This window comes from Sciurus carolinensis, chromosome 6 (genome assembly GCF_902686445.1).
Source record: "Sciurus carolinensis chromosome 6, mSciCar1.2, whole genome shotgun sequence".
In the NCBI taxonomy this organism is placed as follows: domain Eukaryota; kingdom Metazoa; phylum Chordata; class Mammalia; order Rodentia; family Sciuridae; genus Sciurus; species Sciurus carolinensis.
Genome location: NC_062218.1, coordinates 106,442,699 through 106,586,877, shown reverse-complemented (window position 1 = coordinate 106,586,877; position 144,179 = coordinate 106,442,699). Strand labels below are relative to the sequence as shown.

The following is a 144,179-nucleotide window of genomic DNA, read 5'->3' as shown; positions in this document are numbered from 1 at the left end:
GCTATGAAATAAAAGCAAGAATCAATAAATGGGATAGATTTAAACTAAAAAGTTTTTTCTCGGTGCAGGAAACAATCAATAATGTTGAAAGAGAGCCTACAGAGTGGGAGAAAATTTTTTCCACACACAGTTCAGATAGAGCACTCATTTCCAAAGTTTATAAAGAACTTAAAAATCTTTACACCCAAAATACAAAAAACCCAATCAATAAATGGGCTAAGGAAATGGGCAGACACTTCACAGAAGTGTGATTATACAGGTGATTAGCAAATATATAAAAAAGTGCTCATCATCCCTAGTAATTACAGAAATGCAAATTAAAACCATCCTAAGATTTCATCTAACTCCAATTAGAATGGCTATTAACAAGAATACAAGCAATAATAAGTGTTGGCGTGGATGTAGGGAAAATGGTACACTCATACTTTGCTGGTGGAGTTGCAAATTGGTGCAGCCACTCTGGAAAGCAGTATGCAGATTCCTTAGAAAGCTTGAAATGGACCCGCCATTTGACCCAGCTATCCCACTCCTTGGCCTATACCCAAAGGACTTAAAATCAGCATACTACAGAGATACAGCTACATCGATGTTCATAGTAGCTCAATTTCATACTTTTTAAAGGCTGAGTAATATTCCATGGTGTATATATACCACATTTTTTAAATCCATTCATCTGTTGAAGGGCATCTAGGTTGTTTCCATAGTTTGGCTATTGTGAATTGAGCTGCTATAAATATCTATGTGGCTGTGTCACTGTAGTATGCTGATTTTAAGTCCTTTGGGCATAAACCGATGAGTGGGATAGCTCTATTTACTGCTTTTCAAAGTCCTTACATTTGAAAACCATTTGCAAAGTTGTCTAGTCTTCATTTCCCTTTTCCTTCAGTCTCTGCAGTGCCAAATTAATACATTTTCCTCTTTCAGTTTGTACTTTCAACAACCTTTAAAAAATCTCCATTATATTCAAACAATTTATAAGCTGAACTTTCTCTCCTGCCACATTTTGAGACAAAGAGAGCAATCACTGTGTCTTATTTATTATCTATTCTTCCTTCACTAAGAATAGTACAGGTCCCAGTATACCATAGGATGCATAGAATTGAGTTGTGTTGATTCAATGGCATCCAAGATTTTGCATGCTTCTTGGTGGAAGTTGATATATTCCATTCTCATGGCTAAGTATTCCATTGTATGAATATACCCTGATTTTAAAATTTATTTTATAATATACCTTTGAGTTGTTTAAATTTTTACACTGTTACAATTAGTGTTGTGCAAAGTTTATGTTTTGGTGCATATAGGTGCCTGGTGAAGAGTGGAATTGCTTAGTTTAAGACTGTGTATATTCAACTTCAGAATATTCAGTCAGTTTTCCATTAACAATACCTAAGAATTCTAATGCTCTGAATCTTTGCCAGCGTTGGTATTGATATTCTTTTTTAAAAGAAACTTTATATCCAGTTCTTTTGTCTATCTATTTTTGTCTATCTACTCCTCTTTTGTCTTGCTTTGAGTTGACTGCCTTTTCCTTATTGATTGTTAGAGGCTCTGTCTATATTCCACCTTCGTCATTTTTTCTGCATTTCTGTATTTTTCTCAGAGTTCATTTTCTCTGAGAATTCACTTTAACATCATCTTTAGTCCAAAGATGGCAAATTCTGTTTTTATCTGCCTTGAAATGCTTTCTTTTTTCTTTCAGTTTTGAAGGATATTTTCAATAAATATAAAATTTCTAGGTTCACAATTGACTTTTTTTTAGCACTGTAAAGATTTTATTCCACTGTCTTTTGAATCCCATACTTACTGTTGAGAAGACAGATGGAAGTCTTATTGCTCCTTTGAAAGAATATTTCTGTTTTCCTAACTCTTCCCCAATGTTGCTTTTAAAATTTCCTACTTGTATATGAGTTGTAGGAAGTTTTTATTTTTTGTTTTATGTCTAGGTGTACTTTTAACTTCATATTGATCTTGGTTGAATTCATAGTATTTCTTGAATTTGTGATATATTTCAGCAATTTTATAATTTTATTTTATTTTATTTTTTTAAATTTATTTTTATTGTAAACAAATGGGATACATGTTGTTTCTGTTTGTACATGGAGTAACAGCATACCATTTGCATATTCATACATTTACATAGAGTAATGATGTTTGATTCATTCCGTTATTTTTTTCCTTCCCCCCCCACCCCTCCCACCTCTCTTTTCCCTCTATACAGTCCCTCTTTCCTCCATTCTTGCCCCCTTCCCACCCCCCATTACGTGTCATCATCCGCTTATCAGTGAGATCATTTGTCTTTTGGATTTTTGAGATTGGCTTATCTCACTTAGCATGTTATTCTCCAATTTCATCCATTTGCCTGCAAATGCCATAATTTTATTATTCTTTATGGCTGAGTAATATTCCATTGTATATATATACCACATTTTCTTTATCCATTCATCAATTGAAGGACATCTAGGTTGGTTCCACAATCTGGCTATTGTGAACTGAGCAGCTATGAACATTGATGTGGCTGTATCTCTGTAGTATGCTGATTTTAAGTCCTTTGGGTATAGGCGGAGAAGTGGGATAGCTTATAATTTTATTTTTAAAAGGCTTCTTTAATCCTTTCTTCACTCCACCTTTCTGAAATATTAATTGAATATACTTTAGACTTTTTCAGTGTGTCCCATTTATCTGCTAACCTTATGATTCAGTCAGTATTTTTTCTACTTATTTATCTTCCTGTTTTTTTATGCTCTCTTCATTCATATTCTATCTGAATATGAATTCAGATATTCTATATTCATATTATATCAATCCTTCTATGCCTCCAACATAGTGGAATTAAGGTACTTTGTCTCTTTTGTTATAAATGTGTTCAGAATGTTGAATGTTTATTTACAGACATCTTCATCCTAATTTTAACTCCTTTTAGCAATCTGTTTGTTCATCAACTTGTTAAAATCCCTTGCGGAACACCTTCTAAATGTCAGACACTGTCATAGGTGCAGGATGCCCTTATTCTCATTGAGCTTATTATGTAGTAAAGGAGATAAGCCACAATCAACCATAGGAACAGCAATAATACAAGTTAGATCAAATGAGTTAGGAAACAGAAGAAGAAAGGATTTACAGTAGGTTTCAGAAGAACCACATATGGGCTGGAAAGCCAGGTAAGGCTACTTTGGAAAGTGATAGTTGAAAGATGTACTACCAAGGATGAGGCCAAACAAGTATGATACAGACATTAGGAACTTTTGGTAACTACATTCAGGGCTTTGCTCTTAATTCTAATAATGATGGAATGATGTTTTAAGCTGGGTTTTAAGGTAGTGTATGACATGATTGATGTTACATTTGAATTACCTTTAGTGGCTCTTCGGGGAAGAGTTTGATTGGAGCTTTGGTTGGATGTACGTTTCATAATTCTTTTGGGGCACCAAACCACACTTGTGGATGAATCAGAAATGAATCTGACATGGGTTCTTTATTTAAGAAATTCATATAATCAGAGACAAGTATGGAAAAACAGAACAGTAAATAAACAGTATAAAGCATATCAAGTACCACAGGGGACATCTGCTGTGGATGTTCAGTGTTGTGGGATTCAGAAGATGGGTGATTGCATCCACATCTCCTATTGTAGAATACTGAACAAAGGCAGTGTCTGAGCTGGGCATGATGGAGAGGGTTCAATTGACACATATTGCATTCTGGAAAGGACATTGAGTGGGTAGAGTTGCTTGTCCTCAGACCATTTCAACTCAACCTCTTCATGGCCTGCTTACTCATCTCTTCATATTCTTGGCTTATTATACTTTATTTGACTTACTCCACAAGACCATTAGTTCCAGAAAGTCAAGTACCATGTCCATCTTGTACACTGCTGTAATTCTAGCCCCTGGCAGAGTGACTTTCACAGAGTGAAGAATGCTCAACAAATATTTGCTACACCAATAAATTATGGACATGGAGGTAGGGAAAACCAGAATTTATTTAGGGAACAGTGGTAATTCAGTTTGGATAGAGCAATGGTTCTCCACTGGGGAAATAACCTCCGCCTCCCGCATCACTGCTACTACCACCAGGGAATAATTAGTAATGTCTAGAGACATTTTTTGGTTGTGTCATTGAAGGGAGATGGTGATGCTACTGGCATGTAATGATTAGAGCCTAGAGATGTTATGAAATATCTTATAATGCATGGATCAATCAACAATAATAGTAATAATAATAAATTCTGCCCTAGATTTCAATAATGCCAAAGTTGAGAGACCTTGGGCTAGAGACAAGAGGAATGGGGGGTAATAAATAGAAAAATGGCTTTCACTTACTCAATATAGGACTTTGAATACTTAGGTAGAAACTGTATACATGAGGAATTAATTGAAAGTTGAAATTCAGAGTGACCAAATTTCGGTTTCCTTTAAGATGAATCATGATTACTTGTTAGTGAGTTAATGGTAATTATACTATTTTGATTAAAATATATATAGAGAGATTGATTCCCATGATCCATTCAGAGGCTAGTAATATGTCATTATTATCACAGCCTAAGGCTTTAATAAGCACATTTTTACACAGGTTATGCTTGTTCATAATCCATATATTCTTGGAATGTTTAAAAGCTCATCAGCACTTGCTTAATTATTATGTCCTCAACTGCTGCTCCGAGTTGTAATAGAAGTACAAATGCCATATGCTGAGATTGATTTGCAGCCACAGACTTTGATCGGAAGTCTGTGGGCTGCTGATTGGTGTCTGAAGCAACTGATATTCTGTACTATATTTTTAACTAACTTGGAGAGATAAAAACATGATGTTGCAATGATTATTAGTCATGGGAGTAAATAAGTGTGTGACTACTCTAACTTCTCATGCAGCCCACAGTTTTATGGCTTGTCATCCCTATAAATGAGTTGCATCATTTAAAAAATTAATCATTTAATTTGGAAAAGATTTTCAACATGATTTTTTTTTTTTTGAGAATGCTTGGGCGTGGAATGAGAAAATGTAATTGAAAACCTAAAAATTATCTGTCACATCTCTCATAAAGAAATAGAAAAGGACATATTGAGTTGTCTATTACATTTGGAATTGATCTAAATTGCTTTTACCAATGTGGTTCATGTATGATGGTCAGTGTATCAATAAGTCAGGTCAATATTATGTCAGTATACATTAAAGCAACAAAAATACATGAAGAGTTCTTCTCTTACAAATATTTTGTCCTTGCTCTGTGAGACCTGTGAACATCCTCTTCAGGTTTAGGGTATTTTTTGCTCCTTCTGAGTAGAGTATGACCCAGAGACACAACCAGTTGGGTCCAACTTAGGAGGCTCATGTTTGGAAGTTGGGAATGGGTGACTCAAATGGCTTGGGAAATTCTTTTTCTTGTTTTGGGAGTCAGTAGGGGATCCGACTTTGGGGGAAGTAGAGGTGTCTCTAGCTCTGGTATCTACCACAGAGGCTGGGGCATGAGTTGTGGCGTCTGTCCTCAGTGGGGGGGGGGGCAGTGGATTTTCCCTGAAGCAGTCCTATAATGTGACTGGAGTGTTCTTCTTCTTGGGTTGATTACAACTTTGACTCTCTGGCCTTGCTAGAGATTCTAGAGCTGCCAAAAGTCCTTTAGTAAATGTGTTCTCTACCTAAATTAGCTAAAGGGCATTTTGCTATTTGTAACTAGAAATGCTGATACGCTCTGTATGATCACATTTGGTTAAAAGAAGTGATGTTCGTATGGAAGAAAAATCTAACATTGGTTATGTATGTTATGCAGGATTTCTGAGGATTTCCTCTAGTGTTTACTTGTCTTTATTTTCAAAATTTTCTATAAGCAGCAAATACTAAATAAAATTTTGTTTTGATGAACCTTTATTTTATTTATTTATATGTGCTGAGAATCAAACCCAATGACTCAGACGTGCTAGGCAAACACTCTACCACTGAACTACCACCCCAGCCCAGCAAATCTTTCTTATATGAGCCCATAGCATAAATACACGAGAAAACTCATTGTTTTATGACATCAGTCCATTTATGGAACATTAAAAGTGTAAGACTGTATTGGGTTTTTGAGATTAGATTAAAATTATTGAATTTTTTTTTAAAGTATCATATCCGTAGTACTTCATGGAAACTTACAAGTTCAGGTTTGGGGTCAGTTTTATCCTTGACCAATTGTGCAACATTGAATATGTCATTACCTCCCTGGACTTCTAGTCTTTCATTTGCACAGTGCCTGGGTTGAGTAGACAAGAGATGTTTAGAATTGTCTTTGTGTAGCCTCCACGTTGCTGCAGGTGGTGGGGGGTAGGATTGCATGTGGCTTGGGCTGCAGTGACCTACATCCTAAGTGAAGCCAGAGAAAACTTATATTTATCTTTCTCACATGTTGGATTTCAAAATTTTTCTTTGAGCAGGACACAGTGGTACACACCTTAAATCCCAGCTGGTCGGGAGGCTGAGAAAGGAGAATCACAAGTTCGAGGCCAGAGTGGGAAACTTAGTGAGACCCTAGTGCAAATTCAAAAAATAAAATAGGCTGGGGGCATAACTCAGTGTAGATTACCTCTACCACTGAGATATAAAATTGGAAATAGATATTTTCTGTGAAAAATAGTTTCTTGGCTAGTAACAGATTTCAGAAACTATCAAGCCACATTAAAATGTTTTGTTCAGCCCTCATTTTCTATGATTGCATTGCTTTCCCCAGTGAATTGTGCTTACTGTTTGATTTGCTAAGTAGCTTCACAAACATACACCTCTCCCACCACACTCAAATGCATGCCCAGAACACAGAATTCCAGAATCCTAAACTGGAAAAGACCTTTCGATTCCAACCTCTTATTCATATGATTTCTAAGCATAATATCTAAAAACCTAGTTCTCCCTTAAGAACTCAGTTGTCTTAAGACAAATATTGATCTGTTTATGAGAATTCTATTATTATATTTGTCATTGACAGCATATTTAAAAGACATATCTTCTTCTGTGAAGTGTCTATTCATTTCCTTAGCCCATTTGTCAGTTGGATTATTTACATTCTTGGTGTAGAGTTTTTTGAGTTCTTTATAGATTCTGGAGATTAGCGCTCTATCTGAAGTATGATTGGCAAAGATTTTCTCCCACACTGTAGACTCTTTCTTTGCATTGCTGATAGTTTCCTTTGCTGAGAGAAAGCTTTTTAGTTTGAATCTATCCCAGTTATTAATTCTTGCTTTTATTTCGCTATGGGAGTCCTGTTGAGGAAGTCTGGTCCTAAGCCGACATGTTGAAGCTCTGGACCTACTTTTTCTTCTATAAGATGCAAGGTCTCTGGTCTGATTCCGAGATCCTTAATCCATTTTGAGTTTAGTTTCGTGCATGGTGAGAGATATGGGTTTAGTTTCATTCTGTTGCATATGGATTTCCAATTCTCCCAGCACCATTTGTTGAAGAGGCTATCTTTTCTCCATTGCACACCCTTGGTCCCTTTGTCTAGTATGAGAAAATTGTATTTATTTGGGTTTGTGTCCGTGTCCTCTATTCTGTACCATTGATCCACCTTTCTATTTTGGTACCAATACCATGCCGTTTTTGTTACTATTGCTTTGTAGTAGAGTTGAAGATCTAGTATTGCGATACCCCCTGCTTCACTCTTTCTGCCAAGGATTGCTTTAGTTATTCTGGGTTTTTTATTCTTCCAGATGAATTTCATAATTGCTTGCTCTATTTCTGTAAGGTACATCATTGGGATTTTAATTAGAATTGCATTGATTCTGTATAGCACTTTCTCTAGTAATAAGAGAAATGCAAATCAAAACCACCCTAAGATTCCATCTCACCCCAATTAGAATGGTGATTATCAAGAATACAAGCAACAACAGGTGTTGGCGAGGATGTGGGGAGAAAGGTACACTCTTACATTGCTGGTGGGGTTGCAAATTAGTGCAGCCACTCTGGAAAGCAGTGTGGAGATTCCTTAGAAAACTTGGAATGGAAACACCATTTGACCCAGCTATCCCACTCCTTGGCCTATACCCAAAGGACTTAAAATCAGCATATTACAGAGATATAGCCACATCAATGTTCATAGCTGCTCAGTTCACAATAGCCAGATTGTGGAACCAACCTAGATGTCCTTCAATTGATGAATGGATAAAGAAAATGTGGTATATATATACAATGGAATATTACTCAGCCATAAAGAATGACAAAATTATGGCATTTGCAGGCAAATGGAGGAAACTGGAGAATATCATGCTAAGTGAGATAAGCCAATCTCAAAAAAACAAAGGAAGAATGATATCGCTAACAAGTGGATGATGACACATAATGGGGGGTGGGAAGGGTTAGTGTTGGGGTTGGAGTTGGGTTTAGGGAGGGGGGCAGGAATGGAGGAAGGAAGGACTGTATAGATGGAGGGGAAGGGTGGGAGGGGAGGAGGGGAAGGGAAAAAATGGCAGAATGAATCAAACAACATTACCCTATGTAAATTTATGATTACACAAATGGTATGCCTTTACGCCATGTACAGACAGATAAAAAACATGTATCCCATTTGTTTACAATAAAAAATAAAAATAAAAAAAATAAAAAAAAACAAATAAAAGACATATAATAACATATTATTCTTAGGTATAAATTTTATACTGTGACAAATATAAAAATAATTCCACTAACACTTAAAAAATAGAACATTGCTGTTGACTGCAATTTAATATGTCTCCACTACTCAGCATAATGAAGAACAATAATTTAACCACCAGGGAAGATGTAATGGTAATTCATGCTGAGCAGCCTGCCTTGGATTTTATGGATCAGTGCATTGATTTTTCTAGCATGTTAAAAGTATTTCAGAATTCAAGCATGTTGAAAATTCAGTATGGTTGAGGTATTGGTCATTTGGAGGCACTGAGATAAAGGCTAAAACCAGATCAGATTACCAGTGACATTGAGGTTTATCTTAGAATTGTGAGCTTTATCTTGAAGTCCGTGGAGGGGCAGTGTAGGTCCTTAAGCAGTAGACTGGCTAATTAGATTTGAGTTTTATAAAAATATTTCTGGCTGCAGTGTAGTTAATGCATTAGAGGCGGGCAGGGCTGGTGGCAGAGGCAGTAACTGGAAGATTTATTTCAGTTGTGAGAGTGAAGAGTTTGTTTTCACCAGGCAGTAAGGAAATGTGTAATGCTGTGGATGGTGCTTGCATGCCTTTCTGGATCAGCTGAACAGAGTAAAATAAAAAAAAAAAAAAAAAAAAAAAAAAGAGGAGTGATTTTGAGAGTGTATGATGAAAATTCTTGTTTGGTAATGTAAATGGAGGATTCAAATTTATGCTACTCTCATGGTCTGGAAATGCCCAAGCCAAGAAAATACATAATTAGAACCTGCTTGAAGAATATTCAGAACTCCTGTGCAGGGACACAGGCTGAACCCATGTTGTACAGAATCCTCACCAAATACCACTGAAGGTGAAGTTACAACAAAAAATTTTAAGATATGTGAGGGGAAATCTGCTTTCAGTAGGAGTCAGCAGACCCCCAAATCAGCAGGATTATAACAAGAACCTCAGATGGTAGACCAAGTTGATAGAGACTACAAAATGTTTAAAATTAGCATGGAGTTAAAAGAGTTAACTGAAAGCATAAGACAGTCATGTGACATTGAAAGTGTGTTGAAAACTAACCCACACCGCTTACTAAGTCATTTAAGAAGAAAATACATGAACTGAAATTAAATTCGTCTAAGAAAGATTAAACATGAGTTAAACTATAGTAGAATAGAGAATTTATGCACTGAGAGACCAAAGGGATGAAATTAACCATCATAGCAGAGCAAGAGAGAATATCTGAAAGTTTGAAAAGCATAGGGGAAAAGGAAAACACATCTATGTGCATTAGTATTACACACACACACACACACACACACACACACACTCACACACACGGGATGAATGAGGGAGAAGCAACATTCCAAAAAAGGATGGCTGAATTTACCAGAATTGATGGATAAAAACTGATGTTTAGGAATCATAAATATTTCCTAAGTAGAATACATAAAAGCAAATCCATATATAAAACACTATATGGAAGCTGTACCACATCAAAAACACAGAGGGTAAAATGTCATCAGAGGGAAGAATCAGCAGAGCAACACAGGCTTCCAACAGCAACGAGACTAGAAGATGCAGACTCATTATCTTCCCCAAACCGAGAGGGTATGATCATTAACTTAGACACCAGAAATATTTTAATATCAGTGTTGAAACAAAGACATTTTCAGATAAGACTGAGCATTTGCATAGTAACCTCTCATTTAAGTCTTTAGGAATTTAGGAAGAAGAACATTGAACTAGATAGAAGACATACAATGCAAGAGGCAATATTAGGCAAAGAACTTGAAAAATATGAGAATAATGCTAAGCATGTGTTTGTCCTCTGTTCTATAGAAATAAAATTAAATTCAAAACTTTTGGAAGAATAAAAAATAAAAAAAAATGGGGAGAATAAAAACAAGGTACAGCTAAAATCCTAGAGGGGTGAAGCAGTATTTTATTTTGTTTGTTTATTTTTGTGGTGCTGGGGGTTAAACCCAGGGTCTCACACATAGTATTTTAGTTTAGAGGGGTGTTACAAAATATCTGTAATGCAATGCAAAAATCATAATCCAATGATTGGATTGATATTTGGTGACATTAAAATTAAATTTTCTGAAAGTTAAACTCATGGACACAGAGAACGAAATGGTTTCAGGGGGTAGGGAGTTGTGGGGCCTGGCAAGATCCTGGTCAGAGGATATGATGTATCAGTTGACAGGATGAGTAAGTTGTAGTGGAGATCTGTTGTATGGCATGGTGACTATGGTTAGTATTAAGAGTAGATTTTAATTGTTCTCACCACAAAAAATAAGTAGGTGAGGTGACTGAGAAGTTAGATTTAATTGTTTCTGAGTATAGATCATGTATATATCAAAATATCACATTGTAAACCACATATACATACATACATGTTTATGTATATGTATATATATGTGTATATATATAATTTTTATTTGTAAATTATGCCTCTACAAAACTGGGGGGAAATAAAAAATAATTAGAACTTCTGTATGATATGCACTAAAAACAAAATGCAAAAAAAAACCAAACTGCAGAAATTGTAAACCATGTAACTGACAAAATGTTGATACATAGGACATAAAAGATTCCCTACAAAACAATAAGTGGATGAATAAACAAATAAACAGTCTAATGAAATGAGAAACAAGACAAGTCTTAGAGGAAGAAATCTGCATCACCAATAAGCAAATGAAAACTCCAGGCTCTCACAAGAAACTAGGGCAACGCCAACTATCATCCAGTGAAAAGCCATTGATGAAAACTAATAATTTGAAGATCACTTTGTGCTGACACTTTGTGATGACAGGGTGTGAGGAGACAGGAACTGTTCTTCACAAGAGGGTTAAATGATGCAATTATTTTAAAGAGCATATTGGCCAATATTTCACAGAGTACTTTGCTAAAACTTTTATAGAACAGTAGAATGAAGGAACACATACCCAATAAGTTAGAAATCCTCCTTCTAGATTTCTGCCATATAAAAAACTCTTGAACTTGTGCTTGAGGATGTTTGTGGTAGCTTGCTTATAATAGCAAAATGGTAGAAACAAATTATCTTTTGTTCCCAAGAGAAAGGATAAATAGAATGTGGTTTATTCATGTGGTGGAGTGCCAATTAAGATTGATGAATTCTGTCTATGTATACTACAGATAATCTTGAAAGAAGGACAATGAATAAAAAGGCAGCTTTCAAAAGGGTACTATCAGCATTATGCCATTATTCACATAAACACAATAATACATGAAATGTGCAATAAAATAAAAAATAGTATATTTTGTTCATGTCTACACACATATGTACTGCAAAGACTAAAACAAAGCTGTGAATGATATATACTGACTTTTAGTGCAGCTATGAGTCCTGGGAGAGGGAGAGGGAGGAATGGAGGCTTTTCTTATTCCCTGTGGTGCTGGGACTAAACCCAGGACTTCTTGCATGCCAGGCACCTACCACAGAGCTACATCCCCAACCTGGAGTGGAAGCATTAGCCGGACTTAATTCTCGCTCATCCCCAAAGCCCAAGCCTCTTGCAGAGTTCAACATTCAGCCATCTGAGCTTTTTCTTAGTTAACGTTGCTCAGGACAGGTTGTGTGGTTATTTCATCCTTGTTTGTTCAACATAATATATTATTTTCTGTACCTTTTGAAATGTTTCCTAATTAGAAATTATTCTAAAGAAGAGCTTTATCAACAATGCCAAATGTTGCAGAGATTAAATTATACAAATGGTTTTAAAAGTCTGTGGGTCCTGTAATCACAGATCTGACTGATGCTTGGGAGGGAGGTTTACCTGGTTGGTGGCAGAAGCAGGACTAGATTCAAGCCTTTTGAGCCTTGGTGATTTTACTTCTTCCACTTGTCCATGGTGTTTTCCTAAAGGGTTGAAATTATGTCAAAGGTCCCTAAATCCAGTCAGAAATGTTGGGAAGGGAAAAATGTGAGCGTGGTCAGCCCCTTGGTGAGGTAAGCTTGTTCATGAGAGGAAGCATGGGGTAGGGCAGGACTCAGCTTTGATCTCTGTCGAGAGGTGTTGAACGCAGGTTCCTGACTCTCACTTCTGGATCTGACTTTTGATGGAGCCAAGATGGAAGGATGATGTGGGGCCCTAACAACAAAAGAGAAGACAGTTCTGTAGCCTGAGTTTCCCTTTGTTCTGGACTGTCTGGTTTCTTTAGAGGCTTCCTTAAAGGAACATCATTCTCTCCCACTGTCTGGATCCCCACACAACCTGCTTGGGAAGAATAAACAGTAATTACTTATGTAAAGTGACAGAAAAGATACAGATACAAATTAGTGAAGGAGGATGAGGACACAAATGTATCATTATGCAGGAGGAGCAAGCTTCCCACCTTTCAGAGTTCTGCTGGAAGGAAACGCCTGAGAAATGTGGGCTCAGCCCAGGCAGAATCTTTGTGATGTTCTGAGATCCTGCCACCCACCATCCCAGTTTCCTTCCACCCTCAAACCTCAATGCATCCCTGCTCTGCACCAAACAACTTTGGTGTTATACAACCAAGTCTGAGTTCCAGTCCCCAGATCTGCCACTAACGTGTTGTGCCCTTAACCATGTTACCTATCATTTCTAAGCCTCGGTTTCCTCATTTTCAAATGAAAGTAGTGAGACTAGACTATTTTAAATTCCTTACTCTGATTGCCTATGCAACTATGAGTATGTTCAAGATATTTCCTGTAATGCTACAAAATTAGTTCTGGGTTATCCACTTGTGGTCAAGTGTGGTCTGCTGGTAATAGCTGGAGATATTACACTTTATCCCTACCACAAAGACAGCATCCAGGGACCGGTGACATGATATAAAAGTTTCTCAAGCAGCCAGGTGTGACACAGTAGGCAGCAGTAGGATCCAGGGCTGCTGGAAAGTGCCTTCCTTACCCAAGGTACCCACCCAGGGAATCTTTCAGAAGCTCTAGGCTGTCAAGGGCCACCAGTGTGCAGTCCCTGAAAGGAAAAAATAAATAAATAAAGGGGAGAATCTGTGATGGAATTTCAGAAATCCATAGCAGGAGGTTTAGGAAGAAAGGAGGCAGAAAGAAATGAAAGGTGAGAGAGGTATGGGTTTATTATACTCAACCAATTTTGTGTCTCATCCAACATTCATCTGGTCTTTTATTTATTTTTTAAAAATTATTTTAGTTGTTGATGGACCTTTATTTATTTCATTTTTTTTAAATGCACACACACACATACACACACACACTCACACATATTTTTTAGTCAATGGACCTTTATTTTATTTATTTATATGCGGTACTGAGAATGGAACCCACTGCCTCACAACATGCCAGGCAAGCGCTCTACCACGGAGCTACAACTCCAGCCCCATATATGGTCTTTTAGAGAGGTAACCTGTGATAGATTCACCCAACCTGACATCTCATACATAACCATTGAATTCAGTCAACAGGATCTCCATGCATGTCAGGGGTCTTTACTTTCTTCCTGTTTCATATCAAAGAGTTTTAAAGTAGCTTTGTTCCAAGATACTTTCTGCACCTTACATCTTATGACACTAAGTGTGAAGTGGCTTCAAGATTCATTCATTTATTCATTCATTCAATATGAATTATTATCATAGCTCACAAATATTCATCAAAGATTGCCTCTTCTAGAGCTAACAGCATCCCTCAACATTTATTTGATAAATATTTATTAGGTTTCAACTCTGGTTCCAAACATTGCTTTGGCCTCAGGAAAGTAGCATTGAGCACGGTAGATAAGTTTGTACCCTCATGCAGAACAGCAACAAACCTGTAAGAATAGAAAAAAATTAGTATAATAGTATCAGTCAATTAAATGAGCTAAAAAAGGAAATAGTAGGATAGGGAATGCTGTCTTTTAGGGAAAAACAGTAAAAGTACCATTTAAAGTGAGACCTAAACAATGAAAGAATGTCATCCAAATAAAACTAGAGAGGAAAAGCAACAAGACAGAGGGGCTAGCTAGTGTAAAATCCTGAGCCAAGAACAAGTTTTACCAGTTTGAGGAAATTAAACCATGAGCACACTTTCTGGAGCATAGTGAGATGGAAGAGGGTGTCAGAAAATGAAGGAAACACAGGGATGACATTTAGTTTCTCAGTTATCAAGATAGACAGTAAAGAATATCTTGTGGTTCATAGCAGTTTAAATGAAGAATTTCAGAATAAAGACAAAAGACCAGCATAGTAGGAGTCAGGAGGCCTGAACTTGACTTCAGCATCTGCTACTAACTGCTATGTAAGTGTGTCTACAAGTCTTTTAACCTCTCTGGACTTTAGTTTTCTCAACTGTAAAATCAGATGATCATATTAGTTGCACTTTAGGAATGCTCCCACAAGGAGATAAACATTATAAGCACAGGAATCTTATTTCACTTGTATCCTCAGCCATCTGCAATGACCATCATGGTTTTGAACCCTATACTTGGTACTCGGTAAATATTTGTTGGATGAACATTAAGCAATCTTTCTAGCCTTAGTATTCTATATTTCTAAGGCAATGTAATGAATATTCATTAGCCTTGTTTTGGTAATTTATGCCTTCCTAGACCAATCTAGATATAAAATTGCATGTCATTTCCTGACCAATTATAGATTCTGCACACATCCCTGGTTACACATTGGATAAAATAAAACGATTTCAGAGATATGTTCCTGAATTTAACCAGGAAGTTTTGTAATGTGCCTTGTGCCTCTATAAACACTTTATACATATAATTTAATTTAATCTTTAAATTCTGTGAGTTGGGAAAACTGGTACTCTGAAAAGTTAGGCAACTTTCTCAATATCAAGCAGCTGTCCAGAACTCAAATCCAGGTCTGTCTCAAGCAGTAGACACTGTAACATATTGCTTTCTGAATTATTGGTTTTATCCTGAATAAGACATACAAATAGTTCAGTGCTGGTGGAGAAGCTCAGCGATGTTGTGGATCCATGCTACTTCTAGCTTTCCATTTTGTTGTCTCTTATGTATGACTTCACCATGGCTACTGTCACTCTAAATATCAAATCCAAGTTCAAGGGGAAGGAAAGAAAAAGGATTATGCCAGTAATATCTATTCTTTTACTCAGGAGAGCAAAGGAGTTTCCTAAACCCTTGTAAGTCACTGGCCCAAACTTATATAACTCGCGGGCTGAAGCTGTACCTTGTCACTTGTGGTAGGACATGTTGGAAGGAGAGTAGTTTTATGGAGCTGGACATATTGGTTTCTCCCAACTGGGGTTCTGTTGTCTAGGAAAAAGGAGAAAATGACTACTGGGAAAATAATTATCTGTTCAGAACAACATGGCCACTGAATTATCACAGAATCTCTGATTGCTTAAAAGTACCTTTAAACTATGATGAGCTATTTTTACTTTATAATTACTTGTTTGGGATTTTATTTGTAAACACACACACATAGAAATTAAAAGAAGTCAGTTGCTAAACAGAGCTGTAGGGAATAAGAACCAGATGCCTAGTGGAGTCATGTAATTGGAAAGATCATGGCACTGGGTGAATGGACTCCTGATGTCCATGTAGCCCTGGCTCTGCTACTACCTTGTGGATTTAAGCAAATCCTTTCTTTGCTGTAAACCTCAGTTTTTCATCAATGAAATGAGGTGTTTGTACCAGAAGAAGTCCAAAGCTTCTTTGAGTACCACTCTCCACTGACCCTTCACTGATGTCAATTATGGATTGACATTTGAAAAGAATGAAGGAAGATGTTAGCTTAACAGGCAAAAAAAAAAAAAAAAATGCTTTATAGGCTGTTACAAGATGCAGTAGTGCTTTTGAATACTACTTGTCTTTACCAAAGTTTGGGTAAGATGGAGTGAAAAGCTTTAAAACAAATAACAGGTAAAATTAGATAAAGGAAGCAACAAAGAGCAAATGTAGATGTTAAAAGGGCTTCATCTTGCATTAGGCAGTGCACATCCTACTATCAAGTTGGTGTTAAGAGACAGGAAGTTTCTGTATTCTGCCATTGTCAGTTCCAGAACTAGAGCTTTAACAGTTCTTCCTGGGGTATTAAAATAACAGCTAGATAATAACCTAGAAGCTTCCCATGAAGCAACAGCTCTCCTGAAATGCCCTGCAGAATGCTTATAATCTCTATGGTTTTTGCATGACCTGAATGACAACTGGATTTGTGGTAGGTACTACTGGAAACTTTTGGGCTTCTCATTTACAGTACAAAATAATGGTTTTGTTGATGAAGAGGACAACTAGTATTTATGAGTGCTCAGTGTGTGCCAGAGCCTGTTTCAACTATTTTATATATATGTTTTCTCTGTCTCAGTTTTTTCAACTAATTTTTTCAACTAATTTTTTCAACTAATTTTTCAACTAATTTTTCAACTAACACCCTTCCTTCATTCTTTTCAAATGTCTATTCATAATTGACATACACAGGGTCAGTGAAGAGTGGTACTCAAAGAAGTTTTAGAATTCTTCTGGTACAAACACCTCATTTTATTGATGAAAAACTGGGGTTTACAGCAAAGAAAGGATTTGCTCAAAGTTATGAGGTAGTGGCAGAGTCAGGACTAGGGGGAATTCAGGAGTCCAATGTAAGCAATAATCATCTTTGTGACTGTCAGTATTGCAAGCCTAGTGAGCACCAGTCTCCAAAGGAGGCTCGTACAAATTCCATTTCAAAAGGGCTGCTGGGGATGATACAATATGTAGAAAACCCTAAAGGCTCCCCGAAAAGTGGTTAGAACTCATAAATGAGTCCAAGATACAAAATTGGGGATACACAATTAATATAAACAAAAACAGTGTGTTTTTATGCATCAATATCAAATTATCCAAGAAGCAAGTTAAGAAGGCAATCTCATTTATAGTAGTACCAAAAAGAATAAATAGTTAATAATAAACATGACAAAGAAGACTTGTTTTTAGATTGAAAATTAGTATGAAACAAGGATGAAAGAAATTAAAACAGTCAAAAATATGTTTTTTGTGTGCTATACCCGTAAAGGCATCCCATGTTCATGGATTAGAAGAATTAATATTGTCAAAATTTCCATAGTATTCAAAGCAATCTACAAATTCATAAAATCCCTATCAAGATATCAACCATATATTTTACAGATACAGAAAAAAATTATTCTAAAACTTTGTGGAACCACTAAAGATCCCAACTAGCTAAAACAATTTTGAATAGTAGCAAATCTGGAAGCATAACATGTTTCATTTTCAAAATATATGACTACAGTAAGCAAAACAGTGTAAGACTGACATCAAATTAGACCTAGAGATAAATGGAACAGAATAAAGAGTGCTTAAGTAAACTCAGCATATATGATTAGCTGATCTTAAACAAGGGTACCAGTAATACACAATAGGAAAAGGACAGTCTCTTCATTAAATATTTTTGGGACAACTTGATATCCACATCTAAAAGAATGAAATTCTGTCATTCACCATGCACAAAAGTTAATTCAAAATGGATTAAAGATTTTAACATAAGATCTGAATCCATGAGAAGAGAAATTCTAATGATTTCTTGGATATGATGTGAAAAACCTAACCAATAAAAGTAAAAATCATACTAAAACTTATGTAGAGCAAAAGAAAGAACAGAATGAATAAGCAATCTGTGGAATGGGAGAAAATATTTGCTGGTCATATATGACATAAGTACCTCAATATACTTTGTGGAACCACTAAATAAACTTTATTTAGGTACTCCCACAACTCAAAAGCAAAAAATCAAATAGCCCAAGTAAAAAAAAAAATGGATGAAGGATTTAAATAGACATTTCTCCAAAAAAGATATGTGAATGGCCAATGGGTGTATGAAAAGATGCTCAACATCACTAATAAGTAGGGAAATGCAAACCCAAACCACAATAAGATATCACCTCATGCCTGTTAGAATGGCTATTATCAAATCAAAGACATCCAAAACAACAAAAAACAACCCTTGTTGGTGAGGTTGTAGAGAAATTAACTTTTGAACACTATTGGTAAGAATGTAAATGCTATGGAAAACAATATGGAGCTTTTCAGAAAATTAAAAATTGGATTACTGTATGATTCAGCTATACTGCCTTCAGGTAAATATCTCAAATAATTGAAATCCGGATCTTGAAGGAGCTATTTGCACTTTTATGTTCATTGAATAATGATTCATAATAGCCTAAATCTGAAAATAAGCTAAATGTCCATCAATCAATGAATGGACAAAGAAAATGCAGCATATACTTGCAACGTAGTATTGTTCTGTCTTGACCAAAAAGAAAGATAGTCTACCATTTGTGACAATGTGGATAAAACTGGAAAGATTATGCTAAGTGAAATAAGTTCATCATAAAAGGACAAACCCTGCATGATGCCTTTTATAGGAGACAGTTTAAGTAGTTAAAGGTGTAGAAGTTGGTGATAGAATGTGGTTTCCAGGAGTTGGGGCAGGAGTCAGGGAAGTTGTTGTTCAGTGGATATAAAGTTATCCAAATATCCAGATATCCCAAATATCTGTGGTACAAAAAGTGACTGTGGTTAACAATAAGGTAGAATGTACTCACACATTTGTTAATAGGATAGATCTTGTTAGAAAAGAAAACAAAGGAAGTTTTGAAAGTAGTAGACAAGTTGACTGCCTTGGCTGTGGTGGTGGATAAGCATACATCCAGACTCACCAAACTGTATACTTATGTGAAGTTTTTATAGACCAGTCGTACCTCAAAGGCAGGAGGGAGAAGGGGATGCTGGCTGGAAAGCATGAAATGAATTGATGAAAACAGAGCCTAATCCTTAGCCTATTTAGTGTTTGGGAGTTCTTAATATTCACTGTATCCAAATGACTTTTTCTCTATAGTAACCACCATTGTTCCACTTATAACTGAGCCTCATGAAGCCAAAGTGACTTACCATGAGTGGCAGATTTCTTAGATGTCCCTCAAAGTTTCCTGCTCCTTTGAGCACATGCTCCTTATCATACTTACTTCATCAAACATGAAGTTAGATACTGCATGAAGGGAATTTGCAGATATAATCATGATCCTAAGTCATCTGGCCTTAAAATAGGGAGATTGTCCACATTGACTTGACCCAATTTCCTGAGCTCTTTCATTTGGGTCTAGAGGTAAGAGACAATTAGTCAGAGATTTGAAGCACACACGGAATTTGATATGATGTGACTTTGAAGATGGAGGAGGCCATGCAGCAAGGAATGTGGGCAGCCTTTAAAATCTGAGAGTGGCCCAACTAACAGCAGCACAAAATAGGAACCTTATTCTTACAAATTCAAGAAACCAAATTCTGCCAACAACTTTATGAGCCAGACTCCAGATGGAGTCTGCAGTGAGCTCTAATATACCTTGGTTTTAGCCCTGAGCAGAGAACCCATCATCATGCTTAAACTTCTGTCTTACAGACCTGTGAGCTAACGAATGGGTGCTGTGTTAAACCACTAAATATGAAGTATCTAACTGTAGTAATCAATTACATTTACCTAGGGATACATGCCCAGCTAATGGCTGAACCAGGATTTGAATTCAGGCCTGACCAACTCTGAAGCTTTTGTTCTGAGTATTTCTTATATGCTAAAAAATTAGGCAAATCCCCAATTTTCTATTAAACAAGAAACTAAATGATATTTTAAGTTGCTAAGTATAAGTCTAAAATGCACATAGTTGATGTGATGAATTTGGAATAAGTCCTGAGAAATATGAGAAAAATAAACTGCCTAAAAGTTATATTTTCTATGTGAAACTCAACATAAAATGTTATTATAATGAATGTGGAAAAGGAAGAAGGTTGGCCATGCCCCCTAACTTAATTTTAAAAAAAGAATGTGACATATAAACATGCAAGTGTATTTCTCTAGTTGCCAAGTTAACTTGGCAGGAATTGACAGCTAGGAATGAGTTGAAGAAAATCTCCTATAATAAAAGAATGCCCAGAACAGGGACATGGCATGCAGGGACTGGACAAGGGTACCTGACCACAGCCTCCGAAGTGTTTTTCAGTACAACTGGTTTCCAAAGTCTACAGCAGTCAGCAGATGTGGGGAAAGGAAGAGCTTGATTCTCTGTGGATTGGCTATGAGTTGTATTTGATGTTTAAAGATGCCACAATAATGGACCTTCCCTGTAAGGCATAGACTATAGCTATTGATAATAATAGTGTTGATCAGGACCTCACTATGTACCTGCCACTTGGATGCTTTACATGAATTTTCCCATCTAGTTCTGGAACATGTCTAAGAGGTAGGCACGGTGATGTCACCATTTTATAGAAGAGAAGCCAAAAGCCCAGAAAACTTCTATAACTTGCTCTACATAAATGTTAAGCATCATCTCTGGAATTGGAAGCCAGGTAGTTTGTCACTGTGCTCATAATCACTAGACCCTTTTGCCTAGGGAAAAAAGGGCCAAATTCCAGGAAATATGTTGTTAGAGAGGAAGACACATTTACATGGCCAAAATGTCATATTAAATGAAAGCATGTGTGTTATAATATGACAAAGAAAGAGATACCCTTTTTCAAACACTGCAAGTTGTATATATGAATGAGAGAGGGCATGGGGAAGAGAAGAAGAGGACTAATGGCAGTAGCTACCTCTGGAGAATGCCTGAGGTTACTGGGCTAGGTGTTGGGAGTCTATTAATTCTGTGCATTTTAAATAATTTTTAGCATATTACGTGTATATTCCAAAGTGACATTTAATATTTTTCATTTTTTACCTTCACATAAATGAAACACAATATATTATCCTAGAATAATATTCTAACAATATTATTTTATTGCTCTTTTTCACCTTGGTATCATATGTGTGTAATTTATCAAGATTGATATGTTTATCTAGTTTAAAGTTTTTCAGTTTGGTGTACTGACTAAATTTTTTGATTCTTCTGGTGACAGACATGTAAATGATTTCCAATGTTTTGCAAATGCAAAGAATTGTTCCATGAGTAAACATGCCATCTTGGGCACATGTGTAAATTTCCCGAGGTTCTGTGGGTGTGGGTGTGTACGTCTCTACGAGGTAGTGACACGACACTGATGTGGTTATGCTCCTACCAGCGGTGTGTAAGAAACTCCATTTTTCCAGATCCTGCCACCATATGGCCACACCAGACATTAATTATTACTAATGTGATTTTGTTAACAATAAGCATGTGTTCATGTTTTACCCATATAATTAAAAAGAAAGAAAAGCGGGAGGGAAGGAGAGGGGAGGAGAGGAGAGAGGAGGGAAAGAGAAAGAAATCAAGCACAGGAAAACAAAGAAATCTAGTTGCCGAGCTAGTGTGCAGCTTCAATGTTCTGGATGGTCCCAAACTGAAATTGCAGGAAGTCTAAATTGAGGCGTAGACCTCTTTGTAGATGACCAGGTGCTGCTTTCTTATTCTTCGACTAAGAACAATGCTGGCCGTGGAATTAGAGTTTGATAGAAGCCCGTAGTGGCTCCAAGTTGGGGAGAAAAGACAGTAGTTATCCCATAATGCTTGCTTCCCCTTGGGATATTCTAATCAGCTGTAATATAAGGACATTTTAACAATAGAAACCAGAAAAAGTATATTATATGGCACTTGATAATAGAAAAAGTAAAATGAAATCTGTGGTGGGTGGAAATCTGACTTAATGCAGAATACCAAAGATAAAGGATTTCCCTGAGAACTTGGAGGCACTTTATATTACAGAATCACAGTCCCTCGAGGCCAGTGTTCCATCACCAGCCCTGCAGGGGAAGAGGTGATGGTGTGATTATGTGAAGCCAGTGTTGGTCCACGCCCATTCACCATGCCCTCCTGTGCACCTCAGATGCAAACCCACTTAGATAAGGAATGGATATTTTAATATAAGTTCCCTTATCTTAAAATAATATTACCACCTGTGGTAATAATCATAACCTCTCTGAATTATGTGGTTCAAACAGAACTAGTGGGGAGAGCTTTTGCCACCTGAAAGTTGAATCCAGATGTAAATTTTACAAATCAGCCTTTATTGCATATGTGCGCTTTCCTCAGATGTTTCCAGATGTTTCAGCTGTTGCTAATGGTCCTGGGTGAATAGCAATGCCTTTCCTCCACCCACCATTTGCTGTGCTGTCGCTCAACAGGGAGGCAGATATGTTCTGCTTTTTATGAAGAAATATTTAGCATCACAAATTTGTGCATATGGGCTTTTTTTCCAATGGAAATCCTTTGCCTTGCTTTATGTGTGACTTTTCTAATCATCCTCTCTTGTTGGGGAGATAGTTATTGTGATCTCCTGTGGAGAAGAGGACAGCAATGCAGCTATAATGGTCAGCCTATGTTTTCTTTGTATTTTAGTTAAGTGAAATTCACCTCAGTGCTTGGCCATGTAACTTACTTGAATAATGTCTAATTCTGTTTATTTCAGTGTGACAAGGAACACATATAGAAACTTAGAGCTGTGGGCCTCCTTCTTGTTTCCTTCAGTGTGCTAGTTACAGGGACAGCCTCTGTGTTGTCATTCACCTGCAGTCCTCTAAACTTGGCTAGCACCCTCTGGTGTTGGAGGGCTCACTACGCTAAGAGACTGCAGGATGATGCTAATGATTAGGGCAGGGATGAGGAGTATCTCAGAATACCTTGCCTGAACTCAGGGTCCACCACTGCTCGTGCTGACACTTGTGGTGTTCACTCATCTTCTCTCCTACTGAACGCTTTGTAGGGTTGAACATCCCAGTTCCCTTATGATTGGGCAGGGCTCTGATGTTCTAGCCAATGGGTAGCACAGTGGAAGTCATGTAAGTCACTTTAGGGTTGGAGTATGTGGAGCATTTTATTTAGTTTGTGACACACACACTTGCCTAACCCCCTCCTTCACCTCTGTCCCCCCCCACAGAGTTCTGTTTCTCGCTAGCATGGCGCCTGGAGCCTACTCCATCTGCCTGGGACCCTACGTAAGTGTGATAGGTAGAATCTCCCTAACAATCCTGAATGGACAGGTGCAGTGAGTGAAAACTAAGCCTTTGCTTCTGACTACTGAGGATCAGGGGATCTTTGTTGCTAGAGTATCCTCTAGCCCATTCTGAGTGTCAAAATGATAGCTGATAACCCATTCTCTGAAATTTTATCATTTTAGTATTTTCGTCCTATAGTTGGATTGAAATTGTAATATGAGGAGGAAAGTATTGGTTATTTTCCTAGTATGAGCTGAGTTCTACCTTCCAGTATCTCCCCTGATTGGAGGGTCATCCTCTTAGAGATAGGAAATAGTTTAGAGATTGGAGTTGACCACTTCAGTACCTCTGAGTCCTTTGACCTCAAGGCTGAGATCCGTGTGTCCTCAACTGCTACACTTGTGATGCAGAGAATAACTCCAAACCCTACTTTGTTCTGGTTAATTCTGTCTTAGTAGAATTACTGGATCAGACTCATTCGTGATAGTTCTTGGTGTTTCAGCACCTTTAGCATTCATTATCTTTAAGATTAAGAAAGAATTCTCATCTCACCCCAATTAGAATGGCTGTTATAGAGAATACAAGCAGCAAATAGGTATTGGCCAGGATGCAGGGAAAAAGGTACACTCATCCATTGCTGGTGGGATTGCAAATTGGTACAGCCATTCTGGAAAGCAGTATGGAAATTCCTCAGAAAACCTGGAATGAAACCAACATTTGACCCAGCTATCCCACTCCTTGGCCAATACCCAAAGACTTAAAATCAGCTACCACATCAATGTTTATAGCATCTCAATTCACAATAGCTAGATGGTGGAACCAACCTAGATGCCCTTCAATAGATGATTGAATAAAGAAACTGTGGTATATATACACAATAGAATATTACTCAGCCATAAAGAAGAATAAAATTATGGCATTTGCAGCTAAATGGATGAAGTTAGAGAGTATCATGCTAAGTGAAATAAGTCAATCCCAAAACGCCAAAGGCCAAATGTTTTCTCTGATAAGTGGATGCTGATACGTAACAGGCGGTGACGGGGGAGGGAAGCATGGAGGAACATTGGATTGTGCAGAGGGAAATGAAGGGCGGGGAGGGGGTGGGGTAGAAGGAAAGATAATGGAATGAGACAAACATTATTACCCTATGTACAGTTATGATTACATGAGTGATGTAACTCTGCATCATGTACAACCATAGAAATGAAAAGTTGTGCCCCATTTGTGTACAATGAATCAAAATGCAGACTGTAAAATTAAAATAATAATAATAATAATAAAAAGAAAAACCAAACATCACATTTAATATACAGTCTTTTGAATCAATCTATTTCAGATTAATACAAACTTTGATGTCTACATAAAATATTTAATCAGTATATCTTCAGTTTTACTCCTTTCCATTGTATTATTATTTTTACTAAACATTAATATGCTAAAAAAAATAATGAATGCTCTCACTGAGGGCCCACTCTGTTCTGAGGTGAGGAGGGTGAGGGACAGTGGAAAAGTGTCAGGATCCAGGGACTGAATATGCTGAGAAGGTCAGCGGCTTGCTAGAGTCAGAATGCTAAAGGAAAGAGTTCCTGAGATAGGAAGTGAGTGCTGGAGACTGACCTATTCCAACCTGAAATAACTTAAGACCTTTAACTATTGGTAATGACAAGTTCAAGGTTTGAACACTGGAGTGAAGTAACAGGAAATATGTAACACAAACTCACATGAGGAATACAGGTCTAGAGTGTATGGTGCTCAAAGGAGTTACCAGAAAGGAATTTTAAGAGGCCAACTTTATATTTACCTATATTCCAGATCATTTAATTTTAACTTTTCAGTCATCCTAATAAATTATGTCACTGATCAACAAATTTAGTATTAAATTAGTACATCATGGAAATTAAGAGATTAGTTTCCCAAGTTAGAAAGACCTGTGTTCAAATTCTAAAATTTACTATTCATTACCTAGGTGGCTGATGTCATTCAAGTTGCTGAGCCTATTTCTTCATCTTTTTTTAAATGGGATATAGTAGTAAAGCCTATATCTGTAGACTTATTATGGAAAAAATAAAGTACATGAGGTAATACATGAAAAGCGGCACTCTTCCTGGCACACGGTAGCACTCAAACGATGAGAATAACTCTTCTGTCTTCCATTACTATTAACATGCAGAAGCCAAAGAGGCCTGGAGGATCGGAAGGCAGCCAGCCAACCCCTAGGCGATACCCTTATTACATTATAGCACATCACATTGCATATTATGGCCTAGCATTTATTTTCAAGCTAACTACAAAATTAATTTTTCTCTTTCAGCAGTTTCTAGCACAGCATTTCTACACCATAAATTATTCTGAGAAAAAAAAATAACACACACACACACACACAGACACACCAGAATGCCACAAACTCAATTTGCAAATATTGACAAATTAGATAGATATTCATAACATGATGAAATATGGCTTTTTATGGAAGATGTGTATTGCAGCTGTTAAAAATCCTTCAGGGCTGTGAGGAAATCTCAAAACTGGAGCAGATTGTCCTAATTTTCTTGATAGGGAAGTAGTGTGTGGCCTCTGCCTCTGATCTGTCCTTTCCAAGCCTTGCTGTTCACTGAGTCTCTGTAACTGTAGATGCCCAGGACTGATAAATCAGAAGCACTCCAGTGCATTCATGAGATAAAACACCTGAGTTCAAGAAATAAGTCAGAAAAAAAAAAAAAATAAGCTGGGTGTGGTGGCACACATCTGTGATGGCAGCAACTTGGGAGGCTGAGGCAGGGCTATTGCAAGTTCAAAGCCAGCCTCAGCAACTTAGTGAGGCCCTGTCTCTACATAAAATATAAAAAAGGGTTGGGGATGTGGCTCAGTGGTATAGTGCCCCTGGGTTCAATCCCCAGTACTCAGAAATAAATAAAACCTGCCACACTCTTGAAAGTCATTATACTTTTCTGTTCCAGTGAATCTCAGTTGCCTCACATCAACCCTGATCTGTGTCCTCATAAATTAAATCAGCATGTGACAACTACCAACAATATCTAAAACACGCATGTTGTGTTGGCAGCTCCAATACCAGGAGCTGCAGTAGTGGCATGTAGTGAGTACCTGCTCTGAACAGAAGGAAATCTTCTCTTCCTTTGGTGTATAGAAATCACCATGCAAACAATTCATTGTGTTTTTATGCAAAAGGAGTTGAATTCTAGATTAGGTGATTATGAACAAGATTTCCATTTACCTAAATGGCTTGCAGGACATGCTAAAATCATGGAGAATGTGGGAATGATGCCATCTTATTGTCATGTGTCCACCTGTCCTCCCCCTAAAGGACTGCAGTCCTCCCCACTCATAACCACCATGACCCAATTTCCCCCAAATAACCCCTCCTCTGGTCCCTGAGGGTGGTACCACTTCCACTAAGAATCATGTTCTAGATAAGTTGACTGGCATACATCTAAGGAAAATGTTTTAAATGACTGTAGCTCTACCTTACACATAAATAAATCCACTATTGTCCCCTCGTCTTTATATATCAGTCAGGTCAAATGCAAATCTTACCATGTTAACCCCAGTGCCAACATTGTTAAGACAATTTGTGACTTCCCCTGGGATTGAGGGTAAGACCTAAATACACAATCTCCACGTTCCTCCTGATCTGACCCTTGCCTACTTCATTTGGCCTGTGCCTCTCCTCATTGCACTCTACTTATGTTGTTCTTTTTGCTTAATCTGCTGGATTAAGTCACATAGTTCTCACTGCTACACTTACGACCATGCCCCTATTCCCTGCCTTTTTCTCAGTAACTCCTGTGTTCCTTTAAATCTTAGCTCATTGATCACTTCCTTGGGAAAAGTGTTTTCTAATCTCTCATCTGGTCAAGGCTGCCATGTATATTTCCACTTATAGCATCCACTGATGCTGCAATTTTACATATATGTGGTTACTGGATTCATCTCTCTCATTCCAGTAATCTCTGAGCTGCCTGAGGGAAGGAATTATGCTTATTTTCTCTTCTTAATGCCTAAATAGAGGGTATGCTCCAATATTCTGTTGGGTGCATGTACAAACTATTGGGTAGACAAAGGAATGACTGCATGAACAAATGGACAAACATATGCCTGAACTAACCTGATGTTCCTTGACCAAGCCTCTTTTTGAGTCAGTGAGTTTGTTTTCTTGGAGCCGAGTTTATATCCTGTTGCTTGAAGAACTTAATATTCTCATGTATAATCTCTTTGGCAAGAGCAATGTATTAACCTCCTAGTGTGAACTGGGACTTACGAATACCAAAAATGCAAGAGAAGATAGGATTCGCAGATTAGGAAGGCCTTTCTTATTCTTCAGTTGAACAAACAGTGTATAAAAATGTAAATTCTTACGGATTAAAGATCCAATAAGGGACTGGGGCTGTGGTTCAGTGGCAGGGCATTTGCTTAGCACATGTGAGGCACTGGGTTCGATTCACAGCACCACATAAAAATAAATTAAAAGCAAAGGTATTTTGTCCATCTACATCCCCCCAAAATTTTTTTTTAAAAAGATCCAATAATACCATAAATGAAAATGCTTCTCATCACCTTCCACTTCCCTGCCCAAAATACCTGTAAGTAACGATTGAGTGGGCATTTTTATGACCATGACCTCTGGATTTACATGTGTCTGTCTATCTACAGATATACATATGTGCTTGCATATGTGTATCTGCCTTTCTCCCTCAGTTTTTGTCTTCTTTTGGACTCCTATGCTAACATATCATGTGTATTTAGCTATAATTTAAAAAAACTATTCATGCACTATTTAAAATCTATTCATGTTTTGTGTATATGTGTGCATCTTTTTGTTGTAGAAAGTAAATATTTCAGATATAACAAAAAGAATACTTGTGTTCCCGTGAGTTAGGTGTATATAATATTACAAATACAGCTAAAACTTCCTGCTGGATCAAACAGCTACACCTTTCTCTCTCTAATCCCACTCCACCATTTCTTTGATTTTATTGTCAACTCATTAGCATGTCTTTAACTTTGTACATGTTTATTTATTTACACATGTATGAATCCCTTCTCTTTCTTTTTGACAGCTACATGGTAATTAAGGGTATAGAAGTGCTATTTTTTAATGAATTATTCGTGGATAGTTATACTGTTTCCAAGAGTTAATTTTTACAAACAATATAGCAACACATGTACTTCGGTTTGCACCTTGGAACTCCTGAGCAAGTGTTGGAGTATTTCCACAAAATAGATAAGTGGAAAATGTGCATTTAAAAATCCCTAAGATCCTGCCAAATTAGCATCCAAAAATCTTTGCCAAAGTATCCTTCCACAGCAAGTCCTGAGAGTGCCCTTTCACACATCCTCAGCAAAGCAAAAAACTACCTATGTGGTATTTTTCCAATCTGTTGGGTGAAAATTGAATCTTATTGTTTTATGTTTCCCTAACAACTTGCAAATGTGTGCATGTTTAGGTAAGCTCACAGACAATTTTAAATAAATATAATAAAAACAAAGAAAAAAGATAAAAAGAGTGACTATGTATGTCTATTTTTATCTATCTATATATAGATATAGATATATCAAATACAACATGCCCTATGATAACAGGTGCCATGTCTGTATCATTCTGCTCTAGTCCAAGCATGATAATTATGTATCAAATATTGATTGTGTGTTAGTTGATTATTACCAGACCCTTATTTATACTTAAAACTTCTCTAAAGGGATAAGAGAATATGAACTAGAAATAATTGTTGGAAAATAAGTCCTAAAATGCTTACGGAATGAAATGTTATGGAATAAACAGTAAGGCTAAGGGTGGTTAAGAGCCCTAAACTTTGTGGGTGGGGAGATAATTGCTTCAAATAAGTTTTGAGAAAGACAATGGAATCGAAGAGGACACACTTCTTGTGGCCTCTGTTGGATGTAATATTCTCAAGTCTTGTGCAAAAGATATCATGTTTGATTTGTAAGTAGATGATTGAAGAATCTTAAAGCAGCACTTTGATCAAAATGGGTCACTACACATTATCATAGCAAGTGATATTTCCAAGACAGTCCGTGATGGCATATTTCATTGTGTAACTTACTCAAATATTTGCTGGATGTTTAGCATGTGCCAAGAAAACTCACAAGGCCTCTGCTTTCCTGTCATTTATAATCAATGAACACTAAAATATAAAATATGTTAGATAAATGCCATGAAGAAACTCCAGCAGCATGGAGAATCTAAGAGTGATAAAGTAGGCTGCATTATTCATGGTGGTCAGGAGAGCTGTCTTTGATGAGACCACCGTTGAGCATAGACTTAACTTACAACAAGGAGGGAGCCCAGTGGACATTTAGGGAGTGAATATTTCAGGAAGAAAATGCTTCACATGTGAAGGTCAGAGTCCACTTGATATATTGGAGAAATAGTGATGAGGCTTTTGTGGATGGAGCAGTGAGGAGAAGTGATAACTCAAAAGGTGTCAAATTCCATATACTCTTGGAGACCATGATAGGAATTTGGGTTGAGCTAGGAAGCCACTGAAAAATTTTGAGAAGGGAACACACATTTTCTGATTCAGATTTTGGAGATGTAACTTTTTTGTATGGAAAATAGACCATAAGGGCTGGGAATTGAAAGACAGAAGCTTTTTGTAAGAAATAAACTTGAACCATGCCCACCGTCTCCAACAGGCTGCCCATCTATCAACACAGGGGGTAACCTCTGCCTGTTAGCATTGATTATTCCTGACCTGGAAGCCACCATCCATGGTGGGACAGCACCCTTCTTGGGACACCACATTATCAAGTTCCTCTCAGGCATCAGGCTACTGAAGACTGGGAGGTTTGAACAGTGCAGTATAGTTTTATTGCAGAATTTTTTTATTAGTATTATTAGTTTTATTGTAGAATTTTTTTATTATTATTATGATTATTCCTATTATACCTATTATTATTCCTACTTTTTTCTTTTATTAATATTTTTCTCACTCTATTTTCCTCTTATCTGTTAGTTTCCTTGGAAACTTTCTCTCCCTTTTCTCATGCTAACAATTTATTTCTTTTAATTTCACTTTCACTATTCCTATGACATAGTACTTCTGTAGACTCACTTCTTATCTCATTAACGTTATATTCTATACCCCTCCCCATCCTGTTTGTCCATCATTAGAAATTGTGGTCCTTATTGCAAACCTATCAATTATGCTGTAGATAATAATTGAACTCATCATCTCTGTTTATTAAGACAATACAGTTAATATCTTAGTAGGGACTATTTGGGTTAAGGATGCATATTGTTTGTATGGCGTGCTGCTAACATTGATCTCTCACTTCATGGTGAGATATTGGAAATTTGTAGGGACATTATAAGTCTATAGGGAGGAAACTGCAGTACCTTGGATGTGCACTCCTAGAGGGGAAGATACAGGAACAACATGAGAAAATAAGGGAAGAAAGTGTTCCAAACAAACCTAGATGCTATATCAATAGAATCCAATGACAGCATGGCTGAAGAAATATCAGAAAGGGAGTTCAGAACGTACATACTTAAAATGATCTGAGAAGCAAACGATGAGATAAGAGAGCAAATGCAGGCAATGAATGATCATACCAATAAGTAGTTAAAAGTGCAAAAGCAGGAAGCAAAAGATCATTTCAATAAAGAGATACAGAAATAAACTTGTAGAAAATAGAGATGATGGTTCTTGGACTAGTATTAATTGTGCAACTGATAAAAAGTGGAGAGACTCAGGATAAAATTGTAAACTCTAAAGCATCCATAGAAGGGGAAAGAGTTTGCAAAAAGTATTAAAATTATTATTTCTTTATAGTGGCTTCAGGGAGATGAACAAAAACTGAGAATATGTTCCTTTGAGCTTCATAGCTTATAGCTACATTTACTATTGAAAGTTTTTTTACATCAGGAGCACTGATTAGTAAGATAATAACTGGTTGGAGAAACAGTACCTGCAGATTTAATATACTTATCTAGACAATTTTATGAACAAAGTTAAATATAGACAATGCATTTTGCAAAAATAAGTTTTGTGCATTAGGAATATATGTTTCAGGTGAAAAATTGTGGAAAAGTATAAAGAAGAAATGCAATTTTTTTTCTAAAAACATTGCCCAAAGATAACTATGTTAGATGTATGTAATTATATTATATGGGTTTAATGTAAATGTGTTGTTATGTGTATAAATATTAGGTATAATTGACCTGTGAGTACATTCATATATATATATTTGTAAATATGTATATATCTGTATTCACATACATGTACCAAGCCTGCATTTAAATTTTGTTCCATGATAATCAGGTGTGAGGAATCTCACATTTCTTTTAATCTCTAAATTAATTAACTTTTCTATGAATCTTTCAAGGTGGGTCTCGAGTGGAAATTTAATCTTAGCCACTTTGTAGACCTCTTCTTCTTTTGGGGTCAAGCTGGACCTTTTGCATTTTGTTCTGCACTGATCAACCGTATGCCTCTACCTGATCCCCCACGGTGGGAGATTCTGCTGCTTCCATGTCAAGCTAGGCACTGGGGGCTTCCATCTGAGTAGTCTGCCTCTGGGCACTGAGAGAGAGAGTGCAAAGTTCCTGCTGTTTTTGAAATCTGAAACCCCTGCCTTCTGCAAGTAGCTTTTCAAACTTCCATCCTTCCCCAGTTGGCTACTTCTGAGTCTAGATGAGGTGATTTTGCTCCTGCCAGGAATGTTTTCAGCCTTGCAACTTGAAAACCTCATAGCTGAAGTTGCTGAGAACCTAAACACACAAATCTTAGTTATATTCTTCAGAAAGAGAAGGAAGATAACCACTCATTCCTTCTAAACATTTTGTGGTTTTAAGAAAAAGATCATAATCATAATCTCTCAATAGTTTGTTTTCTTCCTGGACCCATTATAAATATACATATTTTTTTACAGAAAGTGGAGTTTTTAGTTTTTGGATTTTTTTTTTACTGTTTCATATCTACTTTTTAGTATTGTACTGTATTTATGAAAACCTTCCCCTGTCATTAAATATTCTTTTCAAACCTGGACTTCAACAGCTGTTCAAATTGTCTGTGTAAACAATACCCAAATCAAGACATATAGATTGTTTCAGTTTTCCCAATAATAAACAATATTGTTGTGAATAATAATGAAAGTAACTCTTTATGAACAGCTTTAATAATTTAGTTCTTTAGGATGCATGCTAGACGTGGAGGTTTGGAGCACGAATGCTCTTAAGGCTCTTTCAACTTTTGTCACAAGCATCCTTGGGACATGTTGTCATACCGTTCATAGGTTTGTCAGGCTGTAAGGTCACAGCAGGCATTTTATTTTAAAAATGTTTTAAGTTGTAGATAGACACAATATCTTTATTTTATTTATTTTTATGCGGTGCTGAGAATCAAATCCAGTGCCTCACATGTGCTAAGCAAGTGCTCCACCACTGAGCTATGCCCCCAACCCCAAGGCAGGAATTTTAGATGAGTCTACTACATAGGACTCTCTATGGCTTTAGAGAAGTCTAATAGTGTGTGCAGGAAGAGAAGAAGAGAGTGGGTCTAACCCAGGTACTGAAGGTCCTCCATGTCTAGCCTTGGGTAATACACCTTTATTCTCTACCTTCCTTCCTCCATCCGTGGTCCTCCAGAGTCTTCTCTCTTGCATTGTGTGTGTGATGGCACAGGTTGGGAGGTGTATACTCACTGATGGTGAACTGCAAAGCAGAGGTGTTCTCTTCAAATTCTCCCACCCCATCAAGATATTGGATACTCCCTACTTCTGTTGTGCTTACAGTAGCTCCACTTGGCTCCAGATTCCTACTCTTCTGTCTTTATGCCACCTTCTCAACTTCACCTTCCCTTCTGTGAACTTTCAGCACATTTTCTTTTTCTTATCCTCTCTATCACATTTGCTTTTCTATTAGTTATGTCTGGAAAAATTCCAATACATTCCTACTCACCATCTCCATTCTCTGGATGTTATTTATACTTGTCATTTCAACAAGCCTGGCCAAATTACAACATTCTGTCATAATGTTTCGACCAGGCTGAGTTTCTTCCTGTACTGTGAACTAGCTGGTATGTAGGTGAAATGAACAGAAAAGAGGAATAAGAGTAGCTAGCATTTATAGAATATTTACTATATGTCAGGCAATATTCTAAATGTTTTATATGTATTTCTTTAATTCTCACAACAACTTCAGTGCCCAGGAGATGACTACAAAATAGGCTTGGAAGAACTGTTAGCCTTCAGAGTATTACCTGTGACTGACCTCTGATATGCTCTGGAGGAACTTATTAACTATTCAGATGTCCATGAGTAAAGTCAATGAGCTTGTATCCCAAAGGGGTGTTTGGTGGTCGTAATGCACCTGACTTAGGGAGTGGTTTAGAAACAGGATTAAATAGGACTATTGAGTTGGAGTAAAAGGGGGAAAAAACACCTACGTTGATTATCAAATTTAAACCTCTTTTGGGCAAGGGCTACCTTGTTTGTGTTTTTATTTGTTTAGCATGTTTGTTGTGCTGGGCTGTGCCAATACAAAATGAGTAAGACAGTGTGACTGGGGGGTTATCTTTAAATGAACAATTAAAGATAGTGTAATAAGCTATGATATGTAATTATAGGAGGCACAGAAGTGTTTAGAGACAATTGGGGTGGAGGATGGCATCTCAGAGAATAAGGTATTTCAACCAAGTACCAAAGGACATGAAAGGGGTTACCAGGTAAAGAAGAGGAAGGGGTTAACCTGAAGATTTGTTATTTTACTGAAATTGTTATGGAAAGACATTACAGAATTCTGAGCCAGGGGGAGAGATTAGGAATTTTTTTCTGAAAAAAAAAATCCACATGTTTACATCAGTGCTGAGAATGGTTGGGAACAGGCTGAACAACCAATTAAGAGGTAGCTCATTCATTCATTTATTCTACAAATACTTTTTCAGTACTGGTATGTGCTGGTCACTCTTTTATGTACTAGAAATACATCATTAAACGTGATAGACCAAGTTCCTGCTTTCTGTGATCTAACGCTGAAGTCATTCTAGTGTGTGGAGTGGAGCATGCCAGGTAACAGCTGTGAAATCAGTAATACAAGATGAGGGAATGAGGGAAGGGGAGGTTCTATTTTAAATGTGCTGGCCAGGAAATGCTTTCTAAATAGGTGAATCTGAGCAGAGATGTACATGAAGCGAGGGGGTGAGTTGTGTGGATCCCTTGGGACAGAGAACCAGGTGGATGGAGGGACCCGGGTGAGGGCAGCATTGGGTGGGAGACCTGAGGTGAGAGCATGGCTGCCTCATTCTGGGAACAAGGAAGCTGGGAGCCTTCACAGGTGGAACGGTGTAGGAATGGAAGAGAATAGTAAGAGTCAAAGAAGCAGCCAAGAGCCACTTTTGTAAGATCATTTAGGCTGTGGCAAGGGTTCCTCGCTCAGTAGAATGATAAGCCGTGGATGGCAAGAGCCATGAAGTATTATGTTCCAACTTCAATAATTAAAGCTCAGTCTGTCTAGTGAGTGAGGAGTAGACTGGAGGTGGGAAGCAACAGGATCAGCAACACCCATTGGGAGGCGTTTGGCAATTACCCAGGGGGAGGAGCGTGATCCAGTTGAAACTGGAGAGATCACAGCAGAGCAACTGGTAAAGGGTCAGAATCTGGAAATATTTCAATGGTAGATCTGAAAGTATTTGCTAAACTATATGTGGTATCAGAAAAGAGGCTTGTCAAGATTGACCCCATGGTTGGGACTGTAGCTCAGTGAGAGTGCTTGCCTACCATTGCAAGGCCCTGGGTTCAGTCCCCAGCACTGCAAAACAAAGGAAGGAAGACAGACAGACTCTAGATTTTTAGCCTGAGCCATTGGAAAAAAAGATTTGCAACTTGTTGAGACAGGATGGGAAGCCAATTTGTTAAATGTCCACTGTCTAATGGACTAATGGCTGAAAACAGATTGGGTAGTGGGATATGAATGGTTGGGGTAGTCTAACTCTACAAAGACAGAAGAGAGACCTCTGTTAGGTTAGTGGCAGCAGTTTGAAGAGAAGTAAGAACATCTAAAGGATACTCAAAATAGTTAATGACTTAGGTGAAGGAGAAAAAAAACTTGAGTAAGTGCTTGGTTTCTGGTATGGTCAGCTGGAAGGGTGTTGCTTTCCACTTAGTGAGAGAAGATAGAGTGACTCCCAGCTAAATAGGGTCCTTTTGGTGAACTCTTTGTTATTACCTATAAGACTACTCTAGAAACTTGATGGCACTATACTATATTCTGCTTTAGGCCCAATACCTCTTGATCTAAAAGAGTAGGGTCACAGAACTTTTTCCATAAAGCTCCAGAGGATAGTTTCAGCTTAGCTGACCTCACAGTTCCTGTCTTACTCAGCTTTGCCTGAGTAACATGAAAACAGCCATAAAAAATACATAGACAACCGAATATGGTGGCACATGCCTGTAATCCTGGGGGTTGGGGAGTATCTCGAGTTCAAAGCCAGCCTCAGCAACTTAGTGAGACCCTGTCTTAAAATAAAACATAAAAAGTGCTGGGGTTGTTGGGGATGTGGCTTAAGAGTTAAGTGCCCCTGGGTTCAATCCCTGATAAAAACAAAGAAATAAAACAAAACAACAAAAAAACATAGACAGTGGAGGTGACCTGGTCCAGAGAGAGACTTCAGTTTCTTTCTTTGTCAGGACATAGGATTTTTATGTAGTAAGAGGCAAGGGAGGGAAGAGAAACCATAATACTTTGCAACAGCTTACAAGCCAGGATCCTGGCTAAATATGCAGTCTTGAATGCTTTGGCAATTGAGCCCTGAGACAGACCAGCTGCAGCAAAGGTGCCAGGAGCAGGTCATTGCCAGAGAGGGGAATTCTGCTTTCCTCCATTATGCACTATACAGACAGATCCAGGGCAAATGATCAACCACAGTGGAGAGGTGGCAAGTGGCCCCATCCTTTTTTTCCTCTGCTGGATTTCTCACTATCACAGGAATAATTTCAAGGAAATAATCAGTTAAATACTGAAAACATGCCATGTGTTTTACTACAAAAGAGGACATTTCTGTGCCTTTTGGGCATGTTCCTGAATAATTGTGGGTAAAAAGACATTTGCAAAACAAACCAAAACCCTATATAGAATCTACACACAAATGTAAAGAAAAAGAAATTATCTCTGTAACTGTTTCCTCAGTTACAATTTTGGAAGAATGAATTTTCTTAAAGTGAGAGCCACCTCTTTAATTTACTGGCACTATCAATCAGCATTTCGTTTCCTAGAAGGGAATCCCTGGTAGTTAACACACTGTGCAGTGGTGGGGATCTTCCCAAATGTAGATATCACCTTGTGGCATCTGTTCTAACTTGGGTTTACTTTCCGTTATGGCCTCAGAGAACAGTGTCTTTGATCCTGCTATCCTTTGTATTTTTGTTGCTTTTAACTCCTTTATGCACTATACAGATAGATCCTCTTTGGACTTTGAAGTTTTTCTCATGTCCAGTATGTTGATCTTTGCATCCTCCAAAACTCATATTAAGAGCTTGCCACAAGAGTTTTATTCCACATGTTTGCAGTTCAAAATTGCCTAACTTCACCAGCTGTGCACCAACCCCTCGTCTTCTTTTCCTCTTTGTCTTTAAGGTCTTCAAAAACAAGGAAAGTGTCCTTTTAAAATTACATCAAAATTTCATTATGCATGATTTTCATCCCACAGGATTTATTCCGTTTTGTTCTACTATTTTCCATAGCCAGCATGTTTTTTACAAGGCATATTAAGCTATCATCATCAACATTTTGGATCTTAATTTTCTAGACAAAAAGTAAAACTTTATAGCATGTCTTTTTATGCTAAATTTATTCCGTTCCAAATTAGCATGCTTAAGATTTAATGGAAATAGCACTGGACTTGCAATCAAAATGTATGGATTTAAATCTGAGCTCCTTTACTTGATAGTTGTAGGATATTGTCTCTAAACCACACTACATGCCACACTCTTCTGAAAAAGAGACATCAAGATGTCAGATCACATGATAATTGTGAAGATGAAATGAGCCAACATTAAAAAATCTCCTTGTGCATTATTTGCCATATGGTAGGTGCTCAATAAATCAGTGTCAAAATCTACCCAATTCTAAGCAGGGGCTCTGAACTGAGGAATGAAAGGATATCATTTACAACGTGGGAATGAAAATTAAGATTAAGGGCATTCTTTTCAAAGTTGTAGGTCAAAGGCCCTCAAAATTGGGCCCCTAGACCTGTAATATCAGCACCACCTGGGAACTTGTTAGAAATGCAAAACTTTTGGCTCCATCCCCGATATACTGAATTAGAAACTGGGTGGATCCAGCAATCCATGTTTTCACCAAGCCCTCCAGATGATTTCTAATGTTTGCTGGCCAGTCTGAAATAATATTGCTATGATGCTGCTTATTATGGAACAATTCTTTACAAATGGTCTTATTCAGTCCTTCTGTAAAAAGGAATGGGGAAAAAACATATTGTTAAAAACAATTAACTAGGAGAACTTGAAATTTTCAGGAAGAATTTAAAGTAATGAAAGATGAATGATACAAAATATTCTATTCTCCAGAAAAGACTTCTATTTAATTAAAAAAAAATATGACTTTAAGTATAACATCTAGATTGTATCTTGAATGTGGAACTTAATGAAGACCTCACAAATAAAAACCAACAGAAGGTTTTATTCAGAGTATGCTACAGCAAGAGGGTCAGTTATCACCCTTTGCTAAAGCCTGAAAGATAAGCAGGGAAGTAGAAAATCAGTTTAGTGAAAAAAGTCTTCAGGTGCGCCTATCAGAGGTTGCTGGTGGGCGAGAGCAGTACGGTAACAAGAAGTGGGGCATCTTATATAATTGGATTTGGAGCCTACTTGTCTTTCTGTGGTTGTTCTTCTGTTGAAAGTTAAGTGGGAGGAGAAAAAATAGAGAAGCCTGTAGTCATAGAACAAGTCTTAGCCATTCTGGACCGTTTGTAGCAGAGATTGTCAGAATGTGTTGCACATGGTCTGGTCATTGTCCATTGTATGTTCAAGTATCTCAAAACATCTGGGGTGGAGGGGAGAGTAGAGAAATTGACTTTAAAATGTTACCATTACATTGCTGCTTGTGCTGTCGGTTATAGGGGAAATAATTAGCACGTTCATTGACTGTACTATTTCTACTTTAATTAAAAATGTATCTTTTATTTTATTTTTATGGGTGCATTAATATACATATAGTGGGATTCCTTGTGATACATTTATACATAAACATAGTATAATATGGTCCTTTCATTTGCCAATACCTCTGCTATCCCTCTCCTCCTCCCTATCTTTTTTCAACTGTTAGCTCTTCTATTTTCATTAGATTCTCTATTTATTCCTTTTCCCCCTCTATCTTCCACATATGAGAGAAAACATATGACCCTTGGCTTTCTGAATCTGGATTATTTCACTTAGCATGATGCTCTCTGTTTCCATTCATTTTTCTGCAAACAACATAATTTTGTTCTTTATGACTGAGCAAAACCCTTTGCTTATATATACTATGTTTTCTATATTCATTTATCTGTTGTTCCATAACATGTTTATTGTGAATTGTGCTGGTGTAAACATGTGTATGCATGTATAACTATAGTATGCTGACTTTAATTCTTTTTTTTTTTATTGTAAACAAATGGGATACATGTTGTTTCTCTGTTTGTACATGGCATAAAGGCATACCATTTGTGTAATCATAAATTTACATAGGGTAATGTTGTTTGATTCATTCTGCCATTTTTTCCCTTCCCCCCCTCCCCTCCCACCCTTCCCCTCCATCTATACAGTCCTTCCTTCCTCCATTCCTGCCCGCCTCCCTAAACCCAACTCCAACCCCAACACTAACCCTTCCCTCCCCCCATTATGTGTCATCATCCACTTATTAGCGATATCATTCTTCCTTTGGTTTTTTGAGATTGGCTTATCTCACTTAGCATGATATTCTCCAATTTCATCCATTTGCCTGCAAATGCCATAATTTTATCGTTCTTTATGGCTGAGTAATATTCCATTGTATATATATACCACATTTTCTTTATCCATTCATCAATTGAAGGACATCTAGGTTGGTTCCACAATCTGGCTATTGTGAACTGAGCAGCTATGAACACTGATGTGGCTGTATCTCTGTAATATGCTGATTTTAAGTCCTTTGGGTATAGGCCAAGGAGTGGGATAGCTGGGTCAAATGGTGTTTCCATTCCAAGTTTTCTAAGGAATCTCCACACTGCTTTCCAGAGTGGCTGCACTAATTTGCAGCCCCACCAGCAATGTAAGAGTGTACCTTTCTCCCCACATCCTCGCCAACACCTGTTGTTGCTTGTATTCTTGATAATTGCCATTCTAATTGGGGTGAGATGGGATCTTAGGGTGGTTTTGATTTGCATTTCTCTTATTACTAGAGATGTTGAACATTTTTCCATATGTTTGTTGATTGCTTGTAGATCTTCTTCTGTGAAGTGTCTATTCATTTCCTTAGCCCATTTGTCAGTTGGATTATTTACATTCTTGGTGTAGAGTTTTTTGAGTTCTTTATAGATTCTGGAGATTAGCGCTCTATCTGAAGTATGATTGGCAAAGATTTTCTCCCACTCTGTAGGCTCTTTCTTTGCATTGCTGATAGTTTCCTTTGCTGAGAGAAAGCTTTTTAGTTTGAATCTATCCCAGTTAATTCTTGCTTTTATTTCTTGTGCTATGGGAGTCCTGTTGAGGAAGTCTGGTCCTAAGCCAACATGTTGAAGATCTGGACCTACTTTTTCTTCTATAAGATGCAAGGTCTCTGGTCTGATTCCGAGATCCTTGATCCATTTTGAGTTTAGTTTCGTGCATGGTGAGAGATATGGGTTTAGTTTCATTCTGTTGCATATGGATTTCCAATTCTCCCAGCACCATTTGTTGAAGAGGCTATCTTTTCTCCATTGCATATTTTTGGCCCCTTTGTCTAGTATGAGAAAATTGTATTTATTTGGGTTTGTGTCCATGTCCTCTATTCTGTGCCATTGATCCACCTTTCTATTTTGGTACCAATACCATGCCGTTTTTGTTACTATTGCTTTGTAGTAGAGTTGAAGATCTGGTATTGCGATACCCCCTGCTTCACTCTTTCTGCCAAGGATTGCTTTAGCTATTCTGGGTTTTTTATTCTTCCAGATGAATTTCATAATTGCTTGCTCTATTTCTCTAAGGTACATCATTGGGATTTTAATTGGAATTGCATTGAATCTGTATAACACTTTTGGTAGTATGGCCATTTTGACAATATTAATTCTTCCTATCCAAGAACATGGGAGATCTTTCCATCTTCTAAGGTTTTCTTGAATTTCTTTCTTTAGTGTTCTGTAGTTCTCATTGTAGAGGTCTTTAACCTCTTTTGTGAGATTGATTCCCAAATACTTTATTTTTTTTCGAAGCTATTGTGAATGGGGTAGTTTTCCTAATTTCTCTTTCTGAAGATTCATCGCTTATATATAAAAATGCCTTAGATTTATGTGTGTTGATCTTATATCCCGCTACTTTACTGAATTCACTTATGAGATCTAAAAGTTTTCTGGTGGAATTTCCTGGTTCCTCTAAGTATACCATCATATCATCAGCAAATAGGGATAGTTTGAGTTCTTCTTTTCCTATTCGTATCCCTTTAATTTCTTTGATCTGTCTAATTGCTCTGGCTAGAGTTTCAAGGACGATATTGAATAGAAGTGGTGAAAGAGGGCATCCCTGCCTTGTTCCAGTTTTTAGAGGGAATGCTTTCAGTTTTTCACCATTTAGAATGATATTAGCCATGGGTTTAGCGTAGATGGCCTTTACAATGTTAAGGAATGTTCCCACTATCCCTATTTTTTCTAGTGTTTTGAGCATGAAGGGGTGCTGTATTTTATCAAATGCTTTTTCTGCATCTATCGAAATAATCATGAGATTCTTGACTTTAAGTCTATTGATATGGTGAATGACATTTATTGATTTCCTGATGTTGAACCAACCTTGCATCCCTGGGATGAAACCCACTTGATCATGGTGCACTATCTTTTTAATATGTTTTTGTATGCGATTTGCTAAAATTTTGTTGAGAATTTTTGCGTCGATGTTCATTAAGGATATTGGTCTGAAAATTTCTTTCCTCGATGTGTCTCTGTCTGGTTTAGGAATCAGGGTAATATTGGCTTCATAGAATGAGTTTGGGAGAGTTCCCTCCTCTTCTATTTTCTGGAATACTTTGAGAAGTATTGGAATGAGTTCTTCTTTAAAAGTTTTGTAGAACTCGGCTGAGAACCCATCTGGTCCTGGACTTTTCTTTGTTGGAAGGCTTTTGATGATTTCTTCTATTTCATTTCTTGAAATTGGTCTATTTAAATTGTGTATGTCCTCCTCGTTCAGTTTAGGCAATTCATATGTCTCTAGAAACCTGTTGATGTCTTCGAAATTTTCTATTTTGTTGGAGTATAGATTTTCAAAATAGCTTCTAATTATGTTTTCTATTTCGGTCGTGTCTGTTGTGATATTTCCTTGTTCATTCCGAATTTTAGTGATTTGGGTTTTCTCTCGTCTTCTCTGTTAGTGTGGCTAAAGGTTTATCAATTTTGTTTATTTTTTCGAAGAACCAACTATTTATTTTGTCAATTTTTGTATTGTTTCTTTCGTTTCAATTTCGTTGATTTCAGCTCTCAGTTTAACTATTTCCTGTCTTCTACTACTTTTGGTGTTGGTCTGTTCTTCTTTTTCTAGGGCTTTGAGCTGTAGTGTTAGGTCGTTTATTTTTTGAGTTTTACTTCTTTTATTAAATGCGCTCCATGAAATAAATCTTCCTCTAAGTACCGCTTTCATAGTGTCCCAGAGATTTTGATATGATGTTTCTTTGTTCTCGTTTACCTCTAAGAATTTTTTAATTTCCTTCCTAATATATTCTGTTATCCATTCATCATATAGTAGCATGTTGTTTAATCTCCAGGTGTTGGAGTAGTTTCTGTTTTTTACTCTTTCATTAATTTGTAACTTCAATCCATTATGATCTGATAGAATACAAGGTAGTGTCTCTATCTTCTTGTATTTGCTGACATTAGTTTTGTGGCATAATATATGGTCTATTTTAGAGAAGGATCCATGTGCTGCTGAGAAGAAAGTGTATTTGCTCTTGGTTGGATGGTATATTCTATAAATGTCTGTTAAGTCTAAATTATTGATTGTGTTATTGAGATCTATGGTTTCTTTGTTCAATTTTTGTTTGGAAGATCTGTCCAGTGGTGAAAGAGGCGTGTTAAAATCACCTAGTATTATTGTGTTATGGTCTATTTGGTTTCTAAAATTGAGAAGGATATGTTTAACATACATGGATGAGCCACTGTTTGGGGCATAGATGTTTATGATTGTTATATCTTGCTGATTTATGCTTCCCTTAAGCAGTATGAAATGTCCTTCTTTATCCCTTCTAACTAACATTGGCTTGAAGTCCACATTATCTGAAATGAGGATGGATACTCCAGCTTTTTTGCTGAGCCCATGTGCATGGTATGTTTTTCCCCATCCTTTCACCTTTAGTCTATGGGTATCTCTTTCTATGAGGTGAGTCTCTTGCAGGCAACATATTGTTGGATCTTTCTTTTTAATCCAATCTGCCAGTCTATGTCTTTTGATTGATGAATTCAGGCCATTAACATTCAGGGTTATTATTGAGATATGATTTGTATTCCCGGTCATTTGGTTCATATTTAAAATTTTTGACACATCTTGGTTCCTCCTTTATTTGACAGTTCCTTTAGGATAATTCCTCCCTTTGCTGATTTGCTGCTTTGTTTTTTATCTCTTCCTCGTGAAATATTTTGCTGAGAATGTTCTGTAATGCTGGCTTTCTTTTTGTAAATTCTTTTAGCTTTTGTTTATCATGGAATGATCTTATTTCATCGTCAAATTTGAAGGTAAGTTTTGCTGGGTATAAGATTCTTGGTTGGCATCCATTTTCTTTCAGAGCTTGAAAAATGTTGTTCCAGGCCCTTCTAGCTTTTAGGGTCTGGATTGAAAAATCTGCTGATATCCGTATTGGCTTCCCCCTGAATGTAATTTGGTTCTTTTCTCTCACAGCCTTTAAAATTCTGTCTTTATTTTGTATGTTAGGTATTTTCATTATAATGTGCCTTGGTGTGGGTCTGTTGTAATTTTGTGTATTTGGAGTCCTATAAGCTTCTTGGACTTGATTTTCCATTTCATTCTTCAGATTTGGGAAATTTTCTGATATTATTTCTTCAAATAGATTGTTCATTCCTTTGGTTTGTTTCTCTAAGCCTTCCTCAATCCCAATAATTCTCAAATTTGGCCTTTTCATGATATCCCATAGTTCTTGGAGATTCTGTTCATGATTTCTCACCATCTTCTCTGTTTGTTCAACTTTGTTTTCAAGGTTAAATATTTTGTCTTCAATATCTGAAGTTCTGTCTTCCAGCTGTTCTATCCTATTGGTTATGCTTTCTATGGAGTTCTTAATTTGGTTTATTGTTTCCTTCATTTCAAGGATTTCTGTTTGGTTTTTTTTCAATATCTCTAACTCTTTATTGAAATGATCTTTTGCTTCCTGAATTTGCTCTGTTAACTGTCGATTGGTGCGATCGTTCAATGCCTGCATTTGCTCTTTCATCTCATCGTTTGCTTCCCTAATAATTTTAATTATGTACATTCTGAACTCCCTTTCTGTCATTTCTTCTGCCATGCTGTTGTTGGATTTTATTGATGTAACATCTAGATTTGTTTGGGGCATTTTCTTCCCTTGTTTTCTCATATTGTTCAGGAATCAGTGGGTCATTAAGATATTGCAGATTTCCTCTATCAACTTATAATGTCCCTGAAGATTGCTAGTATATCCCCTCTTATCCTTCAGTAGCCTGAAGTCTTGGAGGAGGTTGATAATGCAGAGCTCCACGAAGAAGCTGCCTCTCTAGGGGTGGTGACCCTCAGGTGGCGTATATTCCCTGCTAGTGAGCAGAGGTGCCTCCACTTGTTGACCAATGGTCATCCAATGGGGAACTAGACTGAGGGCTGAGGCAAGGCCTGTTTGTGCCTATGTCTCTGGCTTTACCGTCCCTGTGGGAAAACCTCCCCCAGCTGGGAAGAGTCACTCGGTGGGGACGTCTTGCTGGTTAGTTGCCCTCCTAGAGGTTCCCCTCAATCTACAACTACCACCTGGGCTGGGCTGTCTTCCTCTGCAACGATCCCAGGGGCCCGGACCCACGTCCTGGGCCTGGGAGCCTCACCCTTCGCAGGCGAGTCTCCTTAGGCTGCCTCTCCCAGAGAATCTGCCCGCCACCCTGGAAACTTCGCTCCGCCCCTAGGCGTGTCTCTGTGCGGCTCTTCCAGCAAGAAGCCACCTAGCTCCTGGGACCCTGCTCTGCACCAATCGCCTGGCTATGCAGCCCCTCCCCTGAGCCACCACCTGGAGCCCCGCACAACAGCTCCGAGACCCAGAGACCCGCCACACACCTCCTCCTCCGGACAGCCGCCCGGCTTCCGACGCAGTCACCAGGAGTCCAAACAACTCACTTCGGGTCTCCTCCTCCCGCCAACCACCCGTAGCCCTAGGCAGTCACTCCAAGTCCAAGTGACCTGCCCTGTTCCTCCTCCTCCTCCTTGGGGTAGCCCCCCGGGTGTTCAGGAGCGGTGGCTCCGAGACCAGGTGACTCACCACGCTCCTCTTCCAGGCAGGCCACCGGTGTTCAGGAGCGGTCGCTTTGAGTACAATCAACTCACCACTCGCCTCCTCCTCTGGCAACCGCCTGTGGTTCTGATGCAGTCACTCCCAGACTAAGCGTCCCACCGCTCTCCTCCTCCAGGCAGGCCACCAGTGTTCTGGAGCAGCTGCTCCGAGTTCAAGCAGCTCGTCATGCAGCTCCTCCTCCGGCAACCGCCTGCGGCTCTGATGTAGTCACTCCCAGGTCAAGCAACACGCCGCGCTCCTCCTCCTCCTCCGGGCAACCTCCCGGCACTCAGGAGCGCTCGCTCTGAGTTCAAACAGTTCGCTCGCTCTGAGTTTAAACAGTTCACCACGCAGCTCCTCCTCTGGTAACCACCTGTGGTTCTGATGCAGTCACTCCCAGACCAAGCGTCCCGCCGTGCTCCTCCAATTCCTCCGGGCAGTCCCCCGGCGCTCAGGAGCGCCCACTCTGAGTTCAAACAGCTCACCACGCAGCTCCTCCTCTGGCAACCGCCCGTGGCTCTGATGCAGTCACTCCTAGACCAAGTGTCCCGCCGCGCTCCTCCTCTTCCTCCGGGCAACCCCCGGTGTTCAGAAGCGGTTGTTCTGGGTCCAAACAGCTCACCACGCAGCTCCTCCCCAGGCAGCCGCCCGGAGCCCCAGCGGCTGCTCGAGTCCAAGCGCTGTGCTTGGACTCACCTCCTCTACGATGATCCCAGTTGTCCGTGTTTACCGCTCCAGCGGGGGGAGGGGCGTCTCGTCGAGCAACTCCACTTCACAAATTCCCTGCGTTCCGGGGCTACCGCCCCATCTGGGACACCTCCCCAACGGGAGAGACTCACCCGGCAGCTTTGAGTTGGTCCCAAGTCTCTCACTATCTCCTCTTTTGAATCTTGCGTCCTGGAGCAGCGTGAAATGCAGCCGCCCTTTAGTCCGCCATCTTGGCCCCTCCTAATTCTTTTGGATAAACACCAAGGAGTGGAATAGCTGGGTCATATTAGTGGTTACATTCCTAGTTTTTTGAGGAACTTCCATACTTACCTTCTCATTAGTTGTGCTAATTTACAGTTCCACCAACACCATATAAGTGTTCCTTTTTCTCCACATCCTCTTGAACATTTATTATTATTTGTGTTTTTGATGATTGCCATTTTAATTAAGATGAAATCTCAATGTAGTTCTGATTTGCATTTCCCTGATAGTTAAAGATGTTGAGCATTTTTTAATTTGTTGGCCATTTGTATTTTCTCTTTTGAGAAATGTCTGTTTGGCTCACTGGCCCATTTATCCATTGACCTATTTATAAAAATATATTTAAAAATTAATTTAGATAAACATAAGGACTGGGGATGTAGCTCAGTGGTAGAGCACTTGCCTAGCATGTGTGATGCCCTGGGTTCAATCCACAGTATCACCAAAGAGCATTACTATAATAATAATCTTTGTAAGACATATTACTAATGCAAATAGCATGAGTTGAACTCCCCTGCATGTACTCTGGCAATCATGAATTTTGTTCATGGCAAGTAATGAAGAAAGAACATGCATAACATAATTAGTTGTAAAAATGGTGAATACTATCAAACCGAAAATGGATTGTAAAACTGTCAAGAAACTTTTAAAAAGATGTTCATCTCAAAAGATCAGAGAAAGAATTCCAATTAGTTTTCTAATGTAAGTGCTCTAAGAAAGGGAACTGAGAGCCTATAGGAAAAAGCTTGTCTGAAGTTTAGTCCAGCTGAACTGAATGTTGGGACCATCTTGGTCAATACCCAATCACGTCATTGTAGAAAAACCCAGCACCTTACATTTAAGATTAATAAAATTCTTCCCCTTAGAAAAAAAGTAATTTAATTTTAAACATATTATCTCTCTTAAGTCAGAATGTCTTTGCATTCTTTGTGCTGACTGTTGATTGGTAGGAGAATGATACATGCCCCTCCCCTAATTTGCATACTACTCCAGTGTGATGCAGGACCCAGCAGAACCAGCATTACTATCTAGGGCTGGATAGAAATACAGAATCTCAGACCTCACTCCAGACCTAAATAATCAGAATCTCCATTTTAATAAGATCCCTGGTAGATTTATATAAATATGAAAGTGTGAAGCATTGATAAAGCTGCATTGACTTCCTTGACTGCTCTCACACATCGTCAGTGTCTGCCCATAGTATGAGCTCCGTGAGTCAAGGACTTTGTCCATTTCCAGCATGCTGCCTGGCAGGTGGTTGGCACTCAACATGTATTTGATGAGTGAAAGGTTTAATCTGATTTTCTCAATTAAACCAAAAAGAAACAGGCTCAGGGAAGTATTTTGAAGTCACACGGCTTGTTGTTAACAAATTCAGTGCAAACCAAACAAAAGCATCTCCTTGCCTGTGAAAAATGTGTGTGTGTGTGTATGTGTATGTGTGTGTAACACAGCATAACCTATAACTTCCTTTGCTATGGCACCTGTATGGGCTTCTGGTATTGATAACAATTAATTATTTTTATTATACTTTGTCATTTACAATCTAGGTTTACATACACTAACCTATATGGAATCTTGCCCAGAAATAGTGTCTCCATATTTTCTTTCATTTAGAACAGAGAAAATGGCAAGCATAGTCAGCAAGTTTGTTGATTTTATTTATTAATGGATTGAAAGATCACTGTAGAAGCTAAAAGAAAGAAGAGAAAGTATAATTTTTTATAAGATTAGCTGTCAAAGAACCAATTTAGTGTAGAGGACAATTCTCTGGCCAGATGAGAATCATCTGGTCATAGTTGACAGTATTCTGAAGGGCATCAGAGGCAACCCAGGAGTCAAACATGAATTTTACAGAAGTGATTCCCAATTTATTTTAATTATTTTTACTGGATTCACATTTAGTTCAATGGACAGTTCTGCCTAATTAAAAAATTGCTTTCTATGTTTAAATTTTGCTTGTCACTCACAACTTAAAGTTTAGCTATTTCTGGCTCCTAATTGGCCTGTCACAAATGAACCATACCTTGAACTTGGCACCCTCTGACCCTGACATCCACTTGATATGAAATATATATTCTCTGGAGTCAGACATGTTCATAACAAACATTCTGAATCTTTCCTTCCATAAGAGAAAAGGCAGCAGGGGGGAAATGTTTTTAGTAGTGAGGCTGTGCTCGATGGAGCATCCATTTTTAAAGTATGTGTTTAGATCATCAGTTATAGACAAGAAAGGGACCTAAAACAACCCAGCCCAGACTGCCCCTAATATAGGAGCCCCATAAAGTAGTGTCTGGGTGTCTAGTTATCCATGTATTCTTTTCTTTTGTAGTAAAGTATAAAAAGCATGAAATTTACCATTAATTTATAAAACAAGCATGTTTAAGTGTGTACTTCAAGGATAGCAAGTACATCCATAATGGTGTGAGAGTGTTATTGTTACCACTGCCGATTTCCAGCATTTTTCCATCCTCCCAAACAGAAACTCCATGCCTATTAAGTAATATTTCCCTATTCCCCTTCAACCCTGGGTCCTGAGATTCCACCTCTTTTCCCCTAAGAATTTGCCTATTCTGGAATGCCCATATATAGTTGGCATCATATATTTATCCCTTTGCATCTTGTGTATTTCACTTAGCAAAATGTTTTCAGGGTACATCATCCTGCAGTGTGTATCAGACCTTTGTTCCTTTTTATGGCAAGATAATATTCCATAGTATGTATATACCACATTCTGTTATTTATTTATCTTTCCATCTTTGGGCTCTTGTGACTGATCCTGCTATGAACATTGATCTGCAAGTGTTCATTTGTATCTCTGCTCTCAAATATTTGAGATATATATATATACCTAGGATTGAATTGCTGAATTTTATGGCCATTCTATTTTTTACCTTTTGAGAAACCACTAAACTCCTTCCAAAGTGACTGTACCCATCAGCCATGTACATGGGTTCTAGTTTTCCTATATTCATGCCAATTTTGTTATCTTTGTTGTATTTATTTGTTCATTTGTTTGTTTATTTATTTAATGGCCATCCTCTTGTGCATGAAGTTGTATCTCAAAAGGTCCAGACATTCTTAAATACTTTCTGTGCCAGGGAGCTTCGTATAATAACAGGAAGCCATTGCAGATCATTTCTAGTTGCTAGGTGATTCTTTTTATCCACCATGAAATCTGTCCTCCATCTACTAGTACTGCTCAGCCTTGGTTGCACATCAGAATCACTGGGAGCTTAAAGAAAAAATCCAATATTCAGGCTGCAAACCACTCCAGTTAAATCAGTGTCTTTAGAGTGAGGCCCAGCCCTGGTGATTTCTGCATGGAGCTAGGGTTGGAAACCTCTGCTTAAGGCCCACTCACTGATCCAACCTAATCACACAATCGGTGTCTCATAAGCTGTGACATCTTACCACTGAGCCCCCTCTGACAACCCCTATGCAATAGCCAGCGCTCACAGCCAGTCCTGACCTCCTCACCCTTTCATATTTTCCCCCGAGGGCATTGACCAGCTGACACTTCACATATTTTCATGTTTATCTGTTTATCGTCTGCCTTCTGCTTTGCTTCTTGCTGTTTCCCTGGGACATACGTTGCCCAACATGACACAGGTGCTCAAAAACAATGTTGAATGAGTGAGTCTGTAAATCTACATTTTTTTCAAATGACAGACATGCAGGTAGTTAAAAAACAGCTTTGTCTTATCCCTGGGACTTTTCTTTACTAGGTAAAATCTCCCATATACTTTCAACCAATTTCCAAAGATGTTGAAGAACAAACATCACCATTATGAACGTAATCTATGTCTTTCACTCAATCAGCATATATTAGAACATATGCTGGTATGCTACCGGCACCATAGACTAGATATGGCACCAGGCATTGGAATAGTGAAAAAGATAACTGAAGTCTGGGTTGAGGTGTGGCCCAGTGGTAGCGCCTTCTCTAGCATGCACAAGACCCTGCACTCAGTCCCCAGCACCAAAAATTAAAGTAACCAAAGTCAATAAGTGAGGGTGATAAACAGAAATAATCACTAAAAAAAGTCATTTCGATAACAATAAATGATAGGAAGAAAATGAAAAATGTTTGTTGGTTGTAGCACATTAAATGTGAGTTGAATTTGATATGAGAACTGAATGACAAGGAGCAGTCAGTCAATCAAGAACTTCAGAATAAAAGATACATCGAATACAGAGCCATAGAGGGGGGCAAGTTTTAGAGGGGCTCTGAGTCAGAGCCTATAAGCAGCACAAGGAAAAGAACCACCATCACCTCCTTTGTTAGATACTTTACCTTAATTGATTTGGCCTAAAATCAAATAAGTTTTTGATGGCCACATCACCCTACTGATGTCTTTTTCCACATTTAATTAAGTCTTCCCTGTCCAATATCTGAATTGTTGATAGTTGGAACTTAAATGCAGAAGGGTGGTTTAGGTGAACATACCTTTACTTTTCATCTGTATCCCAGCCTTCAATATTTAAATCAATCAATCTATAGAAACACTTCTCAGCAAAGTGGAGGAAATTTTTCATTCTCCAACCACAGTAAGTCTGGTTTTCTTACTCCATTTGGAACTTTGTTTTCTGTGCCTGCCTAATAGAAGAAGTTTGGCTAAAGCCAAAGCCAGCACTTGACAGGCTGCTGCCCTTGAGGGTTGGTGCCTATCTTGATTTATCAGTCAAAGGAGTTCAGTAAGAACAGATTACCCTTCATTCCTAGACTCTGTGTTTCCTGTGGTGGGCTCACAGGACAAGCAGCCTCCCCCAGCCTCTAACGTGTCCTGACGGCTCAGGTCCCCCAGGCTCCCCACGTTTCCCAAATGTGGGGTTTGGATTCAGGAGTTTTAAGATCCTTTGAAGCTTCATTGAAAAGAACATTTTGTTCACACTATTAAAATAAAACTTTTTCCTGTAACTTTGGAAAAACCTGCAGATATTATACTTTCATTGATAAGGGTCACTTCTTCAAGTTAACAAAGCAAAATTTTGACTTACACTGGGAAGGTAAAATTTGTAGAATTAAATCAGATGCTGAAATTGGCAAGAACAACTTTGAACTGTGAAAAAGTGACATCTGCGAGGCACCACAAGAAGTGCAGCTGAAGACAATAGCAGAAGCCTCTGAGCTCACTGGTTGGCTACTGTCTCTCCTCTGAACCACAAAGAATCTGATCTTCTCTCCCTGGGGCAGCCCTCCTGTAAACAGCAGCTTCTGCATGGTCTGGACTGGGGTACTGAAAACAGAGTGGCTCTTGTTCAAGCCCTGGTTCCAATTATGGTCATAGATTCATCCAGCACCATCTTTCTTTCATCCAACAAAAGTGAATGACACATTGACTGTACAGCAGTGAATACAATAGCTATATATGGTTGGATTAGGCATGCAAAACAGTAATCTTCCAAATTCATTTCTGAGTACATGCTGAGGTGTAAAGTCTGAAGGAAAACCATGACTTATCTGATGAACAATAACTTTGCAACCTTGGGCTAATGAGTTCACTTCTCTGACCTCGTCCTCTCATTATATAGAAGTTAGCCAGGATGGCATGTCAACTGATGGGTTCAGACCTTGGCATATATTAAGTACATGATATATGTGCACTGCAGCTGCTTCCTGAAGGTCAATGAGAAAAAGACGAATTTTCTTTCCTGTGTCTCTGTGTCCCCTGCAATTCTTTGTGTTTTTGTGTACCTGTGTCTTCCAGTTCCAAGGAGGGCTTCAGTTCACTGGAGAAGGTCCTGCTGCTCACGTTTCTCTCGGCAGTCATCCTGATGGCCATCCTGGGCAACCTGTTGGTGATGGTGGCTGTGTGCAGGGACAGGCAGCTCCGGTGAGCCACTCCAGAGGACCTCCTGGGGATGGAGTTCTGGGTTCTCCCTGGAGAGCTGGATCTGAACATTCCCGTTGTAATTATGAAGGAAAACATTCATGGGAATCGTTTCTAAAAAACAGACGGGAAGAAGGGATCACACACAATCCTGCAACTCTAACGTCCCCAATATGAGCACTCTGGTGCTCCATCCTGTTCCCCTGTCATGTTTTTTAGTAGTTGTGATCACTATATATACAATTGTGGAGTGCACATTGAATCTAAGCTCCTGATTTTGCCAAAGATTCACGAAGAAGTGATTGACTAGCGACGGATCTAGCTTTAAACTTGGGTCTTCTTATCTTTGTACTTCACCATTCCATCCCTGCCTTTAATTAGAATCATCTGAAATGTTTTTTCAAAAGCTACTGTGTGGCATCATTATGTCCCATGCAATATTTGGACATACGTATATGGAAAAAAATATTAATTATTTAAATCCAAATTGAACTGGGAGTTTATCTGGAAATCTTTGGGGGAGGGAAATGATCAGCAACCAAGGTTTGTGAACTAATGGATTTAGGGTGAAAACAGGAGCATCAAACTTTATTGTGTGCAGCCTGGATTCAGAGCAGCTGAGTCACCAAAAGGGATACAGGGTTCCTCTCTGAGCAAGCCCTTCACTGATCCAATGAGAATGCAAATAAATGTAAATGTACAATCCCGACGGGTGGTACAAGTGTGAGGCACACAGGAGTCAATCAGTCTCAGAGGAAAATGGTGGGATGGGCTGTTAGTGAGGGAACACCTTGGGAGAGTCCCTGAGAAGGCCCAGCTCAGGGCTGAAGTGAGGTTGAGATGCAACTGGGCCAGTAGGTGGAGAGAGGGCACCCATGTGAGGACCCTGGGAAGGGAGGATGCACAGGGCCTCTCACATCAGAGCAGAATGGCCCAAAGAGGGAGGAAAGAAGGACTTTTGATGCAAGATGGGTCTGAAGAAGTCAGAGAGACCAGATCACTCAGGATCTTCTCAGCCATGTCACAGAAGAGCAGACGGAATTTCACAGAATATGTTAAATATGTGACTTCTTTCCTTTTCCTCCCTCCCTTCTCTCTCTCTCTCTCTCTCTTTCTCTCTCTCTTCCCATCACCCCCCCCATTCCCTTTTCCCCTGCTGTCTTTCTTGCTCCTTCTTCTTTCATCCCTCTCTCTGATGTCTCTCTTATACCTTTTCACTCACAGGAAAATAAAAACCAATTATTTCATCGTATCTCTTGCCTTTGCGGATCTGCTGGTTTCAGTACTGGTGATGCCCTTTGGTGCCATTGAGCTGGTTCAAGACATCTGGATTTACGGAGAGATGTTTTGCCTTGTGCGGACATCCCTAGACGTCCTACTAACAACGGCATCAATTTTTCACCTGTGCTGCATTTCCCTGGATAGGTAAGAAGAGAGCAGTGTGTCTGTGGAGCTCAGTGCTAGAGGAAGTGACCTGGTGCATTCTGGGACTTGTCTTTTTTTCTTCTCTAATTTATTGCAAGAAATGAATCTCAGAAAGGCAAATTTGGTAATTCAGTTATTCATTCAACTTACCCCATTTTAGATACATGATTTCTAATCTGGAGATTAAAAAGATCTAGAACCTGCTGCAGGGCACTTGCAGTCTAGATAGTGATAAGTACCAGCAATCAAGTTTGCCTTACAGCTTTAATTTCTATACTGATGGCATGAACAAAATTCTAAGGGAGTGATTGATAAAAATTAATCTTAATGAAGGTCACCTTTAAGGAGCTTGGGGTAGGGTTTTGCCTTAGGTATACATGTAAAAATGTGATTGGAGTTTCTTCCTGGACTCAGCATCATGAGCATGTGCTTGCTTATCCCCAGAGTGGCCACTGCATACAGCCACAAGTTCAAAGAAAAGAGGATTGCCCATTTTCCCTATCAGAGGAGTCTGATGGAGCTAATCATTATTATGTGCCCAAGGGTTTAGTAACATTGATTCAAGGAGGCATTTCCCTGATAAATGAAAAAAAATTACTCAGTTAGGGTCATCTACCCCTGCTGGAAGGTTATACTGTATATTATGTAGCATGCAGTGTATTATGCAATGTCTAATCAAAATAAAAGAAAAAAGGAAAAAATAATGAATGCATCTGGGACAGTTCTGAATGATAGTGCCTTATGTTTAAACTTGACTTTTCCCTAAAACGTATCTATATAATAATATCTAGACATATGCATGTGATTTGGAGATTCTTTACCAGAAAGCTAAATATGATAATAAAAAGTCCAATAATTACTTGTTTTGGGGAAACAAGCCTAAAATTTCATTTGTTGTACAGTTTTGTTCTTTTTGTTCAAATTTGACTTGAGGAGTTTTAATGATTTGCATCTCTGCTTCATTTGTTGGAGATGTATGTTCATCGCTTGTATCAGCACTTTCTGTATTCCAATTCCAACTTATTTTATTGAATAATAAAGGCAGAATGAAATTTGAAAGTCAGATTATTTCAGGAACATATGCTTCTATCAGTATAGTCATAGCTTAGGGTTTAGTTCCCAAAAGAAAGTGTGGGGTGCAGATTACATTCATTCCCACATACCCTCGTCTTCCCTGTCTTGGGATAGATCACTGTTTCTTTAATTGATGACTAGGAAAATTTGTTGACTGAAATTAGAGATTGTGGAATATCTAAAACATTTACCTTTAAACAGTAAAATAACCTTTCTAGAGAACTACTTACACTGGGAGAGGGGGTGTTGTTAGGGAGAGAACAGCAGATTTATCTGGTCTCAGGACATATGCTCATTGATTGGAATGGCAAGTATAATGGTCGGCTCTGTTTAAATTGCTCTCTCTTTTCTTCTGCCAAGAACAGAGTTGAAGGTGCCTAAGTTACATGCTTGTATGATGAAACTACAATGGTAAAACCCAACTGACAGATCCATCACCTGTCAGTTTGACAAGCGTTTTTGTTTACAACAGTTCAACTTTAGACAGTAAAAGATTTTTTAAAAGTAGTTGACATATACCATATGGAAGTTTATAATATAGGAAATAAAATATAAGTAGAAAATACATGAATATCTTCCTGAGTAACCTGCATGTATGATTGTTGCTGAAATGAACAATTAGACCAAAAGCATTATAGCAATTTAAAGAAGGCAAGACTGGGGATATAGGATGGCTAGAGGTCACCTTGAGGTTTGGGCAAAAGCAAGGGTAAGAAAATGAACCATGGAGGAAGAAAAGAATGGGGAAGTGTGGGACCATCTGTCTGGTGCAGAGTGTTCACTCCGCAGTTCTGAGGTCTGGAGGTTTCCCTGGGAAGGTGTGGTCTCAGAGTTCCAGGTTCATGCTAACCTTCTCTCCAAATCATGAAGCTTTCCCTGACTAGGCCTGAGTTGTCAAGAAGTTATAAGGATTTGTCATTAAAAAACCATCCACTTTGGAACTGAAGAGATTAAAGTTCAAATCTTAGCTCTGCCAGTGTTTAACTCTGAGAAAGGCAATAACTTAATAAGACTTTCTCAGTTTTCTTGTCTCTAAAAATGGGGAAAGGACCCATGGTGGGTAGGCAATTTGTTTAAGGCACAGTATTGGCCTACCTGGGCACAACACTCATGTTATGGATGTGTTAGTTTGAGTTTCTTATAACTGTTCATTTATTTCATGATCTTTCTTATCAAATTTGAATTTCCTCAGTGAATAGCTGTTCTAGCAAGTCCATCATCCTGGATATCTTGAAATTAGCAATTATTTTTAAAGTGGACTTTGTCTCCTACATTTTTTTTTTATTTTTACAGATTGCATTTTGATTCATTGTACACAAATGGAGTACAATGTCCCCTCCATTTTAATGACAAATCCTATTGATTTTCTCTCCTACATAGATCCTAGTTTATTTCTTCCCATCTCTATCATCCTGGTACAAACTAATGTAATCTGTTGCTTAACTCTCTGAAGCATCCTTCTAATTGTTTTCTCCAAATAGATTTTATCCCTCTTCAATTCACTTGCAACTCACAAGATCAAATGCAACTCTGAGCCTTCTGCAGCTTTCTGAAAAACTTTCAGTGACTATTCATGACTTTGAAGTTCAAAACCAAACTTCTTTGTCTATAGGATTTTTCCTGTCTGTTTCCTGTCTACATCCCCAGAATCCCTTCGTGCCCTTCACCAGCCTCATCTCTAGGTTCCAGCCACAATGGTCTTCTTTTTTCCATTGCTCTGTACTTGGGTGCCTTGACTCCTTCCTCTGCCTAGAAAGCTCCTTTGCCCCTCCTCTTTTGTAAAGTCTTTTGGATTTTAACTCAGTCCTGTCTTCCTTGCAGAAGTCCTCTCTGACTTCAAATCCATTCTCCTTTGTAGAACTCAGTGCAATTGTAGTTAAAAGCAATTCTGTGATTCTTTTTAAATATCTCTTTCCTGAGAGAGAGGAAGATCCAAGATATTAATAAGGATAAGAAGATCCCTGCCCTCACAGAACTTGCATTTTAATGGTGATTGACAGATAGAGCCAGTAATTACATAAATGTTTACTTAGGTATTTGATAAATGCTATTGAACAGAGTGATCAGCACATTTTCTTTGTGAGCCCTGCTGCCAAAAATTCCATTTCTTTTTCGATAGTGTACCTTGAACACTTAAATACCGTAAGTAAGATGGGACCAGATGGCCCTGTTTTGTTATGCTTTTCTTTGGGAGCCTGGGAAACTTGTCATTTGTTTCCAGTGTTCCCTGTCCCAAGATTGATACTCTCATTGAGCTGGAGGGTTTGTTCTAAATATTGCAGGTCAGTGTTTTAACTTGGAAGAGTATGGTTTGGTCATCCAGCTCTTGCTGGGTGTGCCTCCTAGTCTGGCAACTGGGCACGGCCTGGCTGTGGCAAAGTACACAAATCACGTGTCTCAAGGAGGCATGATGTCCTCACTAGCCTTGAGATTTCTGGCAAGATGTTCTGTCTTCCGGGATGACTGATGCAGGGAAGTGCTTTTTGATCAAGAACACTTGCTTGGGTTCCTAATTCCCTCCATATGGGTCTCCATCAAAGCAGAATGCAGGACTGCTTCAATATTATACAGTGCATTTCTACAACTACAGTTCTCAGTCTATTGTCCTTCCTTGGCACATCCAGAATGGAATCCTGTTAATGAAAGTTTATCGCTAACCTAAAAATAATTTTCAAATCATAACTAAAATAAATGCTTCAATAGTATGGCTCATGAGAGATCAAAAACTGCATTAAAAACTGTATAGTGTAGTTGATACTTTGAAATTTAAAGTTCTGTAGTAAATGAAAAACAGTCAAGTAGCTATATTAGAACATTGTTTTTAAAAGGAAAATATAGCAAAACCATTAAAAACCATGAGAAATAGTGTGTGTGGAAAGATATCATAGGTGTGATGTGAGAAAAAGCAACTGTCAAACAAAAATGTTTAACATAATTTCACTTTTATAAAATAAATATAGAGATGTATGTATTTAGGAGTGGTGACGGGTGAAGGGACTGAGGGTAGGAGGGGAGAGAGAGAGAGAGAAAGAGAGAGAGAGAGAGAGAGAGAGAGAGAGAGAGAGAGAGAGAGAGAGAGAGAGAAAGAGAGAGAGAGAGAGAGAGGAAGAACAGTAATGAATTTTCACCAAAGCATTAATAGCTAAAGTTATAAGTGGCGGGAGAAGGGCGTGGTGCTGGCTACATTGGATGGTCAGTGGCATTAAGGCAGATTCATTATTTTTTACTAATTTTTGAGATACACCTTTAAAATTCAATTTTCCCTTTGTTTGACCTTAACGGTCCCACATGCAAGTACACCCAATCTGAACTTTTGGCTACAAGTCTTCCTGGGGCATCACATTCCTCAATTCTTTGAGAATTTTCTGACTTCAGTGCTGGGAGTCCTCTGTGAGGTCAGAGCAAAGCCAAGAGCACAGGATCTTACTGGTTGGTGTTTTCTCACAAAACACCTCCATTCTCCCTCTGAGGGAGCCCTTACCATCTCCTCTCAGCAGATCTTCCCCACATTGATTTTGGTTCATCTGTCCTAGTTAATGAACTGGCATTGGATCTATTCCATCTCTTTTCTAATAGTCAAAATTTTTAAAAAAATACTTAACTCAGAATGACATTTGAGCATTGTAAAAACATGGTAAGTTTATAAGAACAACATAAAATGTCCCCAGTTCTCACCCCTCACCTCCACAGCTGCGTGCCCTGAGGACACTACTGTAAGTCATAGCCCCCTATAAACTCCAGGCGCTTCATGTGCAATAAGCAGACTTGTCATGTAAGTATATTTTGAGTTTATGTTTTAAGTAAGTCTTTAAAAAGGGCTTTCCCTTGGATATATGCCAATGAACTGTCTGAAGATAGTGTCCTGACCAATTTGCTTATTGGATGACTTATCAGTAAGAGCTGTTTCAGCAACAAGTGACAGAAATTAATTGATTGGTTCACTTAACTGAAAAATCTGGTATAAGACTTGGCTGTCTGCAAAGATGTGACCAGTGTCAATGGATCTAACTCTGTCTCCTTATACTCTGTGTCTCCATCTTTCCTTCCCTGTCTTCCTCTCTGCTTTTCTATGTCTCTCTTTTCTCTTCATATCTGTTCTCTTTGTCCCTATTGTGTTTCTGAGCTCTGATTTCTGTAGGATTCATTTTCCAGCTGGATCCTTTTACCAGGAAAGCAAATAGCCATCAGAACATATCCAAAACCATCCTCAACACATAAATGCATAGGACAGAAACCTAAATGCTATTTCTGAGGGAAGAACTCTGGGTGACTTTGTTTGAGTCACACCTGCCATTTGTAGACAGTCACTATGGTGTTGGTATGACACATCCTGGTTACTGGGCAGAGGTGAGGCACCTTGGCTTCCAGCTGTACCAGAAGCACATGGCATGGAAGATTGACAGTTCCCATCAGAAAGAGAGCTGTTGGACAGACAGGAAGAGCAGTACCAGATTCTGTTAGGTGGGCAAAGGTCAAGAGACAGCTTTAAGTCTTCTCTGTATCAGGCCAAATACCTCTTGATTTTTCCACTGGCTTCATGTGCTATGCTTTTCAGACTTAACCATTCTGATTCCCTCTCTTTGAGCAACCTGCACACTTTGTCGTGTGTTTGGAATCAAATGAAACTGACTTTAAAAAAAAATCATTTTCATCAGTGAGGATGTGGGTTCTGTGTAAACTTTGCAAGATTTTCTCTTTGATATGTCCAACTGGATCATACCTTTCTGGGCAGTCCAGAAACTTAATGGGTTTTATCTGCAAAATCCTTCATCCATTTCCTCCGTCACAGATTTTCTCTGAAAATGGGTTTACTTATAAAATGTATGATTCTGACACCAAGGTTGCATATTTCATCCTGTGCTAGATGTAAGTGTATCTGCATTTCTTAATGTTCTCCCTGGAGTATAACTCAATTTTGAAATATATAAATCAAAAGTGTCAGTCATGATGAACTCATATCACACAATTACATTTGTTTTCCCTATAAAAATGAATGTAATTCTGCAAGGAAAGTATATTAAAAGTTTCTTTTTCTCACACACTCTTTGCAGGCAGGTTCATGCTTTGTATGTAATAGTTGTAGTTGTTGGATTGAATTTCATTCCAGAGGATATGAACTGTTATTTTTATATTCATTTCATCAAATATTTATGGAGTGCTTACTAATTGCTAGGAGCTCTTCTGGGCACTAGAAATATAGTGGTGAATGATCTGAAAAAGCTCTGAGTCACAAAGCTTTTAGTCTAGTAAGGAATGCAGAAATAGGAAATAGGTAATTACGGTAAAATGACTGATCATTGAAATAGAATAAGTCAAAAAAGCTGTTGGAGCATGCTGTTCCCACAGCAGGGAAGGCTCATGTAGGTGTCCAAAGGGGAAGGGGCAGGAGAGGAATACTTTCAGGAAGCAGCATGTGAAAAGACCCACACATATTTCAGTGACGCCTTATTACCTAAAGGCTAAATTCTTAGCATGTTTTCAGTGCTTTTCCCAATGTGTCCTCAGTCTGCTTTTCCTACCTCAACTCCCACCTATGAGTGAGCTATTATCCTCCCCTGAGTTGTGTCTCCTTATAACTCCATGTTGCTACCTGTGCCTTGAGTCCCTTTTCTTTTACTGGTGAACATCACCCTAAATCAGCACTCAGATAAAATGTGTCACCTTCTGCAATGACTGGAGGACTTCACTCCCAAGGATCTGTCCTTTCTTCTTCTGAGCACCCTCAGAGCATTGAATGTAAGTAGAGTAGCTCAGCTTCATCATTGGTTCACCTCAGCTCCTTGGGAGTCAGCCCCATCTCATCCATTCCTGTGTTCTATTACGAGCACGTAGTGGATATTCCCAGCATGTTTGGCTGAACATAGAGGGCTCCAAGATGTGCCTTGTGCTTGTTTGATATGACTTCAATGGTAGTTCTTCTAGCCTTTTAATAAGAAAAGCAGTTGAGAAGAAGGCCTGGAAGCTAGACTACCTAGATTCAATCTTAGTTTGACCAATGATCAATGGTATGATCTTGGAAACAGTACTTAAATTTTCACCTAATCTGTAAAATTTTATTCATTGTAGTATCTTTTCCCTTGGGGTTTATGAGGAATAAATAAGTGAGTGTTTGCAGAGCTAATAGACCAATGCATGGTTCCTAGTAGCTCGTTAACTAATGTTAACTACAAATATTGTTACATTATTGCTTTCCTTTCCAAATGCAAATTCCTAGAGACTGCTATGATGCCTTCTTTTTTTTTTACTTTTATTTATTTATTTATTTTTATTGTAAACAAATGGGATACATGTTGTTTCTCTGTTTGTACATGGAGTCAAGGCATACCATTTTATATACAATGGAATATTACTCTGCCATAAAGAATGATAAAATTATGGCATTTGCAGGCAAATGGATGAAATTGGAGAATATGATGCCTTCTTGCTTCACACCTGAGTGTCAGTCTTCCAGCCCTGGGCATGGCCTCTCTTTCCTTTAGAGAGCTCATCCATCTTATTATTCACCTGTACTTTACTCTTGGTCTTTCTTTCAATTCCGCCCTACATGGGGCTCCATGGTCTTATCTCTGCCTGCCTGTTAAACATCTTTCCTTAAGTATCTTCCTATTTTCTCAAACCCAATGTGCTCAAAGTGAAAATTTCTATTGTAAATTGATACTTTCTTCCACTTCGTACATCAAAGGTTAATCTATTAGTCATCTTTTTGTCATTTAAATGTAATTCTTTGGGGTCATCTTTTACTTGTCTACTATGATCAGCCCTGTGCCAAAGTCAAATAGCTGCTGTATTTCCATAAATAACTTCCAGATACATCTTCCTCCTTTTTACTCCTTTTCCCTATTTCTGAATTACTGCAGAAACTTTTTCATTAATATTCTTGAATATTATCTGATCTGCCAGGTTTATTCTTAAATACGCCTTTGTCCTACGTCCTCAGCAAAAAGAAAAAAAAAATCCTTAGGCATTGCATAACATCCCTTCTCTTTCTAGATGGAATTGCTATCATCTGACCTTGTCCCACTTCTCAGCATTACAAGGACAGAGACTGTGGACCTTTGGTTTAAGACCCAGTTCTACCATATCCTGGTTGTATGAACTTGAACAACTGAATTAAACACTCTGATCCTCTGTTTCTGCATGTTTGAAATGAGTATGCTGAGAACTGCCTTGCAGAGTTGTTGCAGGAATTTCCTAATCTGTAAAATTGTGGGGCACACTCTGTGACAGAAGACATTTCCTGCCACACAGTGTGCCCTTAATAAGTTGGTGATGTGCGTGCAGGAATGGTTGTGGTTGTAGCAGTAGAGAATAAAGTCGGAAATTGCAACACGATTAGAGATATGCAGTGTCACAGACAAGGTTCTCCAGTAAAACAGGCAGTAAGGGGGAACCAGTCATTGCTTTCAGGTCCAGAAGGGATTTTCCAGGACTTGTGACCACTGAACTGAGTCTGGGAGAATTATTGGGATAATCAGCCAGTATCTGCTGGCAGATTCATCACTTCATAGGCTACAAAATATACCTTGTTAACCTAGGTAAGCCCCTGCCAAGGTGTTTTCAGATACTTTTGGCAGACTGTCCCTTTTCCTTTAGTCCGTAGTTCAGGAAGACACCTTCCCTGGAAGCTTATACTGTCCTTGCAAGTTTTCTTATCATGAATTGTACAGAAGAATATTTAACAGAAGGGAACATGGTCAACATTAAATCTGCAGATTACACAGGGGATTGAGATTCCTGCAAAGACCCCCATCTGACATCCTCCAGATCTCTAACAAAATGACTATCTCCTCCTTGTCACCCTATCCCTATGGTTTTTCCTTCCTGAAACCTGAGGTCCTGCCTCTGCCCTTGGATATGCTCACAGCCCCCTTCCTGTCCATGGCTCCTACTGAGTACGCCTGCTGGCAGCTTGCCAAACCTGGGGATCATAGGAAGGACTTTAGTTCTCTCTTAACCTACCGCTGTTTTTCTCTACTTTCTACCTTCTCAAAAGGAAATGAAAATTAAAAAATGAAAAATACTAACATATATAACAAAAGCAATTACCAAGAGCAGAAAGGCAAGTTTCTTCATCTGCCATGAAACATGCTGGACCACTGCCTGGAGGGAGGACTGATATCCAGCCAGTGAATCCCACCATTGTCCCCGTGATATCTGACCTGCTGACCTCTGCTGGGTGGTCCATCATCAAGTAACATCAGCCTCCAAACAGAGATTAAACAACAGTGTACACCTTTCAGCTCCTGCACATAAGCAACTGCTCTGAGCATAGCCCTTCACCTTCAATTCAACTCACCTTTCTGTTTCTTAAAATCTACTATTGGAAGAGATGTTGAACCAAACAACTTCAATTTTATTTGTTAGATAATGTGGAGCTCCTAGTTCCAAAACATATTTGAATTTATTTATAATATTCATGAAATAAATATGTATATGTTGTATATGCATATGCGTACGTATGTGGTGGGGCGAGAGTGAGCAAGCCCTTACGAGCTAGAACTTCCTATGTTTTCAACCATGACTCTATCAATTCACTAGATGAATCAAGGTAGGAATATTTCTCTCCACTTACAGATGATAATGTATCTTGGACAGATTAAGTGTCTGATCACAGAGTTACTTAGTGGTTAAGTAAAGATAGTTAGTACCCAATCACAAAGACGTAAAGTTGATCGCTGAGATCTCTGACAGCTCTGAAAGTGTAGGACTTCAAATTGTTTCCTTTGCTCCTCTGCCTTTCTTATGGTTGGGAGGCAAAAGTGAGGAGGTAGAATTTTCCTTAATTGCAGGAGTATCAGGGAAGGGATTAGTATAGATCTTAAAATACTCAGCTGTCTTCTAAGAGTTGCCAAAGTAAATTGTGTCTCCAGAGATGTTTAAAAGCAATTTGATCACACATTTGCACATGGCTATAGTTGGGGAAACTGGTAGCTGGTCTACAACAGGGAATTTAATGAAGTTTTATGAGCAATACTTTGAGATGTTTTGCATAAGAAATTACTTTGTAAATAACCTTGCTACATTTTAGTTAATCCTGGCCATCTGGAAGCTGACTTGTTATTTGAACTTTCATTTTACCACTTGGTAAGTTTTTTATTTAAAGAAGAATGAAAAATGTCCTATGGCAAATAGCACTTATGGGTTAATATGCTTTGAGATAAGACACAATTGCTTTACCTGCTCAACACTGTCCATCTAGCCTGTAAATCAACAACCTTTTCTTGTGAATTTGTTGTAATTCAGCTACTTGAGATAGGCAATAGTGTTGATTGAGATGGATATTTTCCAGTTCAAATAACATTTGTGAATCCTCCTAGCCTACCACTCAAAAACTCTAAGACATTGGGCTTCCAAGTATTATCCCTAACCCACCTGCAGAAACTTCACCTGGGAGCATATCAGAAGTGAAAATTCTTGGACCTTACTCCAGACCTATGAGCAATCTGTATTTCAACAAACTCTCCCAATGATTCTGATGCATGATAAGGTTTGAGTCTCTGCTCCAAGACCTGATGCCCAGTCAGTTCAGGTTTAGTGCCTTAAAAACACCCTATGATCCAGCTCACTTATACTGTTTAGATTAGTATGTGGACATATGAATATGTATATATATGTATATACACACACCTGCACAAATTATATATGCATGTTATATCACATATATATCATATGTAAACTGTATCATATATATAATTTCATTATCTAGGCTTTTCTGGTGCCTATAGCACCTGGATTACACTTTCTCCTCTACCATTGTTTCTGAGTCTCTAAAACACAACATAAAAGTCATTTAAGTAGACATGGTAGATGTGACCTGTTATATCTTTAGAACTTGGTAAGATATTTTAACAGAATTTACTTTAATTGGCAGTGATCAAACCAGTTTGTGGGCATCCACTCTGTACCTAACTACACATTGTCAAAGAAGGCAAACATTTCTGTCCTCATGGAGCTTAAAAATCACTTGAGGTGGATTCTTACTCCTCCTTTCCTAGATCATAAGTTTCTTGAAGTAATACAGGTATCCTGTGCTTTTGGGAAACTTCCTAACTATATTAAGTTGTGGTGAGCAGCCAAGTGTGGTGGCACATGCCTGTAATCTCAATGACTTGAGAGGGAGGAGAATCATAAATTTGAAGACAGTCTCAACAACTTAGTGAGGCCCTAAGCAACTTAGTGAGACCCTGTCTCAAGAAGGAAAAAATAAATGTGACTCAGTGGTTAAGAACCCCTCAGTTCAATTCCTAGTACTAAAAAAAAAAAAAAAAAAAAAAAAAAAAAAAAATGTTGTGGTTGGTATGGTGGAAGACCATCTTGTACCATCTTGTAGTCTTCTCTGTAGGATTCGTCAGGGTATTGTGCTCACCTAGTGCCACCCCATTCTTTAGAGATAATGACACATTATAGAACAGAGAAGGTATGTTAGCCCTTACTAATGGTGAATACCACCTCATCTAAACCAGAGATTCTCAACTCCAGCACTACTGAACTATAGACCAAATAATTCTTTGTGATGGGGAACTCTACCCACTGAGCTCTACCCCTGGGTTCCAGTGGTACCTACTTCCCAGTTGTGATAACAGAAAACTGTTTCCATAGATTGTCAAATGTCTCCTGATAAGCAAAATTACTTTAGTTGAAAGCAATTGAGAATATTTTTACCTGCAAAGGGTAAGACTTCAGAGGAATGTAAAAGTTCTTTTCAGGTAACCATAAGACAAACATGATAGAAATTTTAAATTAAACCACAGGGTAAACTGAAAGTTATAGGAAATCAATATTAGAGGTAATTTTTTTTAACTTCAAGACACCCTTAAGTTTAGACTGTGTTGTGATAGAACTTGGTGAATTCCCAGACTCCAGGAAATTTAAGCAAGCTTGGATACACCTTTCATTTTTGTGGAATTTGGGTATTCCTGATTCTGAGCATCCGTCAAGTCCTGAAATTCAGTATTTTTTTGTTTGGGTTATTTTTAGAGTGACTTTTTCAATAATTAAATCTCTTGAGGATTTGGGAGAGGCAGAAGAATGAAGTGACAGAGGTGAGGTTTTGTTCTGATCCTTGAGGCAGACCGCCTGGGCCCAGAGCCAGATTGATTTCCTTTCACCTGTGAGATCTTGGAGACATTCCTTACCTTTCTGATTCCATTTCCTCATCTGTGAAATGGATGCAATTACAGTACCTCCCTCAAAAGGAATTGTGAGGATTGAATGAAACAATACAGGTAGAGTCTTTGGTGAAGAAATCAATAGTAGCTCTTATTTATTAACTCAGCCTGTGTGTTTTGGCTGACCTCCCAAACCTTGCAAATTTGACTAGCAACTTCTGTCAAGTGGTGCCATGTGTGTTGTAGGGGCAGATCATGATGGGACTTTTTTGTTTGTGTGCTTGTTTTGTTAGTAACAAGGTCAATGTAAGCCAAATGTAGGAATTCAAAATCAAGCACAATGGATAAAAATTATTCAATTTCTAGCTTGTCCTTGTTCTGTCAGTAAATATTAGTATTTTAAGGAAGCTCCATTAGTCAGCTAATACTGACTCAGTTTTCATAAATCATTGTATCCAGTGGTGTGCATTTTCACCTACTTAATTCCAATTACTGAGTGCAGCCTTTTCTAGATTCTTTGTGTGAAAGCCAAGATAGGAAAGATATGAGAATATTGAAAGGATATGCGATGGCTTACTTAGCATTGCTGTCTCAAAGGTGTCAAAGCCTTGGTAAAAATCTTGAACACTTAAGTGGATGCTATAATTTGAGCTTCAAATAAAAACCTTATATTTTATACTCCATGCCACTTAAAAATCATATTTATTGTAAGACAGAGGAATAGGGTGAAGATGTAGAGAAAATTCAAGTAAAACATATCCAGACATGATTGCATATTTTTCCTGTGCATATCCTATCACAGCAATCATAATTTGGTCAACCTAACTTAAATTTAAATAAAATAAGATTCTTGAGTTCTTTTACTTATTGCTGATTTTTAAAGACAGAGATAAAGGATTTTTCCCAACTTTGTCCATCAACCCCAGATCATGCAAGAGTAATTTTCTACACTGTCTGGGTGAATTGACACTTCTGTATCTCACCTGAGTTCCCTAAGGAAGAAATTCTCCAGGCAACTTTATTTCAGGCATTCATTGTCCGGAGAATTGATTGGATATATGAAATGTATAGGGAATTGGGAAACAGTATACTACATCCATAGTATGTCCCTCAAAGTTGAAAAGAAACATATAACCACTTCTTATTTCTCTGTAGCAGCAGCTCTTAGTAGGACAATGCAAATTGAAGCATAAGAACACTTGGACAGCAGAATATCGAGAGATCTCATTGTCCATGGAATGTTCATCATACACAGGAATTGGCAATAACCTTGGCTAAGCTAGACTTAGAAAAGGCTTTCATAAAAATGTTAATGAGCATCAGTATCATCATACCTTCTAAAGTTCTCTTCCATAAATTCCATCTAAATGTGAACATCCGCTTGAAATCAAAATAATCTCAAGTAAGACATCTTCCTCAAACCCATCTTCTGTCCTGCAAGGTATTTAATTTAGTCTTTTCTTGAAGTTTTGGGCTTTTGTGACATTGGAGGTCCAGCCACAATTTCTCACGTCTGCTCTTTACTCAGTATCTTGGTACCTGATTTCAAACCTTAAAATTCATAAATTACACAACAAAGAAAAGGCATCTATTGTTCATTTATGCCTCTGTTGCCTTCTTTGGGGTGGTAGTGGAAGGATATTATACCCTAAGCTATGATCTAGAAGTGTCTTGAATGAAACAAGAACTTCCCACTTAAAATGAAGTGCATCTATGAAGGATGTGTCTGGCATCCACAGCCATCGGCACTGCTCTGTATAAGGCAGGACACTGGGATTGCAAGCAACAGAGTGCCATAAGACAACGGTGTTTGTGAAAGCTGTCATAGCAAAGGTCAACAGACTGGATGGTTTAAAATAACAGAAATTCATTGTCTCGCAGTTCTAGGGCCTTGAAGTCCTTACTTCTCCCTAACTTCTGGTATCAATTGTGGGTATTCCTCGGGTTGTTAATGTATCACTCTGTGTCACTCCATTCTTCTTCCTTCACAAGGCCACCTTCCTTCTGTGTATCATGGTCTCCATGCCCAAATTTTTCTTTTTATGATAATGTCAGTGGTATTGGATCAGGGCTTACCCTAATGACCTCCTTTTGACCACTTTTGTAAAGATTCTATCTCCAAATAAGGTCACATTGCAAGGTACCAAGGATAGGAAATTTAACATGTCTCTGGAGGCAGGGAGAACATAATTCGACCTATAATACCAATTTAAGCAAAATTGGAATTTATGGGTAAGATATGAAATGGTTTATTTAATTGATGAAAGGGAAAAAGAATGAGAACCTGAGAAGAGGCAGGACCATAACTGCCCAAAGGTCTAACGAGAAGGACATAATCCCCAGCCCTGCCAGGAGACTACCCCGGAATGAAGCCACCTCTACTGGCTTCCCATCTTTGTCATTCTCCATGACACTGAGTCCCAGAAGATGGTGTGATTGGGTCCTTCCTTAGGTAGAAAAGTCGGAGTCCCATTATTTGCTTTCCCAGTAATACTGCAAAAGAAGAGTTAAGGTCTAAAGAATTTGAGATACTATTACCAAGAGCAAAGAGAAAGAATATTAAGTAGAAACTCCCCCTCATCAGGAAATGAGGCAAGGGGCAAATTTACAAAAAACAAAAGTCATCTTTTTATTCACTTCAAATCTGTCATTAACTATATTAATAATAAACCTCCAATGACTGTTAATGTCACCATTTAGAAAAGTCAGCCACCCAACTACATTGCCTTTCTTGTAACAAGAATATGGAGGGAGTTCCAGCTCATCATGATTCTTTCCATTACTGAGGGGTCTTTAATTCAATTTTTTAGCCACATCAGTTTTGCAGTGGGAAACCTGAGCTCCTCAACAAGCCCCTCTCCCATTTTTCGCTCTATTGTTCGGGTTCTCTGGTCCACATCAGTACACCCCACGGGCTTGCTGGTCACTGGGGGCTCCCTGCATAATGTGGTCAGCTGCTCCTTGAGGCCTTGGAGGGAAGGACACATTTTACCCCTCCCAGCTCCATAGGCACCCAATTCTCCTACTCAAACTCTGGTCTCTCTTTCTAAACCACCTGCTCTCCCCACCCAACCCACCATCACCTCTTCAAAGAATATAGCCATTGTTATATTAGTTACGCTTTGAATTAAAGAAAGAAGAGGTGGGGAAAATTAACAAAGTGAACTACATAAAATTAGGGACATATGGGGGTGGCTTATTATTAAATAGTACAAAAATCTTACAGAATAGGCTTAGTCTCCAGCCTGCAGTTTTGTACTTATTTTATGACTCTTCCAAAGAGAAATAGTTTATCTGCCATAGTATTTTGCATGTTGCCAAATTCCTTGCCATGCCTGGGCCTAGAAGGGTGGTCCTTGAGGCTGGAATATCATGTAGGAGCATTCTGGGAGAAAGAGACCAGGCTCTTAGGGAAGCGGATTGTACCTGTACCTGAAAGAAAGAAGAAAGTTAGTGCCGGTGAGAAAGCATGGACTCAATAAAGGAACAGTGAGTCCTAGAAAGGAGATTAGGTTCTGACAGATAAGGATAGAGTGCTCTCAATCAATATGTAGAAAATGATGGAGGAGAAAATATTTGGAATTTTACACTCTTGGCATCAGAGAAACAATTAAATGGCAGTTCCAGAAGTAATGCATGTGAATTCTGCTCATGACTCATTGATTCAAACCAGTCAATTGGTCCCCCCAACTTAAGGCCAGGAAGCATGCCTGCCCGCCCCCCCACCCCCCATAGGAGAGACACCGCGCATACTTAACAAACAGCAGCAATGGCTCCTACTGGTCAAATGCAGACTCCAGGTGGCTCCAGCAGGCTCTGATTCAGAAGACCCTTGAGCTCTGCATTTAAAAGGGCCTCCTCAGGTGAGTCCAGTGCAAGGTGGGGAAGGGAGAATGGAGAGAAATCCCTGGACCACAGTTTAAGGAACACAGAAATAAGAGTACCACCTCAGTGCAGGCAGGTGATCAAGAGGAAGGGAACAAATCTGAGATAGACAAAGCCTGGCTCCCCCAAGTTGTAACCAGAGAGGTTACAGGTGCCTGGACATGTAGCCCAGATGACTGGACAGAAGCTCCTAAATGCTCAAGCATGAAGGTATCTTTGGAACCGTGCCTGAAACTGAAGAGACCCTCAGATGTGTCAGACTCCTCTAGATAATGGGTGATCAAGAGGGATGTGGAGCCACTCCAGGCGATGATTATCAGATGTGGTTTAAAGTATATTTTTATACAAACAGAAACTCATTGGCCATATGTGAACATATATTATCATGTAATTGCTTATTTTATTTCCTCTGTTCTTCTCTCCTTTTTCTCCTCCCATTTTTCCCTTCCTCTACTGCCTACTCTTTCATCTCCCACTATTCTCCTTTCTTCCTTTCTTATTTATATTCTTTGCTTCCATCTCCAATTCTTCTCTCCTCCTACCTTTTCCCCTTCTCTACATCCCTCTCTATCCCCTCTTCCCTCATCTGTTGTTCTCCCTACCATTTCCCTTGCCCGTGGCCCCACCCCCTCCATTGTCTCCCCAGGTATTATGCCATCTGCTGCCAGCCTTTGGTTTACAGGAACAAGATGACCCCTCTGCGCATCGCATTAATGCTGGGAGGCTGTTGGGTCATCCCCATGTTTATCTCTTTCCTCCCTATAATGCAAGGCTGGAATAACATTGGCATAGTTGATTTGGTGAGTATCCATACCAACCCCACAGGTTTACTGTCTGATCAAGTTTGCTTGGAATTTTAAATGAATAATACTCAGCTAGGCAAATGCTCCAAGGAAGATTCTGACAGTAGTCTCAGGGAAAATTTGTTTAAAATCTAACATTTTTGAATGCCTACTGACAGCGTCTCCTTGATTCAACTTTAGTCAGGGTCAACTTTTAGTCAGAAAGAGTCCTCCAATTTTAGTCATTGTGTCCATCTTTGTGCTGTTCAGTTTTAGCAAGAATCTTGTTAAGTTGACTTATCCAGAATCTTCTGCCTCATTGCTTGATCAGGCTCTTCATCCATCATCATCCATAAGTGATGTGTGATCACGCTGGTCTGTCTTCAGGAAGAATCCTGTTATGTTGGTTCAGAAGGGATCCCCTTACCACTGATATTTCCTCTTAGTAATTTTCCATCCACCAATCCTCATGCACCTTGCTTCTTGACTATAAATTCCAACTTTTCCTTGATGTGTTGGTGAAGCCCACTCTCTCTCTCTTACTGCACAACCCCATCATAGAGGTCTCTATATAACTGTCTTACAGCCTTTTTTTTTTTTTTTTTTGGTACTGAGGATTGACCTCAGAGCACTCTACCATTGAGCTACATCCTCCCTGTCCTGCTTTTTTTTTTTTAATTTGTTCTTTTTAGATAAACATGACAGTAGAATGGGTTTGACATATTATCCATACATGGAGTGTAACTTATTCTAATTAGGCTCCCATTCCTGTCCCCTTTTTTTGAGACAAGTTCTCACTAAATTGCCAAGACTGGCCTCAGACTTGCAATCCTCCTGCCTCAGCCTCCCAAGTAGCTGGAATTACAGGCATGTACCACTGTGCCCAAATGCCTTACCACTGTAACACATGTCATGAATAATCTTTTCTTTAACATTACTATATGCTAAACAGCGCACTACTTTACATATACTCCTAACAACATCATTTGGGGAACAATACAATTTTTCCCCATCTTATAGGTAACAAAACTAGGCTTACAAGATTAAGTAACATGCCCAATGCTGCATTGTTTGCAAACAGTGGAACAGAAATTTAAGACTTAGCAGTCAGATCTCTGGGTCTGATGTATGTCATATGTTCCGAGATGTCTTCATCCCACTTCACACTGAGAGTCCAAAAGGCCTCCAATGACTTGGGGAGGACACATCATCTGGGGGGAGGCTGCCAGGAAATGAAGAGAGAGTCCTGATCCAGAAGTTGAGAGCACTAAACCCTGAGTCCAGCTTTGTCACTGTCTCACTTCCTGAAGGCTGTGATGAGGTCAGGATATAGGACATGTGACATGTGACACATGCCAGGCATTTCCCAGTCCTTGTTTATTGGTTTCCCAGAGAAACATAACCAATAGTGTGTGTGTGTGTGTGTGTGTGTGTGTGTGTGTAGATAGGTATATAGAGAGACAGTAGAGAGAAACTAAGATTTATGACAAGGAATTTGCTCATATGTTTATGGGGGTTGACAAGTCTCAAGATCCATAGTTGGCAAGCTGGAGACCCAGGAGAGCCAATGTTTTAGTTCAAGATCAAAGATAGGAAAAAAAAAAAAAACAACAACAACAACAAAAAAAAACTGGTGTCCCAGCATGAAAGCAATGAAGTAGCAGCAGAAGGTCCCTCTTATTCAGCCTTTTTCTTCTCTTCAGGCCTTCAACGAATTGAATTGGATTGCATGAGTCTTCACATTTTGGGGAGGACAATCTGCTTTCTTCAACCTCCCATTTCAAATGCTAATCTCAGCCCAAAATATCCTCATACCCAGAATAATATTTTACTAAATGTCTAGGTACCCTGTGACCAGTCAGGTTGACACACCAAATGAACCATCTCACTGTGCCTAGATGATCTTTAGATGCATCTCTGATGCACCAGAATTCTAATAAAAATCATAAATCTGTGGTATTCATTAGCAGGGATATCTATTTCCTAAGGAAGTTTTCAGGCAATCAATTTCAAATCAGTTCTGGGATCCCTTTAGATGCAGGATGGGGAATAGAGAAGAGAGACCCAAAGTGAGCTCCAGCTCAGCAGAACCTGTTGGAGAGGGAGCTGCCCCTTCCTCTCTATACCCCATTCTTAGTGCTTAGTCCTGCCTTTTTCTTTATCCAGGAAAGTACACCCATACCAAGGCCTGGACCAGGTGTTACATGTGGTGTATCAGAACCAGAGTGCTTGGGCTTCTCGAAGAAATGCTAGAGGCAGAGAGTGGAGAAGTAGAAAGAGGATTCATACAGGAAGAGAGTGAGAATATTTTCTGGTATCCCATTCCAGTTCTGTCAAACTGTTAGTTTATCATTCTTGGGGAAATTAAATTCAAGTTTGTAAAAAATATTGTTATTCTAATAATAAAAATAATAACAGCCAACAAATGCTGAACATGTGCTACGAATCAAGGCCCACGTTAATCACTATTCCTGCAAATCTCACTTGGGCCTCATGACACCACTATGAAGTAGACACTATTACTGTCCTCTTTTTATAGATCAGGAAATTGAGGCTCAGTGAGATTACATTATTAACCAAAGTCACCAGTAAGAATTGGTGGCCACTATAGCTGAACCCAGGCTTACTGCATTCCAGAGTCTGTGCTATTAATTTTTCTGCAACATTTACCCCCAAGTGGAGAAGATCTTTGGAGTCATATGCTTTTGTTCATGGGGAATTTTTGTGAGGGCTCAGCATTTTTATTATCTGATAGAGAAGTTTCAAGGAAAATAATTTGGAAAGTGTTAGTTCATTCATGGGGGTGAGATAGAGACAACCCCTATTTACCCCACCTAATCAGATTGTGGGACATCTATTTACTACTAATATATCCTATATTTATGTCTCTCCACTCATTTGCACATTGAACCTGCTTAAAGATCCCAAAACATATGCAACTGATTGTTATTTATAGTAATTACATTTTATAATTGTTATTTATAGTAATTACATTTTATAAAGTCATTATGGACACTGAATTAGCAAATATTGAATCTGCTTCTGGGGGAAATACAGGGTTAGATTCCAGCAAGTCACAGTTTTGTCAACCAATTAACACAGAGTCTTATCTTCTTTTTGTATTTATTTAAAGACACCAATTAAATTTATATTGTTGATTCATAAATATTGAGCTGATGGCCAATATAACTAACTCAGGCCTGAATGTTTACTTAACATGCATTTTTTTCTATAATGCACATCACAGGTTTCATGCACTTAGGAACACTAGATAGCACTGTAGCATTATACTTCGGAGCCATTATAAATAGAAAAATCATAAAACCACAGAAATGCAAAATATGTAGCAGTAAAGAGCAAGAAGAACTCTTTAGAAGTTTGACTTCAACTGGAAATATACCTAACAGACATTCAAATTCTTCACTGTTCTGTGCACAGGCATGTCTGCAAATGACTATGGAAACACCACAAGTATTGATCTTTGGAGGCTACAAATAAATTTTAGTGAGAAGAAGAATTCACAAATTTGTAATCCATTAAGAGTGGACATGTATACTCACATACTTAAATCTGCACACATAAACAGACAGAGAGAATGCCCAGGACAGGACCCTGCTCCAGGAACTTTCTTTCTTTGCTCAGTTGACTCACCTGTTCTTTTAAAGGTAGACTTGCCATAAAAACTCTACTTTATCCCCAAATTGTACAAATCAAGACCACATAAACTCACTGCAGAGTTATTAACATAGTTGTTAACATAGTTATTAACATAGTTATTAACATCTAAAAATTCAGATGTTGATAACCTAGACTATTTCTCCACTATTTTCCTAAATCTAGAGACTCTACTTAGTAATATTATTTTTCTTTTTCATCACTATCATTTATTAAATATTTTAGGCAGTATACTAAATGTTTTTTACATTTTAATTTCATCTAATCAATAAATCTTAATATTCACTTTTTAAAGGAAATCTCATTACTTCGAAATCCAAGTTCATAATATATGCCCTATTCATTTGTCCATTCAGGAAACATTATTTGAATGCTGACCATGTTCTATAGGTAACTGCAAAATCAATGGCGAAAAACATTTCAACTCTATGGCACTAAAAATCTAGTGAAGAGAAACTAAAATATATATCTATCTTGGGAGTTAATTTTTATTTAACATAATACCAAGTAAAATAATAATGAGGGATGGGAAGATCCTATTATTTTGCATGTGATGTTTATCTTCTTGGATCAAGCTATTGCTACAGAAGAGACCTGCAGGAAGAAAGGGAGAAAGCCATATAAGTACTAAGAGAAAGTGCTTTAGACTAGGCCAAAATTATAGTAAGTGCAGAGGCCTTTGGTTGCAATATGCTTGGTCAGTTCAGAGAATAGCCTAGAAGCTTCAGAAGGTGTGAGCAAGGACAAAAATCATAAGGTCAGAGGTCAGAGAGATTTTTGTGGGACCATATTATGACTTTTGCAATAAAGGATGGAGAAAAGTTTTGGAGTTTGGGGCAGAGAAGTGACATAATCTGCTCTATGTTCAAAACGCATCTCTGCAGAGAATGATTGTGGAGTAGCAGGAAATATGGGGAAATTTTGAGAAAGAGTTGTAGCAGTTCTAGCAAGTGGTGATGGTACCTTGGTCTAGGATGATAGTAATCTGAGGTGATGGGAAATTTTCAGGTTTCATATATTCTTTTGCCCTTTAATTATTTATTGAGCATTTACTATGTTTCCAAAACACTCCAAGTGCTTAGGATACATTACTGAACCAAATAGATAATGATTCATGGGCTTGTAAAATTGAAATTTCTAGCAAGGAAAGATGAGCATTAAGTGATGAGATAAAAAAAAAAAGTAAGCAGGTATCTAGGACATTAGGAGATAATTATCATTGGGAAAAAAAGGTGGATGAAATAGCAGACTGCAATACTAATTACTAGTAGTCTTTGTTGAGAAGGTCACATTTGAATAAAGTCTTTAAGAGGGTGAGGGAATTTGACTTGTGGATGTCTTGGAGAAGCATATCCAGGAAGAAGGAATAGCTAGTGCAAAGGCCCTGAAGTCACATGTGCTTGACATGTCAAGGAGGTTAGTGTCACTTTTGCAGAGTAGGTGAGGAAAAGGGAAAAAACCACAAAAGGTAAAAATAAAATAAAATAAAAAATAAAATGGAAAGATAATTAGGGCTTTGCAGACTATTTTGAATACATTGATTTTAATGTAAATATTGCAGAATATTGAGCCAAATAGTGATAAGACTCAAACAGTGCTTTTAAAGAATATTTCTGTTAAAACAGACAGTAAAGTCTGTTGAAGTAACCTGATGGGTTAAGAGTCAATGGTGCCCCAACCTAAGTGGTAGCAATGTAAATTGTTATACAGAATCTGGATGTATTTTGAATATATAACCAACAGGGTTTTCTGTAAGATTGGAAGATAAATGTGAAAGGAAAACCTGGCTCAAATATGATGATTTGGGTCAGAAGAACTAGAAATTTGGAGTGACAATCAATCCAAATGGGAAATATTGTGGTTGGAATAGGGTTGGGTCAGGGGAGAGTAAAATTCTTCATTTGGACAATGTAAGTTTGAGGTAACTGCTAGAAATTCAAGTGGAACAGTTCAGTAAGTAGCTTGATATTAAATCTTAAAGTTTATGTAAGGTCTGAACTGGAAATACTTGAAAATAAGACATTCTCTGAAATTAGGTGTTATTGAATCATACGACCACATGGGATTACTTAGAGAATGCAGATAAATAGATAAGAGAAGATGTCTATAAACAAAGACCCAATGGAAGAGTGAAGGAAAAAACAAAGACAAATTTCTTGCAAGCCAAATTAATAACATATCATAATTAAGAAGAGAGAATTAGGTTGATGGATATAATGAAAGCTATCATAATCATGACTATAAAACTGAATGAAAGACATCAAATTAAAAACAAAATATGAGGATAAAATGAAATATTGTTTGAAGGCACTGGAAAGTAACCAAGGCAAGTAAGACTTGAGTAGATAGTTTTCCAAACAGAAAAAGAGGATTTTATCAAAAAGAGTCTTTGTTGATTCAAAAATAGAGAGATAGAAGCTGAATGGAAAGCAAGAGCCTTTGGTTTACAGTTGTCTCTCTGAAATGGGAGAATATTTTGGCTATTTAGGATGCCAATTTACCTGGGATTTGAGTGACTAAGGTCCCAGAGAGGTAGAAACTATAGAGATATGAACATGAAATTTAGTACACATTTATTTCCTCAAATCACCTGCTACACCTAAAACAAGAACCAAAAATCCAAAAACAAAGAACACAAAAAAGCAACATTACAGTTTCATGGGCAATCCAGATAATGAAATTATTAGACAATAGCTTTCAATAACTGCAGTTAATATAGTTAAACAGAAAATGGAAAATATGGAGAATTTCACTGGGGGATTAGAATCTATAAGAATGACAGAAAAACACAGGAAGAAAGGACAGAAGGGAAAAGATAAATTAATTTTAGAACTAAGAAATATAGTGAATGAAATAGGTAGAGTGATGAATTTCATAGAAGATAAAACACAGCTGAGTGTACCTAATATAAACTGTATAGAAACATCCAGATTGAGGAACATAGAGATAAGTGGATAAAAATTAAAGACAATATGTCACACACACACACACACACACACACACACACACACACACACACATTCTCCAGAAGAAGAAGAGAGAGCAAAAGTAATATTCAAAAAAATAGTAGTTAAGAGTTTTTCAAAACAGACAAAAAGCATCAGTCACAGATTCAAGAAATTTCATGTAACTCCAGCAGGTTAAAAAAGAGAAAACTATCTAGGAGATATATATTTTCAAATGCTGAAATTTGAAGACAAGAAAAAATAAATCTTAAGGCAACTAAAGAAAAAAGATAAATTTAAAGGGAAGGTAACACTTACAGATGACCCTGCAATGAAATAATGGCAGTGAGAAGGCAATGGAGTGACATCTTAAAAGATGAAAAAAATCTGCAGTATAGAATTCTATGTTCAATGAGACTACTCTTCAAAACTTAAGATGAACTAAAGACATTTTCAGGCAAGTAAAAACTGAGGGAAATTTTCAGCAGCAAGTGTATAAAAAATATTTTTTGAAGAATAATTTTTCAGTTCAAAACAAAACAAACAACAGAAACATAGACAAATATGTCACATAACGGAACACTGGTTAAATGGTAAGTATGTGGGTAGGATAAAAGAATGTTGAATGTTCTAATGGCACTAATACTAATGTTTTGTAAGTTTTAAAAATATACATAGAATAAAAATTCATGAAAACAATAGTATACAAGGAAGGAATTGGATAAGAAAATGAAAGTAAGGTGTGTAAAGGTCTTTGCATTGCCAAGGACATGGTAAATGTTTTATGTAGAATTAATTAAGTTGTAATCTCTCAAATAAAGATAGTGAAAGAATGTATAACCATAACCTAATAGAGGGAGAAATGCTATGGTGATATCTTAAAAATTGATTATTCCAAAAATAACACAAGAGATAAATACAAAACTATAAGGTAGTAGACTGAAATCTAAGTCAGCCTATGATTACAGTAAATATTAAATGAATAAACTCTTCAAAGAAAAGCTGCTAAAAGATAACTATTATTAGACTGAATGAAAACAGAATGCAAATATGTGCTACTTGAAAAGATGATCATTACATGTAAAGTGACAGAAAGGTTAAAAATAAAATAATGGAAAAATACATGGAATGTGTTTTATAGCTCTACTAGTATGTGATAAAATTTAAAGTAGTATTACTTGATATAGAGATATTTCCTAAGTTAAAATTATCACTCAAATAGAAAGACATGCTAAAATAATATATTGTAAAATAAGGTACTAAATATGTACAAAACTAATAAAACTGCATGTTTGTATATCATTTATATACATGCATATATGTATAGTTTTACATATACACAGATGTATATATACACAGTTTTTCCATCTTTATTCATGTGTATAATCACACTGGGTATGGAATGACCATCAGAAGGGGAAGGGACTGAAAGAGGCTCCTTTCAGACAAGGTCTAATAATAGAGAAGTTAAATGATGTTGATCTATCAGCAATCAGTGTTCACAGTCGGGAGAAAAGTTTTGCAATCCTAGAAATTTGGTGTATTACAGAAACCTGGACAAGTCTAAAGGAATGTAATGCAATTAATGTAATTTACTGGACAACTAAAAGAAGCGGGGGAAACTGACATGACCATCTCACTACTGCCAACAATGAATTGATAAAATTCAATATTCATTCAGGATTTTTAAAAAATTTTAAATCCTCATTAGGCTTAATAGAAGTGAATTTCCTCAATTAAACTGACCAAATTCATATAGCAAGTATCATAACCAGTAGTAAAATATTGAAGGTTTGCTCCCTAAAACTGGGAGTGAAAAAGGATGTCTACAATTACAACTTTTTTTTTCAAAGTTATAATAGATATTCTTTGAAGTTCAATAAAGCATGAAAAATGGCATTATGATTAAAGAGGATGAAATGAAGCTTCAATACTCCCATGAGTATTCATGGAGAAAATTGATAAGAGTCTGGAGATGAAATATTAGTTAATAATGCATTTAGTGAAGTTGCTGAACACATGAGTAATATACCAAAAGATCTTCACAGAGTTCTACATGTAAGCAGCAATTTAGAATAAGAATTCTAATATGGTATCATTTATTTGAATAAAAACATAAAACACTTAAGACAAAATGAACAAAAGTGCACAAGATGTTACAGAAAATTATAAAATATTATTGAAATAGATTTTAAAAGATTTACCTAACGGAATGGATTCTATATTCATCATTGGAAAATTTATTGCAAAGATGTCAGTTCTCCTGAATCATGTTATTCAAATTACAGAAATCAAAATCTCTGAAGATTTTCATGGAAATTGATAAACTATGTCTAGATTTTATATGAAAATACTGAGATATAAAAAGAGCCAAAGGAGTATTTAGGATGATGACTCACAGTTCAAAGATTTTATTATTGTATATTCAAAATTTATAAAGTTACAGAAATTAAAATGGTATGGTGCCCAGAGAGAAAAATCAAGAGAACAAAATAGAAGATTCAAGCACAGAGCCATGGGTGTTCTATTCCCTGATTGAGACCAAGGACATACTGTGGTGTAGCTGGGGGAAGGGTGGTCTTTTAATACACGCTACTGTGTTAATTGGCTATCCATAGGTAAACTTTTAATCTTATCTCCTACATCACACCATACTGAAAAACTAATTCCAGGTGGGCTAATGAAGTCAATGCAAAAACTAGCACAATAAAGCTACACTAAGACATAATAAAGGAGAATGTCTTTAAACAGATACGAGAACAGATATGAGGTGTAGAGAAAGATTTCTCTACACAATGAGTGTAACTAAAAGTATAGGTTCTTAAAATTAAGAACTTCTATCACCAGATTCTAAAAAAAGAACGAGAAAACAGATCTGATTTGTTACACATGAATTTGACAAGACATATCCAGAATATAGGTGAACTATAAAAAATAAATAAGAAAGAGAAGGACAACCCAGTTTTTTAAATAGGAAGCTACCTGAATAATAACCTCAGAAGAGAGGATATCTAAATGGCAAAACAGTAATCAATATCATTAATCATTGGGAAATACATAGTAAAGTCACAATAAGATTCTAAAGGGTCCTAGAGAATTTAGACTTGACTCAGATTATTTTATTTGATCCAAATTTCAGTCAGGCCTTATGACTGAAAGGGGGGATGGCAAACGTGGAACAAATGTGAAGAGAGCAGGGCACACTCATTTGGAAATGACTTACTTGAACTGAGGCTGAGGATAAGCTGCAAGAAGAACATGGGCCACATGAGCTAGGCAGTGTCTCACCATCCTAAAGACAAAGCTCTGGTCCCCTGAGGGAATCAGAGTGATGATCATGAAACAGAAGCAGAAACTTCATCTCACATAGTTTCTGAAGAAAGCAATGTCAGTGCACTGTCATCCCACAGACAAGGATGCCCAGGACAATTTTAATAACAACATTATAAAAATAAGACAAATCCTAATCTAAATATTAAGGGCAGAGTCACAGACATGTGGAGTATTTTACTGATGTAATCAAATCCACTGTGTGCTCATTAAGCGATCAAATAAACCCACACTCAGGATATCAAGTGTTGCTCAGGATGTAGGGTGAGTGGAGCTCTCCTAGCCTGATGGGAGGAATGTCAACTGACAGTCCCTTTGGGAGTCACTGGACTGTACCTACCAAAACTGAACGTACATCAACCTATGATACAGTGACATCAGTCCTACATATATACCTAAGAGAAATGAAAATGTACATATGCAAACTTGTATAAGAATATTCATAACAGTCTTATTCAAAATAGCCCAAACCTGAAAACTGTGTAAATGTCTATCAGTTGTGAAATGGATACTAATTGGGGTTTACATCTCATGAAATAATGTGAATTATACAATATAAAATATACAATATTTTAAAAAGATACAAATAGTATATATTTTATTATTACTTTGGTATTAAGTTGAAAAACAAATTTAGTCTGTGTTGATAAAGGCTAGTGGTGGCATTTGGGCAAATAATGACTGGGAGGGACCTTTTGGAGGTCTTTGGGATACTAGTAATATCTTATAGTTTGGTTTAAATGAGTAGCAGGTGTATATTGTAATGATTCATCCATCTCTATATACATTTAATATTTATGTATTTTTAAAGTATTTTACTTTGATAAAGTATCCATAAAAGAAGGATAAGATGCCACATTTTAAAAGATTAGAATGAATACCTAAATGCAGTGGGTTCAGGGGAGAATGGGAAATGGTGAGTATTACCTAGGTCTCAACTCTGGTTGGGTTCTGAGTTCTCTTATGATCTTGCCCCACTCAATCTATGCAGAGAATTCTCCTGTTATCCACAGCGGATACATTCTGACATCCCTGGTGGATGCCTGAAACCACAGATAATACCAAACTGTGTTTTTCCTACACATGCATACCTAAGATAAAGTTTACTTTATGAATTAAGTACAGTAAAAGATTAATAATAATGATAATAAGACAGAACAGTTATAAATATATAATGTAATAAAATCACCAGCATCACTGTTCTTGTGGTTTGGAGCCATTGTTAAGTATAGTAAGAGTTATCTGAATACGAGTATTGTGAAGTCTCAACAGTAAGTGATAACTGATATGGCTACTGAGTAACTAAAGGATGAGTAGCATATACAGCCTGGACGTGCTGGACAAAAGGATGATTCACATCCTGAATGGGACAGAAAGGGTTGGTGTGACATTTCATCATACTACTCAGGAATGGGATGCAATTTAAAATTTATGAAGTGGTTATTTCTGGAATTTTCAAACTGGTTTACCATAGGCAACTGGAACCTCTGAAGGTGAAGCCATGGATGGTGGGGGACCACTGTATTCTTGTCTCCCATGATTCTAAAATACTTACCTTTTCCTTCTCTGAAGGCCTAAGGCCCCCTTGACCATTACTGTGTATCAATAATTTGAATATTTTGTCATCTAATGAGAAAAATCTTCATCAGGGTGCTATGTCTAGCAAAGTGCCCCATTGATCCCAAAGGTCTGGTTTAGAATGACCTAGAGCAATGTTCTCAAATATTGATGAGCTTTAGAATTATTACAAAAAGACTTGCTAAAATGCAGAAATCTGAGCTTTGCTGTCCAGGGACTTCGATCCAATGGATCTGGGCAGGGAGGGAGGAATGTGTGTTACAGTAAACACCACAGGTGATCCTGATGTTGCTGATCCACAGACATTCTGTTAAGAGACACTGATACTATATGTGCCGACAGATAGGGTAGGGAGAAGAGAGGCGCACTTTACCGTTCACTGAGCAAACGAATGAACAATTTGCCTCTATTTCTATTTCTACTCCTTCCTGAGGCCTTTAACTCCTCTTTTGTAGACAAGATCACTGAGTTCTGGAATGCATTCATTTTTTTTTCTTACCATCAAAATTCTAAATGCTGTAAAATTGTAAGAAAAACAGAGTTTTGCTGATATATCTTCTTTCATTCCCTTTCCCTTTTTCTCTTATTTTTCCCCCAATCCCCTTCCCTTCTTTCTGTTTTCCTATTCCCCTCTTTCTCTTCTTCTTTACTGTTTTTCTTATGTTTTTCTCATTTTGTCTTACTATTTCTTCACTTTTTCCTTCCCTTTCTCCCCTCCTCCTTCCTCATTTCCTCTCTCCCTCCAACTCTCAGATAGAAAAAAGGAAATTCAACCAGAACTCAAACTCTACGTACTGTATTTTCATGGTCAACAAGCCCTACGCCATCACCTGCTCTGTGGTGGCCTTCTACATCCCGTTTCTCCTCATGGTGCTGGCCTATTATCGCATCTACGTCACTGCTAAGGAGCATGCCCACCAGATCCAGATGTTGCAACGGGCAGGAGCCCCCTCAGAGAGCAGGCCCCAGCCAGCAGACCAGCATAGCACTCATCGCATGAGGACAGAAACCAAAGCAGCCAAGACCCTGTGCATCATCATGGGTTGCTTCTGCCTCTGCTGGGCTCCATTCTTTGTCACCAATATTGTGGATCCTTTCATAGACTACACTGTGCCTGGGCAGGTGTGGACTGCTTTCCTCTGGCTCGGCTATATCAATTCTGGGCTGAACCCCTTCCTCTACGCCTTCTTGAACAAGTCTTTCAGACGTGCCTTCCTCATCATCCTCTGTTGTGACGATGAACGCTACAGAAGACCTTCCATTCTAGGCCAGACTGTCCCCTGTTCAACCACAACCATTAACGGATCCACACATGTACTGAGGTGAGTGTTTAGGGGGTTGATCCATTTGATTGATTTGCTTTATTCAGAAGGGGTAATGCTCCAGTATTCTGTTTCCAGAGGGTTTATTCCTGAAAACCTGCACAGTGTTTGCAAAGATTACAGAAGATTTTACCATCTGATCATGAAATAAAGTAGTAGGAAAGGACTGTGACTCTGGAGGGAGAACTGACCCACATTCTAATCCTGTCTTCTAGTTCTGTGACCTTAGGAAGATAATTTAACAATTCAGAGCCTAATATTTTTTTGAGATTGTAATCACTGTATCTACTTCACAGGATTTTTGTGAGCATCCAGTGAGCTAACATGTGGTGCGCATAGCATAGATCCTGACACCTGATAAGCAAGAAGTGAAGATCATCTGCCACTCTTTGAGGGTAGCAACTTAGAGTGGTAGTCAAAAGCATGGACTTGAAGCAGACCAGTCTTTATCCTGATTTTTAGTGCCCCTACTAACCCTCTTCATAATCTTTTTTGCATTTGCTTTCCTCAAGTATAGAAATAACAATAATAATATTGTCATTCTCATTGGATTTTTATAACAATTAGAAATAATGTATTTATAGGGTCTGACACATAGTAAGTGCTCATACTATTACTAATAATCTTATAAATATAAACAGAACTATTAGTAATCTCATGTTGCTTGATAGCCTAAGATAGCCAATATGATCAACTAAAATAAACAGAATAATAAATATACAATAATAATGCCATATGATGAATGATGTAATGGAGGAGTGTACTACCTCCAATGGGGATATGAGTAGGAGGGAAGCTGATTTGGATGAAGGAAAGGCTTTACAGAAAGGCATTTTATAGGAATTTGAGAGGAGGGGATATCAGGGAAGCCATTCCAAGCCGATAGAGGAGCATGAAGAAGGAAATGGAATATGGAAGAGCACGGAGAAGTCAAGTGACCTACCCAAGGTCACACAGGTTAGTGGAGGCAGAAGTGACTTTGGAGCTTAATGTGCAGTATCTAGTCATAATACCTTTTTCCAGTCCCTGAGAACTTTCTGGTCAACCTGTGATAGAATTTTTCTCAGCTGTGAAAAGCCAAGTGCAGTAAGGTTGTTCGTTCTGTAGCAAAGTGAATTATCAATGATGATTTTTTTCCTTTTCCCTGAGATACGTCGGAATTCCTAAAGAGCACTCCTTCTTTGACACAAGCATTTCATTTTTCTGATGATGACAGTTTTCAGCTTTGCTGGCAGCTGAAAATTAGGGAATTTTCTTTGCATGTGTGATAAAAGAAGAAGAGAAAACAGAACTGCTGTGAAATATAAACGCAGTGTCTTAGAGACTGCTCAGAAGCATGAATTCAATTTTCGGCTACCAATATGAGCAGACTTGGAGTTAAAGCTTTAGCATGGTGTTAAGGTCCCAGCTGGTGGAAGGGCCCCAGAGGATCCTCCAAGTGTTTGACAGTCTCTCCTAATTATTATGCCTTAGTGAGTGTCAGAGAATGAATCCAATCACAAAGTGCATATAAGAATTTCTGTGTGGGTGCCAGAGAGTTTTTAGCTATTTAAGCTAGCAGTTACCTAAGTACAGGCTGTTGGCAAGTTACAAACAGCGTATGTTTCAGCAATACATTTACTAAGTCAGTTGTTTACAAGTTGGTGGCTTTTTCCCATAGACACCAACACAGAAAGACTTTGGAAGTTTCTAGGACAGCTCAAGAAAGACTGTTTTACTAACACTGTGCTATGTTTTTCCTCTGATGCTTTGGTAATGTGTAGTGTGTCATCAAGCAAAGAGGTGGAGGTTTAGCGAGAGCTTACAGATATGTCCTCCATACTTGCTCCCTATACATCTTCATGAGATCATGAAAGTGCAGGAAGCTGGTTGGAGGTATTTTTCTGTGGGGGTGGGGAGTCTTATCAAAGTAAATGTAGCCTATTCAGAGAAGAAGAAACTATTTTCAACCTGAATCCCTTCAGGGTAAGTTACAGGGATGGGAGTTTTGCTCCTTGATTCACAGAAATAATCAAAATTGTCAACATGTTACCTGATATAGGAACTTAAACTCTTGCTGAATAAATGAGTAAATCATAAATTAGCTCCCTAGATCAATTGTTTTAACATAATGCACCTGAAGAGAATTTTGCAATTATCTTAAAAATTCCACAAGTAGATCATCAACAAATTCAGGTGAATTCAAGAAATATAAAACCAAACAGCAAAAAGCAAAACCTGTTTTTATCCTGCTAATCCTATGGCTATCCCCAGAGACAACAATTAGCATTAATTTAAAGATTAATCAAGTATTTCAATGTATTTACAAACATTCATAAAAACATATGAAATCATAGCTTTTTCTCCCATTATTTTATGTAAATGATACCATTGGATATGTACTTCTATCTTGCTTTTTATTCTTTAACAGTATAGTTTGAAGATAATTCTATTGGAGAACATATAGAGATAACTCATTCTTTTTTAACTGTTCAATTATCTTCTGTACTAAAAATGCATATTAAATGTTATTTATTTTCCATTAGTGGGCATGTAGGTGTTTCCAATTTTTTTTTTTTTTTTTTTTTTTTTTTTTTTTTGCTATTACTAACTCTACTATTTATAAAGCCCTGAACACATTTCTTTGGTCATGTGCCAGAATTTCTTTCTGAAAGCTACCAAAAGTGAAATTGTTTGATTAACATGTGTGCACATTTAGGATTGACCTCCAAGAACACTGCAGCAATTTTATGTTTTTCATTAACAGGGTATAAGAGTGTTCTTTAGTCTTTTCCCTCACCAATACTGATCATTATCTATCTTTTCTTATTTCATTAATTTAAAAGACACTCATTTAATTGGTACTTCCCAGATGACTTGTCAGGTTGAAACTATTTTAAAGTAATTCTTGACCCTTCATACTTGACCTCCATGAACTACATCTTTCTGTTTCACCTCTTTGGTGAAAATTTGTTGTATTTTTCTTATTTCTGGTGTTTATTATCATATTCTGGGTACTAATCCTTTAATATCTGATTTGCAAATACAACTCCCAATATTCTGCTTGGTTTTTAACTTCGGATAACTTTTTTCTCCTAGAAGTTTCCAATTTTGAAAACAGTATTCTTATTTGACCTTCTGTAGTTGGACCAGCTTACTTCTTGAAACTCCTCCCACATTATTCTTTCTAAACATTGCAGGTTTTCCTTCTAACTCCTAGCAACCTTTTCCCAGACCTTCCTAGGAGTTCTCCTTCTCTGTCTGGCCTCTTGCTGTTGGAGCTGTATAGGGCCTGGTTCTCGCTACTCTTCTCAACCAAGCCCTTCCTCTGTGTGACTGCACCATCCTTGACTTTAATTACCATTTTCACTTTCTCGACTCTCTCTTTGATTACTATCTCTAGTTTGCAGCTCTTCTCTGGGCTCCAGATCAGAACATCTAATTTGCTTTCTGGACATATACACCATGTAGATGTCTCTTAGAAATCTCAAATATAATGCAACTAAACAGAATTCTTAGTTCTATACTCCTCCCTCATCTAGCCACAAGTATTCGGAGTCTTCCCTATCTCCATAAGTAGATTCAATTTCTACCATGTTACTGACATTTATGAGTCATTTCTTTAGAGGACTGGCTTAAATATTTAAAAAAGAAAAACTAACCAAAGTATGATCAGGAGGCTACTTGCATTAGAATCACCTAGTAGTTTGGTGAAAACACAGATTCCTGGGACCCAATCACTAAATCAAGGTCAGACTAGTAAAGTAACATTTTAAAGAAGATGAACTTTATGCATGTTAAACTTCAAGAACCACAGTCCTAAATTTTCATGGATCAGAATGACCAGTCAGGGATTCAGGTTATGGCACATATTATAGCTTGTTGTGTTCTTTTATATCTCTTAAAGGGTAATAATTTGATCTGAGGTTAACTATAAAATACAATAGAAAGTTCCTTTTGAAAGCTTGCCTCAGTTCAGCTGCCCAGTTTAAGTCAAATGATTCTCCTCAATTGGGAGACTGACCACGTAGACATGCCTTGTAACCATGATTAGGTGACAGGTGGTAGGAACAGGTTTTACTGATTTGAGTTGGGGTTCTTTGGGGATTTGATTTTTGGGTTCTGTGTCTATTGAATTAATGCTAAGGACCTTGCTGGTCTTGTTTACCGCTATTTCCTCAGAGCCTAGGTAAGCATGCCCAGAACCACTGCAGTTCTTGGCAAGGGATTAACGGAGTGCTTTTTACTGCCCTTGCTTCTCTGTTTAACCATCTCTCTGAGGCTTAGCTCAGATAATGCAGGGTAAAGCAGGGACTCAAGGTGCTGTTACTTTAGGAAAGAGATTCTCTGTGTGAAATCTGCTAAGGTTTCCAGTTTTGGTTTTGTGGATAAATAATCCCTGACTTCTTATCTCACTATCTCATTGTGAAAATCCAACAAAATAGTGGACATGAAATCATTTTGCTAACCACATAGTTCTGTCCACATGGGAGAGATAATTATAAGAACAGACTAATGATAAATTAGGCAACACAGATTTCATACAGAGTTTGGCTGTGGAGATGAGTTTCTCTTCTCTCCTACCAGGCTTAGATTTCTTTCCTGGTTCCCAAGTTCAAATCTCAGTCAAACTTAAAACTTGGCCAACTTTTAAGAAGGTAAGAACTTCTGGAAGTACTTTCCAAAGAACTCATTGCTCATCTAACTTATTTCTTGGTGATCATCCTCCCTTATCCACCAATAAACCCTGTGATAGGCAAGTTTTCCATTGACTTAATGATCTCTAGAACTGTTGTTATGTTTTGGATGTGAGGTGTCCCCCCAAAAAGCTCATGTATGACACAATGCAAGGAGGTTTAGAGATGAAATGATTGGGTTATGAGAGTCTTAACATAGTCAGTGAAGTAATACCATGATAGGGATTAACTGGGTGGTAACTGTGGGCAGGTAGAGTGTGGCTGGAGGAAGTGGGTTCCTGGGGGCATACCTTTGGGCTATATATATATATATATTTTTTTTTTTTTTTTCAAAGAGCACTCTCTCTCCTTCCTGTGCTCCATGCCTTAAGCCAATTTCCTCTGATGTCCTGTCTCACTTAAGGGCCTGAGGAATGGAGCTGGCCATCTGTGGACTGAGAACTCTGAAACCATAAGCCCCCAAATAAACTTTTCCTCCTTTAATTGTTCTTGTCAGGTCTTTTGGATGTAGCAGAAAAAAATAAAAAAATTTAAAAAGCTGACTAAAACAGCTGTGTAGTCCAATAGTCCAATAGGGTACCAACCAGCCATATGTGGCTATTTGAATTTTAATGTATGTAAAAAGAAAGAAAACTACATGTTCAATTACCCCGTCACATTCCAAGTGCTAATTAGCCTCCTGGTAAATTGACTCTGGATTAGACAGGATTACAAAGAGTTCTATTAAACAAAAGAGCTCTAGAACTTTATGAGCATTCTCTCTCAAAGGAAGCAATGTGACTTTCCTTCAGATTTGCTAACTCTTCTTAAGAATTAAGAATAATAAATAAACCAATTCTAGTGGATGTACTATATAAATCTTTGACATTTCCATGCACAAGATCATATTTCAGATTTATGTATGGAGTCAACAGAAGAGGAATCTATTAGGATAGAGAAAACATGATCCCCTCCCAAAATAAAGAAAAAATATTCTTTTGAGTTATTACCCTTTATAAGTAATAATAGTTCTTTCCTTTATAAGTAATAATTATCAGGATTTATAATGGTATTTTTTTATTAAATTATTGTTTATCTCCTCAGACTGTCTGTACATGAGGTTAGTAACATGTCTCTTTTACTCCCTGGTTTCCCCAGGGTGTAGGAAATTCATTTGTTAAATGAATTGATGAATAGCCTATTGTTTACCTAAACTATATGCTGGAGTAAGTTTTCATCACTTAAAAATATTGGGTTTGAGATATAGCACAGTGTTAGATGACTTGCCTAGCATGTGTAAGGCCCAGGGTTCTATCCCTAGCACAACAAAAAAAAGTATTATTGTTATTATTATTATTATTATTATTATTATTATTTTAGTACTAGGGATTGAACCCAGGGGAATTTTACCACTGAGCTACATCCCCAGCCCACCCCCACCTCCTTTTTTTGAGATAGGATCTCTCTAAGTGGCTGAGGTCTTGCTAAGTTGCTATGCTTGCCTTGAACTTAGGATCCTCCTGCCTCAGCCTCCATAGTCACTGGAATTAAAAGGATGTGTCACTGTGTTCATCTAAATATGTATTTATTTAACAGCTAAACTGGTAGTTTTTCACAGCAAAAATACTTTTAAATTTTTAACTTTGTAACATCACTCCCAGATTCTTCTTTTAAATAAAGGTTTTTCACACTGAATTGGAAGATTTTACCCAGAGATAAAGAAATAATTTGTTTGATTTACTTTGGATCCTTAGAGGTTTCTGCTAATGTTGGAAAGGTTTTTGACATTTAAAAGACATTTCTCATGGCCTTTAACTTGAACTTTGGAGGTTACGATTGGATTCAACATTTACCTCATTGTTCTGAGCCAAAGCAGACTTAATCTAGATGAATCAAAGATAGATGAGGATGATATTGTCTTATATCCCTTAACCCCCTTGGGTTGGCTTCATAAATTGCAGGTTCCAAGCCAAATGAAAACATGGGCTGCTAATTCAAAAGACCAGAGAAAAGTGCCCTTAAGTACCAAAAGTATAAAACCTCCATTTATCCTCTGGGTCTCTCTCCTTGATGTTTTTATTTCTATTCACCCTTGTTTAGAAAAAAAAAATAGTCATTACCATAACACTTACAATTCATCTTTATAGCATGCAATACTAGTGTTAAATGCAAATATAGAACCATTTAACATATATGTAGAATTATCAAAATTACACAATTATATTTTCTGATATTATACATACTTAAGTATTTTGTTTTACCAGAACAGAGTACAAAACTATCTCAACTGTTTTTATTTCACTTCTTTATATAAATATATTTATTGACTTTTACAAGTTCAAATATAAAGTTATTGAGAATTTCTAGATGGTGACACCATAGTGTTAAACCCAGCACTGGATCCCTACATGACTACACTGGTCACACACCCACAAACTGGCCCTTTCCTCAATTCTGCCCCAATTCCAACATGAAATACCTTCTCAGAAAACAATGATCTTGAGATCATACTGGTAAAACAGTGAAAATAGCAACTTCAAAAAAATTCCACTTGCCTCACTGAATACTCAGGATTAGAAAAGTTAGCACTGTTTTCGGAATGTACCTGCCCTTAGGAAATTCGTTAATCCGATGACCTAGACTAACCTCTAGGATAAACACTCTCAGGCCAGAGTGCTGAGGCTAAACCATTTTCTCCCATAGAGATTTTGGTGAAGGAAAAGTTCCTGTCTTTGACATCTTGGCTGCAGGTGCTGAAATTTGGCACACCTGGGGTCTGTCTACCAGTTAGTATCAATATGACTTCGAGCATGTGACCAAGTATTCTGGGTTTGTATCCTTATCTGTAAAATGGAGATAATATTAGAAATCATAGGGCTTTTGTTAAGGTTAGCTTCGATGACATGTGCAGGGCTAAACCTAGTCTCTGTTGCACAAAAAGCACTCAATGAAACTCAATGGAAACTATTATAATTATTGTCATGGCATATATAACATTCTTCACCTCTGGATAAAACAGCCTTCTCCAGTTCTACAGCTATTTTCTCAGCTTCCTGATAAGTATCTCCTAAGGAATGAGTCAGTAAAAATCCCTATGTTCGAAACACTGCTCTTTAAATAAGGAATGCAGAGCTCCCTCTGCTAAAAGAAAAGCCAGAAATTAATTAAATTAATCACACTGTTTATAAATAATTATTTAAGCAACATGAGGCAAGACTTATTTTCTGGGTACATCGTGCCCTGTGCTGAACAGTTGGACTGTTGTTTTGAATAAGCCTTCTGGCTTCTGGATTACCTGTGGGCATTTCTTTGACCAACATAAAAGATGCCAACCATATCACACAAGCTGAGTACATTGTGTGTGTATTTGTTTTCCCTTGTTTGCTCTGCAGGTATTCCTCCCCTCAGGGTGCTAGAGTTCTGTGCACCAGCCCTCTGAGGTTGGCACCCATAGTGAGGAGGGAGTGTGCATACTTGTATTGTGCCGGGCAAGCCCCCAAATAATGCCTAGATCTTGAAATGCCCAATGTGGTTTATCTGATGTCAAGAATGGAGGTAGTGTGGTGTGGTGCCCTGGCCCTCCATCCTACCTGCATGTTAGAGCTACCTAGCTACCTGGAAGCCCTTAAATACTACCTGGGCTCTATGCATAGAGATGCTATTCTATTTGGTCTGGTTGGGGACCAGAAATTCATAGATTTTAAGAGCTCTGTTGAGCAGCAGGGTTGAGAATCACCAGTATACTGGAAAGAGCAGGAGTCCTGTCTTCTAATTCCTTATTGATCACCAATCAAACCTCATCCTCAGCAGTAATAAAATGAGAAAATTGAATTAGATGATGCTCTAAGTATTCGCCTAGGTTCATATCTTAGACTACTGAGATCATGTGAGCTAAAACCATACTTCTCAACTGGTGTAATTTTGCTTATCAGGAAACATTTGGCAATATCTGGGGGCATTTTGGGTTGTCACAACTGGCAAGTTACTGGCGTTCAGTGGTTGGAGGCCAGGGATGCTGCTAAACATCTGATAATGCACAACTCTCCACAACAAGAAATCTTCTGACCTCAATTTTTAAGATTGTGCCAAGATTAAAATAAAAAGCCTAATTTAAACTAGTCACCCGAATTTTACAACAGAAAACTTCCTTGTCATTGCCAGGAGAGAGAAGGAGAATCTTTCAATAATGCTAGGAGTCATAGCCTCTGCACCATTTGACTCTTTTTAAGCCCTTACCATTCTCAAGACAAGACGAGCCCCATAGAAGGTGACTGATGCTGTCCCTGGGAGGAAGGGTCTTGAACTTCCATGCTTGGAGTATTGGCAGTATCCTTGCAGATAAGCCTTTCCACGAGGCAGGCTCCACGAGCTTGTTCTCTTACAACATGTACTTGGCAAGGACACAGCCCTCCCAATTTAGTCAGAGCAGCTGTTCAGGAAGGAATTGCCTCCAAAGCACACTAAGAGACCCACTGGAAAACCATACCCCATGGAAATGTGTGTTTACTCCACAGTGAAATGATGTAGGTCCCTGGCCTATGGAACTGGTAGAAGCCTATCTTATAAAGGGAATTGACAAACGGGAGTGTGCTCAGAAGAGGGTAAATTCCATGATTTTTCTTTCCTGTGGAGTTTGTGATATATGAAGACTAGTGGAAGAAACAAGGGATACTGGGCTTAGAGAAAAGAAAACTCAGATCATAAGCATTGTTTTTATATTTTAAAGGGCTGCTATGGGAAAAAATGACATTTGATTTGTTCTTTGTGGTTTGAAGTGATAGAAGTAGGATACAAAGAGTTAGGGTTATAAGAATACACATTTCTGTCCAAAGTGGAATACATTGCCTTACTTAGGGAGTTCCTAGTACAGTGGAAAGACCACTTGAAAGTGTTGACTGGCTGTCAGCCTCCAGTCCACATCTCTGAGGAAGGGGTAAGATATTGAATGATATGTTCTTAGAGCTGCATTGTAATTCTGTGAGTTCCAGAATCACAGGCATCTTCCCACAATGCAGCTAAGATATAGGAAAGAACAAAATCTACTTCATCCTTCTCATTTGTTTGAAGCTGGAAAACACCTGGAAAGATTATATGTGAGTAGAACTGTTGTACATGATACTGGAAATTTCAGGGTCATTCTGTCTTCCTTTGATGATTCTTCTAGCAATCTGTGGCAGGTAGAAAATCTACACATATCTAAGGGAGACATGCATCCCAAGCTTTCTAAGATGCTCAGTGGTATAGAAGTGATTTGATACCTGAAATTGCTCTTGGGGAAGTTATTGGTCCTACCCATGGGTCAGCCTAACTTTCTTTTGTTTTATGCTTGAATATGAATGGATTTGCTGTTTAAAGATTTGCAAGGAGATGGAGTTGGGATTAAGACCTCCCCTCAATCTGCCTTTTATGTTGCTCCTTTTTTCACATAGAGACAGTTAGGACCAGGACATCAGCTTTTGAAAAAAAGAAGACAGCATCCTAGCCTGGGAGGAATCTGGTTACCATTGAAGAAGTTTAGTGCTAGGATAAAAGCACAGGAGTTGGTATTTGATAAACCCATTTGCTTCTGGCCCTGCTTCTTTGAAATTATGTGATTCTTGGTTAGCTAACTAATCTCTTAGCACCTCAGTTTCTTTCTAAGCAAAATAAGGGCAAAGGTGGTTCTGGCCTCATAAGACTGTAGTGAGACTTGTATGGATACTGTACACCCAGAGCCTGGGGCACAACAAGTTATTGATAAGTTGTACTCTTATTATCATAATCATCCTCTTACGAGGCCAAAAGACAGGAACAAGTCTTCTGTTTCTAAAACACTGGTTCACTCTTAAAACAGGGGATCTGAAAGAAGTGGTGTGTTGTCAAAAATAACCATAAAGTCTTCCCAAAAAGGAGCAGGGTAATTCCTGGGCAGTGGGCTCATGAAGAGGAGGAAGCATCCTTCAAATGCAAGGCTGCAGAGCCAAGGGGTTAAGAAGACATGCAGAGAGTTCTCCCTGCTGTCTTATTCAGTGTGCTGTGAAGTCTTGGAGCCCAGAGCAGGAAGCTTCATCTGATGGCCTCTGCTTATAGAACAAACTGAGCACACTCTGCATTATAGTCAACCAAAGCGCCAGGAATCTAGTTTTCACAAAATTATTTCTGAATTGCCATTTATCTTTTCCATGACTATTTCAGGTTATTTTTAACAAGATTCTTAGAAACATTTCACAGTTAGAATTGCTCTTGGAGAGTTTTTTATTCTCTAAGAAATGAGTGAATCTTTATTTTAATAAACCTGACAAACAAATATATTTGGTGTCTGCTTATGTTCCTTTTATGAGCAGACGCTTCTTTTCTTTGCTGACTGGTACAACTTTATTTTTCCTTCAGTTCGTAAAATGGCATTGCTATCTTTGAGCTTCTGAATTTGGGGAAAGGCATATGTGGGTGTTTGTGTGTGCGTATGCATACATACACATACGTGCATAGACATGTATGTATAAGCACACATATACACATACATATACACTCATATCTACATTTATATAGACTGTAATATGTAATAGCTAGTTACTTAGGTGCTATTATCCCCATTTCACTTATGGGGAAGCTGAGATTCAAAGAGATTAAATAATTTGGCCAAGGTCCATAACTGGTGAGTGGTAGGGGTAGGACTCTAACACATGTCCATCTGATTTCAAAGCCCTTATTAATAATCATTATGTTCCTTGATAGTTAACTCAAAGCTCTTGCAAGAATGCAGAACTGTTGATTCTTAGTTATGAAAACAGCTCAAAAAGTGATCTGGCCAAATATCCCAGCTGCATTAGTCAGCTTTCCATCATAAAACCTGACATAATTAACCTACAAAGAGAAAAGTTTTGTTTTGGCTCACAGTTTTGGCGGTTCCAGTCCATGATGATTTGTTTCCATTTCTTTGGGCCTGTGGCAAGTCAGCACGTTGTGGTTGAAGCAAGTAGCAGAGCAAAACTGTTCACTTCATTAACCAGGAAGCAAGAGGGAAAGAGAAAGACCAGAGTCCCACAGTCTCCTTCGAGGACATGCCCCTGATGACCTAAGGACCTCCCTCTAGGCCCTGCTTCTTAAACATTTCACCACCTTTCAAAAGCGCCACTCTAGGGAACAAGGCTTTAACCCATGAACCTTTGGGGAACATTCAATATCCAAACAATAGCACCAACCAATAAAGTGATCTCTTCTACAGCTCTTCTGCTAGGTAGGTGTGTATTTCTACTCCCAATAAGAGAGAGCTCATTATTATCCAAGGAATTCCATTGTTCGACCAGTTATGGTTGTTGCAGTTTGGTCAAATCTTACTTCCCTTTATCTTAGTATCATGAACAATTAGAATCTTATAGGTGGAAGTGATAACAGAGTTCAAGGGATTTGGTGTTTTCTAAACAGTTCTTTTGAAATGGAATCTTATTTGTAAGTATGAACAATAAAAAAGAACTGTTTTGATCAACACAGGTACTGGTACAAAGTTGTATATACACAAAGTTATGACCATTGACCCATCCCTGCAATGTCTACCATGGAAATTTCAGACTTATTTGACTAAGTCTTGCAAAAAATAAAAAACCTGAAATAAATTGCTGAACCCAATATATTGTAGACACAAACTTAAGGCTTAGAGGACATAAGTTTGCTTAAGGTAATACAGCAGAAGAACCAGAACCCAGGACTCAGAACTCCTGGTCCAACTTCTCATCTACTCATTAATTCATCAGTTCATGTGTTTGCCTTATTATTAAATGCCTAAATAGGGTTCAGTCATTGTTCTAGGTGGTTGGGGTATAGGCAGAGATATATAGGCATGATCCCTGCTATTAAGAAGCATACAGCCAAGCTTTTACCTCCCCACTTCTTTATCATGGTCTAAAAACTTCCCTTTGAACACACACACACACAGACCCCACATTAATTGGACCATCCTGGGCAACTTCTGCATTCAGTCCAGTTCTTTATGACTTTCCAACAGTGTGCGCTCTACTGAACAGAAAGCTATTCATGTATTTTGGGAATTTTAGAGAGCTCTTTCCTTGTCAAGGTTGCAAATTATAATGTATTTTTTCTGACTCTGTTTTTCTTTTGGGACTGTGGATATGAACATGGAGAGAGAAGTTATTTTGCATGCTACCGCTCAGGAGGATAAAGAGGCTGTTCAGATATGTGGGATTTAGATGGTAAATGCCAGCTGGGTTGGGTTGTATTAGAATCACCTTGAGCTGTATAGTGTGGCTTACAGTGGGCCAGTAGTGGAAAGCATACAGAACCCTTTTTGGCCTGACCCAATCTTGTTTTCCAGTTCAATTCCCTCAGTTCTCCCCTCTATAGCCTTGCCACTCTCACCCAACTCTTTTTTTTTTTAATTGTTCGATTTATGTAGTAAACAAATGGTGTACAACTTGTTTCTCTGGTTGTACATGAAGTAGAGGTGTACCATTTGTGTAATCATACATTTACATAGGGTAATGGTGTTTGTCACCCAACTCTTTATGCAATAAATGTACAAGATTGTTCAGCTTTCCCCCAAATAAACAGTGAATTCTCCTGCTACTGAACCATTTCAGCTACCTCAAATGCTCAGTCTCCCTTTCCTGCCTGGTAAATTCTAATATTTCCTTTAGGCCCAGTTCCAATATGATCTCTCTGAACTCTCCTGATCCCAGACCCCTCAATCTCTGAGCGATAATTAATTACTTCGTTCTCTGGGCTTTTGCCACCTGCTTTCTCCTTTAAAAAGTTCAGTACATTCCATGAGACTTCAAGTATTTTTTATGCACCTGACATACCTTCATTTACCTGGAAAGCCATTCAAGAGCAGTTGTCTGGGGGTTGAGGGTGCCTGTCTGGGATGGTGCACGTTTACGATGCTGGTTCAGTGAGCCCGAGTTCAGATCCCAGTTCCACTGCCCCCTGGAGGTCTATCTGGGCAAGTTAGTTGGCCTTGTTTACTCAACAAGAGCTGCAAATACTAAAACTTTTGTGACAGGAGTGTTATGAAGATTTTTACAAGGGAATCTCTGGTTCTTATACACTCGTCTGCATCACTCAGTAAATATTGGCTATTTTGACTATAAATCCATAGCTCGAAGACATTTTCTCCTAAATATTTTTAGATCCTCTCATGTTGAAATGATTCAGGAAAAATGAGACACACACAAAGTTCTAATCTCTTTCTTTTTTATTTAGGAACTGTGATAGACAATGGGGAAAAACTCACAAGGAGATTGACTTGACCTTTCAGTTATACGAGCACATTGGGAAATAGGGAACGAGGTAATTGAGATTAGAATCAGTCACACTTGTTTTGGTCTTGCACTTTGGCATGTTGGAACATGGACATATGTGAGGCTGGTGATAAAAAGAGCCCCTGGAAATATATTTTATCCAGAGACCACAAGGATTGGTATCCCAAACTGTGCAAACTAAGCTGTCTGGAATCCTTTCTGCAAGTTTTATAAAATAGTAGAAAGATAACTGACCTAATAAGCCCTGGTGTCTGCCCTAAAGATGTGTTGCTTTCTGCAATGAATAACCTCTGCAATTCAGTTCTCTCATCTGTTAAATAAGTGTATTTAAAAAGGAAACTGCATCATAAACTTAAATGCAAAACTATATACACAAGATGATCTTAAAAATAGATGCAATGAAAATAAAACATGGTTATCAAAACTTAACTTGATCCTTTTGCTTGCCAAAGACTGAGGAATTCGGGACTTGTTAAAGCTAGAGTGGCCTTGGAGTCTTTCTCGTTAAAGTAAGCAGATGAGTGCAAGAAATAATTTGGATTCCTTGTGATGATTCAAGCTATTCAATACTGTCCCACTGTCGGGCACCCCCATGGAGCACACCCATGTTGGAACACTTTGTCTTCCAGAAGCAATATTCAATGCTGATTAATGATAAATCTAAAGTTAAATGCAAAAATTGATCTGGGGCATTGCTTTTTGAATATGCAAACTTCTAATAAGTTGTTAAATAATGAGTGCACTCACTATTTTTGTACAACTCTGCTTTTAATCCACTTGTAGTTCCTAAGCATTCTATTGGTCATCACACAAAAGCACCTAGAAAATATTGTTTTGCATATGTCTCTCTACATATTTTGCTTTTCTCATTATTATGATTTGTTACCAAGTGCTTTCTCACCTTTTTGTCTTCAGTGTCATAAAAAACAATAGATAACCTCTTGTCCACTTTGCTGACACAGATGCTTTCTAGTTTGTTTCATTGCTTCCATTCCAGTCTGTTCTGAAGAATCACTGAATGCCTTGTACTTCTGTCTCCGGTCCTTTGGATTCATCCGTTTCTCTCTCTCTCTCTCTTTCTCTCATCTCCCTCAGGTGTGAGTAGAATAGCTGCCTACCCATATGCTCAGGAAACTCATACTCCTGAGTACATTTTATAAAATGCACACTTCTCTCCCCACCTTCCCAGGGCTAGTGTGAATCCTGGGAATCTGTATGTATTGCAGGTACCTGATAGAATACTCATGCACATAGTTTTTGGATCTTTGGGAGAAATGACTTAGCTAGTGATTCTCCTCCTCCTCCTCTTTCTCCTTCTTCTTCTTTATGGAACACAGGTAATTGTGACTATCCAATTGACTATTAATATTAAACTTCATTACCAAACTTTTCCTACCTCACAAAGGACTTCTGTGCTTCCAATGGAAGGAAATCCTGATTTGGGAAACAGAATTGAGCAAAAGTCCCAATTTATAGCACTGGATCCACCATCAGCTGTCAATCAGCTCATGCCTCTACATTGCACTTTCCTCCTGCTCTGAAATGGAAATAATACTCTCTGTGTTCCTTCCTTATAGATTTGTTTTGAAGATTTAAAAATCTATGAAAATGTGTTACAAATTACAAAGGATTTCGCCAAAACTAATAAAATAAGAAACTGCATTTTAAAAGCTCATCTGTTAGAATATTGGAGAAAGAGTCTTTTTTAAATGATGTTTTGCATCAGGGACTTTGAGTAGCTCTGCCAATGTTTTTGATCAAGCATATGTTTGAGGAGAGACAGTTGTGATCTCACTGCATTTTAAGTTGTAGCATCTCAGCCCTACCCTGTCCTATTCTACTCAGATATGTTTAACAGCTTTGCAATGTAATTTTACAGATTCAGAAATTGAGGTCTTTCATATTCTTTAATACAAGTGCAAAAAATTACCCTCTCTGTGTTTCCAGCAAAACCTCTTCCCTCCACATGGAATATAAAGTATCAGATACTAACAATAGAATATTAAAAGCCAAATTTGAAGCAATTACCCACAGCTTTGGAGAACAGTCCCACACACAGCTGCCACCCAATCAGAAAGCCTGTGTCTGTCACCCACCATCCCTGCTACTCACAGAATCAGAATGTCAGAGCTGCAAAGGATCTTGGAACTTATCCTCCCCCTCACTTAACAAATGGGGAAAGTGAGGCACAGGAAAGGGACTATGTCATCAGAGTCACTCAACTGGAAGCTAAAAGGCTTTAGAAGCCTTGTCCCTGTCTTCAGATTTATTGATTTACTGTTTACCTCGCTACCTACTGCCCCTTCATTTGCTGATTTAATTGAAGGACCTTGAGCAGAGAGTGAAAGCTGCCCCCTGGGTATGGAATGTGGTCTGCTGCAGGGGAAGGCAGTCTCTACTCATGTATTATAATGCATCATGGATTTTTTTCATCATGAAATTTTTAATCTTGCATGAAGCCCTAAGAGGTAGATGACACTGAACTGTTAATTGTTAGTAATTATGTCAGTATAATAATGTGAACATTGACTATTATGGGCCAACCAGGACATTAAATTACTCTTTCTCTCTTCTCAAGTCCCTGTTTGCCCCATTGACAGGGAGATGGCTGTGAGTCCTCCATGGACTTGGAGGCTGGGCTGTTGTCCTTTCTCTGTGGCTCCTCTATTTGGCTATATTGCTGTATTCTGAATAAAAGGGAGTGGCTTTCTTTATTGCTGCTAATTATGATAGCTATAACAAATATGCTACAAATAGAAGTTGTCCAAGAGATGAGCAATCCTTCCTTCCTTTTTTCCTTTCCTCCTCTTTTCCATTCATTCTTTTTTACTATTAACAATTATGTTCAACAAATGAGATAGATAAAAATGTAAGGGATATGTAAAGATGTGAGGGCACATCTTGAGTTATCCAGATAACTTCCACTTTAAAATGGCTCATGGAATATCTGGAATATTTTGATTAAAAAATGAATCAAAAGCTATGTTCAGAGCAAGTAGCAAACCCAGAAATAGTTGGATCTCGTTACACAGGGAAGAAATATTGCATATTCTGCTGCAATAAGAATAGACTTCCAACTGTAAATAAGGGCCTTATGGGGAGAAAGTCACTGTCCAGAATTGGTGGAAAGCATTTAACTGTCTCTGAGCCAAGACATATTATATAACTCAGGGTCTGAAAGGCTGGTTGATAACACCTCTGAAAGATGCTCTTCTAGGACTATGAAAATAAAGAGTGGAAGCCTAGAGACCAATAAATATTGTCCCAGTATTATTAAGAAAGATGAAATCTAGACTCCAGACACTACAGACTCACAGATTCAAATAAGTTTTACTAAAATTCTCAGACATCTATTACACAGCTAGTTCGTGAGCAAGAATCAGTGTTATTTCATTTTAAAAAATTCCAAATAAGTTCTCCATCTATTATGACAGAGTTGCTGTTTAGCAGAATCCTTTCAACATGGCATTGGGCAACATCTGCCATGAATGTGTCCTTTTTCAGGTATTTTGAGAGCTATGTTTGGTGGGAAGGAAGTCTGTGTTTTATCTCTGTTCTATCCCTGTCCTGCTCAATATTTTACCTTGACAGAAAACCTAAAATACAGATGACACTAAACTGTAAGACTTAGGTGGCACAATAGATTGTCCAATCTTCCTATGTGCTTGGCAGAATTCTTAAAGTAGAGATTGAGTAGGTGCTAAATAATCATCATCAAAGCTGAAACTTCCATAATTTAGAATGATCTCAATTTGACCAAGCCTGTAAAATGAAGTTTAAATGAGACAAATGTAATGTCCTTTATTTTGGCTCCAATAAATAAATAAAACCCACTGTAACCACGGAGAAAAGAACCATAGAAATTGATAGCCGTTGTGTCAAAAAGATAAAAGTTGATAACGAACTCAGGACCAGTCAATTGTGTATCACCCTTGTTAGAAATGAACTCAATTTGATGCATTCATATAAAGGAACTAAACTCATAATGAAATATACATGATATGCCAGGCTCACTGTGAAAATTTGTGTTCCTTCTGATATTGTATGTTGAGAGAGATCATCATAGTATGAATTGTGATCAGAAGACAGCATTCATTATGGGATACAGCCTGGAAACCATAATATGTAATGGATTATTAAATAAAGTGGAAATGTACATGTAGGCTGGAGAAGAGAAAAATTAGAGGATATAATTAGCAGAGGGCAGAATTTTGAGTGACCCTGGAAGACACAGTAGTTTCACTGGGTAGAAGTTGTAGGAAAGCATATCTTGAAACATCAATAGACTAATTTCAGTAGCTGAGGTTGCTCAAAACTCATTGCAGCTGGTCTGCCACTGGAGATTCCTAAGTGGAAGCTAAGCCATCAGCCGCTGGCATGGCATGAAAGCTTCCTGCAGTGGGCGGGTTCTTTCAGGATCCAACACTGAGGTTCTCTAATCTTCTCCCCTCCAGGGATGCAGTGGAGTGTGGTGGCCAGTGGGAGAGTCAGTGCCACCCCCCAGCAACTTCTCCTCTGGTGGCTGCTCAGCCCAGTGACACTTAGAGCCCGGGGACAATGACCCAGAAGACAACTGTGGCTCCGAGGGAGGGCCAGGTCCTAAGCTGCTGCGTGTGCCTATCTGCACCTGGCATTCACATCACCAGAGGTCTTCCTCCTCCGCTGGTGCAGGCACCCCAAGCACACGGAGCTTTTCCTCCGAGATTCCAGCCGGTGGCGCTTGAGGGAGTCAGGGGACAGAAAGGCCTTGGTGCACTTTTCGTTCCCCCACATACCCTCTTCCTGGAGCCTCCATCCACTCTTGCTTGACAGTCTCTAGTATTCCCGACATGTTCCCCTTGCTGTGCCTGTGTCAGTCTTGTTCCAAATACTCTTGCTCACTGTGTCCTATCTCAGTCATAGATGTTTCCAAATATGCCTTCTTTGCTGTGTCTGCTCACAGAAAACATCCTCCCATGCCTGTCTTGGCCACAGTTGTCTTCCAAGAGCTCATGTTTCTGGTCACATCCATCACAGCTGTGTTCAAACTACCTACTGTTCCTTCTTCATCCTGTTCTGTAGCAGATGCTCACACATTTTCCTCCTTGTGTCTGGGTCCAAACGAGCATCCTCTTGGCTAGCTAGCCCTTGTCTTGGTCACAGACTTCTACTTGCTCTTTCCTTTGTCCTCTGTCAGTCTTTCTCTTCAGGACATGCTCCATTTATTTACCATGGAAGACATAGGAGCAGAGATCTGTCTGGAAAATGGTCTCTGCAGCAAGCCTGAAGTGAGCTGAAGACAGACAATTTTTCCCAGTGCTGGGGCCATAGGCCTGTTTGCTCTGAGATGCTCATTCTCCTGTTGGGCAAGAAAAGAACATCTCCTAAAGAGCCTAGGGCAGGGCTGTCAGCCTTGTACATGTTTACTAAGAGCTTGTGGTGAAGGCCACGGTGCCAGCTGAAAACCCTTGAATCTGGGCTTATTCCTCCCACGGGAGGAAACTGTTGGAAGTTCTCACTATGTGACCTGGTACACTTACAGTTCCCCAGGTGGGGGAGCACAGAGCTCAGCAATGTTCAGAACACAAAAACAATGTTTGCCTTGAAGCCAGAGGATCTGATGCCAGTTCTGGCTCTGCTCCTGATACGCTGTGAGATCTTAAATAATGTCCTTCCATCCCTGGATGTCACTTTCTGTAGCTGCACACTGAAGCTTGGACTAGGGGAGTCTGTAAGATTTCCTTCCATTTCTAGGATAACAGGATACTGTTACAGCCATCTGCTACCTCAAAAAGCCGTGGACTGCCTGCCTTTTGGCTTTGTTTCAAAGGAACTATTCTTCATTTGGGTCTCCTAGACCTCTGACCTTGTCGGATCAACCTGGATTTCTTTCACTTATTGCTGAGTCCATGGTTCTTACCACTGGCTCAGAGCAAAGGTCCCAAGGAGAGAGGACCACTTCCCAGAGCTGCTGTGCCCATGGTTTGATAGCATCTCAGGATTATTTATCATATTCTCTTTTCTCCTGCTGCTCATGAAGCATCACTTATCATTTCCGTTGACATTTACTCAAGTTCTAGAATTGAACTTGACAGGAAAGAGAATTGGAATGAGGAAGAGAAGATTTGTGGCAATTTTCTGTCTTGTGCAGGCTTAGTTTTGCTGGGGAGAAAGCCACACCTTAGGGAAGGGAAGCCGCCTCTGAGAGAACACCCTCACTAATGACTCCTGACTGCTACTGGGAAGTGCTGCTCCCTGCTGAGCCACTCCTTGTGAGCCCAGGACTCTCACTCAGTCAGTGCAGCAGGGGACCTATCCTTGTCAGATGTGAAGAGAGCTTACTTAAGTTCTCACCCTGACACTCTGGCTGGACCCATCCCCTTTGGTTTTTCAAGTCCCTGTTCTGGGGTCATCACGAGGCTCAGCAACTCCCACTCACTCAGAAGCAAGCACCATTTTGAGGATGGCTCCTCTGTAATACAAAGAAGGAACAGTAAGTTTCTGAGACCACAGCTCTGGACCCAGGGAAGAGACTCAAACAATCTGCCATGGCTGCCCACGCACCCTACCTACCTGCCGTCTCCGTGAGCACGCTGCTGAGGAGGGCCGCAGCGTGGAAGTGGCAGGCGCACTGAATTCATGACTGCCCAGTGGATCAAGCTCGTCGCTGAACACCGCTGGCCTCAGGGGGAATGTCTTCTGTCTATTTCACAAAGTTGATGTGGAGATAAAAAGTTTTGGTGAAAGCATTCTGTAAATCATAAAATAGTATCCCACCATTTTCTGGATGTTTTGAGTTACTGTGATTGTGCCTGAGCTCTCAAGGGCTGAGTTTATTCAGTTTAGAGAATGAAATTTTATGTCAAAAATGATACCCGAGGGAGGAGGGGTAGTTTTTAGGTACCAATTCTTCCAAATCTCCGCCCCCCTCATTTGGTTACTCCAGGTTTCCCAAGAAACAAATTCTTCAATCACAACAAACACATTCATTTGAGGGGATTTTGTGGTTCTCAAAGTAAAGGAGTAGATGGAGAAAATAGAAGATTAAAGGCTAATGTGGGTATGAATGAGCCTAATTTTTTATGTAATTTCAATGTCACATCAACTAAACTCACATGCCTGCTTGCCATGAAAAAAAAAAAAATGTATTTGAAGAAAAAAATTCCCAGGCCATTGAAATCATTCCACCTTGTAAATTGAATATACACATAAATTTGATTTAAAAAGCAAACATGGGACACACTCAGAATGACCAGCTGAAAAGAAGGTTGCATAAAATTCTACTGAGATACTGAACCAGATAACTTTTGACATTTTTTGTCTGTGTAAATGATTGTTAATTATGGTTTAATGCTATTTTAGGTAATACCTTCCTTTTGTTTACATTTTTAATAAAGTAGAGTAACAAATGGGACAACTTTGTACAGTTTATAATGCACTGAGTTCCCTTGTACAATCAATATACAAAACACATGTGTGCCATTACACAGAACATGGGACTTAATTTTATAATTTCAAAGGATTACAAATTTTGATGATGGTTCTGTCTTTGGTTTTATGAGTTGCTACTTCTGTCTGCAATTTATTTGTAGTGAAGGCTTTGAAGATACTGGGATCCCGATTCTAACTTCATTGTCATGGAAATTTCCCTTGGCTTTATGATTATCTTTTTTTTGAATGCAGTTTCCAGGAATGTGTTCTTGGAAAAACAGGAACTTACATAGTTTTTTTTTTTTTTAATTGATAAATTCTATTTATTGATAAAATTGACAAATTACATGTGTTTATATGAATGCATTCTGTACATGTTTATATAAATTATATATTAAAGAAAATTTTAAGTCCTAAAACTAATAACTGAATTTTGAATATGCAATAAAATGCCAAAGTTGATCTCCATGTCTCAGTACTGTGGAGCTTCTCTATCACCCCAGGAACTCAGTGCATTGCCCAAAAGCTTCATTCGAAGCAGAAGTATTTTGTCTCCAACATCAGTTACCTTCAAAGCACAGAAGCCCAGGGCCTCCATTTGATATGCATTCTACCTGCATGACTAGCTGTCTGTCACATTTATGAAGGCCACAAGCACTAGAACCAACCTCTGACATGTTCTCTCGTGAGCAGAAGATAGGGATCCCACCTAGTCACACTCAGGACACAAACCACCAGGAGTCCTTCATGGCAGTGAGACAGTTGTACACCCAGATGTCTTGGCATGAGAGGTTGTTCAACATTTGCCTCTGTGCTGAAAACTTTTTTTTTTTTTAATTTCATGTCAAGAACTGCGCAGGATTCTGGAGTCCAGCTCTTTGAGGTCCAGATTATGTGTCAGTAAAATCCAGGTCCCACTGATTCTGAGTGTGATACAATAGAGAGATCCTACCAATAGTCAGGGAGCAGAGTGAGAGCTAACAAGTCCCAACTCTTCTCTTTAGATTTTGGGGCTTCTCCCACATAAAATACAGGGAGTGAGCAATAATTAAGTTTTCAAGTCAGAATCCTTTCTTTATATCAAAATTTCAAAATCCTATTACATAAGAAGTTCAGGCAGGATGGAGAAGAGTTAGGTCTGGATCTTCCATCTCTACTAGTTCAAACCATGCCCTGGAAGGAGCCTTCTTGAGAACCTAAAGTTAGAACAGCTGGGCGAGGGAATTTCCTCTAAAGGTCCTTGAGAGTGCATGTCCCCTACCCCCACCCATTCTTAATTTTTCTGAAACAGTGTCCATAACATTGCTGTGAGCTGTTTTCCCAGGTGACAACCTTTTCCTCAGAACCACTCTTTTCAGTTACTTAAAAAATCTTTTTTTCTATGCAGAGCTCATCCCACCTCCTCAATCTTCCTCCCTAGAATGAAACCTGAGCCTTCACCTCGTGCAAAAATCACCTGCTACATCCAGGCAGAGTACTAGACCCCAGAAACATCCTGCACAAGCTGTCTCCAGACCAACCTACCTTGGGAGACTGTCCTTTCCTGCTTTTCTCCCAGATTGTCTCTCTTCACTTTGAAAGAAACATCCAAAGGAGAGAAACTAGCATTGACATTTCTGTTCCTTCTATGGTTTCATTCAATAGCCCTACATTATTCAGAGAAATATTTTTTTGAATACACAATATGCCAGGTCTATTACCAGAAGTCTGACAAAGTCTCTTCTCTCTCTAAAAGCTAGAGAATAAACAAGGAGATGCATACACATGAATGAAGCAAGTTTAGATACTGACATATGTTGTTAAGAACATAAATAAAAAGTAGAAATCAGCAAGGGAATGGTGGTGTACTGTCACCTGGAATAGTTCAGGAAGGCTTGAAGGAAGAAGTGAGCTCTGTGACTGGGGACAAGATGGCATCAGTTATGTATTTGATCTGGAGGAATATCATGTTGGGCAATGGTAGCAGCAAATACACAAGCTCTGGGGCAGGAACAAGCCTGAGGGGTGTCTGATGCTCAGCGAATGCAGGAAAAATGGCAGGAGGTAGGATGAGAGAAGAAAGCAAAGCCTGACCCTAATTCACCCGTTACTTATATGTGTCCAGCTTAGTGGGAAGTATTTTACACATTACATCATTTAACCCTATAAGTATCCTTTCACTGTCACGTGAATGAAGAAACCAAGCTGAACATCAAGACATTAACCTGGCATTTGCCCAAGGATGCCAATGCTGCCTGGAGCTGGAAATGGAAGGCAGATCCTGCCAAGTCAAGCCTTCCTCCCCCAAATCGTTTACTGAAACACCATAGTCCACCTGTTCTCTTCAGCAGCAAGAACTATTCTTAAAATGGATGGATTCTCTCCTCATGGACTTTCCACCTCACCTCCATTTTCTCTCCATGGAGTTTTGGCTGTCTACCAACAAATACAGATATATTTATAAAGTGGTTCTTCATTGATTTTCAGTTAACTGATTCCAAATAGCATCTGATTGGAAGGAAAAAAACCAAACTCTCAGCCAGCCAGGAGGTGATTTCCTATTAAAACTATTGATCTTATCAGAAACAAGGGAAATTCATCTGGTTATATAATCAGTAAAGTTTCCTCTAGCATTTCCCTATCTCCATTCTTACTGACATCCTCCTTCTATGATTGACATTATCGTTCATCTGAACTGCAGCTTCAGGTGCTAAAATAAAACTTTGAGTGTTCCATGACCCCATCAAAATCCTCAAGGACTCCTCATCACCTGCCAATTCTAGGCTCTCCATTTTTCTAAGTGTAGTTTTGACAGTTTTGCCTCTGGTGATTCCTGCTCACCTCTGCCAAGCCAATGATGCTGTGTGTTCCAGGTGCTTTCTGTATGCATTTTCACATTCAGGTTGCAGGTCCAACTGTTCTTTCCACTGGGCACACTTCCCTTGGCATCTCTTACATGGTGCATCTCAAATGTCACCTTCTACTTGAAGCCTTTTCTAGCCTCCAGGATGGCATGAAAATTTTGACCTATTCCAATCCCCAAATAAAGTGTTTCCCCTATGACAATTTTGGCATGCTTTTTAATGATACCTTTCAGATTTTGAGATCCTTGATGAGTGGCCACTTCTTATTGCTGCCTTTTACCCCCTCTTTAGGGCCCAGTGCCAGGATTTTGTACACTGAAGTTACCCAGTAAATTCATGGAATTTATTTGTTTAGAAGAATTCAAAGCTTTTCATTGTTAACGGCATCTTCACTGCATCATCCACTTTATTCTTTCAGCCCCAAACCTCGCTGCTGCCTGCCATTTAATACTCCATCCACTGCAAAAGCTGCAGCCTTCTGATAAGAGGAGAACCTTTTTGTGATAATTTTGAATAAAATCAAAATGTTTATCATATTTCTTGCAAGTAGAAAAGGGATTAGAGTTTTAAAATACCATTGCTTCCTTGATTTATTGCAAGTTTCTTTTCAGGTCCTTGCCTGTCTATTGCAAAAGAACTTAAGCTTAGAGATTTGTATTTATAGAGGTTTGTATTTATAGAATGCAGTGATGAATCAGACTGAATTTGTGTGGGTTACTTGACATTGTATAATCCTAGAGAACATTGGCCACCATTTCACCACTGATGGCATTTGTTAATATGGCACAGAGTGAACAAAGGGTAGATTAGGTCATGAATGTGGTCATCCATGAGTGAGTAACTCAGGCCAGGATGTAATAGAGCATCTTCAAAAGATGTCAGAAATGTCTGCTTCCCCCCCCCCCCGCCCCAGCATCCTTACTAACTTGCTGGTTAGTATGTCAGGGCACAACTGTGCCCCATTCTGACTGAAGTTTTGCCATCTAAAAATTGAGGTTTTTTTTCTTTAGTTAAGAACATGAACTTTGGCATTTAGTAGACATGGGTTGAGATCCAGGCTCTACTAGTAACTGGTTGTGGGACTGCAGGCAATTCTCTCAACTCTCTGAACTGTAGTTTCTTTCCTGCAGAAGGAATACAGTGGTTAAAGCAGATAAATAGTGGCACCCAGCCTCTGGCACACAGTAAGCTTTCACTGAAGTGTAGCTGTTGCTATTGTTACTCTGGATTCTGTGACATTCAAAATTCATAAACAGTGTGTAGCGTCATATGGTGAGGGCACTGAGAAACCAGGAGCAGGGAAGAAATTGCAGACAGTGACGGTTTCTATGCCAGGTATCTAATCTGACAAGGTGCAGGTCAAGAAGACCATTCAGGAGAAGAGGGAGATGGTAAAGGATGCAGTTACGGAGTCAGAGAAGGATACACATAATGGGCATAGATGGAAAATGGAGTCTAGCTGTCATTCAGTATCTTGTTACAGAGTGTCTGAGAAAATGTCTCTTGATCTTCAATTCACATGCCTTATAAGCGATAGTCATACCTCATCTTCTAAGAGGGTAACTTTATTGAGAACCACAGAAATGTCAGTACTGCATAGACACTTTACATATCTAATAGAATTTAATTCTCAAAAAAGTATCAACTGGATGGAATCCTAGCTTTCCAACTTGTTAGTTGTGTTTCTTTGGGCAAGTTAATTAATTTCTCTGAGCTTCAGTTCCTTCATAAAAATTGATGCTAATACTACCTAACTCATGAGTTTGTATAACTTAAATAAAATTAGTGCATATATGTATATTTACATTTATATATATAATAGCAATGAGAACATTGCCAATCAAATAATTGATAGTTTCTATTATCCTTTCCATTATTATTTTATGTAACTCCCATTTTATGGAAAAGTAAAATGAGGCTTAAGGAAACTAAGTTTCTGACTTGAGATCATACAAATAATAATAAGCAGAGCCAGGTCACAAACCTATATTTGCCTCTTTAGAATCCATTTTTATTTTCCCATCTGTCTAGAAGGTGAGAGACAGAAGCAATAGAATCAAACTTGAAGACACTGAAACTAAACATTTTATAATATGAGTAACTGTCTAGCAGCATCTTGGATAAATAACCATTTAAATTGGTCCAGAGACTTGAATGAAAGGAAAGACATTATCTGTATTATTAAGAAACTTTGTAGAGATCAGATAATTTAATTCCAATTGAATCTTTCTTAGTATGAGTGCCATGCGGCAGTTATGTCGTCTCATTACAGCCTTGGTCCCCTGAATTAGCACAACGGTCATCAGTATATGATCTCCTTGTCAACAGGGCCCAATCAGGTTAATGATGGAATTCTTGACCAGAACACAAACTCACCCTCCACACTACATTCTTTCTCCAGAACCTTACAGCAATCTCTCTTTATCATCTCCAGGAACTTGCCACAGAGGACTGTGAGTCATCTGTTACTAAGTTTTCATAAAAGGGAACTCAATCAGGTTTTCATAATTTTGAGTGGAAAGCTTGTGAATGACTGAGCTGAGGCATCATTTCTGGACCCCTTGTCCCAGCCAGCTAGAGTGGGCAATTCTAGAGGTATGAGTCAGCAGAAGGGACTAGGAATGAGAAGTCTCATCAAGGATGCCCTGATTACTGCCTCTCCTCTCCTGAACACAAAGCCTTCAGGAAACACTGAACTTGTAAAGCTAAAAGGCCAAAATCATTCTAGAATTCTGCCTCATCTAATAGTAGCCCTCTCAGTAGAGAGTGGTCTCTATTTATTCACTAATTTCCTGGCATTTCATTGCTATTCTGATCGTCCTATTGCAGCTGATTATTTCACTGTGGTTGCCTGACTAATGGAAAAAATATGGCTCTGATTGCACCTTGCATTTTGCACTCACCAGTTGAGTAAACGCTGGCAAGCCACTTATCTTTCCGGTCTTGAACTTCTCATGAAATAAATGTCCTACACTACCAAATTGTATTCATTTATTTCATCAAATTTTGTTCATTCACTTGATGAATGTTTTGGGCTATTAAAGGAGAGATACATGAATCAATTTTGTCCAGTGGCCTTTGAAGGTTTGTTAATGGGGATGGGAGAAGAAATACAGTCAAAAAAACCCAAAAGTCAGGCAAGAAGTGTTAAGTCCAGTGAGGCTAATTGAGACCTTAAATTCTAACATGTATGAGACTGGACAACAAATTTGAAATATGATTATTTTTATTCCTGTTTGTCTAATATCTCAGGTGGGAATGTAAGGAATAATTTTTTATCAATTTCATCATTATGCTTATCTTCATTTAAGTAAATTTTTATTGAATACCCACCGTGCGGGAGGCATTGTGACAGGTGCTAATATTGTAAGATAATAGACATAGGGCTTGCTATGGCTGTCACTGTGGACCTGATTTTGGAGCTAAAGATAAAATGAAAGAAACTTTGCATTGCTGCTTTCTGTGGCTGCCTTGATGGCTGGATTTACTGAGTGTAGGTCGCTGCATCCAGATTACGCTGGTGATTCATTGTCTAGATGGACATCGGACCCAGAAAGTCATACCAGGAGCGGAAGTAGTAAGCTACTATGGGACTCCAGGTAGATATCTTGAGGATTAAACAGAGCTCCATACTGACAAAAGCACCTAGGAAACCTAGTACTATCACTACACACCAACAACTTACATCTCCCCCCTTTTCTAGTCAGGTATAAACTACACTGAAACTATATGACCGTAGTGAGAACATCTGGGGCATTCATAAAACCCTTTGAAACTCTGAGGAAATAGATGGCATTTCCCTAAAATTCTGCACATGTGCATAAAAAATTTTAAACACATTTCCAAGAGTTTCACTTATCCCCTGAAGTAAAAACTCAAGGTTAAATAAAAAATAAAAAATCCCTGCTTTAATGTGAGACTTTTTATTGGTGGGAATGTCAATATTAATTTATGATGAAATCTCAAAGTCCTGTGTTTTGTCCTGCCTCTGGTTAGTGATATATCTATTTTAAAGTTATAAGTATAGCCTCTTTGTGCCATTTTCATTAACAGAATGATTATTCATAAAGATGATGTTTCTTCACATAAAATCTTTCTTTGAAATAGTTCTATGCAAATTATCTCAAATTGTTTTTTAAATAAAAAGTTCCCTATAAACTATATTAAGGAATGAATCTTTAACTTCATTTACAGACTCAAACACTAAGTCCAGAAGTTCTGAGCAAATAGTTGAGATCCTGGAGAACAGATGAGTTCAATCAGACATCGGAATAATTTCACTCAATGGAAATGTATCTGTTATATGCCTGCTATGTGTCGGTCACCGTAGTAGGCTTTGGGATTGCTGAATTTCATCCTGTTGTTTTGTCCCAAGGTTCAATCCAAGGTGGAAAAGCATATTCTGTTTAGAAATTGTCCGAGGCGAGTGTGGCATCCCTACCTCTGTGATCATGTCTTCCATGTCAACAGCATACATGGAGACTATGTAGTATGGGTTGACACAGTCCTGGAAGCACACAAACTGGAATTAGAGTCTTGATCTCAGCACTTACTGAATGAGCTGAGGCAAGTCACTTCACCTCTTGATCTTTAGTTTCTTTATCTGTAAAACTGAAATTATTCTAGGGCCATTATTAGCAAACTTTGGAACTGTGGGCCAAGTTTAGCCATCAGTCATTGTTGGGGGATGACCCCAAGTTAAAAATGGCTTTTACATACCAACAATGATGACAACAACAAGAAAAACAACAGGAAAAACAAGCAAACAGGAGGTCAGGAGTGATTGAGACCTCAAAGCCTACAACTTACATCTATTCCCCCATAGCAAAAGTTTGGCAAATCCTGTTCTAGACCCAGAATGCCTAAGTGTGAGTCCTAAGTGTGGCCTTTCAGCAGCAGGTTGTGGACAAATTATTTAACTTCCTTATCTAATTTTCCCAATATGTAAATTAGAGATGATAATAGTACTCATTTCACCTGATACAAGGTTTCAAACGTTGATATACATTAATGCTGAGACTAGAGGCTGGTACATGGCAAACATGTCAGAAATGTTGTCTGTCCTTATTTATATAATTTCTACCAACATCGTCAAATCCCCAAAAGTTATTTCAGTGTTAAGTGAGACAGTGCACATTGAAACCCTCATGGTGACTGGCACTCAGTAACTGTCAGCTGTCATCAGGGTCACCATTATCTTCATTATAGTTTTCAAAGCTCTTTCACATACATCATCCCACTAGAAGCTCCTAACAGCCTAGTGGTTGGTGTTGTGATCTCCCTCTATTGAATAACTGTGTAGCTTGGAGAAGTAAAGAGATAGACATGGCACCACAAAGAGACAGAATATGGACTCACACCAGAGATTTTGCATCCTGGGCCAGAGAGTCCTCTTTCCCCACCACCCTGACTTTCCATCAAAATATCTGAGGCTCTATTATTTGTTAGTTTTCTTCAAATGATATGCTTTGAGTCATGGGAGCCTGAGGAGGAAGCAAACATGACCATGTTCCTCCCTGACTGTGCTCTGCAGACAGGAAACTGGGATAATTGGATTGCAGCCATTTGGTCTCAGGATTGCATTTGTAACCAGCCAACTGCTGATGACCAAGCCTAATGGAAAAAGCCCTGACCAAACAAACACAAACCCGTCCCTGTCAGTAGGAACTCATTGTTTTTGCAGCAGTGAGTGTTCACCAAAGGCAGCCAACGCCTCCTAATGGACCCTGCCCAGGATAGAGCTGGCATCAGAATGTGCCAGATCTCAGCCTGCCACTAGGGACAAACAGAAGTACCTGGCGTAAGGGAGTGTTTGGATGAATAGCCAGGACACTTCTGACAACAGAACTGATGTGATTAGATCAGAATTAATTTTTATTTGGTTTGGGCCAAAGACACTGGCAAGGCTCATTTAAGCAGGGTGCACTTGGAGTGATGTTTGAGAAAGGTAACCATCAGAAGGACTTGATGACTGTAACAGTAGATAACATTTCAAAGTTAGTTCATAAAATGTGTCATTATACCTACGTGCCACCCTGTCATTTCGTGTAGTACTAACGCTGCTTTAGCTCATCTGTTTTATTTTTTAAGGCAGTGGACTTGAATACGCTTTATTTCTAAACAGTTTGTAAATTTGTGTTTTCTCATGCTGCCAAAAATAATGAAAATTACCCTTAAGAAGCTTTATTATTGTTTCTGACACACAGAGCGGACTAAATGAAACACATTATGTAGACAGGGACTCATCCACTCTGGGAAGCAAATACATCTGCTTGTGATGGTGCAGGAAGTTTTGATCAGAAATCGCCCTGAGACTTACTCTCCACCTGCTGTCCTGGAGACAACTCTCAATCTGAAGAAGAGGATGAAATGACCTCCTTGCCCAAGGAGACTCCCCAACAGGTCCCCGTGGTAACAGATAGAGTCCTTTCTTCTGGGGTGATGAAAAACAAATTTTAGGTGTCAGTTCTACATTTGTGGAGAAGATAATTTTAAGTAGTAAAGCTGTCCTCTAGCATAAAAGCTGTGGAGTAAAGAATGTAGGTCAGGGTTCTTAGAACATCAAAGCAGGTCCAGGAGCACCCTGAGCTATTATTTTAGGGCTCTGGCTCACTGCCTGGCTTCTCCCTCTGACTGCTATGTAAACCTTGGCTTTGAGTTTTCCGGGCAGTTGGCTAAGCACCAACCAATCCCTGGCCATATCACATCAACAGCCAAATGCAGCCAAGCGCTGCTGCTGCTGCTGCTGCTGCTTCCTGGGTCTGTGACCTCCCTGGGCTCTGTGCCAGGCTGAGAGGCTAAGGCCCTCCCTGGACCAAACAAGCCTGAATTTAACAAAGGTAAGACTGTCTGGCTCTCAAGGGCTAGTGTGGTCATTTGAAGTGTTTTTGATTGTCTGGGTAGGAGGAGGGGATGGTGACACTTCTGTTCAAACTTTGAAAACACCACCCTCATGGTGTTGTGGTAAAGGGAGACTAAATTAATGAATGCTAAAGGCTTTTGTAAGATCACATTTTCCATACAGATGTTAAGTGACAATCTTTGCTTGAGCACTTTTACCTGCTCACTCCAGTCAGTGAAAATGCAAGGAACCAGAGATTACAGTAACTCTCTCTCTGCAAATTCAGAAAGATTGGCATGGACTATAAGGAATGTTACAAAAATTGTACCCACTTCCCCAAATCTAAATCTTTGTATTATAGTAATATTTGAATTTCATCTTTATGTTTCTCCAATGTATAACATTAATCAAATTTCTCATTTTTGGTATATTGCTCAAAAAAGTGCCTATCAGCATTATATCCCCTTCTGTGGTTTTACAAGGAAATGTTCTTTTTTTGCCAGAATTTGCTCAAGACTTTCATATATATATATTACTCTGAAACGTTTACTCATTTGACCTTTTAAGGTTATATCCAAGAAAAATATTGTTAATTAAGTTGAAAAGGAAATATAGGAATGAGTTAAGTATACAAAAGTTGCTGAATTTTTAAATTATTATTAAGATCTAATAAAACAACATATAAGATATAACATATGCCAAGTATTAATGATATGATTTGTAATGGTTTATAATTATATCATCCCGTGTGTAACCTCGGCCCCATATAAATACTCCAACCCCCTAGCTGTGGGAAGTCCAAGTGGAGTCTGGTTTCATCATTGGGGACTGAAACTCAAGGTTCCTGATATGTGAGTGACTGGGTTCTTAGTGCCTAGAAATCTGATTTCCAGAAAAGCATGCTAGGCATACAGTCACGAGATGGTGAAATCCTCAGCTGATTATTTAGAACCATTGGAAGTTTCTGAATTTCTCAAATATTCTAATAATTTCATATGAGTTATTAAAATTGGAAATTTTCATAAAAGAGTGTTCAGATGGTAACCCTTAGGCAGCTTTGTTAGTTAAGGTTATCAAAGCTAAGTTAAGATATCCAGCTATTTAAAGACTAGAGAGTCAAAGGAAGAAACCAAGGCGAGTCCAAATCACCAATTCATCAGGCATGAAATTAACTTAAAGTCTGACTAACATAACACCAGCTGATGTTTATGAGCACTCTCGGCCTGGCACAGCGTGTCCGTGATGAACTCACCTTGCTTCACCTGCTACTCACTATAACTCCCTGAGGAAAGTTCCATTATCATTTCTGTGTAGTGAGTGTGGAAACTGAGCCATGGGAGGTCTAAGACGGCAGAGCTACTTAGACTAAGGAATGGAGCTGCGATTAGAATTCTGGACGTTTGACTCTCAAACACCATTGCTCAGCTAATGGTCAGTGAGCTCCTTCGCTGTGCTGGATGATAAGTCCTGGCTTCGTTCTCCGAGGGCCTGTAATTTATCTGGAAGCATGCTGTTTAAATGCATGTACAGTTGCATTTAACAAGCCACAGTAGGGCTGTTACAAGGCAGTTTATATGGTCAAATGAATTTCAGAAGCAGAAAATACTATATTTATGCAAAAGAGGAGAGAGGAATATCACATTGAGATGATCAGGAACGACTACACATAGGATTCAACTGTCTTTTCAAAGATTCTTCAGTAGACCTATCATAGGAGGTCAGCTGAAGAGGATGAAAAAGGAACCTAAGACTATAATTTGTCAAGTAAGGTAGTAACCTGCCCTGTGAATGCCCCAAGTTGTTACAAGACTCATATGAGATACTAGCGGTAAAATTGCTTTTTGTAGTGTGGCATAACTGTATTGTGTCATAATTATGATCCCTTCCTACCCCTTTCCTACAGCACTTTAAGATTATTAGAATGCTCACTTGAACTAGGATCATGTGTCTACTAACCTCTTCATTTTCTGTCTTTTTTTTATCCTTTCTCAAATCCTGCTTGGCTCTCCCTCATCTGGGGCTGTTTTCTGTTTCAACTAAAAGTGGCTGTTCCTCTGTCTCCAGCTTCCTCCTGCTCTTCTGCAATAGACCAGTTCCTGTCTAACTCTGAACGTACTCTGTAAGTCTGTCCCTGTCTGTGTTGTGAGTCTGTCCATGTCTGTTGTTCCTTTCTTCATATTCATGTTCATTCTCCTGTCATCACTGGGCAAGGCTGAGTGTGCACTTGAAAACAGAAGCCTCGGGGTCATCGTCAGAGACCTGCCAAGCCCAAGGTTCTTTCTGGACCTTAATTACTATTGACTTGACAGCCAAAGATTCATATGGTCTGGAGGTTTGCTTTATTTCTCAAGTTCTTAATGATGTTTTTGGCTTCTTCTCTGTTCTGAGAGCACAGCCTTCTCAAGTGTAATGGGAGATGAGCGCTGTGATGAGCTGAATGTACCCAGCGTAATCGGGGTCCTCAGAAGTCCCCTTGCCTAGACTCTCATTCATGCCCCAATTCACCTTTTATCCCCTTGGCTATAAGTGGTAGACCCCTTCCTATTTCCTAAACAAATGATTGTAACTAAACCAAAGTACTTTAAAATGTGTTTTAAAAAAATAGATTTTAGTGCTTTTTGTTGTTGTTGCTGTTGTTTTGTTTTTAAACCACAGTGGGATACAGCTAACCTCAACTAGGATGACTGCATTTATTTTATTTTATTTTTTATTTGTTCTTTTTAGATACAAATGGCAGTTGAGTGTATTTTGATATATTATGCATACATGGAGTATAACTTCCCATTCTTGTGCTTGTACATGATTGTGGAGTTACACTGGTCATGTATTCATATATGAACAGAGGAAAGTTATGTCTGATTGATTCTACTGTCTTTTCTATTCCCATGCCCCCTCCCTTCATTGGATTAGACTTCAGATTTTTTTGTTTGTTTTTTTTCTTTCTTTTTATCATAAACCAATGGGATACAACTTGTTTCTCTGTACATGAAGTAGAGGCATACCATTTGTGTAATCATACATTTACATAAGCTAATGGTGTTTGATTCATTCTGTTATTTTTCCTTTCCCCCCTCCCCTCCCACCCCTCTTTTCCCTCTATACAGTCCCTCCTTCCTCCATTCTTGCCCTCCCTCCCATTCCCCATTATGTGTCATCATCGGCTTATCAGCGAGATCATTCATCCTTTGGTTTTTTGAGATTGGCTTATCTCGCTTAGCATGATATTCTCCAATTTCATCCATTTGCCTGCAAATGCCATAATTTTATTATTCTTTATGGCTGAGTAATATTCCATTGTATATATATATACCACAGTTTCTTTATCCATTCATCAATTGAAGGACATCTAGGTTGGTTCCACAATCCGGCTATTGTGAACAGAGCAGCTATGAACATTGATGTGGCTGCATCTTTGTAGTATTTTGCTTTTAAGTCCTTTGGGTATAGGCCAACGAGTGGGATAGCTCGGTCAAATGGTGGTTCCATTCCAAGGTTTCTGAGAAATCTCTACACTGCTTTCCAGAGTGGCTACACTAATTTGCAACCCCACCAGCAATGTATGAGTGTACCTTTTTCTGCACATCCTTTCCAATACCTATCGTTGCATGTATTCTTGATGATTGCCATTCTAATTGGGGTGAGATGGAATCTTAGTGTAATTTTGATTTGCATTTCTCTTATTACTAGAGATGCTAAACATTTTTCCATATGTTTGTTGATTGCTTGTAGATCTTCTTCTGTGAAGTGTCTGTTCATTTCCTTAGCCCATTTGACCAAAGAAATTACAGGGATGTGAATAGGATAACAAGAACTTATTTGCTGATGACATGATTATATATTTAGAGGAACCGGGAAATTCCACCAGAAAACTTTTAGAACTCATAAGTGAATTCAGTAAAGTAGCAGGTTATAAGATCAATGCTCATAAATCTAATGCATTTTTATACATAAGTGATGAATCTTCAGAAAGAGAAGTTAGGAAAACTACCTCATTCACAATAGCCTTGAAAAAAATAAAATACTTGGGAATCAACCTAACCAAAGAGGTAAAAGATCTCTACAATGAAAACTACAGAACACTAAAGAAAGAAATTGAAGAAAACCTTAGAGGATGGAAAGATCTCCCATGTTCTTGGATAGGCAGAATTAATATTGTCAAAATGACCATACTACCAAAAGTGCTATACAGATTCAATGCAATTCCAGTTAAAATCCCAATGACGTACCTTACAGAAATAGAGCAAGCAATTATGAAATTCATCTGGAAGAATAAGAAACCCAGAATAGCTAAAGCAATCCTTAGCAGGAAGAGTGAAGCAGGGGGTATCGCAATACCAGAACTTCAACTATTCTACAAAGCAATACTAACAAAAACAGCATGGTATTGGCACCAAAATAGACAGGTAGATCAATGGTACAGAATAGAGGACACGGACACAAACCCCAATAAATACAATTTTCTCATCCTAGACAAAGGGACCAAAAATATACAATGGAGAAAAAATAACCTCTTCAACAAATAGTGCTGGGAAAACTGGAAATCCATATGCAGCAGAATGAAGTTAAACCCCTATCTCTTACCCTGCACAAAACTCAACTCAAAATGGATCAAGGACCTTGGAATCAGGCCAGAGACCCTGCATCTTATAGAAGAAAAAGTAGGTCCAAATCTTCAACTTGTTGGCTTAGGATCAGACTTCCTTAACAGGACTCCCATAGCACAAGAAATAAAAGCAAGAATCAATAACTGGGATAGATTCAAACTAAAAAGCTTTCTCTCAGCAAAGGAAACTATCAGCAATGTGAAGGGAGAGCCTACAGAGTGGGAGAAAATCTTTGCCACTCATACTTCAGATAGACTTTAGTTTTTAGAGCGGTATTAGATTTCAAGGAAAGTGGAGAGGAAGGTACAGAGATTTCCCATATACTCTCTGGCCTGAACTGCACAACCTTTCCCATTACCAGCATCCCCCACCAGAGTGTAAATTTATTACAATTGATGAACCTGCGTGGATACCTCATTATCACACAGAGTTCACAGTACTCATTAGGGACTCTTGGTGTTGGGCATTCTGTGTGTTTGGACAAATTCATAATGACATGTGTCTACCATTATAGTCTCATATAGAACATTTTCTATCATTTTAGTATTTTATAGAATACTTACATTGTCCTAAAAATCCTCTATGCTCTGCTGATATATCTATCCCTTCTCCCCCAACCCCAACTTCTGCCAACCACTGATATTTTCATTGTTCCCATAGTTTTTCTTTGTCCGGAATTTCTCATAGTTGGAGTAATATAATTTATAGCCCTTACAAATTGACTACTTTCACTTAGCAATATGCCCTTAATTTTCCTCCATATTTTTTCATGAATTAATAGCACACTTCTTTTGGGCACTGAATAGTATTCCATGGCAAAATGCACTACAGTTTATTTATCCACTCTCCTGCTGAAGGACATCTTGGTTGCTTCCAACTTTGGGCAATTATGAAGAAAGCTGCTGTAAAGATCCCTGTGCAGATTTTTGTGTTGACATTCAGTTTTTAATCCTTTAGGTAAATATCAAGGAGTTCCATTGCTATGTTATAATGTAAGGGTATGTTTAGTTTTGTAAGAAACTGCCACACTGATCCAAAATGGCTGTTCCATTTTGCATCCCAACCGGCAATGCCTGACTTACTGATGCTTCCCTTCCTCATCAGCCCTCGATCTTGTCAGGATTCTGAATTTTGGTCATTCTAATAAGTGTATAATTGTATGTCATTGTTGCTTTAATTTGCATTTCCTTAATGACATGTGGAACATCTTTTCAAATACTTATTTGTCTTCTGTATATCTTATTTAATGAGTGTCTGTAAAGGCTTTTGGCCCATTTTAAAATCATGTTGTTCATTTTCTGATTATTGAGCTTTAAGAGCTCTTTGTATGTTTTGGACAACAGCTCTTTAGGTCTTTTGCAAATATTTTTCTTCTAGTCTATATCTTATATTTTCATTCTCTTGACAGTAGCATTTGCAGAGCATAAATGTTTACATTTAATAAATCCCAGCTTACCCATTATTTTTTTCCATAGATTGTGCCTTTGGTATCTAAAAAGTTAACACCAAAATCTAGATTTTCTTCTATAATATCTCCTAGAGGTTTTCAGTTTTGTGTTTTACTTTTAGTCTATGATCTCTTTGAGTTTATTTTTGTGAAGGTTGTATCTAGATCCATTGTTTTGCATGGGAATGTTAAATTGTTCCAGCACTATTTGTGGACAGAACTATCATTTGTCCACTGGTTTACCTTTCTTCCTTTGTCAAAAAAACAAATGACTGTATTAATGTGGGTCTACTTCTGTTCCATTGGTCTAAGGTTTTTGACCATTACCACACACTGTCTGATTTACTATAGTTTATAGTAAGGCTGGGCAGTATCAGTTCCTCTGTCTTTGTTCTCCTTCAATACTGAGTTGGCTACTCTGGGTCTTCGTCTCTCCCTATAAACTTTAGAATCAGTTTCTACCAACCAACAGAAAAACTTGCTGAGATTTTGATTGTGATTTTGATCAACTATATACATTAAATTGGGACATGCTGATATCTTGACAATATTGAACCTTTTTTATTAGTGTGGAATATACCTCCATTTATATAGTTTTTCCTTAATATATTTCATCATAGTTTTATAGTTTTTCTCATATAGATCTTACATGTATTGTTAGATATATACCAAAGCACTGCATTTGGAAAGGTGCTTACTTATAATGTAAGTAGCAATATGTTTTTTATTTTCAAATTCTACTTGTTAATTGTTAGTGCATAGGAAAATCATTAACTTTTATATATTAACCTGATTTTCTGCCGACTTTATATAACTGCTTATTAGCTTAAGATTTTTTGGTAGATTCTTTTTTCATTTTCTACATAAACAATTATTATATCATCTGCAAAGAAAGTTTTATTTATTACTTCTCAATCTGTATGACTTGTTTCCTCTTGTTTCATTGCATTTACTAAGACTTCCAATATGATGTTGAAAAACAGTGATCACAGGGAACTTCCTTACATTGCTCCTGATCTCAGTGGGAAAGCTATAGCTTCTCACCAATCAGTATGAGATTTGTAATAGATGTTTTTCATCAAGTTGAGAAAGTTCCTGTCTATTCCTAGTTTACTTAGATTTTTTTTCAGGATGGAATTTTTCCTCTCCACCCAGCAATAGTAGACAAAACACAGAAACTTTACTTTTTTTTTAATCTCTATTCCTCCCCACTTTTCCTCCCCTTTTTCCTCTCCTTATTCTTCCTCTACTCTAGTGATCTTCTTTTGCTCCTTTGTTTATTTATTTTTCATGGATATTTTCTACATATACATAAAGATAAAATTCCCTTTGGTACATTTATATGTGTATATAATGTGATTTTATTAAATTCTTCCATATTTCTTCCCCTTTCCCTTCCTCTCTCCCTCTCATTGTGCTGTCTCCCCTCTATCTTTATGACATCAAATCTCCTCCCTACCTTCTTTCCTTTATTTTGCTCTATGAGAGGAAACATATGAGAGGAAACATTTGACTGATTTTTAGAGTCTGGTTTATTTCACTTAGTATGTCTTTCTCCATTTCCATCTATTTACCAGCAAATGCTGTTATTTCATTCTTTGTTATGGCTGAGTAAAACTGCATTGCATATGCATAACATATTTTCTTGATCCATTCATCTATTGATAGGCATCTAAGTTGATTCCATAATTTGGCTACTGTGAATTGTGCTGCTATAAACATTTCAGTGTTGTATTACTATAGTATGCTGATTTTAGTTATTTTGGATAAATACCAATGAGTTAGATAGTTGGGTAATGTGATGGTTCCATTCCCAGTTTTCTAAAGGATCTCCATAATTTCCTAAGTGGTTGAACAGATTTACAGTCCCACCCATCAATGAATGTTGGATTTTGTCACATCTATCTATTTTTTTATATTTATTTTTATTGTAAACAAATGGGATACATATTGTTTCTGTTTGTACATGGAATAACAGCATACCGTTTGCATATTCATACATTTACATAGAGTAATGATGTTTGATTCATTCTGTTATTTTTTTCCCTTCCCCCCCACCCATCCCACCTCTCTTTTCCCTCTATACAGTCCCTCCTTCCTCTATTCTTGCCCCCCTCCTACCCCCCATTACGTGTCATCATCCGCTTATCAGTGAGATCATTCGTCTTTTGGTTTTTTGAGATTGGCTTATCTCACTTAGCATGATATTCTCCAATTTCATCCATTTGCCTGCAAATGCCATAATTTTATCATTCTTTATAGCTGAGTAATATTCCATTGTATATATATACCACAGTTTCTTTATCCATTCATCAATTGAAGGACATCTAGGTTGGTTCCATAGTCTGGCTATTGTGAATTGAGCAGCTATGAACATTGATGTGGCTGTATCTCTGTAGTATTCTGCTTTTAAGTCCTTTGGGTATAGGCCAAGGAGTGGGATAGTTGGGTCAAATGGTAGGTCCATTCCAAGTTTTCTAAGGAATCTCCACACTGCTTTCCAGAGTGGCTGCACTAATTTGCAGTCCCACCAGCAATGTATGAGTGTACCTTTCTCCCCACCTCCTCTCCAACACCTGTTGTTCCTTGTATTCTTGATAAACACCATTCTAATTGGGGTGAGATGGAATCTTAGTGTAGTTTTGATTTGCATTTCTCTTATTACTAAAGATGGTGAGCATTTTTTCATATGTTTGTTGATTGCTTGTAGATCTTCTTCTGTGAAGTGTTTGTTCATATCCTTAGCCCATTTTTTCATTGGGTTATTTGTATTCTTGGTGTAGAGTTTTTTGAGTTCTTTATATATTCTGGAAATTAGTGCTCTATCTGAAGTATGAGTGGCAAAGATATTCTCCCACTCTGTAGGCTCTCTCTTTGCATTGCTGATAGTTTCCTTTGCTGAGAGAAAGCTTTTTAGTTTGAATCTATCCCAGTTATTGATTCTTGCTTTTATTTCTTGTGCTATGGGAGTCCTGTTAAGGAAGTCTGATCCTAAGCCAACAAGTTGAAGATTTGGACCTACTTTTTCTTCTATAAGATGCAGGGTCTTTGGTCTTATTTCAAGGTCCTTGATCCATTGTGAGTTGATTTTTGTGCAGGGTGAGAGATAGGGGTTTAGTTTCATTCTGTTGCATATGGATTTCCATTTGTTGAAGAGACTATCTTTTCTCCATTGCATATTTTTGGCCCCTTTGTCTAGGATAAGAAAATTGTATTTATTTGGGTTTGTGTCCGTGTCCTCTATTCTGTACCATTGCTCTACCTGTCTATTTTGGTGCCAATACCATGCTGTTTTTGTTAGTATTGCTTTGTAGAATAGTTGAAGTTCTGGTATTGCGATACCCCCTGTTTCATTCTTCCTGCTAAGGATTGCTTTAGCTATTCTGGGTTTCTTATTCTTCCAGATGAATTTCATGATTGCTTGCTCTATTTCTGTAAGGTATGTCATTGGGATTTTAATTGGAATTGCATTGAATCTGTATAACACTTTTGGTATTATGGCCATTTTGACAATATTATTTCTGCCTATCCAAGAACATGGGAGATCTTTCCATCTTCTAAGGTCTTCCTTAATTTCTTTCTTCAATGTTTTGTAGTTTTCATTGTAGAGATCTTTTACCTCTTTGGGTAGATTGATTCCCAAGTATTTTATTTTTTTTTGAGGCTATTGCAAATGGAGTTGTTTTCCTCATTTCCCTTTCAGCTGTTTTGTCACTTGCATATAAAAATGCTTTAGATTTATGTGTGTTGATTTTATAGCCTGCTATTTTGCTGAATTCATTGATGAGGTCTAGAAGTTTTCTGGAGGAGGTTTTTGTATCCTCTAAATATAGAATCATGTCATCTGCAAATAGTGACAGCTTAAGTTTCTCTTTTCCTATTCGTATCCCTTTAATTTCTTTAGTCTGTCTAATTGCTCTGGCTAGAGTTTTGAGGACAATGTTGAATAGAAGTGGTGAAAGAGGACATCCCTGTCTTGTTCCTGTTTTGAAAGGGAACGGTTTCAGTTTTTCTCCATTAAGAATGATGTTGGCCATGGGCTTAGTATAAATAGCCTTTACAATTTTCAGATATGTTCCTACTATCCCTATTTTTTCTAGTGTTTTGAGCATGAAGTGGTGTTGTATTTTGTCGAATGCTTTTTCTGCGTCAATTGAAATAACCATATGATTCTTATCCTTTAGTCTATTGAAATGATGGATTACATTTATTGATTTACGAATGTTGAACCATCCTTGCATTCCAGGGATGAATTCCACTTGATCGTGGTGCACAATTTTCTTAATATGTTTTTGGATACGGTTTGCCAATATTTTGTTAAGGATCTTTGCATCTATATTCATTAAGGATATTGGTCTAAAATTTTCTTTCCTTGATCTGTCTTTTCCTGGTTTGGTTATGAGGGTGATATTAGCTTCATAGAATGAGTTCAGTAGGGTACCCTCCTTTTGTATTTCCTGGAATACTTTGAGAATGAGTTTTTCTTTGAAGGTCTTGTAGAACTTGGCTGAGAATCCGTCTGGTCCTGGGGTTTTCTTGGATAGTAGATTTTTGATGGCTTCTTCTATTTCATTGCTTGATATTGATCTGTTTAAATTGTGTATGTCCTCCTGGTTCAGTTTGGGAGGAGCATATGTCTCTAGAAATTTGTCAATGTCTTCGGTAGTTTCTATTTTGTTGGAATACAGATTTTCAAAGTAGCTTCTCATTATGTTCTGTATCTCAGTGGTGTCTGTCATGATATTTCCTTTTGCATCATGTATTTTAGTAATTTGAGTTTTCTCTCTCCTTCTCTTTGTTAGTGTGGCTAAGGGTTTGTCTATTTTGTTTACTTTCTCAAAGAACCAACTTTTTGTTTTGTCAATTTTTTGAATAGTTTCTTTTGTTTCAATTTCATTGATTTCAGCTCTGATTTTAATTATTTCCTGTCTTCTATTACTTTTGCTGTTATTCTGTTCTTCTTTTTCTAGGACTTTGAGCTGTAATGTTAGGTCATTTAGTTGTTGACTTTTCATTCTTTTCTGGAATGTGCTCCATGCAATCAATTTTCCTCTTAGTACTGCTTTCATAGTGTCCCAGAGATTTTGATATGTTGTATTATCATTCTCATTGACCTCTAAGAATTTTTTTATCTCCTCCCTGATGTTTTCTGTTATCCACGTTTCATTCAATAGCATATTATTTAGCTCCAGGTGTTGAAGTAATTTCTGTTCTTTATTTTGTCATTGATTTCTACTCTCAGTCCATTATGATCTCATAGAACACAAGGCAATATCTCTATTTTTTTGCATTTCCTGAGGGCTGCTTTGTGGCATAACACATGGTCTATTTTTGAGAAGGTTCCATGTGCTGCTGAGAAGAAAGTGTATCCGCTCGTTGATGCATGGAATATTCTATATATGTCTATTAAGTCTTGGTTATTGATTGTTTTATTGAGTTCTATGGTTTCTTAGGTTGGATTTTGTTTGGAAGATCTATCTAGTGGTGACAGTGGTGCATTTAAGTCACCCAGAATTATTGTGTTGTGGTCTATGTGATTCCTGAAATTGAGAAGGATTTGTTTGATGTACAGGGATGCACCATTGTTTGGGGCATAAATATTAACTATCGTTATGTTGTCCTGATTTATGGTTCCCTTAAGCAGTATGAAATGTCCTTCTTTATCCCTTCTAACTAACTTTGGCTTGAAGTCCACTTTATCTGATATAAGGATGGAAACCCCTGCTGTTTTACTGAGTCCATGTGCGTGGTAGGTTTTTTCCCACCCTTTCATCTTTAGTCTGTGGATGTCTTTTTCTATGAGATGAGTCTCTTGCAGGCAGCATATTGTTGGGTCTTTCTTTTTAATCCATTCTGCCAGTCTATGTCTTTTGATTGATGAGTTTAGGCCATTAACGTTCAAGGTTATTATTGAGAAATGGTTTGTATTCCCAGTCATTTGGCTTATTTTTGGTTTTTAAGTTGACTTGGTTTCTCCTTTGAGTGGTTTTTCTTAGGTATTTCCTCCCTTTGCTGACCTACAGTGTTGTTTTTCATTTCCTCCTCATGGAATATTTTGTTGAGAACATTCTGTAGTGCAGGCTTTCTATTTGTAAATTCTTTTAACTTTTGTTTATCATGGAAGGATTTTATTTCATCTTCAAATCTGAAGGTTAGTTTTGCTGGGTATAGGATTCTTGGTTGGCAACCATGTTCTTTCAGAGTTTGAAATATGTTGTTCCAGGCCCTTCTAACTTTTAGAGTCTGGGTTGAGAAGTTGGCTGCTATCCATATTGGTCTCCCCCTATATGTAATCTGATGCTTTTCTCTCGCGGCCTTCAAATTCCTATCTTTATTTTGCATGTTAGGCATTTTCATTATAATGTGCCTTGTTGTGGATCTGTTGTGATTTTGTGCATTTGGTGTTCTGTAAGCCTCTTGCATTTGATTTTCCATTTCATTCTTCAGGTTTGGGAAATTTTCTGATATTATTTCATTGAGTAGGTTGTTCATTCCTTTGGTTTGTATCTCTGTGTCTTCCTCAATCCCAATAATTCTTAAATTTGGTCTTTTCATGATGTCCCATAGTTCTTGGAGATTCTGTTCATGATTTCTTACCATCTTCTCTGTTTGGGCAACTTTATTTTCAAGTTTAAATATTTTGTCTTCATTGTCTGAGGTTCTGTCTTCCAAGTGGTCTAGTCTTTTGGTGATGCTTTCCATTGAGTTTTTTATTTGGTTTATAGTTTCCTTCATTTCAAGGACTTCCGTTTGGCTTTTTTTTTAGAATCTCTATCTCTTTGTTGAAATGATCTTTTGATTCCTGTAGGTGCTCTTTCAGCTTATTAGTATTATCATTCATTGCCTGCATTTGCTCTCTTATCTCATCCTTTGCTTCAACAAATCATGTTAATCATGTATAATCTGAAGTCCTTTTCTGACATTTCTTCTAACATCCTGTCATTGGATTCTATTACTATAGAATCTAGATTTGTTTGGATCATTTTCTTCCCTTGTTTTTTCATGTTGTTCATGTATCTTCCCCTCTAGCAGTGCAGATGTGGGGTATTGCAGATTTCCCCCTATAGGCTTATATTGGCCCTATAGGTTTCCAAAACCCTTTCTTTAAGGGGAGATCAATATTATTAGTGCCCAAATCAGACACTATGCAATCCTAGACCAAATAGACCCTGACAATGAGCTTCAAGCCTCCAGCAGGCGTCACAGGATGGGATTTGCCCCACCCAAAGATCGGAGCTATGGCTTCCAGGATTATCCAAAATGGCCGCTCTGGCTTCGAAATGTGTTGGCAAATGGGGAACTGCAGCTCAGGGGTGGACGTGGTCAGCTGGAGGTTGTGGAGATGGGATGCAGTTGGTCCGGCAGGGGTCCTGGAGGTCCGGTGTGTTTGGTGTGGTTGTGGGATCCTGGAGGCTGGGTGCAATCAGTCAGTCTGGGGTCCTGGTGATAGGGTGCAGTCAGTTGGTCTGGGGGTCCTGGTGGCAGGGAGCAGTCAGTTGATGTGAGGGCCCAGAGGCAGGGAGTGATCGGTCGGGCTGAGGGATCCTGGAGACAGGGCTCAGTCAGTCCGGCCAGGGGTCCTACGGGGCCTGGCTGTTGTCTCAAAATGGCGGCAGCCACTTGTAATCAAAACTGCATGTACTGTAACAGTGAACTTCCAGGCAGCAGCAGGCAGCTGGTGCTCCACGGCGGTCGGTTGGCGATCAGTTTGCTGACTGTTGTCGGACGATCGGGAGGTGAACCTCGAGCGTTGGGTAATGGATAGGAGTAAGGCAGGCGATGCACAGGCAAGAGGCAGGCAAATGGCAGATGATAGGCGCCTGACAGTGAGCAATCTGCACTCAAAAAAGGCGTTGATATGCTGGCAGACTGCAGGTGGTCACAGCAGACAAATGGGTAAACACCAGGGGATCGATAAGCAGCAAAAACTGCCTCACCGAGAAACAGATATCCTCTGCCTGAAACCAGCTTAGGGAGCGACAAAGAACACAGCCTCCCTCTAGTCCGCCATCTTGGATTTCCCCATCTGAAGTTCCCAGATCTATCTATATGATCATGTTGTTTTCTCTTTTATAGTCTGTTGATGTGATAAGTGAATGACATTAATTGGTTTTCTAATCTTAAATTTGCTCTGCATACCTGGAATAAATCCCATCTGGTGTTGTGCAATCCTTTTTATACAACAAAATTAGCAAAATTTGATTTTGCTAACATTTTGTTGAGTTTTATTGCATCATTGTTCATGAGTGATTGCTATGGCTTAGATACAATTCCCTATAGAGTCATGTGCCAGAAGCTTAGTTTCCCTTATAATGGTATTGAGAGATGATGAATAGAGGGAGCTAATTGAAAACCATTAGGTGGGGGCACCACCCTCAGAAATTAGTGGGTCAGATCTCATGGGACCATATTCATCCCTGTGAGATTAGATTTTTATAATTTCTGGTCTCCTGGCTCAACCTCTTGGTTCTTGTTTCACCATGTGAGCTCTTCCACATGTGCCCCTTACCATGTTGTAAATGCAGCCAGAGGGCTTGCGACAAATGCCAGAGCCATGCTGTTGGACTTTCCAGCCACAGGAATTAGGAGTCAAATACCAACACCCCCCCTTTTTTTTTTTTTTTTTTTTTTACAAAAAGTTACCTGGCCTCACATATTTTGTTATGGCAACACAAAATGGACTAACTGGGAATATTGATCAGTCATTTTCTTTTTATAATGTCTTTGTCTGGTTTTAGTATAAGGGTAATGCAGACCTCATAGAATGAGTCAGGACATATTCCCTCTTCTGAAAGATATTGTAGAGAATTGGTATATTTTCTTGCTTTGAGGTTTGGTAAAATTCACCAGAGAACACATCTGAGCCTGATACTTTATGTTTCAGTAGGCTATTAATTAGGGATTCAGTTGCTTTAATGTACATGGTGCTATTCTCTTAAGTAGATATAAGCCAATTCTATTTCTTCTTTATGAGTTTTGGTAGGTTATACTTTTGAAGGAATGGGTTCACTTAAATCTAGGTTATCAAATTTGTTAGTATAAAGTTGTTTCCTTGATTACCCTTTCAATGCCCGTGAGATTTGTAATGATGGACCCACTTTCACTTTTGATATTAATAATTTATTTTTATTTTTTCTTAGCTAGATTGACTGTAATCTTAACAATTTTACTGACCTTTTCAAAGAACTACATTTTAGTTTCATTGATCATTCTATTGATCTATTTTTAATTACATTGAATTCTGCTCTAATATTTCTTTTGTTGTACTTATTTTGGATTTAATTTCCTTTCATCCCCTTTCCTGAAGTAGAAAGTTAGATTATTGATTTTAGATCTTTTACCTTTCTAAATATGTTTCTAAAGCTTTAAATTTTCCTCCAAGCACTACTTTCATTGCATCTTTACAAATTTTGGTTATGTTATCATTTTCCCTCACTGAAAAATATTTTAAAAATTTCTCTTGAGATTTCTTCATTGACCCATGAGTTGTTTAGAAATATGTCGTTCAATTTCCAAGGCTTTTTTTTTGGGGGGGGGGGTGTGGAAAGGTACAGGGGAAGTTTTCAACTATCTTTCTGTTACTGTTTTCTACTTTAATTCCACAGTGGTTTTAGAGTAGACATTGTATGATTTCTGTTTTTTTAATTTGTTGAGGTGTGTTTTATAAAGCATGTGGTCTACAATAAAACATGCTACATATGAGCTGTTTTTAGGTGAAGTGGTTTATAGATATCAATGTTATCAATTGAGTTCAACTCTGTCCTAATTCTCTGACTTCTGCCTCTGTACATTTCTGATAGAGGAGTATTGAAGTCTCCAGCTATCATAATTGATTCATCTGTTTCTTCTTGCACTTCTGTCAGGTTTTGCTTCCTGAATTTACACATTTTTATTGTTAGATACCTACATGTTAAGGATTGTTATGTCTTCTTGAAGTATTGTTCCATTATCATTATGTAATGTCCCTCTTTATCTTTGATAACTTTCCTTGCTCTGAAGACTACTGCATCTGAAATTAATATGGCTATTCCCACTTTCTTTTTATTAGTGTCAGCCTGGTTTATTTTTCCCTATCAATTTACTTTATACAGATATAGATATATTTTTATATTTAAAGTATATGTCTTACAGATGGCATCTAGTTGGGTCTTGGTTTTTGATCCACTCTGACAATTTCTGTTATTTCAATGGTGTTTTCAGAAAATTGGTGTTCAAAGTTTGATATTTATAACTTTTTATCTATAACTATTTGATATCTACAACTTGATATAGTTAGATTCATATCTTTCATATTTGTTGCTGTTTCTATATTTCATTCTTGTTCTTCGTTCCAATTTGTCTTTCAATCTTTTTCTGCCTTCTTTGGTTTTACTAAGCATTTTGTATGATTCCATTGATTCTCCTTAATAGAACTGGTTAGTTTATAAAAACTTTTTTAAGTCTTATCCTAGAAGTTGCAATATGCATTTAAAATTAAATTCCATTTTCAAATAATACTCTGTTTCATAAAGAGTGTGAGTTATTTCTAATTCCTACCTCCTATTCTTTGAATCATTACTGTCAGTCATTTAATTTATATATAGGTACACATTCACACACAGACATACCTAATGGAATACATTGTTGCAATTATTTGAAGAAACTCTTATCTGTCAGATGAATCAAGAATAAGAAAAAAAGCAGGTTTTGATTTTATGAATTTTTAAAAATTTTTTTAATCGTTGATGGACTTTTATGTTAATTTACTTATTTATACGTGGTGCTGAGAATCAAACCCAGTACCTCACACATGCTAGGCAAGCACTCTACCACTAAGCTACAACCCCAGCCAGCAGGTTTTATTTTACTTTAACTTTTTCTCAGATTGTCTCCATTCTCTGTGTAGATCTGAGATTCTGGTCTATATTATTTCCACTGTCTCTAAAAAATTTCTGTTAACATTTCCTGCAAGAAGTTGTAAGTGTACTGGCAATGAATTCCCTCAATTCTTGTCATGGCTTTTATTTCTTCTTCATTTTTGAAGAATAATTTTACAGGGTCAGAATTCCAGATTAGTGTAGTTTTTTGTTTTCTTTCAACACTTTAAATATTTTTCCACACTCTTTTCTTGCCTTCATAGTTTTGAGAAGATGAATGTAATCTTTATCTTTGTTCCTTTATAGATAAGGTATTCTTTTCTCTGGCTTCTTTCAGATATTTTTCTTTATCTTTGATTTTCTTTAATTGATTATTATACACTTAGGTGTAATTTTATTGGCATTTGTCCTGTTTGGTATTCTCTGAGCTTCCTGTATCTGTGGTTTGGTGTCTAATTTTATTGTGGGGAAAATTCTCAGTCATTATTGCTTCAAATATTTCTCTTTCTTCTTCTGGCATTCCCATTGTGCAGATTTTTATCTTTTGTAGTTATTGAATAGTTCTTGAATAGTCTGTTAGTTTCTTGGTCTTTTTTTCTCTTTGCTGTTCAGTTTTTGTGTTTTCTGTTGAGATATTCTCAAGTCCAGAGATTCTTTCCTCAGTTGGGTCCAGTCTAGTAAATCTGTCAAGGGTATTATTCACTTTTGTCACAGTGTTTTTGATCCATAGACTTTCTATTGGTTCTTCCTTAGAATTTACATCTCTTTGCTCATATTACCCGTCTTACTTTTGTCTAGTTTATTCATGAGAGTTCTTAGCATAGTAATCATAGGTGTTTTAAATTCCCCATCTAGTAATTCTAATATGCCTTCCACATCAGATTCTGGTTCTGATTCTTTTTTGGCTCTGTAAACTGTTTTCTGCCTCTTGGTATGCTTTGAATTTTTTTTTTTTTTTTTTTTTTTTGATAGCTGAGTATGATGTGCTGGTACTACCTTTAGAGATGTGGTGCTAGGGTGGAAGTGGGAAACTGTTCTGTGGTCCTATGATTTTGTCTGTCTTTTAGTAAGCCCATGTTTCTAGAAAGTATAATTCAGAAGGACTTCTTAGCTGTTCCCCTGCCTACACCTTGCGTGGAATAAATGGCCAGAGGGGGCCAAAGTTGTGTATTTTTCTTCCCCCAAATCAGTTGAGCTCTGACCAAACCCCAATAGATTAGGCTCTGTTAAGTTGTTTCTCCTGAAGGCAGACCTTGTTAAAAAGAACTGAATGCTCTAGGGTATTTTGAAGTACTTACTGTTCCCCTTTCCCTGCCAAAAGTACAAGGGGATTTTTCTCTATTGACTATGAGAATTTTAGTTGAGCTCCTGGAAATAAAACTCACACAAATGTGGGGGCCGACTATTACCAGGGTCCCCTGGAGTTTTTCTCTCTCAGACTTGTCCACTCTGAGCCTCTAGCAATTTGTTAATTACAGTTTAGATATTCCTGCCCTGACACTGATTCCTAGGGAAGTTTCTGCTCCAGTAAGTTCTGCTTCTCTTTATTTGTCTGTCTGTCTGTCTGTCTGTCTGGGGTCAGTGGTTTGGCCTGCAACCTCACCTCTCTAACGTATGTAAGAAGAGTTGTTAATTTTTTAAATTTGTTCAACTTTTTGCTTCTTATTAGGATGGAATGGTGATTTCCAAACCAGCCTAGAAAACATTTTTATTTTTCATTTGTACAAAAACATTTTATTTTGAAATAATTTTATTTCTAAAGAGACTAGAAATAGTACAGAAAACCTGTATACTTTCCATCCAGCTACTCCTAATACTAATATTTTATATAACCATGGTACATATATTAAAAATAGAAAACTAGGGTTTGCTCAGTACTATTACCTGAACTGTAGACTTTTTTTGGATTTACCCAGTATCACATAGTATCAAATCAATTTGAAGTGACTTTGTTCAGGTAATCTTTTCAAATTTCATTAAATTATCCTGCAGTAAAGTGATGGCCTTGGGAAATGTTTGAAACATTTTTCTAAAATGCAGTTAATGGACCCAGTAGGTTTTTCTCTGTTGATTTTTGTTGTCTTTCATAGTTTCTTTTCTCTTCACTACATGTCAGCTATCATTTCCTTCCATCCTTCCATAGTTCATTGACTACTAGCTTATATATCTCCCTTCTCTTTTTAGTTTCCAGTCTCTATTCTTTTGTGTGTCACAAAAAAAATGTCTAGAGTAACACACAAACTAAAATATTTTAAATATTTTCTGAGAGTAAAACTGGGAAAGACAACAGGACAAGTCCATATCTTTGTGAGAACTCTACTATGACTCAGAGACCTTTAAAAACAATCCAGTGCAGGTTTGTGGACAGTGGAAATACTGGATAACTGACCTTTGGATAAACGAAGTGTTGTTAGAGGAGTCCCACAGGTTTACAAGGGAATGTCCCCACTCATGATTTGGGGTGCCAGCAAGATTTTTCTAGTGTCCTTCACAGAAAGAAACCAAAACCACAAAAAATGTCCACATCAGGACTATTACTGAAAGAGGACTGTATACCCACTATACCCACAGAGAAGATACAGCATTGAATGTAGAGAAATGGAAAGAGACATTACAACTGCAGAGGTTTTTGGCATGTACAATATGTAACATCTCAGTGAAGATCAACAACATACTTGTCAACATCCTTTGTAATTAATTCACATGTCAGGTAATGTTAGAAGATCATTTCGTTCTCTTATCTCTTCAACAAGTATTTCCATAGATTCTATGATATTCTTCACCTTGTGTGAGGTATCAAGAGCTTAATATAAAATATTGAATAAATAAGACTGAGAAGCATGAACAACATAAAGGGCTCTGGATTCTAGCATGCCCAGGTTCCAGTCCTGGTTCTACCAATCACCAGCTGAGGGACCTCTGGCAAACCTTAAATTCTGTGAGTTTCCATTTCCACAGCTGTAGGATGCAAACATCTAAACTAAGAGTGCTGACAGCATAGACAATAAAAACATTAAATACAATATTTAAAAAGCACATAGTACAGAGTCAGAAATAGGGCTGAAAGAGTGTCATCTCTTAGGATAAGATAGATGCCTTTCAGGAACATCAGAAGACCAGACACATGCCTTACCTGACACCTGACATTAGCAGAAAAAAATTGTGTTCCTACTGAAAATAAATGCTGATTGGTGTTAGGCAGACTTCTGGAAGAAAGTGGATGTTGATCTAGGTAATAAAGGGTAGGTAGGTTTTGGACGTGGCACAATGTGGGAAGATGCTCTAGACATGGAAGTCAGGGATCATGGGTAGTACATCATTTAGAACACTTTGACCTACAGGATTAGAATGCCCACCTAAAATTAACATAAACAACGAGGTAATTTATCAGTTTATAAGATGAAACATACAAAGTTTAGTAGCTTCAGGGTTAGTTATTTTAGTGATTCAGCAATATTATGGAGGACCCAGATGCTTTGCATATTCCTACCCTGCTTCTCAGTCTGTTCTTAAGATTATCCTCTCAGGGTCAAAAAATGACTGCCACAGATTCAGACATTGCATCCTCCTAACACAATCCCAGCTACATGCAGGAGGACAGATCCTTCTTTCACTGTTATTTAAGAGAAAACATTCTCCAAAGGACTCCTCTAGCAGACCCTCCGATTTGGAGATCACAAGCCAAGTCCTTAGCTGTCATTCATGTGGCACTTTGGCTCTTACTAACAGGTAGTACCTACCAGGAAGAAAGAAGACAGTGTGGGTGCAAGCTTTCAAGTGTGTAACACATAGTGTCTAGCACGGGTTGTAAGTCCATTCATACCTACTAAAGAAAGACAAAAGGCAAATTTATTGGAAAGATGCAGGAATGTCTCATGGATTTCCAGAACTTGAAGTTTACTGACCTTTTCACTGGTATTAAAATAAGAAGCATAGGTTTCTTCAGGGTCTAACATTCCTCCCACTACCCAAAACCATATAGTCTCTTAACTGTACTTCTCTACACATTAATTTCTATCCTTCTGGACAACCTTTCTCTCCTTCTGAGAGAGAAGGAGCCAAATCTAACCAGATGGATCCCATTCTCCATTCAAACACTAACAGATCAAGATCATGCCTTCAAGTGCCCAGGTATATATTTCTGGGAGACAGAGACAAGGCATCCTACCTCGGGCGTGTCCTCTCCTGAGAGTCAGTGCTATGCTAGAAGGCAGAGCTTCCTACAGGGGAAGGATGGACAACAGTGACAGAAACCTCCTACAGTGGAGAAGCACATTTAGGAGATGGATCCTTGATGGTACTGTGGGCTGAGCATGCTTGAAGAAAGCAACTCTGGACCTGTTACAGTTAGAGGTGTCTGTGCAGCAATGTCCAGCGGCACATAGATGTGGAGTTTGGTCCCACCAATAAACCACAAGAGGATGTGAGACCAGGATCCTTTAACAACTCAGATTATCCATTTTCAAGAGAGAAAGATAAGCTAAGTTGAGAGTGGAACAATCAATACTCCAAGAAAGAATTGAACCCCCACCTCCCCTGCTCTATGAGAATACTGAAGCACTACAGGTGTAGCTCCTGGAGATGGGGAGGGGCAGTGTAGTCAGACATCCTACTCTTAATGGCATCTGCACTCACTTTCTGGCCCAGGCTGAAAACCCAGACTTGCCTTGGACACTGCTTTCCCTTGGTCAGTGATGGCAGCAGGTTCATCATCCTGTGCAAGGTCCTGGTCTCTCCTGCCACCTTTGCTGCTTCTCTTGCTCAGGACCTTGTCTTCTCTCTTCTAGAGATTGGTCTCAGTATCTTGATTGTCCCACCCACTCCCCTCAGTGTAGCCAGTGTTGATTTCACTCTCTGTCACCTAAGCATTCAGCCTGGTCTGCTCTGTCTGCTAAGACCCTGGACAGTGGTGCCTCCACCTCCTCCAGGCCTCATCTCTGGGCATTCTCAGCCCTGCTGTGTAGGATGTCCTCCCCACTGCTCAACTACAGCGTCCACTCCACACCATTTCCTGCCTCCTCCTTTGTCAGCCCATGCCTATGCCTGGAAAGCTCTCACTGTCCCTGTGTCCAGTGCATCCTCAGGTCCTTTCAGTTGTACCTTCAAGGTGTATCCTGAAGCCAACTACTTCTCACCACCTCCATCTCTACTATGTTGCAACTCTGAGCCACAAACATCTCTGGACACCTCAGAAATCACCTGTGGGCTCCCAGCATGGTGCCTTGCACCTGTAATCTGAGTGACTCAGGAGACTGACATAAGAAGATCACAAGTTCAAGGCCAAACTGGACAACTTAGTGAGACCCTGTCACCAAATAAAACATCAAAAGGGCTGGGAATGTAATTTAGTGGTAGAGTACACCTGAGTTCAATCCCCAGCATTAAAAAAAAAAAAAAAAAAAAATCCGTGATTGGTAAAATAATGACCACCCAAAGAGGTCCACATCCTAATCTCCAGTACCTGAGCATGTTACTTTATATAGCAAAAGGGACTCTGACTCTGTAGATGCAATTAGGCTACGCGTCTTGAGACAGCAAGATTATCTGGGATGGTCTGGGTGAGCTCACTGTAATCACAAATACCATTATAAGCAGGAAGCAGAGGGATCAGCATCCTAGAGGGAGAAGTGATGATGGAAGCAGAAGTTGGAGCAGTAAGGCCATAAGTCAAGGAACGTGTGAGTCCTCTAGAAACTGGAAAAGGCAAGGAGAGCACAGCTCTGCCTATACCTTGACTTTAGCCCTGTAATACCCATTTTGGACTTCTAAGCTCCAGAATTGTGAGATAATTAATTTGTGTTGTATAAACCACTGAGTTTATGGTAATATGCTACAGCAGGGACAGGAAACTAATCTTCCCCCTAATTTGCCTCTTGGGCTCCCACTCTAACCTCATTCCAGTCCAATCTCCATACCATAGCCAAGTGATTCTATAAAGCATAAAGTCCTCCTGAGCTCACTCTGCTCACAGCCTTGGCCAGCTTCCCATTGTGCTTAGGATGAGGACAACAGTCCTTAGCCTAGTATAGTCTCTGGGGACTCTGAACCTCATCTCAGACCATTGCCCACCCTGTTCTTTCCCACCATTATGGACCTTGGCACTTGCCTGCATCCTCTTCTCCTTGACCTGGTTAACCCTTAGCCATCTTTCAATTCTCATTTCCTGTCATTTCCTTGGCCACCCTACCCTGACAAGGTCACATTCCCCTGACACACTCTTTTAGTGCCACCAAATACCTGTCACTCCTAACACTTCTTATGACTATAATTTTACACCTGACTCTAGGTTTCTTACATTACACTGTGAATGTATCTATTTTTCACAGTGCCTGAACCATGGTAGGCTTGCAAAATACTTTTGTTTTCTTTGCAGTGCTAGGGATGGAATCCAGGGCCTCACCCATGCTAGGCAACCACTCTGCCTCTGAACTAGACCATCAGCCCCCTTTTTATTTTCAAAACAGAGTCTCACTAAGTTGCCCAGACTGGCCTGAAACAAATGATCCTCCTGCCTCAGCCTCCCAAGTAGCTAAGATTACAGACGTGGGACTCTATGCCTGGCTCAAAATACATTTTAATATAAGTGGCCAAATTAATAAAGGCCTAGGATTTGAAAGTCTCATTCCTTCCTGAACATTGAAAAAATACCATTGTAAAATCTTCATTTCTAGGTCTTTAAGACTTCAGCCTTTTTTTGAGGGGTGAGGCAGGAGCAGTGCTAGGGATTGAACCCAGGACCTTACACAGTCTAGGTAAGTTCTTCACCACTGAGTTACAGCCCCAGTTGGAGATTGAATCTGCCTAGAGATTGAATCTCTTTAAATTGAGGCAGCTTATATTTTAATAATTAAAACATCTTGCCTGAGCGAGCACTGTGGTGCAGAGGAGGGCTGTGGTGATGTGTAATAAAGTCTAATCATTTCCTGATAACTCCAGGCTGGGCAGGCAGAGAGGGCTATTATTACATTACTAATTACTGCGTCCAGGCTGCTCTAAGTGCGATGCTAATTGCTCAGTGAATGGATTGTAGACTCAGGTAATTACCAAACCTAACATGGCTCCTGTCATGTTTGAGTAAATTATTGTAAGGGGAAAAAGCTACCCAGCTTGAAGAGAACTGCCTGGTGCACTGATGTTGCTTGGGAAACAGCAGAGCCCCTTCATAAGGATGTGAAGCTGCCAGGTACACGGGTTCACCTGGGCTCTGCTTTCCACCAATGGACCTGCCAGTCACCAAGTCAGATATCTCATGCAATAGAGTTGTGAGAGTTTAGCCACCTGGCAGATGATGATCTCTCTTTGGGGGTGTTTATTTGTAAAGCCATCTCAAAGGTCTCTTTCAGCTATGTAATCAGTTAACAGTGAGCAAACATATTTGATCAATGCCTAAGGAATAGATTTTTGCAATAAATCAATACCCAGAGCAACAAGAACATTTAGAATAATTCACACAGCAAAGCAAGGATTTGAACTTGGCATTCCTCCTCAGGAGTTCATATTTGTAACCATCCCACAGTTACCTTCTTGGTTGACTTTAGGAAAATCATTTTTTTCTGAACCTTGGTTTTCCAGTGAAGATTCCTCCACCCACTGTGTGTCTTCTTCTGCTAAGGCATTTGTAGATGTTAATTTTAGGTGCTAGGTAAGTGGGACTAATTTCCATGCCTAGGCACACAACTAGCAGATAGGAGATTTGGGATTTGACTCTGTTATATTGACCTACAGTGCCATGTCCTTTCTTTTCTCTTGATATTCCCCACATGGAGGATGTGTAGATGCCCATGAACATATCCATAAACTACTGGGGGTTCCAGTAGCCTACTTAGAGAAACATTGCAGAAAATTGCCACTATCTCTGCAACATCAAGGTGGTCTCCCTGCAGTTAGGAGCTGTGAATTCAGGCAGTGTGCGTTTATGGGTGGTCATCCAGATGATCCCAAATCTGCTCATGTTATTTACTATCCAAGTAAATACACCAAAGTACTCAGCCTTAAAGAAAAATGAAATTATGGTATTTGATGGTAAAGGATGGAGCTGGAGAAAATCATGCTAAGTGAAATAAGCCAATCCCCAAAAAACAAAAATCTACTTTTGGCATATTCTTACCCGTCAGATTCCAGAGTATCGTCACACTTTTCAGAGGGTTTTGAATTTGAGTCCTCTTTTGAAGATCCATATTTAAGTCACTAAGCAATGCTGCTCAAGGACAAGCCAAGGGTGGGAGTCTGCCCTGAGTCCTGGCCAGGCTCTGTCTCTCACCATGATCATTTATAATGGAATTAGAAAACCTCTATTAGCTAGTACATGTAGTTACCATGGTGTTACAGTTGTCTATGTATTCAGTACTTGCCATATAGATTTGTAGTCTAAGAACAATGGCTATACCATGGAGCCTAAGTGTGTAGTAGGCTCTATCATCTAGGTTTGTGTAGAAACACTCTGTGATGGTCACACAATGATGATATCACCTGTTGATGCTTTCTCAAAAGGTATTGTTAAGCAATGTATGACCTACTCTCAATAGAGCAGCCAGAGGGAACCTACTGGAAGGTCTTTAGGATCACTACTGAAACTCCTCACTTGTAGCAAAAGCCAAAGCCTTATAAGGATCTGCAAGCCCACCCCACCCTGACTCTGGCCTTGGTTATCTTCCATTGCTCTTCTTGATCCTTCTCCCTCAGTGCTCCCTACCCCTGCTGTTCTTCCACCTGCCAGACAGGATCTAGACTAAGGATCTTTGCTGTTCCCCACCTGGAGTGTCTTTCTTCCAGGTATGCACATGCTCTCCCCCTCACTATATATAACAGGGTTCAGACTGGAGACACTATATATAACAGGGTTCGCACTAGCTATTTAAATAATATCGTAACATAAGAAAGCGTTAACTAACATATAATTGTTATCTAATGAAATGGCAAAAATGTCTCTGAGGGTTCATTTCCATAAGAGCTGGAAAGACCATGCACAGGACTCAGCTGCCACTCCTGGAAGGCTCTGCCACTGTGGGGTGAAGAAGTGAGGCAGGGGTGAGGCTTACAGCAGCCACAGCAGATAGGAATGGCAAAGGGAATGAGCCCTTCTTCTCCCAGCTACTGGTCTCCCTCCAATGTCCCCTATTTGAGAAGTCTGAGAAGGAGCCAACAGAGCAATCATTGGATTTGCAGATTGACAATGTCCAGAATATAGAATGGTTTTGAGGTGGAGAATTTATGGCTCGACATCAGCAGCTCTAACTTCGCTAAAGTCTACATATCTTATGAAGACCTTTTCTGAACACCCCAGCTGATGGCACATGATCTGACTTTTGCTTTTTCCCATTTTACTTTTCGCTAACACTCCTCTAGCTGACTAGCAGTAGCAGATGCTTTTTGTTCTGTGTGCCACATCCCCTTGACTCAACTCTGCCCTGGCAGCAGCTGCAGTGGACACTGACTCTTGCCCTTCCCTGTGTCTGTGTCCCTCAGTTAACATCTGCTTCTAACCAGCTCAGAGGACTGCTTATTCTAGATTAGGCCTTCTTGATCTCACCACTGTTGACATTTGGGTTGTATTTCTTTATTGTGGGAAACTATTCTGTGTGTTGTACAATGTTCAGTAACATCTCCGATCTACCCACTAGAAGCCAGCACCACCACCTCTTGATGACAACTACAAATGCCTCCCAAATGACCCCTGGGGACAGGGTGCACCTTGTTGAGAAATTCTGTTCTATATGTGGACTTATATGTGGTCCATGACTGTGTGAGGCCCAGTTAAGCAAATCTGTGTTGGCATCAGATATAATGGGTTTGATTCCATACAGTGTCATATCTTACCTTGGGAAAGTCACCAGCCCTGATGAGACATCATTTTTTCTGGTTGTAAAAGAAAAGTAATACTATCTCATGGGGTTATTGTAAAGATTAAATAAAGAAATCCATAAAGAGTGATTAGCATAAACCAATATGATCAATATGAGTCAGTACTAAGTTACTGTAATTCAAAGCAAAGCATCAGGGGACAGCATGAGAGTCCACATTGTTTTGTCAACAAATGATGCTGAATATCTAGTGTTTGTTTATCTCACTGCTTGAACTTGACACAGGTCTCAGTGAAGTCAATGGTGATCATGCTCTTAAACTGCATAGATTCATATGAGTGACTGTCAGATGCTGGATTCTGGATGACTGATAATGAGACATACTGCAGTTGAGATGGATTTAAAGGCAATTAACATTTTGAGTGCAACCGTATGATACTGCAGAAAAATGAACACTTGTTAAGCAGTAATTTCACTGCAATGCTTAGAGTCAACTTGCTGTTTGATTCATCTGATCGATTTACCATTGCAATGACACCCAAAAGAATCAAATAACAAAGACATTGAATTCCAGACCCCTGAGTGATTTATTCATTTCAGCACTTTGATATTGCTGAATTCAAAGCTATTGCTGGTAAAGGGGGCTTGACCCATTCAGATACAAACCCATTCTGGTGAGTAGGACAGGAGTCCCAGACTTTGGAGGAAGGAAAGAAATCTGGGTCCCTGACCCCCTGACCAGCTCTGCTACCCACTTGCTTCTCCACAACAGTTTCCTCTTTCCTTTTTTTCCCATCTTTAACACGAGCAATCCAATTGAGTTCTTTGGCCTTCTGTGAAGTTCCATTCCATCCCACTCCCATCTCACCATGCCCTCAGAAAATGCACAGAAAGGAATTTGAGAGCTGAGGTGGTGCTGTCTTTGGATGCCTGTTGAAACCTTGTGCCTTCTTTCCTTTCTCCTTAGGTACACAGTTCTACACAGTGGACATCACCAGGAACTTGAGAAACTGCCCATACACAATGACCCAGAGTCCCTGGAATCATGCTTCTGATTGAGGACGTGACTCACCACTTGGTCCTTCATTTCCATTCATGTTTGTACAAACAAGACACCTTGGCATCATGCCTGATTCTCATCATCACCAGTAAGGCACGAGGCAGTGGGGCCGAGGGCCCAATGAAGGTACATGGAGGAGAGTATTGGGCATGACCCAAGGCCAGAGCATCGAGGATCTCCGAGTTGTGAAGGGACTCCAGGCATCTTCAGAGCCAGCCTCCTACCCAAAGCAGAAGTAGCACTTTTCATGGCTCCTCTGGAAGTTGGTCGATTTCAGTTTGTTAGCTTCCAGGGACAAAAGCTCCCTGCCCCCTAATGCAGTCCTACTGTGCTGTGAAAGTCTTGATTCTAAAGATGTTCTGTCTGTTGTTGGAACACAGCTCCAGCTTCCATCAGGGACCATTCCATTGTCTCCCTCTTCCCCCTGAAAGCCCTTACATATCAGAAGACAATGGCCTTCCATCCACCACTTCTTTCAGTCTACCTTCTTACTAAACATCTCCCATTTCTTTCCCATTCTGGCCATCTTCTCATGGGTGTGCTTTGGTGGGTGAACTAGCACTCTGGATGAAGTTCAGATGGTATCCATGCCAGGATGTCATTCAGAAGCACTGAAAGACTGACAGTGAAGCATCATGAGTTTTTGTTTACAGTCATGAACATTTTAATTTTCTTCCTTCTTTTGTTTCCCATCCCTTGGGGATAGACTTTGGAGACTATTTAGGTTTTTGTTTTAGATCCATTACCCAAAGACATCTTTACAGTTGATCTGGCATGTATGTGTTTAAAGTTGGCATTTTCTCATTGGAATACTGGTGCTTGGGTCATTTGAAATGGATCATCATTCCCTCCCCGACTTCCATGACCATGACGACCGGAAAACTATCCTTTTCCAAGAACGTTGATTGAGAATGGGGGAAATTGTGTTGTCCCCTGGGACAACTGTTAGGGGCATCCAGGGCCCTGTGCTGAGAAGCATCTGTCCTAGTCAGAGCAGTTTTCTCCTTTGAGAAAAGACATAACCACAGGGGAAATGTCAACGACCCCCTGCCTGGGAAGCTGCTAGGGCTCCATTTTCTACACAGTTTAATAGTATCTTCCTGCTAAACTCCTAAGATGCTTCCCATTCAATGCAGAAGTCATCAGCATGTAGCTTAATCTTAGGTTAATATGCCCGAGTTGACGCTCTCTGAGCAATTTTTTTCTAGCTGCCTTTCCTTTGGTTGCTGGGAAAAAAAAAAAAAAAAAAAAAAAAAAAAAAAAAACCTATTGAAAAGATTTATTGCTAGTCCTTATGGTAAAACAAGAAGAACAGGGAAGGTGGGTAGTGGTGGGAAGGTGGGTGGTGGGGTACATACAATAATACATACTGTAAGGTGAAGATGTGCCTGAAATTTAAACTTCACAAGTTCTCCTCACCCTCCCACATGGTCTGTTGATCCTTCAGTTTTTTTGCTACTGTGACCAAATGGTCTGACAGGAACAGTTTTAAGGAGGAAAAGATTATTTGGGGCTAATGGTTTTGGAGGTCTTAGTTCATAGACAGCTGGCTCCATTCCTTGGGGCAGGAGATGAAGCAGAGCATCAAGATGGAAGTGTTTGGCAGAGGAAAGTTGCTGGGAACATGGCACCCAAGAAGTAGAGAGAGAGCTCCTCTCACGGACAAATATAAATCCCAAGGGCATGCCCCCATTGACCTACCACCTCCAGGCACACCCTACCAGCCTATAGTCACCACTTAGTTAATCCCTATTGGGGATTAGATTAAGACCCTCATAACTCAATCATTTCACCTCTAAGCTTTCTTGCATTGTCTCACACTGAACTTTTGGGGGACACCTAATATCAAAGCCATAACATCAGGGATCTCAGAAGCTACCATTGCCTCCTTAACCTGAACCTCCTAACCCATGAAGGCAGAACTCCTTAGCTGTCCATCTTCCCTCTATCCTCAGATATCATGAAAAGGGACAATCAGAGCCCATGGAGGACTTGGGCAACCAACAATCTGGTTTTAGCACTGAAATTCTCATATCTTAGGACATTCACAGTCCTGGGAAGACTACCACATTTATAGAATCTTCCCCATGGAGAGGACTAATCCGCCTCCTCAAGTCGATTTCCTTTCTTCACTTTTTCATGCAAAAGTTAGAGAATGGTGACTTTGGAAATACAGAGCTCTTCACATGCTGTCAGAACATGGTCTCTGTTCTCCAAGCATAAAGCACTTCTCAGGGAAAGAATAAAAGAGAGATGAGAAGAACGAGATACTAATGAATAGAAATACACTTAGGACTTCAAGGAGCAGGTAAATTTTGATGCTCTGCACATTGATAGGCTCTACTTTTTAA

General features: G+C 38.5%; 1 protein-coding gene across 1 annotated transcript; it reads left to right on the top strand.

Moving 5' to 3' along the window:
* The first annotated feature begins 23,410 nt into the window (after window positions 1–23,410).
* Window positions 23,411–142,496, top strand: Htr4 (5-hydroxytryptamine receptor 4). The gene is made up of 6 exons (XM_047554767.1): window positions 23,411–23,499; window positions 51,812–51,937; window positions 53,159–53,359; window positions 70,073–70,226; window positions 82,490–83,058; window positions 141,736–142,496. Exons 1-6 carry the CDS (start codon window positions 23,411–23,413, stop codon window positions 141,821–141,823), a joined length of 1,227 nt encoding a protein of 408 aa, XP_047410723.1. The 3' UTR covers window positions 141,824–142,496.
* The last annotated feature ends 1,683 nt before the right edge of the window (window positions 142,497–144,179 follow it).

Excerpts from the sequence above, each read along its gene's own strand:
- Htr4 (XM_047554767.1), top strand. The coding sequence starts at position 23,411 with ATGGCGCCTGGAGCCTACTCCATCTGCCTGGGACCCTACGTAAGTGTG. Across the intron at positions 51,938-53,158 it reads TGCAGGGACAGGCAGCTCCG|GAAAATAAAAACCAATTATT; the intron begins GTGAGCCACTCC and ends TTTCACTCACAG. Across the intron at positions 83,059-141,735 it reads GGATCCACACATGTACTGAG|GTACACAGTTCTACACAGTG; the intron begins GTGAGTGTTTAG and ends CTTTCTCCTTAG.